The 144179-nt window shown below is 46.6% G+C and overlaps 1 protein-coding gene and 1 pseudogene across 2 annotated transcripts; one reads left to right on the top strand and one right to left on the bottom strand.

Moving 5' to 3' along the window:
* Positions 1-47681: 47681 nt before the first annotated feature.
* Positions 47682-88395, bottom strand: Wscd1 (WSC domain containing 1). Of its 2 annotated transcripts, none has more exons than XM_036195367.1 (9): positions 88058-88395; positions 78867-79549; positions 72275-72389; positions 70370-70554; positions 66781-66902; positions 55198-55357; positions 54004-54168; positions 51358-51558; positions 47682-48686 (listed from the first exon to the last, which is right to left on the bottom strand). In XM_036195367.1, the coding sequence occupies exons 2-9, from the start codon at positions 79282-79284 to the stop codon at positions 48334-48336; spliced, it is 1719 nt and encodes a 572-aa protein (XP_036051260.1). In that variant the 5' UTR covers positions 79285-79549; positions 88058-88395; the 3' UTR covers positions 47682-48333. The 2 variants fall into 2 exon arrangements, with proteins under 2 accessions (XP_036051260.1, XP_036051262.1); XM_036195369.1 differs by lacking the exon at positions 88058-88395 and adding an exon at positions 87576-88037.
* A 50368-nt stretch (positions 88396-138763) lies between these two features.
* Positions 138764-139450, top strand: LOC118588694 (annotated as a pseudogene).
* Positions 139451-144179: the final 4729 nt, after the last annotated feature.

The following is a 144179-nucleotide window of genomic DNA, read 5'->3' as shown; positions in this document are numbered from 1 at the left end:
AGCTCCTGGACCAGCTCTTGGATTCCTGCCGCTGCTATTTAGGTCTCCATCTGCAAGGCATCTTTGTGCCTCTCCAGTCAGCTCATCCCATTGGATAACAATTGTAGACATTCAAACTGAGTGCAGCTTGCCATGTTGCTGTCAGAGTGTCAAAACCTTGAACATACTCTGTGCTGGTGAGGTTTCAGGAAGACGAGTATCTTGGCTTCTTTCCCTGTCACTGTGTTAAAATACCTGGATAAGAGCAACGTGAAGGCTCACAGTGAAATGTTTTAGGCCTTCATGCTGGGGCAGTCAAAGCAGCAGAAGCTTGAAGCAGCTGATCACATTGTAGCCACAGTCAGGAAGCAGATAAAAGGATGAATGAATCCATGCCTGGGTGCAGCTGGCTTTCTCCATTGTATATAGTGGGGGATTCCCTGACCCAGGAATGGACCCAACCACTGTTAAGATGGGCCTCCTCACATCAATTAACGTAATCAAGGTAAATATTAATTCATTCTGAGAGGCTAATCTCAATGTAGATAATTCTTAACATGTATGCTTGGAAGCTTCCCTCAGGGTGGCTCTAGATTTCAATTGACAACATTAACCAATGCAACAGGCTTCTGATTTACTTGTTCGGGACATCAAGGGTCATGGACCTTTTTAAAACAAACAAACAGAAACCCCTTGTTTAGTGTGTGTGTGTGTGTGTGTATGTGTGCGCGCGCGCGCACGCGCGTGTGTGTGCACTATAGCATGTATGTGGAAGCATGGGGACAATTTGCAGGAGTCTGTTCTCTCATACCGTGTGGGTCCCTGGGATTGAGGTCAGGTCATCAGGCTTGGCAGCATGTACCTTAGGCCATTGAGCCCTCTCAAAGCCCTGTCAAACTTTCTTTGAGAACAACTAGGGAATCTGAGTCAGGAGCCTAAAAACATTCACTCTTTCTCAGTAATTTAACTTTAACATAAGGATATAAAAGCAATCTGAGCTGCAAAGGAATACCAATTCACAAGATGAGCCTAGCATTTTGTGAATAAGAACAAGTCTTGACGAGGTCACCTAGCTCTCCATCAAAAGGAGAAGGGAAAGATAAAATCAACCATTGCATACAGCCAGCTCACAAGATATTTCGTAGTCATTAGCCTTACTTTCATTGGGAATTAGAACATGTCAGAAATTAAGTGTGATATGATGCCAACTATGACACTTTGGGGGGAAGATGATGAGATGATTGCATAATGTGGTTATAGTTCCCTCCTCATTCCCACCCCATTTTCCAGTATAACATACCTACTCCTGTGGAGGGTCCCTGCAGGCTTTGTTTTTTGTTTTTGCTTTGTTTTTGTTTCTCAGTGTAGCTTTGTGCCTTTCCTGGAACTCATTCTGTAGACCAGGAGAACTCACAGAGATCCGCCTGGCTCTGCCTCCCGAGTGCTGGGATTAAAATCATGTGCCACCACCCCTGGCTCTCTGAAGGCTTTAAAACAGGCAGGAACAGGGTATGCAAGGAGACAAGAATGAAACTCGGTTCAACCTGATTTTAGGTATCAGTGCTGGGCCAAGATTTTGAGAGTCTGACACCAGATCATTTACTTTATTCATATTTAAGCACAATACAATTTTGGAAAAAGGCTTTCTGATAACAATTAACTCAGTAAGTACAGCAGAGCTCAAGATATGAATTTATTGGTTCTCTTTATAAAGTACATGTGACTTCTTCTATAAGATGGCCTCTGTTGACTTAGACATAATGCTCTAAATAAGAGTCTAGGGAGAATGACTGAGGTAACCATAATGCCTGTGGGTGTCAGGATTGGTCTGGCCATAGGATAACATAGAAGTCACTTAGGCTGTTGTAAAATACAAATGACATCACTCACAAGGATGGGTTTTATGGCCTAGAAGTAATGCTCAAGGTTTTAGGGGGAAAGTCTAGGAGAAGTAAAACAATATTCTGGGGGATATGGGCAGAGCCTGGTTCAACAGGTAGGAAAGGATTACCAGGTTGTAAATAGCATCCATTCTCAACATTCCAGGAGGAACAGCTAAGCACTCAATCCACTGGAGAGATAAACTGGGTGTTTAACTTTTCCTGGCTTCTCCAGTGCTGATCTGTGAGCACATAGACTGTTTTGCCCTCTGCACACTCCATCCACACACTTAGTTCTACAGGTAAGAAGAGATCTCTGTGCCATCCCCTTTCTGAAGCTCTTTGGAGTTACCAAGGAGTCTTTGACAGCTAGTGTGAGCAGGGAGCCATGGGCTGTGTCTTCTGCAAGAGTGTCAGGATGCTGGCTTGCTGGTGCTTGGCAGGTTATGTGGAAGGCACAACCGAGTGGGAGGAGGCTCTCTTGTGTCCTGTTTCCCTCACCTCTCACCCCATGGACTTTCCTAAGAGCTCTTGCCGTATCTTTCTGTAGCACATCTGTATGCTTCCAGACAGGATACATGAAAGACACTGTCACTTTGTACAGGTGTTACACTCCTGGCACCAGTGGAGGGCTTGACGTTGATGTGTCCCCACGGCAGACCATCTGGGAGGCTTATGCTGGGAATACCAGCTTTGCTCCTTGGGTGACACTGAATGGTGTCACTAACTTCTAGTCGTGGGTTCCATCCCTCAGGAGACGGTCCTGGATTTTTGCTCTAGAGGAGTGTTGCATAGCGGCTTCCCCATAAGATCAGAACCAGGAGTTTTTAGGCTCCTGACTCATCTTGGAGGAAAACTTACTAAGACAGAAGGTGTTAAAGGGTGAGGTGAACAGTAGGATATTTTAAGACAGGATGGTTACAGGGAAGTGAAACAAGAGGATGTTCTAAGGGAAGGTTTAACATTCCATACTGGAGGGAAGTGCTTTAAGCTCAGGAAGTAAAACAAAACAAAACAAAACAAAACAAAACAGAAAAAAACTGACCAGCTTCAGGAAACCGAAACTGAGCAGATTGACTTGGCCAAGCACATATAAGCAGGAAGGACTGTTGGGAGACACTCTCAGATAAGCCAAACAACCCAGAAAACTCTCAGACCAGCTGAGCTGCCAGGAAAAGGCTCAGAGCAGCTGAGCTGAGCACCTGGGAAGGGCACTCTCCAACCTGTTGAGCTGCCTGCAGGCTGTGCAGTGTGCTCCGTGTTCCCAGCTTTCATGAACTGTCACCCAGGCTGGGGTGGCTTTGGTGATGCAGTTGTTTGTATCCTCTGCAAGTAATCGCAGCAAAACTCACTGGTTCACCAAGTTCAGCTTTGGTGGCGTCTGTACTTGATCTGTTGTTAGTTCCCTATATGGGATGTGACTAGATGTCTGTTCATGTCTCCCCAGGAACAGTGTCACACAAGAAATAACAGGATGATATCTCAGCAGAGAAACATAGTTCACTATAAACAATACCATCTGGAATTGTGGAAACTGTAAGGCTGACAGACCCACAAGGAACTGAGTGGGTGGCCAGAAAGATGGGAAGGCTAAAACCTGGCCATTTGGTCAGGGACAACCAGAACCTGGGTCTTTCCTGCTTGCTAACTACCATGATCATGAGATCAGAGCAGCCACATGGAGAAGGAGAGTATCTGGGGAAGGTCCCAGGAAACTGTGATCAGAGCCAGGTCATAGCAAGGGTTCTGCGCCCTGAAGACTTAGAATTGCAACCTTGTGAAGGGAAGCAACATGCCACCTCCTGTCCAGATGGCAATTCTTATTTGCCACACATCCCTCAAACAGAATTGTTGACTTCAGTGGCCTGTGGGGTCGCAGAGTTTGGCAGACACCAGCTAGGCTCCTAATGTATTTGCAGTTGGGTAAAAAGGAGTAAGGGCTTGAGGATAGAGGCACAGCCTCACTGCTGCCTTGATAAGGGGCCAGGCTGTGCCAAGCTACCACACAGAACTGTGGCACAGTTCAGAGGCAGCAGCAGTGCACAGGCTGCAAGTAGGTTATGAGCTCAGTCTCAGACTGAGATCAGCTTTGGTCTTTGGCTATGGCCGACTGGGCCAGTGGATAGGGTGGAGACTCAATCCAAGAATATGTTCAGGGTCTTGTCTGGCCAGGATCAAGACTTGATTTGCAGCCTACACCAGGGTCTACTCCTGTCCAAGTCATGGTCCATGTGCCTTCTTTCCTTTAGGAAAGTTGACAGTGCTGTATGAGAGGCACAGATATTGGCTCTTGGATGGTAGCCTGCTCTGTGTGAGTGTCACTCCTGAGCATGTGACCAAGGAAAGTTACAAGAAGTCAAGAACTTGGAGGTCAAACCTTGTACAGCTCAGTACCCCAGTTTCCCAACCCCTCTAGTCTCCCTATCTTCCAGTCTATGTCCCCATGAATGGCCTTGTCTTCTGGCACACCTGGCCAGACAATAGACAGGCTCCTAATGTCCAAGAAGATGTGTCATGGTGGGATCCATCAGTCAGGTGTCTGGTTTCCATCCTGGATCAGTTCATAAGCTTGGAGAGAGGTTTGTGACCTGTAGGGAGGGCATTTCCATAGGCTGTGCCTCTGACTGGAGTCCCTATCTGCTCTGAGCTTGATAATGGGGTAGCATGGAGAAGCTTCCTGAAGGAAGTGGTGTTTATACCTCCTGATAAGACTGGAAGGCAATGAGGCTGGAACCTAGCCTCTTCAAAAGACACACAAAAACCTGGCAAAACTACCCAAAGCCTTTTCTAGATGTTACTCTACTTCAGACAAAATATTTTGATCGTTTCCACATAAGATGAATCAGAAGCATATGCATTAATTTCCCCTTAAAACACACACACTTGTTGTACTTGGCAAAATGCAGCCTGAGATTTGATGAATGTAAGGCAGCTGAAGGCTTGTATGGGATCCAAGACCAGGAGGTCCCAAAAGCTGGAGCAACTTGCAGCTTGTACCTGGAAGCCACTTCCCCAACTCACACATGGCAGCAAACTTGAGATAGAATCTCTTGTCCCAAATGACCTTGCTAAAGACATCCTAGCATCCTCAAACTCAGGTCTAAATTCAGGTCAGATGTCAACACATTCCTTCTATGCATATCTAGCATGAGCCCGGCCCATCTATGCTAAGCAGTTCATGGTTTAGAAAGACAGACACTTTACTCTCCTCAATTTGATGATATCTGTTCTCACCTTTCTCCCTCCCTCTTGTGTCTCTGATACAGGTGGTCCCCATACCCATTGCAGTTTGAGCTTTGGGGTGTATCAGTTTCCTCTGAAATCAAGAGTTGGACTATTCCATCCTGGAGGGAAGATCTTTTAAGACTCAGGAAGTAAACAACTCACAACTCTCAGAGAGTTCCTGAAACTTACCAGACTCACAAGGCCCCTCCCTCCCCAAGGTTATCTAAGCAGTAAGGGCTGGCTGCTTCAGAGAGGACACTGTGCCCTGTCCAGCTGTACAGAGCTCTAGGGTTCCAGCTTTTGTGAGTTGACATTATTTAGGTAATGTCTCTGCCTCTGAATAGTCCATACTTCTGTAATTAACCTCTCACCCATACTGCTGCTAAGTGACCCCAGTAAACCCAGTGGTTTATCAAATTGTGTTTGGTGATGTCGTTACTTTTGTCTGTCTTTGGTTCCTTATCTGGGGTGAGTGGAGGTTTATTCCTGTCTCCATAGGAACAGTGCTACTCAACTAGTGTGAAATGGCTTTCCTGGGCTCATGTGTCTGAGCACTTAGTCTGCAGCTGATGGTGTTGTGTTGGAAGGCTGTGAAACCTTTAGGAGGTAGAACCTTGCTAGAGTAAGTGAGTCCCTGGGGACAGGTCTTGAGGTTTGACAGCCTGCCTCTACTTCCTGCTCACTGTCTGTTTCTTTTCTTCCTCCTCCTCCTCCTTCTTGTTCCCCTCTTCTCTTCCTCCTCTTCTTCACTCCCTCTTCCTCCTCCTCCTCCTCCTCCTCCTCCTCCTCCTCCTCCTCTTCCTTCTCACCTCTTCCTTGTCCACCTCCTCTTCCTCTTTGTGTGTGTGGTTTTACTTGTGTTATGTATGGTGTATTTGTCCGTGCATCACTATGTGGGGGATATGCACAGTGTGTGTACATATGTAGGAGCCAGTTGAGGACACTGGGTGACTTTTCTTTCCTCCTGCCTTATTCCCTTCAGACAGAGTCTCTCACTGAACTTGGAGCCACCACTCAACCAGGAGGCTGTTCCACAGGAATAGCATGTCACCCAGGTGCCCTCTGTCGTTCCATTCAAAACACCAGCAGTAACTTCTCTGCATGAGGCACACCTCACCGGGACTGTCTCAACCCTGAGGTGAGCACCTTAGTCTCAAAAGTAACTCCCGAATGTACAGTGTGGAGTTAAGGGCACCTGGGAGGCTGTGGAGATGCTTTGGTAATACAGTGAACCCTGGAGTAGCAGGGCAAGAGGATGGGATGAAAATTGGGAAAGTCATAAGGTCCTGCCAAGGGCAGGGGACAGGGAACTCTCAGGTATCAAGGGCCAGAAGGATGGGTACGTGGTGGCTCTGGACCTAGAACTAGCTACTTACCACACTCTGAATTCTGCTCCTCAGATGTAAGGATCTTCTGGCTCTGTTTGAGTGGGTTCTGAGTACTGCCTACCTTACTGGAGTGACATTACATTAAGTCCCATCCCAGGTCAGCCATAGGCCATGTGTGTTTCAAACTTTACCTTGCTTCTGAACATTCCCTGGGCTGCACTTTCCATTCCTATCATAAGCTGTAGCTGTATGCCTAACTAACTCCCACCTTTCAGAGTGTAGGCCGTGACATAGGTGGGAGGTTTGGGGAGGTCTAGGGAGGGCTTCTTATACACACTCAGTGTGTTAGAAAACTGAGTCACAGCAAGAACACTTTGTACCAAGCCTGGGGTGGACACAGCAAGTGCTCAGCACATTATGATGTGAATGCTGCTATTATCACAGCAGATGACCTTCAACATCAACCACTAGGGGATCTTTTCCAAAGGGAGCAGCTAGAACACCAGTGCAGGGAGTCATAGACAATTTTTTTGGGGGGAAGGGAGAGCCCAATGCATAAATAAATGAAATAAAAAGCCAGGAACTAGAATCTATCTCAAGAGGAGTTGGATTCCAGTAATGGCCAGACACAAGCCAGGGTCTTCCACAGGGAGTGAGTCTCTCATCACTGAAGGTGTGCAAGGAGAGGATGAAGAGTCTTGGTCAAGATACATGCCTCGAGTGTGGTAGGTGGAGACTGCATGGGGGAAGGACAAAGAGAGAACCTTCCTTTCACTGCTGGGGGTAGGGTGGGAAGGGACTACCATTCTTGAGGGTTGAAAGTTGAAGTTCTAAGCTCTGGAGTCTATCACCAAAGGACTAAGTTAAGCTGGGCTCCCAGCAGCATCACTGCAGAGTGGGGGTAGTGGAGATGTCTGAGGGGACTGAACAGCTCTAGTGAACAGAGAGGCAGGCATTTATTAAAGCACAGATTGACTGTCGGTCATGGGGAACAGCATCAGGACTTAGAATTGCTTAATAAGAGGGTTTGTTACACTGGTTGGCCTTGAGAAGGCAATATTGATCAGGAATCCCTGGCCCGGAACTAATGGAATATTCACCCCCAAATTGCAGTAGCTGATTACTGCAAGGACATCCCTTCTATTGTTACTTGGGAAATCACTGGTTGTGTGTGTGAAAGAGAGTAAGCAGTGATTGTGGGAGGGGAGAGGGTGAAGGGAAAAAGGAGGAGAAGGAACCAAAGGACAGGTAATGAAGTGGAGCCTCCTCCACCCGACAAAACCGGACTGGAGGAGCTAGATAAGACCTTCATCTTGAAACAGCTTCTCATCTATAGAAAGTTCCTTGCTGTCCAGGTTGATCAGGAGGTGTATGCAGCATGTATTTTTAATGATGGAGCTTTCCTTATGTTAGTCTGGGGAATAAACAGTTATGAATTCATTCCTCTCCATGTGCCTCCCTTCCCACCGGCAGTATGATGATAGTGTGCCTGAAATGATGTTTATTTTAATAACCCAGAGTAATACCCTGGGTTCATACAATGTCTGTTAGGGTTCATACAAGAGGAAATGGGTCCAGGTATCCCAGGGCTCTGCAGGGCTCTGCTTTGTGATATGGGCATATGGCAAGATCTCTCAGTGTCCTCAAAGGCAGTGTTCGATTCCTGGTGCAGGTGCATCTTCTGATGGCTGCTTATCTTCACACCCCCAAGCACACAGCACAGCCGACCACAGACTGTGGATGCATATGAGCTCGAGCATGTAAGTCCCTGATGCCCAGGGTTCTGAGTGTGGTGAGAGCAATGGAGAACACACTAACCAGGGTATGCACACCACCAAAGAGTCACAGCAGGTTTTTGGGGTGAGCACTCCATCCTATTTGTGTTTGAGCTTTGAGGACAAGCACGAGGGATCCTGGCAGAGAATGGTGGTGCAAGGAACAGAGTGAAAGCAGAAGGAACAGTGTTACATCTTCCAGAGACACCAAGGGTCTAGTGCAGTGCAGGTGGATGTGGCTGGCCATGGGGCTGAGACTGGACCACCAAGATTCTCAAAGACAAGAGGACTGTTGTCAGAGGACTGAGCTATTGCAGCTAGGTTGGGGGAAAGGGAGGGAAAAGCCCAGAATGATGTACTGACTTGGGAAACTGAGCTGCTGGTGAGAACTTGGATCCACAGTATATCTTAGCAGAAATGGCACATTAAGTATTGGCTGTGCTATGTGAGGTCCAGGAGATGGCCAGGAAGCATGCACACGTGCGTGCGTGCGTGCGTGCGTGCGTGCGTGCGTGCGTGCGTGCGTGTGTGTGTGTGTGTGTGTGTGTGTGTGTGTGTTGGGTAATAGCAGAGGCCACATGTGAAAGCAGTAGATGACCCAGGTGAAACCCAGCAACAACACTGAGAGCAGAGAAGCAGCCCGAGGAGACGGAAGAGCTGCATATAGTTGTGTGTGGTAGAGGCTCTTCGTGAGAGACAACCCACTATTTTAACAAATTCTTGCTTCTGCAGACTTAACAGGAAGAGGGGTGGCCGGGTTCTTAATAGCAATTTATCTCAATGTGGGCTTTTACGCCTCAATTTATCATTGTCGCTGACAACACTTGGATTAATCTGTTGCTCTGTGTCTTTCTTGCTGCTGCGAATCCCAGAAGGATCAAAGGGAATTGATATACATAAAGAACTGAATTTCAATTAATGCAAGCCTGGGCTAATTTTCCAGCACGTAGCCCAGAAACATTCTCATTCATTCCAAATTTGTGGAGGCCATTCCTCCAGGGAAAACACACCCATAGATTTATTTATTTTTTACTGGCATCAAATTCATCACAGAGAACATTCTAGGGTGGATTGGGTGCACACTCTGGCCCTCCCTAGCTGTCTACTTGTAGCTGAGCTTTGAGGAGCAGCTTTAGTCTCAGTTTCTCCAGGACGACTGCCTTTCTCTGTCCTCTAGTGTTATGGCCGTGTGTGCACAGGTCTGAAAAGGGAGCCCAGGCCTTCAAGACAAGGGAGGTTCTTAGCTGTGATACCAGCCTAGCACCTGCCTTTCCCTCAACCTCAGCCATTTCTAGAAAATGGGGCCTTCAGTGGAGGGATAAAGACAATGGTTTCTTCTGGAAGCTGGGTCCTGATTCCCTCAGCTTTAGCTCTGGAGAGAAACACAGACAAAGTGGGAAAAGCAATTACCACAGCTCCTCAGTTGTGTGTGCCAGGCATGCCCTCACATTGGCATCCACCAGCTCAGTGGTCTTGCAATTGCCAAGGCCCACTCAGCCTCTTCAAGGAGTTGCTCCCAGGATCTCTCACCTCTGTGCCTGTAAGCAGCTCTTGGTTTACCAGGGTTGTCAGTTTCTCATAGGCAGAGACAAGGCTGCCAGGGTGCAATCATGTGGAGTCTCTACAAAGATGCCCAGAAGAGTGGAGGCAAGCTGTGTTCCAGCCCATGCTCCACTCGATGCACTCACTGAGCTGTGTATGCTCATGCACTAGCAAGTGTGTGGTGGAGGAGGCATCTTTATCCTAATGCACCTTGGCAAATACTGTCCCCAAGAGGCTGTGTCTTCTCAGAGGGTGGCTCTGCAAATGAGCCTGTCTTCCAGATAGTCTCTTTATGCCAGTTGGCACAAAGCCACTCTGCTCCTGCCTTCTCTGGGGTGCTGCAGCTGAACACACCTCTTCCCATATCCCAGGGGTGTGATGCTGAGTACCAGAGCAGGGCCTCCCTGCCAAGCCAGATGCTGAGCTTCCCAGACAGACTCATTAGCATCTCTGGATCCGGCCAGCTGCCCGACTCTCCTGGACTGGCAGGAGTGAAACTTTGTTTAAATTGCCTTGGTCCAACTTAAAGAAATATTCAACATCCTTAGTCATCAGGGAAATGCAAATCAAAATTACTTTGAGATTCCATCTTACACCCGTCAGAATGGTTCAGATCATAAAACAATGACAGCTCATGCTGTTGAGGAAGTGGAGCAAGGAGAACAGTTATCCCATTGCTGGTGGAACTGCAAACTCATATGGCCACTATGAAATCAGTGTGACAGTTCCTTAGGAAGATGGGAGTGGATCTATCTCAAGGTTCAGCTATACTACCCTTAGGTATAGTCCCAAGTGACTCTTTATACTACTGCAGAGACACGTACCCAACTTGTTCATTGCTTCTCTATTCACAGTATCCAGAAACTGGAAATGACCTAGATGTCTCTCAGCAAATGAATGGATAAAGAATATGTGGTACATTTACACAATGAAGTATTACTCAGTCATTTAAGAAAAATGAAACCTGTAGGTAAATGGATGAAACTAGAAAAAAAATCATACTGAGTGAGGTAATCCAGAGCCACAAAGATAAATATGTTCACTTATATGTGGATATTATCCATTAAATCAATGATAACCAAGCTGCAATCTATAGAAGTGGTTATAGAGTAAGCAACTGGGGTAACAGATCTCCCTGGAAAATGGAAATAGGATAGTTATAGATGGGTTGGGGACATCTAGAATGGGAGGACCAAGTGGGGAGGGAAAAAGAGGGGGAGGAAGAAGGAGGGAATACAGTGGGAGACAGCTAAAATTCAGGGCCATTCGAGGGGTAGTATGAAAACCTAATACAGTAGAAGCTTTATAAAATACATACATCTGCTAAGGGAATCTAAATGAAATTGCCAAATAATAATAGGGGAGACTCAGGCCCAACTGGGCACCTCTTGTTACCAAATGAAGTTTCCAGTACTGGGATTGAGTTACATCTACTTGAGTTGTGGACCAAAGAGGTCTCATAGGAACCCTCAAATAACCCAGGCTGTTGCCAAGACTACAGGTTGATCTCTACAAACTGACAGCAAGGCCCCATTGCTGAAGACAACACCCATACAACTCATTGAACATGGAGATGTTGAACTGGTGCCTACATAGAGCCTTCAACCATATGTGCTTGTGTCTTTGGAAGACTCTGCAGTCTGCCAAAGAAAAAACATAAACACCAATCCAGCCACAAACTATTTGATCTACAACAATGTCCTGCCTGCAAGATATGCTAGTGCAATAGTGGTACAAAGCTCACGGGAGCAACCAACCAACATCTGATATCTGATTTGACTTAAGGCCCACTGCACGAGATGGAACCCATGTACAACACTGCTTAAGTGACCAAAAACCCAAGACAAGATATCCCAGGGGACAAGGATAAAACCAAATACTACTATTATTTTTAAAAGGAATAAAATGACTCCTAATGACATTCTGCTATGCTCATAGATCAGTGTTTTGCTCAGCCATCAGTAGAGAAGCTTCCTCCTGCAGCAAATGGGTACAAATACAAAGACTCACAGCCAGACATTATACTGAGAATGAGAGACCCTGGAACCCTCTGCTCTAAATGGAGTGTCTCCATCAATCCCTCCCTTCAGAGCTCAGGGAACCCTGAAGAAGGGGAGGCAGAAAGAGTGTAAGAACCGGAAGGGATGGAGGACACCAAGAAAACAAGGCCCTCTGAATCACATATGATCAATGCACATATGAATGCAGAGACTGAAGGAGCATGCATAGGGCCTGCATGAGTTTGCATCAGATGAGGTCCTGGAGCTGAAAGGAGAAGTGAACACATGTCCCATCCCTAACCCAGAAGCTATTTCTAATTGGTGAGTACTTACAAATGAAAATTTAGTGTTCTTCAAGGGAGTCTAACTGGGGAAACAAACTATTCTTTTTTTTTATTAAGAAATGTTTTATTCATTTTACATACCAATCACAGATCCCCTCTTCCCTCCTCTAGTCCTTCCAGCCTTCCCTCCCCAACTCACCCTTCATTTCCTCCTACAAGAAAGTAAGGCCTCCCATGGGGAGTCAGCAGAGCCTGGTACATTCAGTTGAGGCGGGACCAAGCTCCTCCTTCTGCCTCAAGGCTGTTTGACGTGTCCCACCATAGGCAGTGGGCTCCAAACAGCCAGCTCCTGAACCAGGGATGGATCCTGATCCTACTGCCAGGGGGCCCCTTAAGCAGATCAAGCTAAACAACTGTCTCACTTATGCGGAGGGCCTAGTCCTAGGCTCTACAGGTGTTGGTCTAAATTTCATGTGTTCCCACTAGTTTGGTTTGGTTGTTTCTGTAGGTTTCCCCGTCATGATCTTGATACCCCTTGCTCGTAGAATCCCTCTACTATCTCTTTGACTGGACTCCTGGAGCTCGGTCTGGTGGCTGTGGATCTCTATCTGTTTCTGTCAGTTACCAGAGAAAGGCTCTATAATGACAGTTAGGGTATTCACCTATCTGATTACTGGGGTAAGCCAGTTCAGGCACTCTCTCCACTATTGCTAGTAGTGTAAGCTGGGGTCATCCTTGTGGATTCCTAGGAACTTCCCTACTACCAGGTTTCTTTCCCCATGATGTCTCCCTCTATCATGGTATCTCTTTCATTGTTCTCCTACTCCATCCCTGTTCCAGCTCGACCATCCCATTCCCTTATGTTCTCATCCCCCATCCCCTACCCTCCATTGCCCTCCCCCCAAATCCAGTTTGCTCATGGAGATCTCATCTATTTCCCCCTCCCAGGGTGATCCTTGTATCATAGTGTCCTGACAGGTTTTTTTTTTTTTTTTAAAGAAAACTTTATCTTTTAAAGATATCATATATATAAAACATACACACACACACACACACACACACACACACACACACACACACACACAAGGGTTGACTGCCCTATAGTCAATTATTCTCTCCATTTTAACTAGTAGTGGCTTTCTGTAATAGTCTCCATCTTCTGTAAAAAAGAAGTTTCTTTTGACGATGGGTGAGAGCTGTGTTTATCTATGGGTATCAAGACAAGTATTTAGAATATAGTTAGAAGTTATATTGATTTAGGGATGCAGCAGTGGTAGGTGCTCCTCAGGGTTCTATGACCTCTCCAGCCATGGATAGTTGGCTAAGTTTACAATACCAGGCATAAATTTTCTCCCATTGAGCAGGCTTCAAGTCCAGTTAGACAGCTGTTGGTTACCTGCAAGTGAATGTTCTGTTTGGTAGACATTCTTTCCCAAGGTCACCAGTGGTCTTGATAGCTGCTGAGGGCCTGATCAGTGGAGGCTTTCCCTGAGGCTCTAATGTATGGAGAAGGAACACAGCTCTTTCTCAAAACCAGGACCATGTTCAGCAGAGCCAGTAACAGCCTGGGCCCAGGGCCTTGGAGCTTTTCCCTGAGAACCCAATGTACAGAGAAGAAACACAGCACCAGTTATAAACTTATTAGATGAGGTAATGGCCTGGGGCCAGGGCCTTGGGGGAGATGTGGCTTCAGATCCTGATAACCCAACTCTTCCTGCTCCAAAGGGCTGCCATCAGTGGTCCCAAGGCTGCTGTGTGCTCCTCTGTGATGCTTTTGAGATACCCCACGTTCTCTTTGTGCAACACTGCTTGATTAACTCCCTGCCGACTTCTTCCCACCGTATGATAGTCTTTTGCTGACTTTATCCCATTTTTCATTTCAAGAAAGCTATATATAAAGTACTGTATTTCTTTTAAAAAAACTTGCTTGTTTTAAACACACACACACACACACACACACACACACACACACACACACGAGAGAGAGAGAGAGAGAGAGAGAGAGAGAGAGAGAGAGAGAGAGAGAGAGAGAGAGACAATTGCCTTGGTCTGAACATAGTGGAGATTCAGAAAGGAAGCTGATGGTCCTCTCCTTAGCCAGCCTCAGCTGAGTCCTGGCTTTGGATAGAACTTGGGGTGCCAGCCCAGGTATTCCTGGAGGCCTCTGTTCAGAGTCCCTACTGATGTCCTTTCTGCTTTTCCTCTGGGGTCTCCCCTCTTCCAGCCACTGTTTGCTGCCTTTCCTCTTGGGGTTACTAGGCTTTTTACAGAGGTCTTATCCCTGATGTTTCCCTTCTAGATAATTAAAGGGGCTGTTCTCGGTGCCTGGGTCTTAATTTGTAAATGTGGTTGATTAACAACTTAAGGAGGTCGAGTCATCAGCAGAACAGTTTGCTGTTGCCATGGTTCCCCTGGTGTCTTGGTTTCTTTTCCCGTTGTGGAAAATCTGAAGGGATAGGGGGTTTATTTCACTCACAGTTCAAGATCTAGTTTGTCAAAATGGGAAATTCAAGGCAGTGAGGGCTTGGGGCAGCTGGTTGCATTGCACCCACACCTAGGAAACAGAGAGGGATGAATGCAAGCTTGTTAGTTCTCAGCCCACTTTCTTCATTTAAACAGACTACAGGAAACGGCTCAGTTGTTAACCGTGAGTGCTGCTCTACAGAGGATTGAAGTTTGGGTCCCAGAATTCACTTCAGGAGGCTCACCATGCCTGTAACTCCAGCTCCAGTGGATCTGATATCCTCAGACACCTACACTCTCATGCACATCCACCTCTCACATAGACACATAATCCAAAATTTTAAAAACAAATTAACTGTCCAGGATCTCCCACCCAGGGAATGGTCCCACACACAATTTAGATGTTTCCTCCCATTAATATGATCATGATGATCTCCCACAGGCATGCAGTTAACATTAAGCATCACACCTAGAAATGAGAGCACGGGACACTTGAGCGTGACTCAGGACCAGCAGGGCAGACCAGGAGGCAAAGTATAAGGGCAAATGAATAGGGTGTGGTACTCATGAGCTTTTTGCAGGCAAAGCAATGGGGCTGGGGGAATAGTTCATGACTGACTGCTTCTACCAACTCCAGTAGGCTGGGGGAATAGTTCATGACTGACTGCTTCTACCAACTCCAGTGGGCTGGGGGCCATGGGAACATCTTAAGTTGCCTGATTCTTGGGCCTGGGATGACCTGCTCTGGGGGGATCTTTGGCTTCGATGATTTGATGGCTGAGGGCTAGCAGATCTAGCTTGGTAAGTTTACACACAGGAACTTTGGGTGTCTGCTAGAATCTGCTGACCTTAGGAGGGCAACCTCTTTCTTAATATCTCTAAATGTGAGAGCCTGGGGTATAAAGAGAAGAAAAAAATCATAGTAATAGAACCAGCTCTGGGATGAATGGACCCAGCAGGAAAGTAAAGAATCCAGGACAGCACCATGAAAGCATACATGTACTGAGAAGGTAAAATGGGATTGGCAGTTCCCTAAACTCCTGGTTGTGGGGAGGAATAGAAGAACAGCTAGGTATGAAAGTATCAAAGTGCAGCTTCTATCCACCCCTATGGGCCCTGGGAGCATGGCAGCCCTACACACATCCCCATCTGCTCTTCCCTAGAACCTAAGACTTAGCAGAGTGTGGCCCTGCTCTGAACGTGTACAGGCTGCTCAAGCTGAGCCACCCCCTCCACGATGACATTCAACAGGTGCTGTCTCTGTTTGCTTAAAACATTTCAGGGTGTAACAGCAACACATTGGCTCGGGAACACGCTGTCTGCCATTTGAAACTGAAAGGGAATGGGGCTTCCAAACACATCCTGATGCAGAGATCGTGGCATAATTAGTATAATTATTAGGGGGTTAATGAAGCTGGGAACAGCACATCAAGCACACATTTAAACAAAACCTTTTAAAAAGTAGGTGGAGAAATGTGCCTGCTCGACTTTCACTCTCACTTGCTCTTTTACAATTGGGATTTCAGAGGCGGTACTTGGGATGTGGGAGTGGGAACTCACTACTTGCCCAACCCTGGCTCTTTCCTCCCAAGGCCATCTGTGTCATCACTAAACAGGGCTGATACACCCAGTTCTTTCACTGTTCCTTATCTAGCTGATGGCCAATGCAGGTAACTCTACTCAGTATCTTTATGGACTTGGCCCCCAGTTTTCACTCCATTATCATTGTCCAAGGTAGAGGCAACACATTCTCCCATTAAAGAGAACATCACCTTATACTAGCCCAGCCTTCCTCTCCAGGCACCTTTTTCTTAGGCTTGGTATCCCCAAACAGTCACAGAGATAGAGATTCCTATGAGACATTCATTAGGAAGTATTACTAGAATAATCCAGAAATGGGTGAATAATGCAGATCAGGATGGGAGGAAAACCTATGGGAAGGTGGCTGGACAATAGCTCTATCTTAATCTGCCTACAACTGAGGCCCTGATGGCAGCCTCAAACATCTTAGATCTTGCTCAGAGGCATCCTAGTTTGAACTGGGTGCAGAAGCTGGAGCCTGAGACACAGGCAACATCAATTACAGGTTGGAACGTGCTTTCTGAGCCCTGTGCCAAATGACCCAAGCTGCTGTTGTATATTTGAATTTTTTTTAGAGGAAAACACAGCATCAGCTGCCAGACACCCACTCTCAAGACAGTTCCGCTTAAGCATCAGATTGTCCTACATTCCCTCGAATGACGTCAAATCTTTGTGAAGCTGGGTGTGAAGCAGCAGCTGGGATCAAAAACCCAGACCTAGTGGAAATCAGCTGGAGCAGGGAATGAGGGCAATGGTGCTCAGTCAGATTCTAAGTGTGGAAGAGTTTAGGTAGTGGCCAAAAGGTGCACGCATCCTGTCAATACACAAGTGTGGTCATTTATGGGTAAAATTGACATGTTATTTTCTGCCTTCACTTTTATGTACCATTACAAGTGGTGGCTACAGAGTTAGGATATAAATATTGTTAAAGCTATTTGACGCATGCTACCGAGTAGATGCTTTTTGTTTTTGTTTTGTTTGTTTATCTGTCCAACCTTTTGGCCTATGAATGAGTTCTATGAGAAATGACTAAGACAAGGGGACTTCTGTGAACTGTGAAAGTCTGGAAAGCCCCGAGTAAAGGGCTGCCCCTGAGTGGATGTAAGTTTCTAGCCCCTCAGGCTCTCTGTGCCACAGACAAAGGGGCCTCCAGCAGCCCTAGGGCAGCCTTCTGGCAAAGAGGCACTAGTGTGGGCTGCAGGGAATGAAGTCAGCTAGAAGTGTACAGAAAAAAAAATATACAGAGAAAAAGTCTCTAATAGGAAAGCATGGCCACAGTGCCTACAATATTAGTGCATCCCAAGCTGTAAGGTGTGCGTAAATGGCCTGGAGATCCTGCTCAATGCAATTCTTATTGAGGGCTCCAGGGGCTTGAGGACCTGTGTTCACAGTGTACTCCAGGCTGTTGCTGTGACTGTTGGTCTGTGGTTCCTGTTGGGAATGCAACGAGCCAAACCATTTCATCTCTTTTAGGCCTTCCATGCTCATGCACACACATTAGATCCATGGGAGACTTTCCAACCCAAGATTAACATAGGGATATTGGGAAAGCCCTGGAACCTGAGCTCTGGGCTAACTCGGCCCTCCGCCACACTCCTCCTAATTGCTCCACCTCCCCAACAGACAGGAGACTGAGTACTCTGGACAGTGAGTGTTTTGGATCAATGAACTTGGAGTATGATCATAGGCAGAAGAGAGTCTAGAACCATCAGTGGCAGGTCAGCATCCCGGGATTGGGAACTTTCTGGCTAGGAAGGCTCTTGGATGGATATGATGGCCAAGGCCCATTTTATAAACAGAGAAATAGAGGTCTGGGGAGGGGCAAAAGCATGAGATAGGAACTCAGAACCTTGAATCCCATACTCAGGCAATGGCCATTCCCTACAGCTGGTGTGTCAGTTCAGAGGCTTTGAATCCCAGATATGGAAAGTAGATAGATATTGGCAGTAATGTCCTTACTAAGGTACCAGGAGTTGGAGTTCACAGATGAGAACTTGGGGTACCCTGAAAGAAATACTGTGGGGAATATTACCACCATATTGTGAAAGCACCCTGTCCCAGATGTGGGGCATCGGGTTCTCCCAGAAGCTGGGCATAAGTGAACAGCCTCCTGTTTTTGGTGGGCAGGAAGCAGGCTTTGCTGAGGAATGGGTCTTGGTGACAAGCTGTGTTTTCCTCTCTGATTCTGCAAGTGAGCAGGTTTCTCCATCCACACCAAGATCATGAGCCTAGAGCTTGATCTGCACAGCTGTGGAGGGGACAACAGAACGGAAGCAAGGTGACAGTGCATTTTGGTGGCAGAGGACCAATTTATAGCCTGGTGTTTCTTCTCAGCTAGCTAGGTATGTACGGCATATCCCATTCATCTTATTTTCTTCCTAGTAGCCAAATGGAGCACCTGGTCCCTTTCCATGTGACCTTGTCAGACTTCCCAGTAGAAGAGGTTGGAGTTGTCTTCCTTCTCATTGATGTGGGTCCTGGCCAATGCTCTTGTGGAGTTGCCTGTCTTGGATGGAATCTTGCTGTCTCTCATCTGCTCTGAGGAATGAGTTCATGATCATTATCTCAGAGGAATGAAGAGATTCCAGAAATGGACCAACAACAGTGGCACCGAAACCACAGGGCCCATCTGCCAGTTATGGAAGGTTAGCTGCCATTTCCTGAACTCGTGGATCTTTGGCTATGTGACATTATGGCCACAATAACTGACAAATGGACTTTGGGGCCTCTAATTAGTTGCTTACGTGAATCTCAGTGGGATATGGTTTCCTCATCTGTATGATATGGACCACCCCACTTACTTTATAAGCCCTTGTGTTGTGGCTTGATGACCTAGAATGTAAAAAAGCACACAACATGGAACTCACTGTGCTGAGGGTTCCCCATAAATGAGATCTGAGAAAGAGCAAGAGTCATTCTGTGAGAGCTGGCTTTACGTGTTCACAATGGATGACTCAGTGCCAGACTCAGATGAGGGTCATAGCTAATATTCTATTTCTGTTAGATGACTTAATATGGGCCTCAGAAAGTCACTGGGTAGAAATCCATGCCAGGTGAGGGACAGAGCAGAGGAGAGTTGGAAACCCCCTCCCTTGAGTGCCAAGTCTCAGTGCTGATCATGGGGCTTGCACCTGCTCTTCTGGGCCATGGATTCATGTGTTCTTGTATAATTTTCTGGACAAGAAAAGCAACTCCCATTTCTTGTCATTTTAACAAAAGATCAGTGGTGACAAGTCAAGAAAGGATGCTGTGACAAGAGCACTACCATACATGTCTGTTGAGGCTACAATTTGGGGCTTGGAGTGTTCTGCAGGCCTCCAGTGCTCCTCTTTCCCTGCTGGGGTGGCATTCAGGTATTCACTCTGGGACCAAGGCTTCTTTCACCAGATATCAGAGCATGCTGAGCCCTGCCTCTGGCAATTCAACACATGGCTCAGCTAAACAGTTCCTATGAATGGAGGAAGGGTAGAGGTCACTGTAGACCTTGGACTCCCTGGCTCTCTGTGGGGGTGTCTCACTATAGCCACTCTTCACATGCCTGTGAGAAAAATGTCTGGGAAGGCCAGCCTGGCTAGAATGTTGGCTGCCTATCACTCTGTTACTGTTGCACCACAGGATAGGGCAGGAAGATGTGCTGAGATGGGTCAGCTCAGGAGCAGGGGTCTCAATGACAGCATGCAGTGAGGACTTTGTGGTAAGCACTTGACCTGGGTGTCTGCACCACAGAGGATATGGTCTTTTCTCTGCTCAGACCAGAAACCTAGCCTGTACTCATTTTAGAAAGTTCAAATAACACAAATAACACACACACACACACACACACACACACACACACACACACACACACAAGAAAATACAAATTAAAAAAACAAAAGCATTATTTCTGAGGAACAACCACTGTTACCATTTGGGTGACATTATTCTAGGCTGATGGTGTATGTGTGTAAGTGTTCATGTGTGCGTGTGTGTGTGTGTGTGTGTGTGTGTGTGTGTGTGTGTGCGTGTTCATGTGTGTATGTGTGTCTGTGGATAGCACTGTTACTTGTCAACCACTGTCTAAAGAGGTCAGATTCTGTGCAGGAAGCGGCTGTTGTTAGTTGACCTGGAGCTCCAGGTTGGATTTGGATACATGCAAGGGTGGCCTAGATGTGGAACTGGGATGAGAGAGGAGAAGGACTGCATTGCTCTGCTTCGTAAAGAGAGAAGAGCTTGGAGCTCCCAGGACCAATCAAGAGCAGGAAGGAGAGTAATAGAGCTAAAAATAGAAAGAAAACTAAAGCGAAGCCCCAGCCCAGCAGGAGGCTGTGCCTTGCTTGGGAGAGTGGCCAGGGTACTTCTACAGGGGCACCTAATGACTGGACTTCAAAGTACTTGCTTTGATGCTATGACAGACTGCAGCAGGCTTTCACAAGCCTTCCACAGCATTCTTGACACATACAGACTTAGAAGTGTGCAGGGAAACACTCAGGAAAGGGTTGACTTTGACACACACAGACTGAAGTGTGCAGGGAAACATTCAGGAAAGGATTGACCCTATACCTACTGGTATGTTGTGGCATGGGAACAACAGAGTTACAGAATACAGTACGATAGTTCTGACTTTTGGAACATTTGGGGAGCATGGGCTGTGGCAGGAGGGGACAGAGAAGAACCCAGTTGTGACCTTGTCAACAAGGATCCTACAGTGATCCATGGAGATTGGGGTTTCTCAATGTGTGGATGGGGATTTAGACAAGGCATTTTTAGATCTGCAGCTGTAGGCTGGCCCTCGTCACCAGGGATGTATGTGCACGTTTATGGGCTTTCTTTAAGTGGGATTTTATATCACTTGCTGTTTTACAGCTCTTTGTGCTCATCCCCTGTACTTATGCACCTCGGCCCATCACTAAGTTTATTTCTAGTTCAGTTTTCTTGCCATCTACATAGTGAGTTATTCGATAGGAACTACAGTATATATAGTCTGTTCCCTGCTAATGGGCTTCGAGGCAATGTCTGATACTTCTGGAATAACATCTTTCCATTTATATCTTTACACACTTGTTGAGGTGGCCACTTAAAAACTAGTTTCATGTCAGAATAGAAAAAGAAAAACACCCCTCTGATAAAACATAAATAGCATTGGTCATTTTTCCTTCATTCCACCACTGAGCATCCATATGAAGGCCGGGCCAGCATGCGTGGGTGGTGGTGGTGATTTGAGCGGAAAATGACCAGCCCTGTCAGGCTGTTAATGGTGCGGTATCAAAACTCCTAATTCCAGAAGAGCCAAAGGAACACAGTCTATCCTTCCTTTGAGACAGAACTGGGGCCTTTTGGGATTTTAATGCATACTCAGATTATAAGCATGAGATATGACTGCTATGGGGCAGCAGGCAACATGTGCTCAGGGAATGGATTTTTTGTGACTCTGAGAAACAACAGTTCATGAGAGAAGATGTCAATGTCAGGGGCTTTCTGACCTGAGTGTTTCACAATACAAACACCAGTCATTCCTGGCCTGCTTTCTGTGTTGAAGTCTGAGATGTAGGAACAGCCTGGATACGTGCTGTTCTCCTCCGGCTTTCCAGTGGAGAAAACAGAGGAAGAGGAGACGTGAACCCTGGCCTTCTGGAGCCAGTCTGCACATCCTCACCAAAGACCACTGGCCCTGGAGGTGGACAGAGCTCTGCATCTCTGCCCCTGTATAATGCATCTCTTAGGTAGAGCTGCAGATGCAAGGTCCATCCTCCCCAGGTCTCTTCACATGTCTGTCTGCCAACAGTGAGCCTGGGGGATATTATAGATGGGCTCCACAAATGAATAATTGAATGAAACGTGAATAATTTCCATGTCAGCCTTGCTAGCCCATGACCCACTCTCCCACCTCCAAGGGCCCGCTTCACCCTAATAAAGAAACACATTTGTCAGACAACACAGAGCGAACTGGGATAAGGCTATTTCAAGGGACTGAGAAGGAAACTAGGTCAGCTGAAGGCAGCAAAGCGGGGCTTGCAAGAGTCCTGTCAGTGGGCTGGTGCTGGTGGAAGGTCGTGCAGCATGCAGTGCTGGAAAGAGGCCTGCCCCTTCTCACGGGGGATGGGCATGGAGTTTGGCCCCAAGCTGTCTTGAATGCAAAACCCATATTATTCAACAGTATGCTCACATCCCTGGAACACTACATCATATTGTTTTCAGAGTAGGAAAAGGGAAAGTGAGGCCAGAAAAGTACCTCTTGGGACTTATTCTAGGTGATTCGGTCATTAAGTAGGGACTGGGGATGAGAATAAAGCCAGAGATCCAGGGTAACTATGGACGGAACCACAGAGGACACATATGGTCAGGACCTGGTGCCCCACACTTCTGTGTGCACAGAAGAGCAGTCATTCCTATGTTTCTACAGGAAACATGGCTATGGTCCAGGTGGGTTTCGGAAGGATTGGCTACTCTAAGAAAAGCCTAGGAGGTATGGAAACTCCATACCTGTCATATGCTGTCATTAGTATTTGTCTCCAATGCCTATACTGTTCACTCAGATGGGGCTTCCCCGTGCAATCGTGTGGAGCAGCTTTGATGACTTGGCTTTAGGTTGATTATCCTACCTCTCTTAGATGTTTCTTTTGTGAAATAGGAATAATAAATACCTCCCTCAGGTATTATCCTGAGACTACATAATTCATGCAGCCCTGAAATAAATACTTCAATGGCAGTAGTACCTGCATTTGCTGATACTGTTGTTTGTGTGAAGGTGTTACAGGCAACTTCCAGGACCCTGGCTCTGCAGCATTCTTGTCCAAGCACTTGATTCTTTGAGACATACTCCCTATGTATCAGCTGCTGGCCAAATAGAGGCTTACTATTACTTCCTCTTTTCAATAAGAGGCAAACCTAGAACCTGGGACCATGAGGCCAATTGAGAGGATAGAGACCCAGGCAGCCTTGGGGGAGTGTTTTAGTTGCTTTTCTATGGCTGTGATAAGACATCCTAACCAATGTGACTCACAGAAGAAAGCATTTATTGGGGTCTTATAGTTCCAGATTGTTAGAGACCATGGCTACTCCATGGTAGGGAGCTTGGTAGCAGGCAGGCAGGCAGGCAGGCAGGCAGGTGGGCATGGTGCTAGAGCCATAGCTGAGGATATACATCTTGATCCATCAGCATGAAGTAGAGAGAGCTAATTGGGAATGGTGTGGACTTTAGAAACCCCCAAAGGCCACCTCCGGGGACACACTTCCTCCCATAAGGCCACACCTCATAATGGCCACACCTTTTCAAACAGTTCCACCTACTGGGGACCATGCATTCAAATATATGAGCCTATAGGGGGCCATTTTCATTCAAACCAGCACCACCACCACCAGCACCAGCACCAGCACCACCACCACCACCAGCAGCACCACCACCACCACCAGCACCACCACCACCACCACCACCACCACCAGCACCACCACCACCACCACCAGCACCACCACCACCACCAGCACCAGCACCACCACCACCACCACCACCAGCACCACCAGCACCAGCATCAGCATCACCACCACCAGCACCAGCACCACCACCACCACCACCACCAGCACCACCACCACCACCACCATGAGTGAGGTTAAAGGAACCAAGCAAACAAAAAAGCAAGACTACTATCATCCCCAGGAGTAAGTAATACCCTCCTGCTAGAAAGAAAAGAACCTCACAGAGAGAGGCAGGTGGTGGCCCACCACCCCACAGACTGCACTGCTCAAAACTGGAACCTCACTCTAGACCTAGCCCTGCCATCGCTGCCTCCCTTAGGGCTCTGGTAGCTGGAAGAATCAAAGCAGAAAGGCAGGGTAGGGAGGAGCTGAATTGTCTTAAAGGTTGCCTCCTCAGAGGGTTTTCACTTCAGCACTTTGGACAGAAGCCACCAAGGACTAAATGAAGTGACAATCTGCAAGTGTGGTCTTTCTTTTTCCAACTCCTAGACGGTGGCTGCCAACAGCAAATGACATCATTTCAGGCTGTGGGAGAACCGCAGCTTTCGGGAACTTTTGTCCTGTCGATGTAAATCTCTCAGCACCCCCTTCTGCTTTGGCAAAAAGGTTCTTCTAAATTACATTACACACACTAGCGCCCACCCTCATTGACCGTACACTTCGTATTTTATCTGCGGACAGTCATCAAACATGCCCTGATTTCATTTGGAACCTTTGGAGTCATTAGGGATAGGTACTCTCTTTTTGTGGTTTGGCACACCAGACAAAGGATACTAGTAGTAAAAGTAATAATTATTAATAATGACACTGAGAAATCTGAAAATCAAGAAGGGCCCTCAGCTTGGGAACCCAGGGGAAATCTCTTCTTGGGTCAAGGTTAATTGTAGGAGGCCTTGGTGGGTAATACAAAACCTCCACTAAGAAGATATTGCAGACTCAATATGCTATGAATTTGATTTTGAGTAGTCTGGATGCACAATGATCCACTCCAAATACAATAATGGTCATATCCTGAATTTGATCACAGAGCAGAGGGCATGAATAGGGGATCCAAATAAAAGATTCACTTGTCATATTGTAACAGTATTAATGTCTCAATTCCCATAAATGTACCCAGACTGAGCAAGGTGTTATTAACAGTGGAGAGCCTGGACAAAGGGGATTCTCTCAGTTTTGCTATTCTGCGTCTGGCTTTCAAAGTGCAATCATCATGGGGGAAATGGAGGCAGCATAGCCCTTGGTCCTATAATCACAATTCAAACCTCAGCAGAAGATCAGTCTGTGCTTCTGGACACATGTGATGTGGTGTTCAGTCTGGCCATGCTAGCTCAATGGTCTCTCTCTCACTTGTCCATAGAAACTGTTGGCCCCCAGGAAGAGGAGGGTGAAGGCTGACTTGAAGGTGCATCAGCAGAGAGGAAGCCATCCCCTTCCAGGGGATGGTATTAAACAAAGAGAGCTTCATCTTCTAATCACATTAACTCACCCCAGGGGGTGTTTCCCGGCCCATTATCACATGGTGTGGTTGGCTGGATCTCCATTTGTCACAGCAAACATCAGGCATATGGTAATGGTCCCGTAAAACATGCCCTGTTGGGTCTTAATGTCTATTTAATGACACCTGCTATGAAGGCTCCCATAACTGAACTCATAATGGGAGATGAGGGGATATTAGATTTGGAAAAAGAGAGTTCTCTGAATGACAGGCTGCTTCTCTCCAGGAGGCCTGTGCTGGCTTGGGCAGGGTGGGGGCCACGCTGGGCTGGATAGGGTGGGGGTGCCTGGGTCTGAAGCCTCAGAATTTAACTGCAACAGGAATACTAAGAGATATAATGGCTCTAAATCCTCTGTCCTAATGCAGGCTGGGACACTGAGGCCCTGAGGGAAAGGGACCGAATGGGTCCAGTATGGAAACAGCTTTGCATCTCCCCTGCTTACCATTAATCTGTGATTATGAGTTCCAAGCATTCCACTGGGTGTGAAGGAAGATGGAAGTTTGGTGGCTGTAGAAAGCACCAAGGCTAGGGATTTAGTTCTGGGGAAGATGTTCAGGCTCCCTACACCCATTTTATTAGAATTTATTAATTGTACAAAATAATAGGTTTCATTATAAGATTCCATATGTGGAGTTAATATTCTTTAGTCATCTTCAATCATGTTATCATCTGTTGGTCTCCTTCCCACCATTCCAGCACAGAGAGGCCTAAGCCAGGACTATCCTGTGACCCTGGAGACCGTGGAAGTCAAATAGAGTTTGTGCAGGTGTCCGAGGATGCTGCTGGGAAGTCAAATTCCTTCCACCTACCTGTTTTGTCATCCAAGGCATATGGCTTTGTCCTCACCATCACACAGTGGCCAGCTCCTCCATACATGTATTTCTGGGTAAAAGACAGAAGTATCTCATGAAGCCTTGTCCTCCATTCAAAGGGTAATTCCCTCACTAAGAGTCCCATCTGCCTCTTATTGGACAGAACTGAGATAGAGACACATGGCTGCTCATTGCAGCAAAGGAGAATGGAAAGAACATTTTCCCAAGGTGTATTACCACCCCAGTGGAATCCATGGGTGTTGGGTAGCAACTGGCTATGTCTGCATAGCATCAATTAACTTCTTTGTTTCTTACACCAAGCCTATGCTATACTTTCAGCTATTGTACTTTTATGAACGAGGAACTAGTGGGACACATAGGTATAGGTTATTTTTTAAAAAAAGTTTATATAGCCATTAATTATAGTAGCTGGGGATAGAGTATGCTTATCTGTGAACCTCATGGGTCTATAAGAAGCCTGAGGGCAGGACTGTGTTTTTATCATTTTGTTCATCTTCCGGCATTTGCGTCACTGGATGTCTTGGTCAGCAGGATGATTGAATGCTTTCTTGACACTCTAATGAAAATCTATACCTGTCTGCCCCATCTCAATACAGAACAGAGGTCAGAAAGACCTCTGTCCTGGTATAATATCCCTCTTGGCCCAAGGCATCTGGGACTTGAGTGTCTTAGACTCATTTTTGTTGACTGCCAGACTGGCTATGCTGAGTTGAGCACAACCAGACTCCACAAGAACTGCACTGTTTCAACCAAACTCCACAAGGTCTGTACTGTTTCAGGGAGAGTCTTTGGCAAGTTGTAAATGTGTTTCACTGGGTTCCATCACTGGTATGATTGATGTAGATGATGAAAGGGTTGTTTGAATCTTAGATGGTCTTTTAATAAAAAACCCAGAGCCAGGTATCAGGGTGAAAGCTGAAAGATCAGAGAAGCACAACAGTCAGCCACTAGTTCTTACCTCTACGAAATCCTCAGCCTAAAGAGAGTGAGTTCATGTTTCCTCATGCCTTATATACCTTTCTATGCCCTGCTGTATGACTTCCTGGGATTAAAGTCATGGTGCTTTCCAAGTAAAGGCATGAGATCTCACATGCTGGGATTAAAGGTGTGTGCCACCACTGCCTGGCTCTGTTTCTCTCCTTGGCTGAATCAATCTCATGTAGCCCAGTGTGGCCTTGAACTCACAGAAATCCAGACATATCTCTGCCCCCTGAGTGATAGGATTAAAGGTGTGTGCCATCACTGCCTGACCTATATGTCTAATCTAGTGGCTGGTTCTGTCCTCTGATCCTTAGGCAAGTTTATTAGGGTATACAATATATCACCACATGAAAGGCTGAGTGATTCCTGAGTCAGTTCTACACAATTACAAGTGTGTTTCACTCACACCTTCCAGGATGGTGCCCAAAGCACACTTTTATTACAGGAAAATGTGTTTGATGTCAACATTTGGTAAAACTGTCTTTCAATTTACTTCTTTGCTGGCTCATATGATCTGCGAAAGAGAAAAAGGCAAGCTTGTAATTACTATAGATTTTTAAACATATATACCTATAATTGCTTTTGACTATAAACAAGGGCAGTTGCAAGAATGATTGTCTCATCTATACTTGGTTTGCTTTGGGAATAAGAACTATGGAAGGAGTCTTGGGATGTGATTACTTGTGTATACATCTTTTGCTCTCATTTAAAGGGAAAGAATATGCCTCATCCCAGCTTATAGCCATACCTAACGTGTCCTGGTGCCTTTGCTAAGTCTTTGGACAAGTGATCTTCACCAGATGTATGAATAAATGAAGGAAGGAAGACTGGAAGGTTTTCAGTAATAAATATTTTAAAACCCTGAAGGGAAAGTATTCCTTGTTTGTGGTTGCTGTCTATGGTTATCTATCAGTCTGAGTCGGCATTTGGATGGGAAAGATTGAGGGTTGAAGCACCTGGAGTAGACAAGTTGTATTGGTTAGAAGTGTTGGTAATGCTGCATAACAAACATCTCCCAAACTCCCCCCAAAATGTTATTGGTATAAATAAAACAAGTGTATTCTGTAAGAATAGTGGGTCTACAGGTTGACAGAAATGTTGCCTAGTATAGCTGGGCTTGATTAGGTGTATCTGCCTCATGTTTATTGCTTGGCTGCCTTGGTTCCAGGGTTCAAGGCAGGTTCATGCCTATTCTGTAAGTTTCTTCTGGGGTCAAGTATAAGTGGCAGCTCCTCACTGGCAGATGATTTCTAGTGGATCATTAGAGCATGGTACAAGAGAGCTCAGCTGCATCCAGGCAGTTCACACCTCTGATTGAATTGTAGTTGGCAGCTTCTTGTTAGTATAAACAGGCTGTGCAGACTGTGGGAAAGTCAAGTCAAAAAAGACTACTCTGAGATTTGCTAGGCTGTAGACCAAGGCTACGAGTAAAACCCCACAAGGCAGAGAAGAGGCTGGGGAGATGGCTCACTCACAGAGTTCTTGTCACCCAAACATGAAGCCCTGAATCTGATCTCCCTAGAGCCAGTGGGACACCATGTATTTGTAATCCTGGAAGGGGACTGGAGGATCTCTGAGACTTGCTGGTCTCAAGTCTAGCAAAAACTATGAACTTGATTCAGTGAGAGACCTTGTCTCAAACAATATAGTGGAGACTGATTAAGGAAGACACCAAACACTGGCTTACACACACACACACACACACACACACACACGAGTTGGAATCTACCACAAAGGAACCCCTACAGATAAAGAGTAGGATGTAGAAAAGTGAGATGGCAGAGAGAATAAAGAGGTGCTAAGGGTAAGGAGAGAGGGAAGTGAGGAAGCTCCATCTAGGTTACAGGTTACTGAGTTAGGGGGTCTTAATATCATGAAAGCGTAAGACTTCCCTCCAGTAGATCCAGCCTAAACCATCACAAAGATCCCTCAATGGAAAACTGCCACAGAAGCACAGGAGGTACTCATTCAGAAAATTCAGAGACACAGTTTCCTGAGTTACTAGATTTGTTGATGGGAGTGAGAGCAGAGGTATGAATTTTGGGCTCTGATGAGATACCCACTCCTGCTCTGAGACTCCATGGACCTGAGGCCAGCTCACTCCTCATGCTAATACTCCTGCCCCAGCCCCAGATCATGCCATCCAACCAAGATTTTCTTTGTGGACACTCACCACGCTTTGGTTCTAATTGTCTGTAATCTGTGACACTGTCAGCCAGTCTCTTTCTGAAATACCCCTGTGATCTTGGATCTTACCTCCCGGTCCGCACCTGTGTTTCCTTCCTATCTCCCTGCACATTTCTTTTCAGTGTGATTTCTAGGCTCATTCAAATTTTCATGAAGGAAAATGTTGGTGACTGAATGAAAGAAAAGATGCACTTGGCAGTCAGTGGTCCACACGGCTTTGCCTTGGAAACAACCAGGGCTCCATGCCAACATTGCCTGATATGGGATGGGATATAGTGGACCGACTGCCACATGGAAACAGTGACACCCCGCCCCCAACTTTAATTATACAGTACTGACACAAGTTCAAGTCAGCATTGGCTTCAGTGCCATCTCTGTTCCTTTGGACTGTCTGGGTGGCTTTGTGCCTGATTCATCTAGGCCTCTCACAAGGACCCAGCCAGGGGCTGGCAAGCTGGTGTACTGTACTAATGCTTCCACACCTCTTCATTCCCTGTGTCGAGAGGAAGGAAAGTATGACCTTGAGCTGCAAATTTCAGCTATGCTTTCTGCATCCTGCTCAGGACTTCAGACCTGTCCATCCTCTCGGTCTCTCACCACCCTTCGCCTGCCTGCCTCACACTGAAGTCACTCCCATCTTAGTCTGAATGAGCCTGTCTCTTAAAAAGGCCGCCTCCCTTCCTACTAGCCCATTGTTTTCATCATTCAAGCTTCAGCTCAACGCTACTTTGTATAAGAATTATCTTTGATTTCCCACCGGGAAGCAACTCCCTCCTCTGAGCTTGTCACTCATCTCTGCCTCTTCTGGAGCACCGGTTACTTCTGTCAGCCACAGTCACCTCTGCCTGATCCTTACCTGCTCTCTTGCTCAATGGATTTCCAGGTCATACAGTTGGGATTTGTTTCAAATTTTGATTTAACCCCAAAATTTAGCCAGTGATTCAAATTGAACAGGTTTTTAATGAACCAATAAATACTTGGCCAACAAAATGGGGTAGAGGGTCAGTGGGGGAAAAACCCTATTCCAAGCTTGTACTTTTGGAAAAGAGAAGGGAGAATCCATGTTCGTTGAATCCAACTCTTTGCAGAATTATTTTGTGGTCTCTTTCATTGGACCAATTACATTTATGAAGATAAATTATGACAGGCGAGAACCCACTTGCATGGATTACTGTGTGCTAACTACATAATTAGCGGCCTCGTCTAGGAAGGGAGTTTGTTAGATATTTCCATAAGAAAAAAAGACATTATGATCCATAAAAACAATGAGCAATGATAATTTCATTTTTATTGGTCATTTAAAAACATTCACTGATAATTCTCCCCATGCTTAATAGGCATATGTTTGCTTCCTTCAGAATATACCCATAAACGCATCGCAAGAAGCACACTTACATAATCATTCAGCCTCGCTTCCATCATCAAAGACTTTCAAAGACGGAAAGTCTGGGGTTCAGCAAGGGCATTTGAACAGGTGGTTCCCATTATCCTGAATCAGAGCCTGGTACCTGGGCCGGGCCCAGCACTCACCCACATTGTTCTCAAGCCAGAGGAGCTGCACACCTGACAGCTCTTATTCCCTGGCTGTCATTTGAATGAGCAAACAGCCAGAAGCCACAAACACTCCTCTTTCATGATAATCCCTAGGCCTCTGGAAGTCCTTTCAGAAGATCTGGAACCACAGGCCAAGCCAAAGGCAGGGATAATAAATGTTAACTGTCTGACTGAAGGACCGAAGGTGGCAAGTGAACGAATGAAGGAAGCATAAAGGCTACCTGCACCCCGCTGGACTGGCTGAGACTTCTCAAATCCTATCTCTTGGGATTCTGGCAGAGACTTCAGACCCAGTGCTACTGCCTCTTGGCTCCTCTGGAAGGAAAACCTGATTGTTGAGCACCCTGGGAGCTAGTTAGCAGCCTCTCATGTTCAGAAAAACAACAACAGCAAGAAGATGCTTTCATGTGTTTCCAAAAACACTTCAAGAAATGGTTTCTAAATTCCTAATGAAAATTAGATTCTCCATATGAAGTGTGTATGTGTGTGTGTGTGTGTGTGTGTGTGTGTGTGTGTGTGTGTGTGTGTGTGTGTATGTGACTGGATTCCAGATACACTTTCCTATCATTACAAGGCCAGAAAACTATGGGGGAAAGGGATGGAGTTGCTGATTGGCAGATCCTTAGAGGGGCTCATTGGCCTTGGGAACATGCTGATTTCATTCTAGAAATGGTATCTATTAATTATGCTTTAATGTGCTTAGATCCCCTCCTCTGTGTGTAAGGGTATGTGTGCAAGCACCCACAAATATGTGTGTGTGTGTGTGTGTGTGTGTGTGTGTGTGTGTGTGGAGGTATCTTATGTGTAAATGTATGTATGTAAGTACATGTCTGAGTGAGGCAGAAATTGTGTGTATGTATCTCTCTATATGTGTGCACATGTCCACACTCTAGTGTATATGAATATATCTGTATTTATATATGAACATGTATATGTGTGAACTTGTGAGTTTGTATGTGAGACTAAAGGTGTTTGTATGCCTATATGAGTGTGTATGTGGAGGAGTGTGTGTGTGTGTGTGTGTGTGTGTGTGTGTGTGTGTTTATGTTGTTTTTCAGTCTCAGGGTTTCTTTCTTACTATGTCACCAGAATTCTTTTGTGAAGAGCAAGTGGGGCAGAGGGCATATAGGGGACACTCCTGAGGCCTTCCTCTGAATATCAGATGCCTGGCTCTTGTGTTGCCTCTGGATGAGCCTCAGGTCCTGTGTCTGCTTCCTGATCTAAGTGTGTCTGCCATAGTTTTCTGTGGGACTTACAGTTTTACAGATTGTTGTTATGGTTTTCTCTCCCTGACTCTGGCATCAATGCCCTTGCTTCCACCAGTGCCCATGGTGCCTACTTCAGAGGGAGGCCTGCTCACCACCCTCCCTTTCTCTTGTTCTCTGCATCCTATTGGCTTCCTGACTGTACTATCCTATGACATCATGTAGCAGTCTTGGGCAAAGTTTGCCCTGGAGGATAGTGTAACATAACATGAAGGAGCCCAGGTAACCCACCTCTGCTGGAGCTGCCACAGCTCTATCGTCCATCCTCCCGAGGATAGTCAGAGTGTTTTCTAGGCCCCAAAGGGTGAAATACCCCTCTCCACATCCCTTGGGGTACTTTTAAAGTGACACTCACTGGTGTGGCTGTTATATCCGGTAACTCCACGGAACTGCTAATTACTATTAATCAAAGAGAAGGCTCACTACTAATCAAAGAGAAGGCTCACTACTAATCAAAGAGAAAGCTCACTACTAATCAAAGAGAAGGCTCACTACTAATCAAAGAGAAAGCTCACTACTAATCAAAGAGAAGGCTCACTACTAATCAAAGAGAAGGCTCACTACTAATCAAAGAGAAGGCTCACTTTCATGGCTTGGAATCTAGAAAATGTCTTATGATAGTGAGTAGGATAGACAGCTTCTCCAGCTGATGACTTCTGTCTTATTACTTTAGTGTTAACACGTGCCTTATTTATCAAACAGTTAATAGCACCAAATGAAGCCAGTGGTTACTATGAGAGCTGCCATTTGCAAAGGGACCATGGGGGACTCCATTCCTTGCCAGTTAAATCAAAGTCAATATGACATTTGCCTCAAGGGATTGTGCTGAGGACCATGGACAATCACATCCTAACTCTCCATAAATGCCATCTGTTATTGTTGCCGTTAATGTTGTCACTATTACTGAGTGACAATGGGGGTGAACGGCATGGGTCCTGCCCATGAGGAATTCACAGTCTAGTTGCCAAGGCAGATATGGAGCTAGAGGCAGAATGATGGAAATGAGATTGTGGGCATGCCACAGAGGACACCCTTCAATTCTGCCTGAGAGAGAAGAGGCTCCCAAGGGAGGCAGGTCCATTCAGTTCAGGCTGTGAACAATGCTTAAGACTTGAATGGTCCAAAAGGGGAAAAAAGACATTCTAAGCAGATGGGAGAGTTGGCATCTAAACTGACTAGTTTGACTGAAGCATACATGGGAAATTACAGTCATGAATAGGAGGCTTATGTGGGTATGTTACAGGTCTCCTGGGCCAAGCCAAGTGGGCATCTGTGTTTTATTCTACAGGCCATGGATGTGGTTCTAACATCTGAAGCAAGGGATTCTGGTCACTGCCAATGATGAAACCTGTCATTATAAAAAATAAATACATTTACTCAATACTGAGACATAGTTGCAGGATGAAGAGGCTAGCTTTTCAGTTCTTCAACTAGATAGGTTGCTGTCAGCCAAGGGTCAAGAAGGATAGCATGACAGGGGCTGTGGGACTCTCATGTCCAGAGCAGGTAGCCAACCTGAGCTTACCTATCTCTCCAACTCTGGTGGCAGGAGCTGGGAGAGGTGTGACTCTGAGTGGAAAATGACAGCTGGGAAACTGAGGCACATGCGGTGAATCATAGAGGAAGTGATAGCCACATAGGCCCAAGTTTCAGTCATTTTCCTGCTGTCTAACTCTTTGTGTAACACTGGGGACAAATTAGCTTCACCTTCTTGAAGCCTGATTTCCTCATCTGTCAAAAGAGAGAGTTCACAGAGCTACAGGAAGGACTCAGTGAAGGAAGACATAGGAAGTTTCCATCTGGATGCTGGGCAACTGCAAATCCTTGCTAAATGGCAGCTATTACCAAGACTTCTCACACATGCCTTCTAATCCCCTGCGTCCTCATTCTCCCTCAGCTATGCTCTGAGCAGGGCACGACAGGCTGCAGGATGTGCTACAAGAGAGTGGAACTGGAGAGCACAGCTGCCTGCCAGGAGCTTACAGCCAGAGGAGACCAAGGCACATCACCTGTCTTTTAGCACTTCTCCTAAGAGGCCAAGAAGTGTATCATGTGTCTTTTCCCTGCTCGGACCTTTGAAGTATGAGCTATAAATGGTAAAAACACATCAACCACTCTCTCCATGAATATTTATTAAGATAGCACTTTCAATACAGAACCATTTGAAAAGTGAATCTCTGAGGAAAACCACGTCTTTTGCAGCCATTGATCTTAAAATATTTCCTATGAATGCACTTGCACTAGAAATATGATGCCCTGCTTTTTATTATTTGTTCTGAGTGAAATCATGGATTTGGCCTTAGTGGTTTTTCCAAGCTGAATAATATTGGCCAAACCATCTTCTGGACCAGATTCCATTTTTATTCTAGTCTCTGGTTTGTTAGTTCCTGTCAATTTCCCCCAAGATGTCACTGGGACTCACAACAGCTGGTAGAAGGGAGAGTGAATACACACTGCTAACAAGTGACCCCGAGAGCAGGTGGTGAAATCATGTACAGGAGAGCTGGAAGGGTTTTGAAAGTCATCTTGTCCAGTACCCATCACATATGAGGATGCTTTTAAAAATTCTCTCAAATAGGATCCGCTTCATCACCCTCCCACCGGACAGGCCAAGGTTAAAAGAGTAAGAGCCGTGAGGTCTGTGTGGGGCTATGAATGCCAATGGAATCCATATCTCTACTGATAGCAGAAATATGAATTATTACAGACATTTCAGAGAACAGACCACATATTGATTAATTTGAAAATAGCACATGCCCTTTGAATCCACAGTTTACTTTGGGGACTCCAGCATTTAAACACCCCTGTGCAGTGAGGCTGGCTGTGCCCTCAGTTATAATGAACCTTGTTCCAACATGAAGAATCAGCCTAGATATGCACCCAGACAGAGGAGGCAGGTGATGAAAGTGTTCCCCAAATTCTGCAGATTAGTGGTCTCAAGCTAGCATTTTTGATTGTTATTTAGTAAGAGTGCACACCTCTAAAATACAGATATTTACTTGTATGTATTATCTTACGTGCATGATGAAAAAACACAAAATTGCAAAGAGTTGAGATAAGAATACATAGGAGTCAAAGTGTGAATGTGTTTCTCCTCGTGCCAGTGTGGTGGAGCCACCCAAATCGGGGATGTCATCTGCAGAAGGTCATATTGCATACTAAAGGAAGGAACAGAACACTTGATTCAGCAGAAAAGAAAAGAAATCTGTGTATTGTATGGTCATATGTCCCCCTAAGTTCTAGCAGTATTTGTAGACAGGTAGATGCAGACTTAAGGCCACTTGCCACCACACATGTGCTATGTGAATTTATGTGAGTGCAGAGAATGGGGTGAATGTTACAACTACTTATTCTCTTGTTGGGGCTGAATAGGAAAGTGGGAGAAAGGTTTGGGGAAAAGATTTTTGAAAGGTTAGTGAAAGTGAGAAATATTAATAAAAGGATGCTAAATGAAAAAAATTAGAAGCTATGAATAGACAGACACATGCCTATAATCCCAGCCCTTGGGAGGCTGAGGCAGGAAGATTGTTAAGTTCAAGACCAGCCTGGGCTATGTACACAGTGAATTCAAGACCAGTCTGATCTTCAGACTTTGACCCTGTTACAAAACTAAACTAAACTAAACTAAACTAAACTAAACTAAACTAAACTAAACTAAACTAAACATCTATGCATCTATGGGTGATTTTAGCATATCTTGGTAAAACTAAAGTAGGCATCAAATCAGTATGGATAAATAAGAGAACTGACTTGATGAGGTGACAGTGTTTGTCTTGTATTTGGATTATCATGTTGTGGTTATAGGCAATGTCTCCTTCTCCTGGCACAGTGACACCATTTATCCTGCAGAGACCTCAGAATGACCACGTGAGGGGCTCCATGAACCCCACATTCCCGTGTGTTCATTTCACACAGCCAGAAGACAGGCCAGGGTTTCTCAGGTCCAAGCTCAAGTCACCAAAACTAGAGTCCAGTTGCTTCAGCCTCAGCTATAGGGTTCCAATGGTCCCAAGAACTTTGTCCAGGGAGACAGGTCACGAGGTCAAATCCAGTGTCTGATCACAACCATGGTCTAGTGACAGTCCTAAGGGAAGGGGAGAGTGTCTTCCACAGGTGCACAGCCAGTTAGTAATAAAGTCAGTTCCAAAACCCAAGTCTCTGAGACCCCCACTGGGGAATTTTCTCATTCATTGGAGATGCTCTCTCCTAGGGCTGGTGACCCTTAGAAAAAATTTCTCATTGATTGATGAGTTCAGGACAAGCAAGAGACACTGCCATGAGGTATTTCTAGGAAACTGAGAGACTAACTCAATGGGCAAATGTACTTTTTTTTTTTTTTTTTTTTTTTAAAGAGTGAGAGCAGGTGATGGTGTCTGTACTGGTTAGTTTTTCTCAACTCCATACAAAAAAATCATCTGGGAAGAGGAAAACTCAGTTGAGGAACTGCCTCTATCATATCATCCTGTGGGCACCTCTGTGGGACATTTTCTTGATTGACAATTGATGTGGGAAGGCTCAGCCCGCTGTAGGTAGGGTCACCCCTGGGCAGGTGGTCTTGGGCTGTAAGAAGTAAGCTGAACAAGACATTGAAATCAGGTCACTCACCAGCATCCCTCTATAAACCCTGCTTCTGTTCATGCTCAAGTTCCAGCCCTGACTTTCCTCAATAATGGGCTGTGATTGGGGTGCATAAGTCAAATCAGCCCTTTTTTTCCCAAGTTGCTTTTGGTGGTGGTGTTTATCAGAGCAACAGAAGGCAAACTAGGGCAGAAATTGGTACCAGGAGCGGGACCTATTCTCATACTACTGAGCTATGCTGCCCTGACAGGACAGGGCTACCTGAGACAAGGACCTGCCACCAGGTGTACAGGAAACAACAGGAGCAAGTGTGGGTACAGATGCTGCCTCTGCCCGAGCTAGGAGTAGGACAAGTAACATAGCCATATGTAGTTCTAGCCACACCAACACAGCAGGATGGGCCAACACATGATGTCACTGGCTTATTCCATCTATTGTTTTTCTGCAATTGAAAATATTCATAAATTTGCATATGGCATCTCTGGGCCCAGATATTTCTCAAGCTAGAAGATGCTCCCTGGCATCCCAAGCACAAATTGTCCTTTTCCTGGTCCTATAGAACATCATATGGATCTTCATGTAGCTCATGACTTGGAACTGAATAGCCAAGTTCAGTCCACTGAGAAGGAGGGGGTGTCACGTGGAGGAGGCCCTGATGGTACCGATGTGGTTTCCTTACTCTGTGTACTCAGAAGGCAGTACCAGGCCCAGGATGCCACCCTTAACAGAACTCAGCTGTGCCAGAGATGGCCCCACTGCTCTTGGCTACTGGGCTGTTTGAAAGGAAAATTGAATTATAATCTTAACATCCTTTGTACATCTGAAAATTTGTCAGAGCAATTAAATGCTAATAAAGCAAGGGAGATTAAATGGATAGTTTTCCTTAAAGATTACCCTCCACCACCCAAGGTCAGGTAGAAATTGGAAGTAATGTCGTGGTGGAGTCCAATCATTCTGGCTGAATAAATGTCACATGAAAGCAAGGAGTCATTCAGTTTTCTATATTTGAATGTCTCATTAGAGTCTGTGTCATTTAAAGATGTATTGGGTGGCAGAAAGGTGACATTTGAGGTTTCTCATGGCAAGCCAAGCCCTTAATTATCTGATGGAGGTTAATGTGGCCATAGTATGGGGGAAACCTCAGCATAAAGGGAGGTAATGTATCCCATTAAGAATAGGTTTCATGGTGGGCCAGTAGTGTGAGCCGTCCACGAGGGTGTCTAGTCAGAGTGATTCTTGCTGGTTTCATGACAGGTGGAGGTGGATACCATGAAAGAAGTGATGGCAGGGCTAGAGTTAACGTGCCTGCTGTATGAGTATGAGGACCTGAGTTAGAGCCCCAGAACCTCTGAAAAGACAGGCCTACGGCAGCGTATTTGTTATCCTGGCATTCTTGATGGTGAGATGGGAGGCAGAGACAATGGAAACTGGCAGGGAGGCCTTCTGAGGCCTTCTGCAGCAGCAAACATGAAGAGGTTCTGTCTGAAACTAGGCAGTATCTGAAGCTATCCTCTGATCTGTACACACATGCTATGGCATGCAATGTCTATACATGTGTTCTCCCTTGCCCCCATTAAGATTAAAGAAGTGATAACCATAGTTGTAAGGGATGAGATGTTAGAAAACCACCTTTATCTTCAAAACAATGAAGGCAGGAGCTCAGCTGATTCTTCATCTGGAGAAACTCAGCTGAGGATGCTGAAGGATGTATAAGGATGAGGTGAAGTCCAGTGCAAGAAGCCCCAGGATGGGCTGTGACTTCAGGGTATGTGCTGATGTTTACTGTCTTTGGAGATCTGTGCTCCTCTGCACTCCTGGTCTAGGCTGGGTGACTTGCTTCTGATAAGGACAGTAATGATCAAAGTGTTGTGATCCCATTTCCAAGAACTAGTTATAGAAGATGGTGGCTTATGGCTCGTTCACTGCCTCTTTGATGTTTGGATTGAACCCAGGGATTTGTGCAAACTATTTTTTTAACCAACTGAACTACATCCCAAGCCCCCAAAGGGAGACTTCTATCAAAAGAAAGAAGTTCTTCTGTAAACTTAGTGGATGGCTTTAGGAACTATAGAGCCATGAGAGGCAGGGAAACTGCCATTCCCCATCTGTCCCAAGGCAAAGAAGACCAGCACAAGCTTGGTGTAGAACCAAGGTGTGGAACCAATCATCAGTCTGTCTTTCTGAACATCCATGGTCAGGGATTTTGCCAATTTGTATCCTGTTCTTCTCCAAGAGTGAGGAACAGATGGTTGGACACAGACTAATGTGTGGTGGTTCAAAACAGCGCTCCAACAGAATTTGGTGTGTGCCATGCTTCTCTCCTACTCACACCTGCTGCTCTGAGCAGTTACAACCCAGACCAGTCTCTGAACTATTTAACAGACTGCTGGTGGCAACACTCAGCCAACTGTCTTCCTCAGCATCTCCCAAATGGAGAAAGCACAGTTGTGTTTTCCAGGACAATATTATTTTCTTAGAAAACTCCTAAAACCCCGGTGATCTTAGATTTCCATTAGTTCCTCTTTTTATTCTATTTACAGTTCCTGGGCCTCCTGTGTAATCCAGGTCCTATGTTAGTGGCAGAGGTTACAAAGGTAAGTACAAAATACCACATGGTTCTTGGTTCCAGGCTTAAAATTCTAATCATGGAATTATATAAATACAGCTTTTCAAGTGAATGAGAAGTGTTGGAGAACATTTCCATTGAATTAAAATAAGCAGATAAAAAATAAAGAATGGGAGAGATAAAGAAAAATTATCATTAGTATTATCATTACCATAAAATGATTATTGGACACTGTCCATTTGAGGAGGACTGATAAAAATTGAGAAACCAAGCGAGTAAAAGTCCATCTGCTATGATGTCATTGGTGAAGTCCTGTGCTTTGAGTGGGATATAAGACTCACTCTTTTTCACATGATTATGTGGATGAGTTAAGCCAAATTTTAGAATCTATAAGCTAGATGAGGCTTTAGATAATTTTTAAGCTTTAAGCTTTACTTGTTTTTAAAGAAGACATTGAGATTCAGAGAGAGGAGATACTTGCCCAAGGCCATGTAACAAGTAAATTATCCTCCCGGATGGGATCCCAGGTCTTCTGGGTCTGAGTTAGCATCTGTATGAGGCTCGTAGGATGTCTTAGTGCTTCAAAGACCTGATATTTTAGGATTGGCAATGGATTAATCAGCAAGTATCTTTTTATCATATATATATATATATATATATATATATATATATATATATATATATTATATGATAAAGAGATGAGATATATGATAGTAAGCCAAAAAAGCATGTGCTTCATTCCAAGAGTCACTGGAGCTTTGGCATTAGCTCACTTGATCTTTCTTCCTCCAGCAGACAGAGCTGCCATCCCCTGATGATACAGTGGTTAACTCCCACTTTGGAAGGAAGGGCACACATCTAGCGTGTGTCTGGAGGTGGCCCAAAATACTTCCTCTGAGCAGCTTTCCAAGTACGAGGGATGCTTGATCAATGGCCTTAAGAAGGGAACTCAAGCACTCACTGTAAAGTATCTTGGCAAAGGATTAGAAAAGAAATAAACAGTGTTGCTTCCAAATGAGCTGATAAGCACATTTATTTAATTCCCATTGAGCTATTTAAATTTTTTTTAATATCTGTGTGTGTGTACCTGTGTGGCAGAGGATGACTCTCAGGGAGAGCTGGTTGTCTCCTTCTACCATGTATGTCCAGGGATTGAACTTAGGTTGCCAGGCTTGGGAGTGAGCACTTTACCCATGAAATCACCTCTCTAAGTGACAGGGATATAGTGTGACGACAGTGATGAGGTGGTCGAGGGGAGAGAGCTCCCTTTCAGTCCTCCCTGCAACTCCCACGCTCATAGTTTCACCTAATACAACACCCATCCTGAACCTCATTTTCCTATCTGTAAGATAAAAGGGCTAAACTTCGGTCAATCTTAAAAAGCAAGAGTTTCTCTTTTCCCATGTGGAAATAGTGTTTATTTCTCCCAGACATAGTGAGATGATGACCCTTGGAACTTGTTGACCCATAAGACCACTAGTCTCATTGATCATCAGTGACTCTACCTTCGAACTATGGATGTCATCATTGGTATCTGAACCTGAATAAGAGAGATCTCAGTTCCTGAGAGGCCCTTGGAGAGTTAATTCATTCAGCTCATGTTATGTTTTCAGCCCCAGTTGGAGTTCTTTTTGTTTGATACCAGAGTCCTCATTTTATAGAGGCCAACATATTTTTCAACTTAAGGTAGATTTGCTCATATTCCCACAGTAGGTGCTGGGGTGTCTATAATGTTTTTGCACATTAGTTTCAGAGGACCTGGGAAATCTAGCTTCAACCACAAAGGGTTAACTGTGAACAAGCATACTGACATTGACATCCTGAGAGCCTTGCCTTTCTCTACACATCAAAAAGGCCTCCACCCTGGCACACTCTAGGACATTCAGACCTTCCAAGAAGAGCTCAGAGGAATGGAAGAGATACCACTTCTTTTGTCCCTTCCATTTCCACTATGAGGTACAGGGGGCAGGGCAGAAGAAAAGACTCTACTGGCCTCACCCCACCACCCCTCCAATAACACCACTCCTGCTCTACACCAAACTTTCATATTCCTATTGGGAAAAAACAAAAAAAAAAAAACAAAGCTGGAGGATGGTTTACCACACCTGATGTATTGATATTTTTTGTTTACTGTGACAATATACCTGTCAAAAGTAATTTAAGGAAGGAAATGTATACTTTGGTTACAGTTTAGGGATACAGACCATCACTGAAAGCATAGCAGCTGGAGTATGAGACAGCTGGACACATGGCATCAGCAGCCAGGAAGCAAAGAAAGATGAGCGTTGGTGCTCAGCTTGCCTTTTCCTCTTCACTCAGTCTGAGATCCCAGCCCATGGAATGGTACTGCTCACAGTCAGTCTGGGTCTTCCCCACCCCAGTGAACCAATCTAGAAACTTCTTCCTTGGCATGCCCTAAAGTTTGTCTCCTAGGTGATTCTGGATCACGGCAATTTGACAATCAATATTAACCATCATACCTTGCCTTCCTTGGGAAGGCAGTTTATGGCGCATGCTGTTACTGTCATCTGTCATTTCTTGAAGTGGCCCTCACCTGAAATCTAAGTCAATTACCAAGAATGCCTTCTAACATCACAGATTTTTCTCCACAAAAGCATTATGGGAAACACAATAGGGACATGCTTTTACAGTCATTATAGTTGTTATCCTTGTCTTCTTTTCTGTCAAGCAGAGAGAATAATCAAGTAGTAACAACATCAAAGAATTGATGAGGACTGAGACAATGGACAGTTCAGTTCAAGTGTCCAGGAGGAATTCTTTCCTAAGGATATCCAGGTCCCCTTCATACATTGACTTAAACATGTCACTTGTTTCGGCTTCCCACAAAGTCTTTCACGTCCAGCCTCACGCCGAAGAAAATGGTCTTCCAATCCCCATAGTGTTCTTCCTTCCCTTAGGGAGAGTGGTTCCATCATGGTTTCAAGTTATCTGACTACTTTGGAAACTCAGTAGTTACCTGCTTCCTCTTACACATCTAGTCAGTGCTTATAAGTACTACTTAATGTTCCCAGAAAAGTGAGGCTCGCATGATTGCACAAGGACCAGTCACTGTAGCCAGAGAGGTGGCCATGTTGTTGACATAAGCCCAGGCCAAGTCTTTTATCTGATGATAATGAGACTCAGATTATACAACAGTCCAGAAAAAATGAGGGGCTGTGGGGACAGGAGTGGGGAAGAGACATTGGGAATGGAATCAACATCTACCACACTTTTCATTTTTTGGATGAGAGACTGAGACTAGAGATGGAAAAGTCTAGACTCCCCAGTACTCAAATATCCCTCTATTCATCCTTGTTCAGATCAACACACCCAACATCAGTGACAATCAGCACAAGGTCGGAGCAATCAGCTCCTCCCTAGCTCTCCATGAACTGCTTTGGATACACTGGATTTTAACATCCCTGGCTTTCTGAATCTGAGGGAAAGCTGGGCCCTAAGGATTTTTGTAGCCGTGAGAATAACCTTCAGTTCTTCCTCCCCTTGCTCTTGGGGCCTCCATGAGAACCAAAGAGCTCTTGCTACTTTTAAGAGGAAAAACTGCATTCTGATGTGCAAACACACTCGCATATTCATGCACTCAAAATCTAATTTTAGCTGCAAGAAGCTTCATTATAAGATGTTCACATAATTAAGCAGTTTTCTTCCCAGGGCCTGGGAGCCCGTCTATTCTTCTCTCTCATTTACACATCACTGAGATTATCAGAATGTGTTTTAGTTCTTTAAAATTATATATTTTGCTTTTTCCAAATTGATCCACAACAGGAGATAAAATCCATGAAAATTACATGTTTTAAACACAGGTTTGTGCCACTTCACAGCCTTGCTACTCGAGTTGGAATCTGTAGATGGTTACGGTTTTGCTGTTCTGTTCTAATTGGGTCCCAATGCAGTTGTCATATGCCTGCTTTCCAGACAGACTGGCTTTTATGATTTGGCTAGTGAGTACAACAGCATCCTCTCTAATGAGAAGCTGAGAGCTACAGATGAATCAAATGGACTTCTCCAAAAAGATGGACAGATCCCCCCTCCCAATGAAGCTGATTGGGCTGACTTATTGGAGGTCAGCCACCACCACAGGACCTTTACACTCCTTTATTCAGGCAATACAGTGAACATCGAGGCCATGTGAATTGGTAGCACTCCATCTGAAAGGAGGCTTTGGGTCCCTGGCATCTGTGACTATATCATCCAACTTCCCAGATAAACTCTCTAGAACTGCTACTCTCCCAGACACCTGGGATGGCAGGGAAAGACCAGAGTCTCCCTCCACACTTTGCCCTTCCAAGCCTTCTTTTGGGGATCTATTGGGTGATCAGCAGGAGGCCATGGATCATCTCCGGAGGACTCTAGCTCCCTGCTGGAGACATTATGTATGCTGCTTATTTGAGAGTCTGGGATGCAGGTGTTTCCCGGCTCTCTTTCAAGTCACCATGGACATTCCTAGGGCAGTGCCTCAACTGCTCCTTCGGAGTGGATAGTGGAGATATCCCAAGCCCGAACAGATTGAGACTCCAGCCTTCCTAGATTTATGTTGAACTGAGTGATCCTGAGAGAGGGCCAATAGGTTCCTTAGATTTGGTCTTTGCATGGTGCCTTAAACATCCTGCATGTTCCCTTTGTGTGATTTTAAAGTTATTTCCTTTGAGTAATTCATTCCTCTGCTCTGTCTTCAAACCCCCAAACTCTGTCTTCTTTCTGATCAATTTTGTTGGCAAGGCTTTCTACTGAGCTTCTTATTTGATTTATGATTTTTTTTTAAATTTCCAGTTTGATTTCAGTTTGGGTTTTCTTTAGAATTTCTACCTATTCATTGAATTCTACTTTCATATCCTAAATTGTCTTCCGTATTTCATTCAGTGGTTTGTTCTTTTTCCACACTTCAAAAGCTTTATTCCCATCCTCTTTGAGTTCTTTTGGATGTTTATTTGTGTCTTATTTGAATTTTTTGGAACACATTTGGAACAATAGTTCTTTTTGAACTCCTTGTTTTGCGTTTTTATTTTTTTCCTAAGTTGTTCTCATTAGGGACGGTTACCATGGGATTGGCAATTTTTGTTGGAGACAGATTGTCTTAGCTTCTTGTACTGCTTATGTTATTCCAGTGAGACCTAGGCATTTGAAGTTAGGCTGATCGGCTGCATGACTGAGTAATGCTGAGCCTAATATCCAGGGATTATTAAACAAAAATTCTGGTGCCAGGTATGGGATACCTCCTTATGAGTTGTTGGCCATTGTCTTCTTAGTTAGGGTTTCTATTGATGTAACAAAACACTATGACCAAAAGGGTTTATTTCACCTTATAGCTTATAAGTCCATCACTTAGGGAAGTGAGGACAGGAACCAAGAACAACAACCAGGAGGCAGGAACTGAAACAGAAGCCATGGAGGAGTTCTCCTTATTGTTTTGATCCTCATGGCTTTCCCAGCCTGCTCTACTATACTACCTAGGACCACATACCCAGAGATAGCACTGTCCCCAATGACCTGGGATCCACTAACAATAATCATTAATCAAGAAAATATACTACAGAGTTGCCTACAGGAAAATACGATAGGGGCATTTCTCAGTTGAGATCCCTTCTTCCAAAATGACTCTAGTTTGTGTCAAGCTGAAAAAAAATCCACTAACCAGGACAGCCATGGAGGCCCCAGAGTAATGGGAAACAAACAACATAAGCCATTCTTCTTGGGTAGCCTTCAGAACTAGTTGATTAGACACTATTGCTAAAGATATCACACATTCTGGGAGCAATATACAGAGAAATTAAATTGTACCTGAGCTGCCATCCCTTTTCTCAATGGCCAGCTTTCATAGTACTGCAAGGTATGAGGGAAAAAAGACTTTGTCATAATTAGCTTCAGTTGTCAACTTGAAATTTCTTCCATAAGATTAGCCTATGGCCACATTTATGGGGCATTTTCTTGATTGGTGATTGATATGGGGGTGCTCAGGCCATGGTGGATGGTACTATCCATAGGCATGTGGTCCTGGTCTATGTAAGAGAGGTAACTGAGCAAGTCCAGGAAAGCAAGCCAGTAGGCAGTGTTCCTCCATGGTTTCTACTTCAACACCTGCCTCCAGGTTCCTACCCTGATTTCCATTAATGATGGATTATAATCCATAAGGCAAAACAAACCCTTTCTAATCAAGTTGCTTTGGTCATGGTGTTTACCACAGTAACAGGAAAGCAGACTAGGACAGATACTGATGGCTTTACCTAACTGAGAACTCTACAGACCATGGTATCAACCTGCCAGAAGATATGTACCTACTGGCACAATAGTGGTATGGCTGTTATGGGGGCAAACAAACACTCTATAATTAATTTTGAGGATCACTCCACAAAAGGGAATCCATACCTGAGATGTTAAAAAGCCATGGCTAGGGTGGTCTTAGGCTGAAGGGAGAACTTACTAGTGTTGTTAACCTAAGTTGACACAGAACCATACTGCTTTCTAAATGTGTTTACACTCATAGACAAATGCTAATCTCAGTTTTGATTGGGGAACTTCTCTGAAAGGTGACGAATAAAGAGACTCATGGCTGCTCAAGATACTGAGAATATGTGATGGTTATGTGCTCAGCTCTCAGGAGGATGTCCAAACCACTATCTCTGAGGATTAGAGAACAATTCAGAAGAGGGGATGGTAGGAATATAAAAACAAGAGTTAGAACTATAGAGCTATGAAATGGTGTCTTCTGGCTATGACACACAATTGAATCATGACCTCACAGCAGCAGTGGCTGCTTATAATGAGCCTGTATAAGACTAGGCCTGTTAATAGTCATATATAGGGGCATTTATCCCAAAGGGCTCTACTCCCCACTGCTGAACAATGGGATACTGATAGATCTGGGGATAGGGAAGATCAGTTGTATACTCACTGATGAGCTCACCATGCCCCAACAAATAGTTTCAAACCCGTGGTTTCACAGACTGCCCTAATTAAACTTAGTGAGTTATAAAACAAAATAAAAGAGACATGGATGTGGGAAGAAGACTTGTAGGCAGGAGGCGGCGGGGTGTGATTAAAACAGACTCTATAGGAAAGACATGGAAGTTTAGGAGCAAATATGCAGCTGGGGGAGGCAGTTCTGGGGTACATTCTACCACCCTATAAACCCCAGATAGGGACTCTTATCTAGCCAGGGAGCAGGTTGGGGCCTCCCCATGACCATCCTTTAACTGTCCACACTGTTTCTCCTTCTATATAGCTTTGCTTGGGTTGAGGGATGTCTCCCTGAGGGCCTTCTAAGAACAAGACCCTGTGCCCTGCCTGTGTCACCTCGCGTGGAGAAGTCCTCTGGAGCTCAGACCCACCCTGGTCTTCACCAGTTCCCCACCCCTTACTCCCTCTCTTGTGCCTTGCTCCCAAACTACACCCAATTCTGAGCACAAGACATGCAGCAAAGGTGACCCAAGAAGGCTGTGAGCACAAGCAGTTCTTCTGGTCTCAGGTGGCAGGCTGGGTTGAACACTAAAAGGCTGTGAGAGCAAAGTCCATTTCTATGTCCCTCCTCTATCCTCACCTACCCGCTCCCTCCTCCCACTGCATCTGTAAAGGGACCTGCACTTAGGGCTATCCCATTGCTTTACAAGCATGCCTGGGTTTCTGGGCCCCCGAACCTCCACACATGTGCATGTGCTACTCTCCATCCGACTGTCCTTCCTTTCTTAGTGGGGGCCATTCTCATTAGAAGCTACCTCAAGACTGCCATGAAGCATTCCCTGAAGATCCCTGGGGAGGTAGCTTAGGCCTTTGGAGACCACACAACACATACATTCCTCTGTGACTGGTTTTCCGTGACCCCTGGGACAGTGCCACAGCTGGTGAGATGGGCAGGGAGGGGGCAGGAGGAGGGAGTTGTCACACCCATCCTCTCCCTGTGGGTCGCACACAGGGCAGAGTGGGGGTGACTGAGGAAGACTATATCAGTATCTCACTGCCCCTGGATGAAAACAATGGACCAAGGACGGGGAACAATGTTGGCTGCAGAAATAAAGGCAGAGGGTGTGGCAGAGCCAGTGACATGGCAGTGTCAGGGAGGACTCTGTCACCTGGGGAGAGGCAGAGGGTTTGCCGAGCCTCTTCAAGGAACACATAGCATGTACGTGTGTGTGTGTGTGTGTGTGTGTGTGTGTGTGTGTGTGTGTGTGTGTATGTCCCAGGCTAGCTTCAGATTCACTATATAGCTGAAGATGAGCCTGAGTGCTAGGTTCTACTGCTTCCATCTCTGAAGTGCTGAGAAGAAAGGTGGATGTCTCTCTACTTGGTTTGCATAGACCTTTCAGTGTGACCTCCCCAGAGCACGGACTTCCTACTGTCTGGGGCAACTGGTCCTAGTGGTCCCTGAGACATACCACCGAGGGCCTCATACCCACCACAGACCCCTCCTGTTGGCATGTGGTCTCCCTTGAGTCTGGAGATCCCCTAGAGGTCAAGCCATCCTCTGGCCCTCACTCCTTACAGGCAGGGTTTGATGGCCCAGCTTCCCAAGACAATTGGTTGGAGGAGCAAGCGGACCACTCTTGGTGAAAGCTGAAAGAGGGTAACAGGGCTGTGCTGAATAGTAGTGGCTAGTCTAAGGTAAGCACCCCTGTGTGCTTGCAGGGGTAGGGTGGGGGTGGGGGGCAGAAGTGGGCCACACAGTGTTGTCAATGTTCATCCATGGAAAAGAGAGAATCAGAGACATAGTGTTTGCAGTGCCAGGATGTCACAGCACACACATTTATGGGATGTCAGACACGCAGCCAGGGTCACACAGTACCCATCAGCAATAGTCTGTCTGTGCACCTCCATCCTCCCAGTCCCCACTGTACTGCTCAGAGCAATACTGCCAGTCCAGTCCAGTATTCCAGAGCCAAGGACCCCAAAAGGTCAGTTTATGCCCAGCTGGACCTTGGAATCCAAGGGCCTCCCAGAGCCTTAAGTGTGTGCACATGTGTATGTATGAGGCAGATACCAGTCTCTGTAAGCATACACCCTGGCCTCTGTGTGTATGTGTCCATATCTGGCTGTGTGTGCAAAGCTGGGAGTGTCTGGCCCACCCTACTCAAGTGGTTTAGGCACATAAAAATGGGCACTGTGAATGTTGAATGAAGTCTAGGTGTGTCTGAGGTTGTGTAAGTGTCTAGCAAGGGGTGTTCTGTGATGTGCATCTGTCTAGGCAGGCTTTGAGCTGCTCAAGATCCCCCGCACATGAAGCAGCATCCACAAGAACACCTTGCTGATGGTGTGCTGGCAGCCATGCATCACAGGGGTCCACAGATCAGTGCCCTAGAGCAGTGTTCAGCCTGTTGGTGTAACTGCATCTCAGCAGGAGCAGGTAGCCAGGGTGGACCTATCATCTGGGCACATACTCCCTGGGCAGCCCAGCCCAGTTGTGGTCGCGCAAGGCTTGGTCCACTGTCCGGATGTAGCCATTGATCAAGTCCTTCATCTCCGGGGTGAAGGGCTCTGGGTCATGAGGGCGCCGGCCACGCCGCCTGAAGCTACCCTCTTTGTTGTTCTCCACACAGAGAAGCCGCTCCTCGCTCACAGAGACGTTGAGGAAGGCCACCATCTCCCGCAGTGTGGGCACCAGGCTGTGCCGCAGCTCCTCGTAGTGCACAACCAGCAGCCGCTTCCCGTACTTGAGCCAATCTAGGACATGTGAGGACCACCAGGAGGCATAGCTGTTTACAAAGTCTGGCCATTCTGGAACAGAGAGAGAAGTACTGAAGTCAGAGCTGCTTCCGGGGGTTACTGCCTCTGGAGGGCCTGCTTAGGAGAGGGGTGGTGCCAGTTTTTGACCTCTCACTACCCTGGGATGACCCACTTGGGTGTCTAGTGCGAATAAAGGGTTCCTGTCAGGTGCAACTTGGGAGACTCCTAGGTCTGCCTGGAAGACAGTGATCTTGGGTACCAAGTTACAATGAATATAGCCCACCATCCAAGTGAAAACTGGCCCTCTGCTGTATGCTGTGAGTTCTTTAACCTTTGGGACCATCCTGGACAAGGAGGAGTGTGGGTGGGCCTGTGGGCCCTGGGGCATGATGACATAGCAAGATAAAAGGATCAAAATCAGGAGGAAACCCAAGCAATCCACCTCTGTGCAGATGACCCCATGAGCATCTCTACCTTGTCCCAGGCCCCTGGGCACATCAAATTTTAAGGAAAGGGTGACGTTCAGGGCTCTACTGCCTGCCATCTGGACCCACTTGCCTACATGCTCAAGGGCAGTGGTTCTCAACCTGTGGGTCACGACCCCTTTGGGGTTGCTGAATGACCCTTTCACAGGGGTTGCCTAAGACCATCAGAAAACACAGACGTTTACCTTATGATTCATATCAGTAACAAAATTATAGTTATAAAGTAGCAACAAAAATACTTTTATGGTCGGAGGTCACCACAACATGAGGAACTGTATTAAAGATCGCAGCTTTAGGAAGGTTGAGAACCACTGCTCTATGATGACTAATGGTTAATGTATGCCATCAGTTCCTGGGCCCTAGTGAGATGAGGGTGCTGAGCAGTTTGGTCTGTTGTGCTAACAGAATGTGGTGTGTGAAGTACACATGTGGAGGGCCTTGTCATCATGATGGCGGAATTGAACCCGTGACATTGCTGGGAGGCAGGATGCCGAATGAAGCCATAGACAAGAGGGTAGCCTCAAGCTTTTGCAGATCTACACCATAAGATGCCCCCTTTTTTTACACAACATAAAGAAATTGTTTTAAAGAGTGTAGAGTATGAAAACAAAAATGGTCTCAATTAAGAGTTTCCAATTAGGTGCAGCAGACCTATTACACATATATAATCCCAGCACTCCAGAGGATGAAATAGAGAATTGTGAGTTCAAAGTTAGCCTGGGCTATGTAGAAAGTTCCCAAACAGTCTAAGCTGAACAATATTTTGCCTAAAATATTTCTATATTGTCTAAGAGTTTCCATAGTTGAGCTATTGATATGCCTGGCATACTATGGTTTGCTTCCTGTCATCTTCAAAATAATCTTATGAGATCAGACAATCTGGGGCTTGAAGATGAAAATAACTGGGGAGAAAGCTGGAGGTTGCTCAGGGTTTTAAGGCTTGTAAGAGTCAATGGAGGGTCCGAGTTGTAGGCTGATGGGGGCTGATCTCTTACCACTGTCCCCGAATGCCTAAAAGCAGCTAAGGATGGCTGCTGGGGTCTGGTCTAGGCAGAAGGTAATAGGAAAGGGGATGACTGAAAACCAGTCAGCTCTGGAAAGCACAGGTTCATCTGGCGCTGGCCCTGTCACATCTCCACCCAGTGTTGTCCTGGGTAGAGTTTCATTCATGACTTGACTGACACTGTCACCTCCAGATGTGCCTTCTCTATCAAATATCATCATACTGAGGACCAGGGTTCAATATATGAATGGAGGGGGACAAGGACCAGATGGTAGTGCTTCAAGGGCAGGCTTTTCAGCTTGGGCCTGACAAACGGTAGCATTTTAGGAGCTGAGGTCAACAGGCTGACTCCACGAAGAGAGCTTCCATCCCAAGTCAGGAAACGAGGATGCTATGGCTGAATGCTTGCAACATGTATTGAAGTCCCTAGACCTGAATATGATGGTGCATATAGAAGAGGCTTTTGGAAGACAATCTAGGTTAGATGAGATTGTGAGGGTGTGGCTCTTGAGATGGGATTAGTGTCCCTACAAGAAGAAGGTCTCTGACATATGGCCATGGAGTGCTGTCTGGAAGCTGGGAGAAGGGCTTCACCAGACACTGAATCATTCAGCTTCTAGAACCATGGAGAATAACAAACTATTATTTAAGCCTTCCTCTCTGGTGCCTTGTTGCAGTAGTCTAAGATGACTGGGAAGCAAGATTAAGACCCAGCTCTGCCACCTACCACCCAAGTACCCTGGACAAATCAAATTATCCTCTGGGCTTATCTGGAAAGTTACATGGACAATTATTCCCCTTCAGAATACAGTAGAGTCAGTGGAGGCAGTTTATGAACGACTGTCATGCCGAACCCTAGACACAGACCAGGCATGCACACTATCTTCCCATTTCCAAATGGCATGTGAATATGGCCTCCTTTTCTAAAGGTAGACCTGTAGATTCAGGCAGAGAGGCAGACAGGGCAGACATGTGCATCTAGGGCTCTCTCAGGTCTAAGGCAAATCCTAGGTCTAGACAACCTCATCACCTGCCTGGGGATGGATGGAGAATTTTGGCTTGCCATCTGCATGGCAGTCATATAAAATGCCACACTGTGTGGACAGAGCAGTCTTGGAGAAGATGGGGAAGAAGTGAGTGTAACAAGGCCTTTCCACAGCCAGGAATGTGTATTCTGATCCTGCATCACTCAGCTAAACCTGTCAGTCCCCTGCTTCAGCCATCTGTCCCTCACCTTTGCTCTTCCAGTTGCGGTCAGGGGCATATCCCAGATGTCCAGCACATTTCCTATTGAATTCAGCAACGAGAGATCTGTAGGGGTTCCGGATCAGCAGGATGGCGGAGTCAAACATCTCAATCTCCCTCTGGCCGCTCTCATGTGTCTTCACACAGATGGTGCGTCGGCTCCGCCAATGGTCCTTCTCACCCTTAAACCCTGCTCAGGAGAAATGGGAGGGCCTCTGTGGAGAAAGGTACCCTCAATCCCACTTGTAGTGATCCCACGTCTACAATAACACTGAAGCAACTGAGGGGGTCCTGGGGGATCGATGGATGGGACAGAAGAGGTCTTCACAGGAGTGACTCTTGTCTCAGGGAAAGTGTGAACAGGAGGTGTCTATCAGTAGAGAAGATGATGTTCACATTGGCATGAGGCAGATTACCTCCTGCAGTCCCTGGGGGTCAAAAAGGCAGGGTCCTGACTATAAATACAGAAGTTGACACACATGTCGGACTTTCCAGGGAGATAATTTCAGAGAAGCATTGTAAAGAATTTTGGCCCAGATGAAGCTCAGAGTGGGTGTGTGACCTACACAATATCACACAGCAACCTGACAACTGTGCTAGAGCTCTGTCCATGTACCCTTGAGTGTTCCTGTGAAGCCCCTATCTTCTAGCCACCTCTCCAGTAGAGACAAGGCAGCCATCATTGTCAGTGGCTGTAAATAATGGTCGACTCTCTATGACTTCATACCATATCCTCTCTCAGGTCCCTGGACTACCATCTGAGTAGAGATTCTGTACTACGGGATCCAGGGCAGGTCTGGTGAAGGCCTCACTCACAACACTTCAGGATCCACTTCCATGAATGCAGAGTTGTCCCCCAAACCAATCTACTACCCACTCCCTCTCTTGGGTCTTTGGTAAAGCACTGAGCACTCAGAATCTAACTGATAACTGATTGAAAAGATCAGACTGGACTCATTGGTCCCCAGAGTCACAGGGTTCCGTAAGGTCCTCGTGGCTCCTGTATTGAACTTCGGATCAGTTGATGGCTGGTGCTGTCAACTTGGTAAGACTGGGCTCAGCTAGGAGACAAGTCTCTGGGTACACCTGTAAGGGATGTAGCACCGGCCATGTCCGTGGGGGACTATCTTGATTGGGTTAATTGAGTGAGGCAGATCCCTCCTAAAGGAAGGTGACACCATTCCCTGAACTGGGGTCCTGGATCACATAAGAGGAGGAAGCTGGCTGAGTGCCGATACTCATTGCTTTTCTTCTGGCTGACCACGGATGGATCTAGTGTGACCAGCCACCTCAGTCTCCTGCTCCCTTGACTCCATCTCAAACTGTGAGCCAAATAAACTCTTGATTCCTTGAGTTGCTTTTGCCCCCAGACTTTGTCACAGCAATAGGAAGAAGGAATACAATAGCAATGAAGGAACAAGTGCAGACCCCGACTTTAATGCTCTGGATTAGAAGGTGGTGTGGCCCAAGTACAGAGCACAGGGGCTTAAGGGAGCAGAGCAGAAGAGCCCATCAAGTGGGATCTTCTGGAGGCTTTCTGGAAAGATGTCTCCTGGGGTCCCTAGCCCATAGGTCAGCCAGAGAACAGGGTTTCTTAGATCTCTGCAAGCTTGTCTTGGGGTTTTGGAAACAGAGTCCCAATGCCTCCCTTCGGTAGAGGTTTCAAAGCATCCACATCTACAGTGGCATCGGTGCTTCCCTGGAGCCTAGAAAATGCAGCTCTCAAACCCGGAATTGGGGGTTACCCACCAAAGCTTCCTACTGCCGTGGGTCAGACACCAGAAGCTTTTTGCTTTGATTGATCTTACCAAACAGGCTAGGACGCCATAGGATGCTAGGAAGATTCAGACTATAGCGAAATGAATTGTCAGGCCATGTCTGAGAGCCCACAGCCCAGGTGCCTCTTGGCAGCCCTGAAATTGGCTGTTCCATTCTTTGGCCACTTATCTACATGTATATCCAGGCAGCTGGTACAGGCCTTCTAGGCAAACACTGTAGGTCACTGCAGCCTGGGTCCAGCCAGAGAAAGCAGGACCATGTGCTTGTCTAGCAACTGTCTCTTGCATCTGCAGGTGCCCCTAGCATCTCAAGGAAGAGGGGCTGGGCTACCCATGCACAGCCGGTTTAGGAACTTGCTGCCAAACACAGACACATCTATCTCTCCGGGTTGTTTTGTTTCTGACAGTGTCAGCTGTTTTTTCAAACCCAACCCTGGTTCAGAAACCCAGAGCAAATGCGGTGCCACTTGACACCTGAGGAATACATTTTGCCAGATCTAGATGCCACTTGACTGGTCTGAGGGTCTTCATTCTTGAGCAGCAGGCAAACTTGAGCCATTTAAGTTAATTTACTCAGCATAACGAGACCTCTTATTTCTACAAGGGAAACATTAAGGATTAGAAATCATAAAGTTCTTGAGCACTTCTGGATCAATTAAGGAAAACAAAAACAAAAACAAAAAAACAACTGTATTTTGATGAGCTACCCCCTTTGCCTGGAAAAAAAGAGGAAAGAACAGATGAACTTTCACCCTTAATGACTGAGGAGCTATGGGAAAATTCTAGTGCTCTGAGGAGAGCTGGTTTGTGAGGGGACCGTATGGGGTTGCCTCTTCTCCCCCAGCAACCTGGCTTACCCTTGTTGTATAGGGTTCCATCGAAGTAGTAGCTTCCTGTGTAGAAGCCAGTGGCGTGTTCGATCAGGTGCCTCGCCCACGTGTTTCCAGCTCCCGGGAAGCTCGACAGAGCCACAAACACCTTAGACTTGTTGGGTAGGAACCTCCTGTCTGTGCACCGGGTGTCTGAAAGTCCATAAGTCACCATGGAGTCACTCACCCACACTGTGATCTCAGATCTGTTGCTGGAGTCCTCTGGACAGGGACTGGTGACGAAGTGATTTGTCATCTACACCTTGCTATGCAGGTGAGTGGCTGGTGATGTGATAAAGGTGTGCTGGGGATGCTCACCCCACTCTGTCTCTATGGGACAGCCAAAGCCTCTTGGCATAACACAGAGAACTCTAGATTCTGCTAGGAGAGGTGGGCAGGGCTGTGTCTGGACCCGGCCATGTCACTGCAGTGTAATAAACTGAAGCTGGGCTGATTTCAGGCCAACAACTGTGCTTCTTATGTTCCCTCCCCAGGAATGCTCGAAGAAGTACAAGTCACTAGGGGACAATCCCTGGGGGCACTGGAAAACAGTGGGATGCCTCTCCCTATGAGCTAGTCTTCCCCATCAGTCCCTAGGCCCAGCAGAGGCCAATGTGATGCTGCTCACCCCAGGGGGATTACTAGCACATGGAGGCTTCTGAGAACCTTCCTGTGCCTCTGAGTCTTGAGTTATTATTCCTTGAGGCCCCCCACTCGGCTCTTCCTTTCTGTCTCTTACTCTACCATCCCCAATGGCTCATATTTTCAAAAGGAGCCTGGCCTCACCCTCCATTTCTTCTCCCTTTTCTACTGAGAAGAGACACAGCAAACTCAACATACCCTTTACCCTGTGGCTTCACAGTCAAGCATATTTAGTCTTTCTAGCCTTGGGAGAGCTCTTTGGGCCCGGACAAGCAATTCTCAAACAGTGGGTCATGACCTCTTTGGGGTTTGAATGACCCTTTCATAGATTTGATAGCCTAAGATGGCCAGAAATATCAGATATTTACACTGAAATCCATAACAGTAACAAAATTACAGCTATGAAGTAGCAATGAGAATAGATATACAGTTGGGGATCACCATGAGATGAAGAATTGTATTAAAGGGTCACAGCATTAAGAAGGTTGAGAGCCACTGCTCTAGACCAATGCCACAGTCCAGGAGGTATGCAGAGCTCACCTTGTACAGGTGTCTGGTAGACCTCACAGTAGCCAGGTAGCCCCTGAGCCTCAGGGGCCTGGCTGCACAATGCTCTATCCACAGCATCCCGCAGGCTGAACTCGGGGGTTGGGTAGGCACAGTAGCAGTCCCAGCCCCGGAGGATGGCCAGAGGAAACTCCTGTAGGGAAGGAGAGGAGGAGCGTGAGGTAATAGGAGTGAGTGGCTTGTACCTGCAGTCAAGGTGTGTGCTGCCACTCACACAGGGTTAGTAGGGATGACCACCGGGCTCTGTTCCCATACCTGAGCTAGTCACCGAAGTGAGAATGCAACATCTGCCCTGCAGGAGCTCAGAGTGGGCGGGAGACAGGCCAGCTGTCACCACACTGCCTGAGTGTCACCAGGGGAGAAGGTGAACGGCATGGAACGCTGGGCAGATCCTGGAATGGGACCCAGCATGTGGCTAGGCGTCTGGCAGGAGTGGCAGGGTGGGTGAGGACATCAGCAAAGGGACCCACATATGTGAACTTGTGAGGACAGAAAGACAGCTCTGCTGCCACAGGACAGCTCAGGGCACGGCGTGCCACACCATTAGACAACATACCTTGAGCCCCAAGAGGGGGCCCAATTCCTTTAACTCGCTATGCCCCCATGAAAAAGGACAAAAGCCAACCCTTGGCCTAGAGTCCCACAACAAAGTGGGGACAGATCCTAGGGTCTTTTTTTCTAAAGACTGAAGAGTAGAGAAACACAAATCTTGTTCCTTCCTGACATGCTCAAATGATGGATGGAGCCTTTCTAAAAATGGAAAGTCTCCACCAGACAGAGACTGGATACACTTCTTTTTGAGGGCCCAACCAGCTCTCGAGTGGGCTTTTGTTCCCCTTTGGAGTGTCTGCATCATACAGCAGGAAGAGAATCCTGAAGGCCTCGATGTGAATTCTGGCTCACTTGTGCAACAGTGGACAAGATGCTTAACCACTTAGAACCTCACACATTGATAAAAGGTAACAAAATGTAGGTTGATGGCTAGAAAAATCAAGTCCCAGTGGTTCAGCATGGTGCCTGGCACACAGTAGGCATTCTACATAGGAACGGGACATATTTGGCTTTCTTATCTTTTTGAGTGTTTACCACAGCTTGTTAAAAAATTCATCCATTCCCCTAACACATGTCTGTGAGCACCCACTATGTGCCAGGCAGTAGGCTGGACATTCAGCCCCATGACTCCCAAGGGGCACAGTAGGCCTCTTAGACACAGAGCCTGTGTGACAAAAGGAGGATGGTGTTTGCTACGAAGGGAGCCGCTGCACAAACCTTTTTATTTTTTGCCCACAGCAAGAAATCTCATAAATAAATAAGGAAAATCAATAGTGTTTTCTGTGCGTGGCTTGGTAAAGCTGAGGAGCTATGCACTCGTGTTAGACAAGAAATGGTGTCGCAGCCAGGGGAGGTGAAGCGGAGCCTGGGGGAATGCTCTCGGGAGGAAACGCTAATCGTTGACTCCCACGGCACAGCAGCCCCTCTCCTCTGAGCCCAGAAATACCTGTTCTCCATCTCCCTCATCCTTCTTCATACTAGGATGGCACTGTGCTCACTGACACAAGGGACTGACGGGCCCCACTGTGTCTTTAAGTCTATTCTACACATGGGCCCCACACTGCTTTGCAAATAAGCCCCTTCGGTGGCCTGACTAGCCAGCTTTTCTGGAAGTTCTGTGGATGTGAACTGGTGAAAAGTGGTATGGTCCCTGCAATTTCACCCCCTCTTTTCACCACACCAGTGTCCTGCCTTGTCCTTCAGTAGAACCTTCATCCTAGTGGAGGCTCCCAGGCCCCCATGTTGCCCTTTGGGAGCACATAGTGGCTTGGTGGTGCCTTGCTCATACCAGCCCTCATAGCCTATGATGGTAGAGTTTTAAAAAACCAGGTCTTTATAGAGTTAATTAAAATGAAGCCATTAGGTTGGGATGGCCCTTCATTGTGACTGCTGTCCTCACAGGAAGGGCAGGCCAATGCAAGCATCTAACAACACTGGGAGACACAGGTCAAGGAGAGAGGATTTAGGCGAAACCAAGGCTGCTGGTCCCTCCACGTTATGGTTCTAGCTTTACCCTCCAGAGCTATGTGAGGGTTAACACCTGTTGTTTGTTCTGTCCAGTCCGTGGTGCTCATGCAGCAGTCTGAGTCAGCTAAGACAAAGGCTCTCTCTGTTCCTGGGCTATTGAGTCAGGCTCCCATCCCAGGGCCTTTACACCTGCTACTCCAAGGGCCTGGGATGTTCCTCCCCACACACCCTCTCTCACTTTCTCCCAGCCGCCATTTCAGTGAGGCCTCCTCTGCCTACCTCTTTCCAAACTACAGTGTCCTCCCACCTCCCCCTTTGCTGTGTGTGAATACTGCTTATTAAGTTCCCAATGAAATGCTCTGATCCCAAATCCATAGCTTGGTCAGCTATGATGAACACACATTGAGGCAGGCAGCATTTCCACACACTTAGAGGCTCTACCGTTCTTTCTCCTACATCTCTCCCTCCCCCAGCCTAAACAACTGTTATCCTGCTTTCGATCACCGCAGATCAGCGGCATCCATTCTAGAGTGTCATATAAATAGAATCACAGGGTGTGTATTTTTGTAAGCCTGCTTCTTTCATTCAGAAAACCATTTGTTTAATCCATCCCCATCGCTTTACACATCGGTAGCTTCTTACTGTCACACAGAATTCCGTGTGTGGATGGACCACGTGTTGACCAGTTCACTTTCTGACGGCCATCTGAGCTGTTTCCAGTTTTTAGCCACTGTGAATAAAGCTGCCTTGAAACATCTAAGGATGCATGTCTCGTGTGTAAACGCCTACTACCTTTCCTGCCTTTTTCTGCACCGCTGTACTCACCACCACACACTGTACTGTATATTTTATTTCTTTTCCTGGTTTGTTGTCTGCTCTGTTCACGAGGATATAAACAGGGAAGGGATTTCTGTGTCCTGTGTGTTGCTGCATCCTCAGGGTCTAAAACAGTGTCTAGTGTGTGGCAGATTTTTAGTAAGTGTTTGATGGATGAACAAACACATGAATGAACGAATGAATGAATGAATGAATGAATGAATGAATAAATGAAAATGCATCCTTTCTAGATTCTACCACCATCAAAAGCTACTGCCAACAAACCATGCCATATTTCTGCTAAGGTCAAGAGCATCAAAGGCTATGAGGGTGGAAAAATTGGCTACCTCTGAGCCAGCCTCAACTCCCCCTGCTCACACTCCCTGTCCCACAAACCCAGAGCCCTGCTAGCTTGGGATCCCTGCCGAGGCCAACAGTCTCTGCAGCCTGAGGTCCGCGGGCTCCTTCTTGGCTCTCCCCAGTGGCACTGGTGCTGCTGAGGCTGAGCCTTCCAGTCTCATATCCTAGAGTTGCCCATCTCATATGCCTGTCACTGCCCCCACCAGTGACCCAAACCTTTTTGCTTTCCTGAGTGGATTAAACTGTCAAGTTTCTGGGTGTTTGCAGAGCAACGGGAGAGCTGCACACAGTAATGCAGTTTTATTTACAACATAACCGCCTAGGCGACATCAGTGGATCCTGAAAACACAGAACAATTTTCAGCCCTATGGGATTTCGAGGACACGATTTCCATAAAAATTAAATATTGATGAATCTTATCTCTCTTCCAGCTTTCAGCTCTCTCATGCCCCTGCCCCCACTCCAACCTTCAATGAGAGAAAAAGACAGAGGAAAAGGGCGTGGGGAACAAGTTGAAAAAGCCAGGCAGAAAAAGCAAGCAGAAAGCCTGAGAATGACGTGGGGTTGTTGGAATCAAGCAGAGAGTGAGGAGAGCCCATTAGGCCTGCATCCTGGGACAGGGATGGGACTGAGCCTGACCTAGGAGAGGGCATCAGGCAAGGACCAGGTCTTGAGACAGAGACTAGGGCTCTGTGGCTTTCAGGGTGCAATGAGCAAAGGCCTGGCCTGTGGCTGTGGATATCTCTATTCATGGGAGTGGGATCCAGGGGCTGAAATGAGCTCTGGGTGCCTTTCAGAGAGTACTCAACAGCTGTGATGTGGGAGTGTGGGTAAGGCTCAAAGAATTGGGCTAGATCTCTAGCATCCATTCAGTGTAAAGCTCTCACTTAACAGGCCCTTTCCACACATGCATCCTATGGGCACAAGAAAAGTCCAAACATGGTGGCTTAGGGGAAAAGTCTGAGTGTCACCAGGAGAATTAGGGGTATCAGTAGGGGTGTCATGGCTTTGGGAAGACCTGAGTCCACGGGCAATAGACGAACTAGACCAACTTCCCAGAGAATACCTTCCATGAAAACCAAACACCATCAAACAGAAGAACTGGAAAAGACCTACCCAACTACCAGGAGCCCAGAGGGCAAGAACCAGCTCCTCCTTAGTCAGCTCCTCAAACATGTCCCACCAACAAAGGAGCCAGAGGACTTGGAGAAATAATCATTGTCACAATCACCACGTGGATAATGGGCTACTCGGGAGGCACCACAAAACATTCATCATGACATCGCTGGATCTGTGCCACTTTCTCACAGGCTTTCTCACTCCATCCAGCACAAAAGGTGGAGGATGGGGGTGACGGGACTAGCCAGCATCACAAACAAATAGCAGGCAGGGACTGGGACTCAAATGATCACAAGTTCAAGTCCCTCTTTGGACCAACTTGAGAAGGGCAAGACACAGTTGGAGAACATATCAAAAGTTCGTTATGTACTTCCATGTGTACATACAAAACCACGAATCTTTAGCTTCCCTTGTTAACGTGGCTCAAGGAAACAACTATGAATGTGCTCACAGGTAAGAAAAGAAAACCCAGAGTACAAAAGAAGTAAGGAAGTGGGTCTGAGATGGCTCCATTGGTAAAGTGCTTGCCTTGAAAGCACGAGGACCTGCGTTCCAGAACCGACATTTAAAAAAGCAGATGTGGTGGTGCACACAGTGTGATTCCAGAACTGGGAAGTGGAGTCATGTTGATCCCTAGCCTACTTACTGAGTTCCAGGCTAGTGAGGGACCCTGTCTTAATAAAACCTAAGGTGAGGGACGATACCAAGGTTGTCCCTTGGTATATACATGCATATATACATACGAGCTCTTGCACATGTGTGTGTGCGTGCGCGCGTGTGTGTGTGCACATGCGTGCATGCACACACATACACACACAAGACAAAAGAAATAAGGAGAGAATGGAGGGAGAGATGAGGAAAAGAAAGAAGGGAGGCAGAGAGAGGGGAAGGAAAGTAAAGGGAGTGGAGGGGAGTGGAGTGGAGGGGAGGGCAGGGGAGAATGGAAAGCCATACAGGCACAAAAATCACAGCATGGCAACAGAAATGTACAGGTCATACTAAAGAAGAGGATGGATGTAAGATGCAATGGTCCAATGTTTATATTAGAAAACAAAGGCCTTGTACACATACTGAGAATAAGGTCAAAAGGCTGCTAAGTTTTTAGGTTTTTTTTTTTATGATGCAGTAAAGTTATAGGTAAGTTTTATTTCTATTTTGTACCATCAAATTTTCTGTAACAGACGCCTTTTTACCTTTGCAATCCTCTATCACAATGAGTGTTTTATAAGCACATGCACAGTTCAATATCGCAGGTTCTGTACGGGCTTTTAAATGACTCTGCTATGAGCCACACTAGGAATGGAACCAGAGTCTTACACATGCTAAGCCAAAGCTCTCTAAGTGAGCCACACCCACAGCCCTTGCTTTTTGAGATCTAAAATTATTGTGTAGTCTAGGCTAGCCCTAAACAATCATCTACTCCCCATGCCTCCTGAGTGCTAGGATTGCAGGTATGTGCCTCCATGTCTGGCCTAAAGCACCAGTCCTGAGCTGCTCCTGGAAAGCACATATACAGCCCAATCAAAGAAAAACCCTTCTATGTCAAGGATCCCAGATCCCAGACTCCCACTGACCCCACCATTGGCAGAGACGTGAGTGCTGCATGGTTGCTGGGGTCTCCCTGGGGTAGACCTCTGTCATCTATTGGGACTCAGGGGGATGTAGTCAGAGCAGGTAAACTGGGGAGAAACACAGGCTCAGGGTCATGCCTCCCTTTCCAGTTCCCCAGGCACGGCGACTGGGGGCAGCCACACCTTAGTAACCTGCCTGCAGACAGTGTCAGACTTCACTGTTTCCCATTTTAGAATTCTCACTCCCACCACAGTCTCTGCTCTTGCACACAAATATCAGTCTTCAAATTAATTACCCTAGATGGAACCAGCACGATGAAAGTCTCTACCTCCCACCCTGGCTGCTTCCTGAACCTTGCATGGAATGAAGGAGACATCAGGGTCTTGAAGGTGACTGAAAAGGAGCAAGCTTCCTTCTATCTACTTTCTGATATTCAATGTTGGAGATAAGACCATTTTACAGGGCTTTAAAAATACATTTTTTTTGGGTGGGAGGGGCAGCTGGAGAGATGGTTGAGTAGTTAAGAGCCCTTGCTGCTGTTCTAGAGGTCCCAAGTTCAGTTCCCAGCTTCCATGCTGGGTGCCTCACAACTGTCCAGCAGGGGAATCTGATGCCCTCTTCTGGCCTCTGCAGGCACTGCACTCACTGCACATACTTGACTCACATACACATCATTAAAAAAAAAAAAAAAACATTTTCTTTTTCTTCTGTGGTATAGCCACTGGTAAGGAGCCTATACTACTGTAAACAACCCTAATGAAATTCACATCAACATAAAAAAGATGTGAAAGTTGAAGAGCCACTAGGTGGGAAGAGCAAAGGGATCAAGAGAAAGAGGAGGAAAACAGGAGAAGGTGACTGGATAGCCGCCTACAGTAAAAATACACTCTGTGTTCTATGAAAATGCCCAGAATTAAATCCATTATTACATATAATTAACATATGCTAGTAAAAAACGGATCATTAGAGGCTGACTTTTTCTCCCAAATGTTCTTTATTGTTCAGTTACCTTCTTGGAGCTTCTTAAATCTGTGTTAGCTAACTATTGCTAAACTAGGGATCTTTATCTCTTTATCTTAAAGAAGCTTTAGCAGGTAGCTCAGAAGCAGGGTGGGGGGGTGCTGCAGGGAGGGTCTCTCTGTTCTGCTTCCAAGCACCACCTCTCACACCTGCTGCTATGGGTTCACACCCTCAGGCTTAGCTCTGCCCCACTGAACATCCTGCTGTGAGCATCACCACCTCCCAATGTCTGGACACATTTTCAATGTCTGTATTACACTGTACTGTTTGGTTCTGGCCAATCCCACTGCGTGCGGCATCTGAGTTTATTTTCTGGCCCAGTGAAGCTGTGATGAGGCTGGCACTGGTCAGTCCTGCCGTGACACTGCCACTGGCCTCTCTAGGGAGGAAGTACTTGGATTGGGGACAAGAAAGTACAGCCAAATGTTCCATCACTGTTGTCCCACCGCCCACTCACTTTGTACAGGAAGGAAGTCAGGAATCTACTCCCTGCAGAGGCCATGGTCAGGCCAACTTCCAGTGCCTTCTCCACCCTAGGCCTTCATGTGCAAAGTGGAAATCAGTACAATAGGGAAGGCATTTCAGGGCAGGGCTGTGCTGTGCAGAGCATTCAAGTCAGCTTGCCAGGGCTGTGGGTCTTACCCTCCACAAATCTTGGCCAATGTGTGAAGCTGAGTTGTGACCATGGAGGGGAGAGTTGCTGTTGGCATCTCATGGGTAGAAGCTGGGGTCCTTGCTAAATATCCTACAATGCAGGGTTCCTGAAACAATGAATTCTCCAATCCTCAAGATCTAAGGCTGAAACCTTGCTCTGGGGTGAAGCCAAACCCAGGAATCTTTAAGCTGAGGTCTTGAGTCCCATTATACCAATGTGTGCGGGGAAGACAAGGGAGACAGGCTGGCAGCCTGGGGACCAGAAGTGCACTCTGATGCACTTATGATACTTTACTGGCTCTGTTCTGGCCACAGCTGGAATCCCTTACTCCAGAGCCACATCATAGGTTGACTTCTGTGGCAGCTTTGCCAAGTGTCTCTAAGGCTGACTCTGAAGAATGCTACCTCCTAGGAGGATCTACGGAGAATTCTACCTACCAAAGCCACTCTCCACCCACACAGAATTTGTCACCTTCCTCCCAGATGCGTCCCCCATCCTCTCAGGAAGATCAGCTTGAACCCCTCTTTCATCATCAGCTCCACTCTTCTCTGTGGTCCAAAGCATCCTGCCTACAGATGGAAGGTGTCATGCTACTCATAGCACCTTCCCTACTGTACCACCAATAGCTTCCTGTTTCCTGTTGGGGAAAATTAAAACAAAACAAAAACCACAACCCACTCAATATTAAGGCAGACATCCAAGGTTCTTTGTAACCTTTCCCCACCCTACCTCCCCAGCTGCCTCCTCTTGCAATGGACTGTTGGGGTCCTCACATAGTGGTTATTACACAAGGACCATCAACGTCCATTTCCCTTATCCATCTGCTCCCACTGCCCTAGGTCCTCCAGCTCCTCCTCCCCTCTAAGTCACCTCCATTTCCTTCAGCCACTAGCCTCACTCAGCCATGCATCTTGGCTCCTCCCCAGCCATAAACCCTACCTTGCAGTGTGCTGAGCCTCACCTGCTGCTGGACTCTGCTGGCACCCAGCACATGATTTTACCACTGTAAACAGCAGCCTATGCAATTTGGCCAAATCCCGCTACATGGACTTTGCTAAAAGCCACTTTCAGCTTGAATACTGTAAAGGGCGATTCTTTCACAGCTGCACACCCCTGCAGCTCTCAACAATGGGCCTTAAGGAAACGTCCCCTCCTGCTCCATCCAGTGGGTGGAGGTGGGGAGGCTGTGGGCACAAGAGGTGAGTGAACTGATTCCCACGCTAGAGGCTCTGAGGACACGGGTCACATCTGAGAACCTTAGGCACCTTTCCCATGTGGCTCTGATAAGCGCACCCGCTGCAAATTCTAGAACTAAGTCAGTAACTCGCCCTTGAGATGCATCTGCAGGGGAGTCAGACAAGGTGCTAAGGTGCCAAACGGCTTATGATACCAAGAGCCTGCAGGGATCTTCTGGCACACTTCACTGTAAAACTGTGATGTGGATTTGTGCCAGTAAATATGAAGGAGAGCTGAAAATAGCAAGGAGTTTCTCATCTTTAAACTATTGTCTGCAAGCACCAGGCAGAGCTCTCTGGGTTCTAGAAGGCTGCCCAGGGGGAGACACATCCAGAATAATGGAACATTTTCCTAAGATGTTCCCTCTCCAAAGAGGGAGACCCCTCCAGGAGTGGCTATGTCCCCTCCCACCTTTGCCAAGGGCAACCTGGCCACAGAGACTGAACCACAAAGATACCTCCTGAACCCAGCATCGCCCAGGAAAGTGTATCTGTGTTTTGTTTTGTTTTTCCTTTTCCTTACAGAGTCATACAAAATGACCTAAACACAGTCATTGCAGCACTGTTTGTAAAAGCAAATGACTAGACACAATCTAAAAGCCGAACAGTAGGGGATCGGTTAAATAAATGATAGGACATCTGTGAGGCTGGGAAAGACTGGAGTTCACTTTCTAAACCCATATGGAGTGATCTCTACGGCGGATGGTCTGGCAAAACGGCCGGTTCAGCAGAGTGCGGGTCCTGTGCTAGTGGTAGCTGTGGGATTTGTTATGGACCAGTCTAGGATGCAAATGATTGAATATTCAGTTTCTGAAAGTGGCCATAGGAAGCCAGGGCAATGAGCTGCCTCCCAGGGAGGAGGCTGAGTCGGAGAGAGGCAGGAGCGAGCTGACTTGCCTTGGTATCTCTTTACCATTGTCTACACAGACATATTATTTACTCAAAGCTAACCCGAGGAGTCCAAGCGTGCAGTCAATGGAGACTGCACTTTCTCTTTTCCCCGTTCTTTTCCTCATCTCTTCCTCACCTTCTGTCACAAGGAGAGGTTGCAGTGTCTAAAAGCACAGATGGTGGAGTCAGGAGCCCTGGCTGTGCCTGTGTACAAGCTTATCCCTCTGCAAACCTGAGCTGAATCCTACAGCCACCCAGGGATATGAGGGGCTCCCCTGCTGAGAAGATTAAAGCAGTCTTTGGAAAGGCCTTGGCCCCACCAAAGCTGCTGGGAAGTCTGCCTTTATCCTGGTCTAGACCAGTGGCATCCTACATGCTGAAGGAAGTTGGGGTTGGGGGGCCATATGGGGAAATGGCTCAAGACTTCCAGTGCATGATTTCCCCAGCCCCAGGCAGGGCTGGCAGTTGTGTGGGTGTCCCCACTGAATCCTGTTCCTACCATGAGGATGAGAAGTTATTTCCCAGTCCAGATGCCTGCAAGCCAATAAACTGGGGTGACTGCTCTGTGACCTACGGGTCCTGATGGCAGTGCCTTTGAAAATGCTGGTGGCACAAAGCAGGGGAAGTGCGTCAACACTGTCCTCAGGCGAGAGGAAAGTGCCTATAAAAGCTTTGTTCTCCCTCCACCTTGCAAGAGGAGCCTTTCCAGAGAGCTGAGGAAGCAGGAAGAGGGCAGCACCCGGTGGGGTTGCAGGGGTGGGGGTGAGACAGAGGATGGATATCACAGCCACTTCATTGTGGCGGCTGCCCCTGCTCCATCCAACCCCTACAATGGGTCAGTCATGCAACTGTCCTGTCCCAGCTCCACCAGTGCCATGTGAGCACGGGCAGCCAGCCCGAGGGCTCTGCCCTTACACCTGCCAAATGCAGATCATCTCTACACCCATCCATAGGGCCTCAGGAAGGCTGAATGAGTTAACACAGGTAAAGTGCTTGAAATAGCTAGTACCTGGAATGGTATGTGTGGTCAGGGTCAGTTCCTGTTCATAGTCATGGTCACCATCAACATTGTCACCATCATCACAAGCAATGCCCTCTCCTCCCTTTAGCTCTGTTCTTCTATGCTGTCAAGTACCACAGAGCATCAAGGCTCCTGAGCCCCAACACAACGGCATCAGCCCCAGCCCCCAGCCCACTGTCACCTAGGATCACTTACAGAGATGCAGCATCCACCACAGTGTGAGATGGCTGAGTCCCAGCCCAATACCTCTGTGCTCTATGGACAACAGGGCTCCCGACCACACCTCCTGACTTTAAACTTGGCAATCCCCACGTGCCTTTGCCCACTCCTCATCCTGCCACACAGCAAGTACAGAGTGTGGGGATAGTGGCTTTGGTGTCTTGCCCAGATCAGCCTGAGCAGAGTTCCACTCCCCTCCAAAGCCTAGACTGAACCACAGGAGTGGTTGTGGCATGGCCCCTGCAGCCTGTCACAGCCCTCGGAACAGAAAATGGAAAATCCATCAGCTGTTCCTAAGGATTGAATGGGCATCTCTGAGTCCAAACAAGGTCAATTTAACATGTGGCAATTGTGCCAGAAGCTTCCATGCAGAAAGGCATGTAGGCACTTTCTTTTTAGCTATACAGCCTTCCCTATCCAGCCTCATATCACAGAGGGTGTTACTTGCGAATGATCCAACACTCCTTGTGTGACACCTGATATACAGCCTGGCCCTTCCCTCTACTCCTCGGCTCCCTCCTGGGCTGTCAGAGTGGATGTGTGTGGCCCAGCATGGGCCCTGCCCCTGCTCCGAAGACCACCGTGCACACTGTATGACCGAAGCATCACACAACGGTAAGAGTTCTTACTTTCTGGGAACAAAATTCAGAGCATGTCTCCACAGTCATGTTGGCCTGTGTCAGGGAGGAGGAGAAGGTGTGGGTGACGTTCTCTGGCAGTGGGAAGCACCCTCGGAAGGTGGCAGTCCGCCCTGCAGGGAAGGAAATGGGGATTGGATGAGAAGTGGTGTCTGTGGTTGGCTTTGGGTCCTGAGATCTACATGCATATACTCAGGAGGGGCAGATGTCACTAGAGAGAGAGAGTAAAGGGTCCAGATGGGTTGAGCCAAGCACCTGAGAAACATCCACTATGGGAACCATGGTCACTCAGGGTCTCGGACAAAGGTCACCTGGCTGTAATGCTGAGGTAAGGGGTTGCCTTTCCTGCCATATCACTGGGGGTGGGGGTAGAGATGAGGGGATTGGGTAGCTGCTTTTTCTTTCCTTCATTTTGCATTTTACTTCATGCTAGCTTCCACAGAGGTGATCTGGCAGGCTGATAGTCTGGAAAGTTCTATGACTCCCGAGAATTTGCATGAAAAAATAAGTGGACTTGGGCATTTGGACTGTGCATTACCTCTTCCTGTGCTGGGGCAGACAAGGCACGCCTGAGCCTCCTAGCAAAGCTGTCCTCACTCTGGTCTTGAACTGCCACCTGGGTTCTAGGAATATTCCTCAATTCTATGTCAAAAAGGAATTTTCTTGCCAAGTTGTGCTTCAACCTTCTGGTGGAAAAGCTCATCTCGCTTTCTGGTTCCCTTGGTACCGAGCAAACCTTCTGGAATGTTCCAGCACCAACTGCTTGGGGATAAGTTTCTTGAGTTGGCATCTGATTCCCATCCCACACTCCTCTTCATATAAGGTCTCCTGAGACTTGACATCTGTCCTTAAGCTTGCTCTACCTGCCACGTCTCCCGGCCAGCAGCACAAACTCTCACCAGCTTCAGGTGGGGCAACATTTTTTCCTTATAAACTGTTAAGTCATAACAAGTTCTGGACCTGGAAGCCCATCCTGATTAACCACAGAACCAAGGGTCTGGGAATCAGTGCACAGAGCTAGGAAGGCCACCTGTTGCAGAGAAAATGGCTGGCTTCCGATCCCCAGGACCTGGGCTGTCCGGCTATGACTAGCCCTGTGTCAGACTCAAGGGCTCTTCCTCACTGACATCCTCCAAGCTCTGAGGACTGTTATGGAGTCACTATGTGTCCCATTGCCAGCTCCTGACAGCTGCGTCCCCTCACACACACACCCCTGCTCAGGACTGTGGTTCAACGGCCAAGGCCAATGGCATGTACTGCCCACAAGACTCCGTGCCATCCTGTGGCAAGGCCAGGCCATAAAGAACAAAGACTTAGCTCAGACCACAGAGCTCATTCACTGGCATGGGACAGACACTGAGGATACAGGCTGAGGGGCATAAGGGAAAAGGGGGATCACTAAGGCAGGCAAAGCACAGGAAAAGGAGAGTAACCAGGATTCCAGGCCACGGCAGGATTGGGGAACAATGGAGGATCATGAGACTCTCAGATGGAGCTCCCACAAGAAGGCTGTGTGTGGTTCCCTTGGCACCCTGCAACCAGCTCAACCTGGAAACACAGGAGATGCCAAGGGCTGCTGTGCTGTGAGATGTCTTCCTGTATGCTGTGAATATGTGTTGCTCTGATTGGTTGACACATAAAGCTGTTTGGCCTGTAGCAAGACAGCTTAGAGGCAGGCAGGAAATCCAGGGGAGAGACAGGAAGAAGAAAGGAGAGGCAGAGGAGACAACATCCCGCCATCTAGGGAGCAGCATATAGTGGCACACAGATAAAGCCACGGAACACATGGCAACATACAGATTAATAGAAATGGGCTGAGTTTAGTTATAAGAGCTAGCTAGCAAGAAAATTGAGCCATAGGCATGACCATGCAATTTGCAATTGATATAAGCCTCTATATGTTTACTTGAGTCTCAGTGGCTGTGGGACTGGGCGGGACTGGAAAAACAAAAACAAAAACAACTACTTCCAACTACAGGGCTGGGTAAGTGAATGAATGGAATGAGGTACGGAATGGGGTGGGTGGCAAGGCTCAGCATGATCTACAACGGGGAAGCAACCCACATGGTCACAGAAACGGTCTGTGCATATCACTGATGTGGCTGTGGATAATGCCATGAAGTGCAGACTATTCTACAGTCCTCACTCTATATCCCCAGATGAGAGCCCTGGGACCATGCAGGACAGAAGAGCATTGTCAAGGGAAGACACTGATGAAGTGTCAGGACTGACCCTGATCCCATCCTGAAGGCAAGGGCATACTTGTGAGTATGTCCTAGCAGCCGCAAGCTGCAATTTACAAAGGGTGGTCACCTGATCACCACTGACAGCCTGTTAGCATAGCTCCGGGAGAGTGGAGCAGAATGCAAAGGTCAGCCACCCAGCTGGCTGCAGAAATGGCATTGACACCATTGCCAACATGAACCAGGACAGCATCTCTGGCCCACTCAAGATCAGAGGCCGGCCTCCAGAACATCTGTCCCTCAGCCAATCGGAAGCAGAAACAAAACAGCTGTCTCTAACTCAGTGATTGGGCTGGAAGCTGGTAGGGTGGGCCACAGTGCACCTCAGGCCTGATCCTGCTGGGGCTCAGGAGTAAGAGGTCAAGGATCAGGCTAATCATCTAAGGCCAAAGAAATAAAAGATCCAAGAAGCGAGCATGGGCCAGTCTCATCCTCAGAGAGCCTGGGCAGGAGTCCAAGAGACGGGGTAAACCTCACATCTGGCACACACTGGGCGTCAGTGGGCTTCTGTTGAGTTAATTGTCTCACTAGCAAATCCTTGAGCTCATATATATTGTCAGAGTCTTCATTCCAAGCCATCGCCCCATCTAGACCTCTTGGCTGCCAGGCACATCGGTCGGATGCAGGAAGCACCTGAACATCTTTAGCAGCCAGGAAGGAGTCACTCTTCCTGTACTTTGACTCTATGCACGGTGGCTGTGGCCCACCATGGTCCTCCGGGCTGGGCTATTTCTTCTCAAGCTGTGTAATTTGGAATTGTATGCTCATGTTTGCTACAGGAACCCTTGATGTCTAGGTTTGTTGGCATAGCTCTCCAGAGAGGGATTTTGTACTTGCTCCTCCAAGATCCTCCAAAAAAAAAAAAAAAAAAAAACCCTCCAGAACCAACTTTTATGTTAGAGTTTGCAGGGCCAGGTAGGTGGTATAAAGTTGACCTCCCAAATATACACAAATGTGAAGCTGTAGCTACACATTCTCAAGACTTATTTTATCTCCTCAAACTAGTTTCAGCCCCTCAAGTTCACCACCCTAGTGCTAGAGACCTAGCTCTATCCAGAGGGGTTAGAGAACAGACTTGAACCCAGTGAAGAGAAATGAGCCATTTGTGGCCACACAGCAAGCCCAGGCTTCCTAATCAGCAAAGGGACAAGGGAAAGCGGACCTAGTCATGAACCCAGGCCGTGACAGTTTTTGACAGCCCTTACTCTCTGTCTGCAGCATGCCAGGAACCAGTCTGGTGCAGGTGACAGGGAAGGGGGCTCAGATTCTGGCCGATGGGCTGTGGGTAGGGTAAGCAGGGTGCCATGTAAAGCTTTGGATGAGGCTGGCATACTCACGCTTCCTGGAGCCTGGCTGCTGCAGTCCCACGCTGTACACGGAGAGCCGACGAACAGCTCCGCAAACGGTCCCCTTCTCCCCCTTGCACTCCTGGTTACACTCCTTCAGGCTGACACGTGTGACTGGGAGCCGGTTCCCACAGTAGCACTCTGCACCAGCCTCCAAGCCGGCATAGACATAGGACCTGCAGGGATGCAGAGTGTGAGCAAATCCAAGCTGGGCCCAGAGCTAAGGCTGGAGTCCAAACTGTGCAAAGGACAGAGTCAGGGGATGGCAGCTGGGTCATAGGGATGGACTTGAAGCTGCAATGAAGTCTGGGTGAGTAAGCAGGGGCATGGCCATCAGCCTGGCTTAGGGCAGTGGTTCTCAACTTGTGGGTCTTTGAGGGTCAAATGACTCTTTCACAGGAGTTAAATATCATATATCCTGCATATCAGATATTTACATTATAATTCATAGCAGTAGCAAAATTACAGTTATGAATTAACAATGAAATAATTTTCTGGTTATGGGTTGCTACAACATGAGGAATTGTATTAAAGGGTTGCAGAATTATAAAGGTTGAGAACCATTAGCCTTTGGACGCAGGCTCCTTCCAGAATTAAATGTCATCTAAGTACAGGGAATAATGTTTTCTTTGGAATAAACTAGTAAGCCCCATTGATCTGTCTTGTCAGCTTTGAGACTGAACTTCAGTTTCATATATGGTCTCAAGTTACAAGGGATTACATCAGCGATGGGTAGGAATGTGCTTCTCAGTAAATATGCAGAGTCCTGGTGTCTAGTGTTTGCTAATTGCTGTGGTGTAAACAGTCAACAGATGCTCTTAAGCTCCCTAATCACAGGATCACAGGTGGAGATTAAGTGTGTTCAGCGCCAGCACAGCACTGCCCTGCAGCCTAAGCAACAGGGGATACTCCAGGGCCCTGCTGCCCAGTCCCCTCCTCCTTACATACAGGTCCCACTGCAGCAAGACAGAGAAAGAGAACCTGTAGAGTATCTCACAGGGTCACAGCTCTAGAGAGTGGACCATGTTCCACACTCCCTTCCTGGTATGAAAAGCCCAGAATGAAAACTCCAAAGTGATGCAGTCCCATTTGGCTGCTTATGAGATGGTAGATGCTGTCACTTGCTACCTGTGAGTCTCCGTTTCCTTGAATATATAGAGACTGAAATGAGACATTGGCACCCTCATGTTGAGCCTCACCTTTTTCTAAGCTATGAAGAGTGGGGGAAGGTGGGTTCTGTCTTTGCTTTCTCTTGGTATAAAATGGGGGATAATTCATGACTACCTAAAAGAATGGGGTGGGACGTAGAGAAAACAGTGTAAAAGAATCTAAGATGATAGAAATTGGTGGTGAGTGCTGCGTGTTCACGCCGCTCTGCCTGTCCTCTGACATGAACATGCACACACGGTGAGCTGTGACTGTCCTGATGGCAGGGGCCACTCCCTGGCACATGAAGAATGTCTGCTGGCTGCAAGGAAGGCTGGCAGTATCTGGAAAAGCAAATTTTGTTGTAAATACAAGTAGAAATGTTTTTCTCTTACTGCTGAACTGGTCCTCCACATCCCTGTATTCTGCTTTTTAAACAGGTGAATAAACTGAGGCCAGGGATTTGAGTAACCAAGTTTTTGATGGGTCCTCACCCTCTTCTATAGCCTGTTCAAAGAACTCCCATGGTTCACAGGGAGAGTCTCTGCATAGCCGGAATAGAAGCCAAGTCTCCAGATACTTCCCAGCACCTTGGTCACACACTGACAAACTTTCTTCTGGAGATTAGAGTCTGACGGATGGAGTTGTAATGACATCAGGACAGCTAACCAGCAACCATGATGTCCCTTGGTTCTGAGACTGTCTTCTAACCTTGATCCGGTGCAGTCAACAGCCCAGCTCAACACTCACCGCTCAGCACAGGCATCCTGGCAGTGGGACACGGTCATCTTTCTCAAGTCATAAAACACTGCCCCCTTCAGAGTTCTTTCCTGGCCCTCCTCACTGAAGCATCCCAGGTAAGTGCCTGTAAGGAGGGAGCACAACTGAGATCATAGGCCCAGGAGGCAGGGAGGGCCTCGGGCCCTCATCCCGGGAAAGTCTACCTGCCCACAACCAGTGAGGAAAAGGAGGGATCACCAGCCCTGCCTGGCCCATACGCTTCTCTAGAGAGCAGAGGTGATGAAAGCTGCTCTTCAACTTCCCCTCAGCACAAGAGCCAAATGAGGAGTTGGGCCGCTTTCTGTTCCTTCGCTCCATTAATGGCCTACTATGTACTCAGTTAATGGCCTACTGTGCACCGAAAGGCAGTGCCAGGAACCAGGAACAGCCTGACTGCAGCTTTTCTCCACCACTCCTCTTCCCTGAGCTTGGATCTGAGATATATGCAAATATTATTAATTGTATATATCAATGGGCTACAGTGTGATGACTCAATATATACATGCAACGATCAAATCAGGATAGTTGGCATTTTTATAGACTTGAGTCCTTATAAACATTGATGGTTTAATGGCCTTACCCTCTCTTCCCTTCCTAGGTTCAGAGAGGCCCTCTGTCTCTACTGTGGTCCCAAGAACTTCTACCACATTCACATGAACCAGAGGGAGGACAGGATCCAGGGGAAATCTGGAATTAGTTAACCTAAGACTTCTCATGAGCAGGGCCCTCTTTAAAACAACCAATCTGCAGTGTGGTGCTAGCATATGTAAACAGTCTGTCAGTTTTGAGACAGGAGTCCATGTAGGAACTGATGTAACCAAGTGACTGTGGAGCCCTCTGCCATACCCTCATGCACTTCCCCAGTCAGGGACACAAGGATGATTCCATAGGGTAGTGGCACTATAAACCCAAGCATTTACACACTGGTGGGAGTTGCTGATAGCCCTACCCTGTCACTAACAGGAAGGAGATGCTTCCCAGACTTGCAGAGAAATATGGAGAATGCAAGTGCAGCCCCAGACATGTAAATGTCACATGCATCACAGTGTTTTGAAGAAATGGCATTTGGGAATTTGCAAACACACTCTCACATGGTCCCCAAACTGGGAAGGCACATCCACAACTGCTGTGTTGGGAACTGGCTAGGACACCTGCACTGATACTGCACACTGCCTGAGAGTGTGTGTGCTCTGAAGCTCATGATCTCTGAAATGTCACCTGGAGTGTGCATCAGAAACACAGGTCAGGCTGCCTAGCAGCCTCATGGCTTCGCAGGGCTGGCCAGAGAAGAGGAAGGTCATGGTCCCTCACAAGGAATGGTGGCTTCTGCTGAGCAGTGTAGGGAAGGGCTCCATGTCCATTCATTCCTGAAGCAGGGAGGGGCTCTTCAGTCTTTGAGTGCTGCCACAGTGAAGGCTACTTTGGGCTCTGCTGAATCATCTCGATTGTCCACAGCTCAGTTTTTCCAACTGTCAGGTAGATTAATGCCCACCTTTGCTCTAGACCAGTTCCCCTCTCCCATCTAGCCAGAACTTCTCACCTATCCTAAGGCCAGGATCCTCCACCTGGAGCTGGATCACTCCAGCTCGCCATAGAATCTCAGGACTCAAAGATGTTGCTTTAAAAATACAGGCAAATTAATGACTGAGATTGTCAGCCAAGTCTTAGTCATTAACTTGACGTCAAAAAAACTAAACTTGAAGCTTCTCATAGGGTAGGGACAGCATCTTTACCCCAAGTGTCTCACCAGAGTTGGTACAATGCCAGTGCTATCATCTAACTGAAAACAGTGGGTCACAGCTCCAACAGACCATACTGGTAGTCCCAAGGCCTTAGGTATAAAGCAGAGGAGCCCTAGTACAAGAAGGATGGCCCAGCTGCCCACACCTGGCTCTACATGCCAGGGGCCTAAACTCCCAGAGCAGATGACAGCCACACCAGCAGGAGGTCACACTTTCACCATCCAGGGCTCCAGGGAATTTCAGGTCAGAAGATGCCAGGAAGGGGAAGCCAACAGCAACCTTCTTCAATATGGCCCCTTCTAAATTTCATGCCTCCTGAGGCCACCTCTATGGAGGGTTGGGCATCAACACATGCGGCCACACCCAGCATGCCAACCACAGGCACCTACTCCCTGGTGGGGGCTATTTCCCTGGTACGAATCCCGGTAAACTTCTCTCTCTCTCTCTCTCTCTCTCTCTCTCTCTCTCTCTCTCTCTCTCTCTCTCTCTCTCTCCCCCTTCCTCCCCCCCACAAGGATTCCCAAATCTATCGTATATGGCTGCAGAAAACACCTACCCCTACCCAGAGCAGCAGCAAGCATGAATTATTCTCTGCTTGCCTACTTAGCAGTGCCTGAGAAACTTCCAATGTGTTAGTTGGCACAGAAGAAAACGTCCATTGCAGCTTTCAATTAAACATTCCAAACACAAGTTCTGAACCTGAGGCACAAAAGCTCAAAAGGCACCCAGGCCAAGACTTACTGATGTTGAAATGGTGCATCCATGTTTCTGAGAATGGGATGGTGGAGGTTTGAATTTCTGCCCCACCAGGACAGGGCTGTGTGACCCGAAATGTGCAGTACCCCCTCTCTAAGATGTAGGTTCCCTATCTACAAAACTGGGACCTGGTACCAATTCCAGAAGCTGGTTGAGAGAACTCCACAAGATAACATAGGTCCAACATCTAACACAAGCGCTGGAGTGTCAGGTACCCAGGACTGACTATTTTATTTCTAATAGTTCATTTTGAATAATGAATAATTCTCAATGACTTCCCTGGAACTCACATTCTTTGTTGTTATAGTGGCGAGAACACTGCTTACATCAGTAGGCTCTTTGAAGATTAAATTAAACAAGATGACAGATGGACATCTACACAAAATGATGCTCCATACATAACAGATGTTCAAATAAATAACATCTATTATTATTCTGATCTTATACCCTAACCTGGGACCTAGTGGGACAATGGATCAGTAAATATTAGCTGAATAATTAGCACATTAGTAGAAGAGAGGAAAGCAATGGTTTTAACAGCCAGGCTGGCTTTCTGAAACTACATGTGGCTGAGTACTGAGCCTCTGGATTCTGTGTCTGACCAACACGTAGAGGAAGCCCCCACCCACCCACTGCCTCTTCGCCCAGCAGCCCAGTCTTGGGGTGAAGCCAGGGCCTGAGACACAGATGGCCCCTCTGGGTTGTGGGGGAGCAAAGGAGCCCTTTGTCACTTAACATAACAAACGGCTTTTCTAAATCCCTGACAGAGGCAAGAATGTGCAGAAAAGCAAGAACTTTCGAGGGATGCGCTGGGACGATCTGAGGCGGATTTATGGCTTTGGGCTGAAACGAAGGCGATGCATTACCGCCTGTGACTCTGCATCTGTTCATTTGCACATCGGAATGGACAAGTCGTGAGGCTATTAACGATGGCTTTGGAGATATTGGAATGTCTTTGGAAATTACTATCAATAAAAAACAAACTGGCTATGGAGAAGTTACTATTTTTCCCCTAGTAAACTTACTGACATTTTATTCCATTATGGATGTTGTCCAAGGTATAATGAAATGCTCAGTGATTGATGGAGACTCCTGCAGCTTCCGTGGCTTGCAGGATCCCTTTCAGAGGATGGCGGGATGCCCAGGCTGCAAAGAGATGCTTGCTTTGTCTGCAGCCCCAGCAGCTGGCCGAGGGCTACACTGTGGGCCACTCTTTAGACCAAGGAGACCTGCTTGGCCATGCAGGGCCAGAGAGTCCTATCAGAGGCAGAGGCAGGGGCAGGGGCTCCCAGGAGAGCATTCTGCCTCCCTCTGTGTTCTCTGAAGACTCCCATCATGTCACCACACCTCCCTCAGAAACTGTTATTTTGAGTCTGCAGGGAGACCAACTTTATCTTTAAAATCTTGCAGAAGATTCAGAATATTTAATCACCCATGGAGTGATGGTGTCTATTAAGCATTCTGGGTCCTCACTGTCAAGCCCTGGGACTGGACCTTGGATGCCACCCTTTCTCTGTTTGGAAACGGGGGCACTCCAGAGGTCAGGGACAGGGACTATCAACAGATAAGGAGGTATGCCATCTTTAGTCACACCCAAAACCATATTGTTGGACAGCAATTGACCACTGTCTTGCTTACATCTAACTGCGATCTCTCCTGCTTTTATGGGAGCCCTTCTGTCACTACTGTGTCTTTGGGGGTAACTAAGTGGTTCTCTTGGACATAACTATGGCCAGAACCCCTTAGTTACCCAGATTGTCAGGCCCCCTTTAGTTTCCTTCTCTGCAGGGTGGTTATAAAATGTCTGCTCTGCCTCAAGCCCCATGCCATGCCTTAATCATCTTTCAGTAAGTCTGTGTAGTGATTATTTGCATACATAGCTGACTCCACCCCAGACAGAGCACTCAAGAGCCCAATGCAAAACGCATGGGGACTAATATAGTAGGTCTTCAATAGATGAGGGTGGAAAGAAATGAAGAGAGGACTCCAGGTCAATTTGCTGAAGGTCATAGCACCATGAAGTGGCAAGAGCAAGAGAAGAACTGCTCTGTCTTCAGCAAGTATGCACTTCACAAAACTTCCTCTCAAGAAACCCATGGGGCCCTCTCCCAGTCATTTGCACTTTAGTCTAAATTAATTGCCCTGGTAATGCCTGCAGAGAGACCCAGTTTCTTGGTATATTGGAGAGATTAGAGAAGGCGCACATAAATAAAATGAGCTGGACCACCAGGCCCTCCGTCTCCTCTTATATGACGGCTATTCTAAAGAGCCCACTGTGATGAACACTGGCTGGATGATGTCTGAAAAACATCCTTCCCTGGAGACAAGAACCCACAGCCTTCAAGTCTTCACTTTGTTGGGCCCACTGAGCATCTCCCCAAACAAGAGAAGCTGGGGCTCCTTTCATATCTCTGGAACCTTATCATCCTCAGAATAAATCAAGGGCTGGGGTGTGATTCAACAGTGCACTGTGTGCCTAGTATCCTACAGCCTAGGATCTGAGTTTCAGCAACACAAAATAATAGATCCATCCATCCATCATCCATCCCACATGTTAGGCGTGCCCTCCCCTAGGCCTGATGCCCCACTTGCCTTATCTCCTCCTACAGTCTTCCACTTAGCCCTCTAGGCTAAGAACTGTGTATTCTATGCTTAATACTCTATGTGCTATGCTTAGTACTCTATGCTAAGTACTCTATGTACTATGCACTTATACTAGGTACTGTATAGACTATACTCAAAAATCTATATTTAGCAATCTATGAACTTTATTTTAGGGACAGGAATACCTGGTGACTTAGGGTACAGGACCAAATGAGGTGGTAACAGGATGATCAGAACTGACTGAGCTCAGTTTCGTCCAGGCACAATTTCAGCACTTACTATATGCTCCCCAGGCACCTAGCATGTTTCCTGGGCCCTGTACAGAGAATCCACAGAACTCAGTGTAAAGAACACCAGGTCAGAGCGGACTATCTTAACATGGATTGTATAGTGTGAAGGCCGATCCCATCACCGGCTACTTCCAGGCCTGCCACTCCAGGCTGCCCTGAGATGCGTGTCCTGCTTTGCCTCCAGTCCCCTCCCAGCTCAAGTAGGCTCGAGCAGCCTGCTCCTGCTCCATGGCGCAACTCTCCTGGCTGCCTTCCTTCCTGGTCTCCCTGCCACTCCCCAGCTGGGATTTCCTGAGGTCACTGCCCTGATCTACTCTACATTTGAGTTCTGGCTTTGGGGCTAGCTTCAAGAGACCTCAAACTATGAGAATGACCTTGGCCATTCACTCAGCTTTCCCATGACTCAGTGTCTTCACTGTGAATTGGGGAAATAATAGTGCCAGACACAGTGGCTTCACAGAAGAGTGGCACTGCAGATGAGGAGCTACTTTTCCTAAAGTAATAACAGCTTCCAGGTAGAAGGCCAAGCCACTCGTGAGGTGCCCTTGACAAGTGGCTCTTGGCTTAGGAGTGCACCAGGGTGACCTAGAACAGCAGTTCTCAACCTGTGGGTAGCAACCCCCTCCAAGGGGTCGAATATCAGATATCCTGCATATCAGATACTTACATCACGATTCATAGCAGTAGCAAAATTATAGGTACGAGGTAGCAACAAAAATAATTTTATGGTTGGAGGTGACCACAGCATGAGGAACTGTACTAAAGGGCTGCAGCATTAGGAAGGTTGAGAACCACTGGTCTGGAGTGTGGGTAAGGGGATTTCTGGTGGTAACCAAAGTAGGAGATTCTGCCTTGTTTGATGTTTGAGAACCTGAGACTGTGCTGGTCTCAGAGCAGATGCTCCTGCTCTGAGACCACCCTTGACACCTTGTGACACACTGCTCCAGGCCACCCCAATACATCTATAAAACAACTTTGGAGTCAATGTCTCCATCTGAGAGGACCCCGAAACAGATGACATAAACAAAGTCGCCCAGCAGGTGTGGCTGAATCAAGATCAAAGTCTGAGCTCTAGGTGACCCCATCACACCCTTCAGCTGCCACAGGGCCGAGCAAAAGGGCAGTACATGGAACCGTGAGCAGGGATCTTGGTAGCAGCAGAGCACCTACCTTGGTTGCGGCTTGCTGGTCCAGGGGCCTCAGGGCCCAGGGTGGGTGGCCCCTGGGGCTCACTGGTGAGATGGTGGAGCCAGCGTCGCCTCAGTGAGCTGCGGTTCCTCCGGGGCCAGCGGATTCCAGGTGGCAGTCGGGCCAGAGGACTCCTTAGTGTGTCCACATCAAGTATTAGGTCAGGGCTACTGTGGGGGTCATGAAGGCTTCTGCCATCCAGAAGGCCTACACCCAGTGCCACAGTGGCCACTGGCAAGGCCTGTAGGCTGCTAGGAGGCCGAAGGGCCTGTGGGAGGGCCACTCTGGCCCTTTGCAGGAGCAGCAGGCTGCCGGTCATCAGGTAGGCGGCTGTGAGGAAGAGCAGCAGGAACTGTGTTCTGCGGAGAAACTTCTGGAGTCTGAAGAAAGGTTTGGCCATGCCCCTGGGCAGCAGGGCTCCCGGCTGGAGCCTGGGGACGGCTCCTAGCACCTGGGCAGGAGGGACGCCAGGGCCTCCAGAGGTGTCATCCCAGCATCCTGGCTCTTGGACCTGTCAGCTCACTTTGGCGCTGCTGTCCCCGTGGGTTTCAAATGTCACCATCACTTTTCTCCAGCAGCCACAAGCCCCGCATTGGTAGCTTCTGCCCAAGGGTCACCATCTCCCCCATCCCTCAGCTCTGCTGGCCCTTGTCAGTCTCAGGAACCTAGGAAAGCGGAGAAATAACATTAAGATGCAATAGGATCCACCACCCCTTCCTGAGTCAGGGTAGTCCCCAGACCTATGACTGATTTAACAAAGGGGTGAGCCAGGTGTCAGGAACACTGGACAGAATGTTCAGATCCCAGCTCCTCTGCTGGCCAGCTGTGTGACACTGGGGAAGTTGCTGAACCTCTCTGGGCTTCAGTTTCCTCATTTGCAACCTGAGGGGGATACTGTTTTGGACAGTGGCAATAAAGGTCCAGTTATGACAATAGCACTAAGTAGGAGGAAGGCAACCAACCATGGCCTTCATTGAGTCTGCAGTAGTTCCAGGCATTCAGCTCAGTGAGTTACGCAGTATCTCATTTAACTCTCCCCAATCGAATGAGCTAGATGCTGGAATGTCCCCCATTACACAGATGAGAAAAACAAAGGAGAAGTCATTTCCTGAAGCCACACAGCTGTGTGGCTTCAGCACAAGAGACAACACCCCAAAGTCTTTCTCCAGATCTGTGTTCTCAACTGCTACACAGCCCAGCCTGAAACACAGCTTGACTGTAACATGAGTGTGCCCCACACAGGCAGGTGTATACTGAAGGGACTGAACAAATACACACAGTGACCTGCCTTCTGTGATGCAGTGATGCTGTGATCTGTATTCTGGGAGCAGCTTCTACAGAGGTTGGTCATTGACTCTAAGACAGAGGCCCAAGGGAGGGAGGGGATTTTGGTGGACTCTTTGCTAGGGTGCCAAAGGACAGGATAGCACCAAAAGGCTGGAGAAGCTGATGTGGAGGAGGGAAGGTCTGCCAGGCAAGCTCGCACGGTGCGCATCGCTGCCTGGGCCATAGTGTTCATGTTAAGCTGTGGTTCCCATTGGCGGTGTCTCTAAAGTGGCTATTAGGGTTGGTGGGGGGCTCTGCAGCTGCCACGAGTTGGGCTGCTGTGTGAGAAGGGCCCTGAGCACAAGGACAGGCTTGTCCCAGAAGAAAAGACCCTGGAAGCATGACTAAGCCACTGGCCGTAACTAACATGGTGAGGGCAGCGCTTCAATGGCTGTTCTGTGCACAGACACGGCCTGCTGGGTGTGAGAAGAAAGACAATGTTTTGGCTCTGGGGCCCAGCATTCCAGGCTGCAAGGAGGCTGGGAGCCCAGGAGAGCATCCAAAGGGGCCCGTACCAGCCTGCGCCTTCCGGATTAAGTTCTGAGAGCCTCCAGGATGACAGAGGTATGGGAACACAGGTCCTCATCAGCAAATGATGGTGGAATCCAGCTGAGGGGGGAAGCCTTTGCAGATGGTCTCCGAGCCTTTCCTTTCTAAGCTGGTGTGTCGTCAGACCCACCCCTGCCAGCCTCAGATTTGTAAAACCACAGAGAAAATCCCATGAAATCCGGACTGATCTGTCTGCCCCCAGCCTGGGCTCCTTCAATCCACAGTGCACAGGCTGCCTGGGTGAGCCTCCTTAACACAAGAATCTGATCATGGCTGGTGTTCCCCTGCTTAAAAACCTCTTTTCAATAGCTCCCCAGAGCTTGGGGATAAACTGCAAGCTCCTTAGCATGGCACACAAGGTCTCCTTGTGATCCAGCCCATCATGGCCCATTCTCTAGGCCTCAGCGTCTCCACCATGCAGGCACATACATACATAATGATTGCAGCAGAGCCTCCTACAATCATAGCATGTCAGCCCCTATTTCCTCCCTCTGCCTGGTGAAACTCTGTATGACCCCCAGGCTTAGCATAAAGGTTACTTCCAAGCGATCACATTCACCCACAGAGACAGATCGACTCCCTGGTCCCCGACAGCCTGTTTTGAGTCCATACCAGCATGCACCACTTTTGTCACTTCTTATGAATAAAAGGGTGGCTAAACGGACAGGAGAAGCCTGCTCCAGAGGGGTGTGATAGCAGCCAAACTTCAGACTCCATTCATCCGTAGCTGGGAGGAAGCCTGAACTGGAGAGATGCTGAGCAACATGTGGGCAACCAGAGGTCTCAGCACCACAGAGTTGAGGTGTAAGATGCAGAAGGATTATCAAGAACACCTAGATACCTCTATGTTGGATCTTTTGTGTGCTTTATGAAAGTTCCCAGGTATGTTTGCAGAAGAGTTCTGGATGCATAAAGTATAAAATCCTGAACACTAAAATAGCAGGCATAAGGTGGCATATCTGCCATGGAAAGGAAGTTTCTGGTGAGATGGAAAATACACGTGGGAGATGCCCCCACCCCTGCACCCAAGGTGCGCTGGGACTTCCATCTCATGTTACAGATAGGGTCTGCATATATGAGACAAGAAGAGTGGGGTGTAGGGGAGCGATTTCAGCATGAACCCACCAGGATTCAAACTCACTCTAGCTCTCCAAGACCTTGCAATTCCTCCTAGAGCCCCCTAGACCAGTTCCTGGAGTGGTCTCTCTAATGTAGGTGGTATCGATAGTCACATGTAGGTCAGAGTTCCATAGCCCAGGGCCCCAGAAACAGGCTTTCATTCTCAAGTCTTAAAATGGCAAAGCTGATTCCCAGGACAGAATCCTGAATGAGAGTGGGCAGGGGGTTCCATAATAAAAGCATTAGGAACTTGCCCTGTCCTGAGCTTCCACCATACTTTACCACCAAAACTGCATTTGCTAGTGCGCATCCCCACTTGTCTGTCAGGCTGATGAGGCTCCTCCAGGTCCTGGCCTATCTCCATATCCCCAGATATGAGTTGAGTAGTAACAGCAAGAACATGTTAACTTAAGAGTGGCCAAGCTGGGACTTGCAGCATGCATAGCGCTCACAGACAGACAAGCTTAGCAGTGTAGACAGCAGAGCCAGCTGAGACCTGGCAGGAATCTGGCCGTTTTTCATCTATACTGGACCTGAGAGGCCATTGGTTGACCTGCTGTCAACCAATGATCTACCAGCAGACCTTTATTATCGTAAATCCAATCCCAGGGCAGGACCTCAGGCTCTCTGTCTGTGAATGGGTGAGTGGGTATGGTTGTAGATCCATACTCCAGTTGCCTGGACTGTGGCACATGCTGGTTCTGAGTACCAAAGAGGTATGCAGGAGCTGATGGAGGAGCCCAGAGCAGGTGTTCCTGGGAAACTGTCTCCTTCCCTCCTGGCCTTCTACTTCCAGGACGGGTCCAACAACGTCCTCTTGCTTGAAGTTGACCTGACTGCTGTTGGCAACTGCTTAATTTTCACTGACACCAGTTATTAGGCTCCTGCAGCGTGAATAAACAGCTTAGAGGGCCTATGTACCTCAGGGGCCTCTAGAGCCTCATGGGAGGCAGAAGGCCTGCTTCCCATCAGTTGAGAACTGTCCCCATACCTGCCTAGACAATCTGAGTCGGTATTCATACCCAGCCCATCTGTTCCTGGAACATGTGGCCAATAAGCAATAAGCGCCCTGCCCCCTTAAGTTCCTCACTTGAGTTCTGGCTCTGCATGTGGCAAGATGTATTCTTTAAAATTTAGTGTGTCTCCGTCATAGGTTTGAAACTATGCCAGGGAGAAGCTCCTCCTGTCCTGGCCTTCCCAGAGCCAAACCTAAGAGGCACTGCCATGGGCAGGCTGGAAGGCTGCCTTTGAGCCCCCGCCCCCCCTTTTCTGGAAGTCTCCAACATCTCCCTGGAGGGAGGCTTGCTTCATTGATGCTTTTTCTTGTCTGGAACCCGCAGAGTACCTGGGGTGAGGGACTGTTGACAGCCCCCACTTGAGCCTCGTCCAGGTTGGACAAATGCCCATCTGCCACCTTGCTCAGTGCTCTATACATCCTTGGAGTTATTTTAGGGCTTTGGGAAGAGAAGGAGAGGAGACTATTGAACCAAGAGGCTTCAAGGAGTCTCAGGGAAGAAAATCTGACTCCTAGAGCAAGGGGAACTCAGGAAACTGGGGCTCTGGAAGGGGGCAGGTGGCATCTACCTGTGGGCCAGGTTGGGTTTGGAGCCCTAGAAGTGGCAGTGGAAAGAGCAAGGGAAAAGACAGGCGAGGAGAGCATCACCAAGGGTAGCCAGTGCCAGACTCTGGGGTTCAGTCATGTGACTCCTACTTTCTGGCTAGAGAGGAGTATGAGTGGGAGAACAAATGGCCAGTGTCCCCCACATGGATCTTAGTCACTGTGGCCACCAAGAAAGGGTGACTCAAAGCTGTGTGCACACAGGGCAGCATCTAAAGACAAAGCTGAGGGTCCAGCAAGCGGTCCTCCAGTCAAGATGAGGACCTATGCCCCAACTGCTCAGAGCCTCAGGTCACTGGCCAACCAGAAGCTAGTGGCTCTATGCTTTGGGACCTCAGTAAAACTGTAAATGAGGCTGGACTCCAGTGCTCTCCTACCTCTAATTTCTCCTTCTCCATCCTCTGCTGCCCAACTTAATGCCTGTCATCTGAACTCCATCTCTCTCCCAAAGGCTGCGTCCTCCCAGCATCCCAAGGAAGCAGTTATCCCAGTGCATAGCACTAGTGATGCTATGGCTTTCAGAAGCCCCAGGGCTTGGAGGAACTGGTCCAAACTCCTCCACAGCCACGCAGTGTCCTGTCTTGGTTTCACTCTCATCCTCCTCTCTCTGACTATTCCTTACAGAACTCTGTGTCCCAACCAGTGTTCCTGGCCAGCATGAGATGTTTCAAGCCTCCTTATGGTGCACATTCTTCAGACAGCCAGGGATGCTCTGCCCAACTCATAGGCCTGAAGTACTTTCTTGCCCTCAAGGCTCTGCCCAAGAACACTTTCTCCATAAAACCTCCTCACCCCCTGGAGCAGAGTGGCTCTGCCACATTGACAGAGATGCTGAATGCACGGTGAGCTGTGGCTGGGTTTGGGTTCTGCTTGGAGTGTGGCTGCCTCTCAATATCCCTACATCCCCTCCCAGCCTGCAAGCCCCTCCCACGTACAGTCAATATCTCTGCCCACTTAAGGGAATATTTCTCTCATTCCAGGGTCCTGAACTGGTCTGCGGCTGCAAAGGGGGGTAAGGTACCCACAAAACACAAACCTGTTGGGTTCTTGCAGGAATGGGGTAAAGACTCCATTTTTGTTTGTTTGTTTTTGTCTTTTTCAACAGGGTTTCTCTGTGTAACAGTTCTGGCTGTCCTGGAACTCGCTTTGTAGACCAGGTTGGCCTCAAACTCAGGGATCCACCTCCCTCTGCCTTCCAAGTGCTGGGATTAAAGGCATGCGCCTCCACCGCCAGGCAAGACTCCATCTTTGAAGGGGAAAAACTCTTTGAACTTCAGCATTCAAGAGAAATAATTCAAATACAAATGTTTCTAGGGGTCTGGGGAGATAGCTCAATGAGCAAAGTACTTGCTCTCTAAAAGCATGAGGTTCCGTTCAGATCCCCAGCATCCAGGCAGAAGCCAGGCATGGCTGTGCTTCTGTAACCTGTGTTCATGAGGTGGAGATAGGCAGGAGCTTGCTGACCACACAGAATAGCTGAAGCAGCAAGCTCTAGGCTCAGTGAGACACCCTGGCTTGTAAAATGATTGGAGGTCAGATATGGCAGTACCTGCCTTTAATCTCAGCATTTAAGAGGCAGAGGCTAGCTTGGTCTGCTAAAGGAGTTCCAGCTAGCCAGAGTTAGACAGCAAGACCCTGTCTCAAACAAAACCAAACAAACAAAACCCAAACAACAATAATAATGTGCAGAACAATAGAGAAAAACACTTGGCATCAACTTCTGGCCTCTGCTGGTGCTTTGCACACACAGATGTGCGCACACACACATACTCCACACCCACATGCAATGTTTCTTTAAATGTATAAAACATAATAGCTAATCAGCTTAATCAGTTCATATTATATACATAGGTCCAATGTCACATGGTAGCCCGTTAAAATATACAATTATGATTTGTCAATCATGAATAGTAAGAATTGTCTTCCTAAGGTCAAAACTCCACTCAATGCAAATGAAGTATCTAACCTTCAGTGAACTCATGGCGCAAGTTCATATGCACAGTAAAGTTTGGATTAGAGTTACAAGTACTTTCACATACTACCAAGTGTGTCACACAAATAAACAGATAAACAAATGAATGAGTGATCTTCCCACAGGCTCATGACATTATTTTATGAGTCCTTATCCCTGTTATATAGAGGCAGAATGTGAAACACTGGGAGCCAATTAACTCAAACAGAAACAAACAGCTAATGCTAGACAGAACTCTGGCTTTCTGATTCCAAGTGTGTGACATCACTTGCCCTGTCACATGTCCTTCATCCACCCAATATCAGATGGGACCCTTTTATGCACTGTGCTGGAGTGCCACATGCAGGTGGGGTTTTCCCTTTCTATTTGGTTGACCCAGGACCCAATCCCATATGGCACAGCCAATCACAACCTCTCCTGAGGTAGCACCCTCACCCCAATGTATTCACCCATTCCTGTGTTTCCTCCACTGGCGGTGAGTCCCTGAGTGTGGTCTTGGGCCTTGGGCAGAATAGGAAAGGTTAGATACGTGTTACAACACCTTTGAGAGACTTGGATAAATCTGGGCAGGTGAGTCAGTCAGCCCTGTCTTTCTCTGGCTCCATTTTTGCCAAAGGACAGGGACTCAAGCTATAGGAGATGGCCCAGGACACCTTGCACATCCCTGTCTTTATTCATGGTCCCTTCATACCAAGGTGATGACCTTTAGGGAGGGGACTCACATCCAAGCAGTGAGGAGGGTACTTAATGTCTGCAAAGAGGCACACAGACACAGCCCCTCAAAGCAGCACATGAATATACTGTTTTAGATACAGCTTAAAATGGTGGTTATTAAAGTCAAGACTCAGAGAAATTAGGGAAGAGAGGAAGAAAGCAAGATTAAGAGGCCCAGAGAAAAATTAGGCCATGCTCCCCAAATAAGCAGGGCTGACCTCCAGATCAGATATCAGGACCCCATCCTGTGAGTATGACTACCACTTGCCGTATAGATATAGAACCCAGAGGCTGTGGGTTCTGGGGGTCTATGCAGTGTCTCTACAAGAACTACCCATGAGACTCACTGACTTGTGCTGCAGTTTCCGGGTTGAACTGGCCAGGCTGAGACTCACATTTCGTAGCAGGCCAGAATGTGCCCTCTGCTGGGGGAGGCAGAAAGGGACAGGGGTCCTCTCTGTCTAAATCCACGTTGCTCTGCACTTTTGGTCAGGCCAGAGTGCAGTACTGTGTATGCCAGGACTTCAGTGCTCTGAAAGAGGGGTATCCTCACCCCAAGATAAGTTTCTTCCAAAACTCTATGGGAACGATTATGGGATGGGGGGACATGATGTCAGGGAGATAAGGAAATAAGGGGACAGTTGCCCCACTACCCTCAGTCCAGCAGCTGGCCAAGCTGTCTTCACCCACTGCCAGGGAGATGTCTTCACTGAATCTGTGGGCTTGGCAGTCTCTCCCCACAGACGTTTTATGGGATTTCAGCTAAGACTGTGTGTGTGGTGGGAGGTCACACTTGGGAAAAACGAAACCTGCTCCTACACCAAGGCAGCTCTCCCGAGCACTTGTAGCCAGTAAGTGGGGACACTGTAGACAGAACAGGGTCACCCAGCTTGAGGTTCCTCTAATTCTTTCACTTTCTACAGCCCTCACTTCCTGTGCCTGACGGGATCCTGATCCCGACTATGGGTTTCCCACACAGGCTGGCTGTGTGTCTCCCTAAAACAAAAGTACGCATGCAGTATCGGTAACAGGAGAGCTGAGGTGACTAAGTACAGTGGTGTCCCGAGTTTGTCCATTCTGTGTGGAAAGCACCCTGCGATGGAGAGTGAGGGCCGTGTCCCAGGGCTGGAACTGCCCATTTGCTAGTAAGGAGATGGGACATAGGTCCCCAGTCTGACCTCCCATCGATGAGCTGGCTCTAAGTCCCACCCGCAGAGCACAGACACCCAGGAAAGCAGTTAGACAGGCTACCCTGAAGCAGCTGGCCCAGCCGGGGACGCTTCTGACTAGCAAAGAAAAATGCCAAACACAGCATCCAGCCACGAGTCTCCATCCACACCTTAGAAAGATGCAAAAAGCCGACACCGGGTAATTTTCCCAACAAAATACATACGTTTTGGTTTTGTCTCTGCCGGTGTTCAAGTTCACCAAGAGACTGAAGAAAACCCTGCGCTGACCGGAAGCCTGGCTTGGGAACGGAACGAGAGAGGGGGAGCAGCTTCTGGTGAATATCTCCACCTAAGAGGGAGGCAGTGCGCACCTCAAATCCTGTTTTCAGCCCCGCCGGGGACTCTGGACCTGCTGTACCCGGGCTCCTGGCGGAGACGCGGCTGGTGCAACTGCCCGTGCACTCCCCCCCCCTCCAACAGTCAAGCCCAGTCGTGGCGAGGCTCTCCCCACGCATCCGCCACGGTCCTGGCGCGCCGAGTGCCGGCCCCGAGAAGGCGCCCCGCCAGCGCGCCCTGCGCCCCAGCAGGTGCAGCCCCGCGCGCTCCCAGTCCTGTCTACACAAACTTGTTTGCCCGCGACTGGGGTAGATCCAGCTCGCAGCCTGAGCCCGGGTCTTGGCTTGGGGATCCCGGAGACAGGACTCACCCCGCGATCGTGGCCGGCTGGGGCACCCGCCTTCCGGGGCGCCGAGCCCGCAAGCCCCGCAGTGCCCGGAGCCCAGACGCCCGCACGCCCCCGGCGCCCGTGGCGATCACACCAACGCGCCCAGGCCCACGCCGCACAGCTCCCCCCAGGCTGCGGACTTCCGCGCTGAGCAGTGGCGGAGACGGCGGGCGCCGACCTGAGCCGCGGGCGCGGAGTGGAGCGGGCGGCGGGCGCGGAGCGGGCGAACGGGCGCCTGGTCTGCACATGCTCACTCGCGCGGCCCGGGGACAGCGGCCGGCCTCCGCCGGGTCCTAGAGGCTCCGGAGTAAGCCCGCTCTTTGGCTCGGAGGAAGGGTCGGGGCTTCAGAGCCAGGAGAAAGGGGGCGGGGGCATGATCTGTCCTGGCCTGCGAGACTACGCACACACCACGGGTCACACGCGCTACTCGCCACTGCCAAGACAAGACATTGACACCAGTCTGATGTACCCGCCCAGCCTAGCACTGCAGCCTCGCTGGCTCTAGCACGCACCATGGTGCTCACACCAGACGCACAGCACACATGAACACACTGGGCATTGCCGCTCACAGCATTACGCCACCACACTTAGATGCAGACGTGGTGGCAGACGCACAGTGGCTGATACAAATACACACTGAATCACCAGACACCCACACTCACACACTTTGTGGGCTCTGCTCCACTCACTTAGAGACAGGTTAGAACACTGGCAGGTGCACACACACACACACACACACACACACACACACACAAACCATGCAGTTTGTACCACTCTAATACAAACACACAGACATACACTGGATCACTGTCCCATGCAGAGGTAGGTACATTCACCTCACCCACCATGTCACATATCCACTCAGAAACAAGCACCAATAAACAACTTGAGACACAATTTGAATCACATTCCCTATGATAAGAATTCTCACACTATCTCCATACACACCTGGGGGTTCTGCCAGCACTGCCTGCCCACACTGACACATGGTCACACACACACACACACACACACACACACACACACACACACACAGAGAGAGAGAGAGAGAGAGAGAGAGAGAGAGAGAGACAGAGACAGAGACAGAGACAGAGACACAGAGAGAGAACACACAGAGACACAGAGAGAGAACAGCCACACAGGTCTATACACACAGTCTCCTCCCAACCTCAGAGGCTTACCCCGCTGAGAAGCCCCACTCCCCCTCTCCAATCCCCCAAGTCACAGCATCTACCCGGCTTGACCAGGAACAGCCATGGGCCCAGTTCTCCAGGACTGACAGCTAAAATGCTGCTGGAGGCTGAGGACAGGATGAGAGGAGACAGCAGGAGCAGGTGGCAGGGGCTCTAACTGACTTCCTGAATGGAAGTTTCATGCTTCCAACTTCCTCTAGGGGCAGAGCTGCTCGGCCACGCAGAGAAGTGTGCTTTCAACAGGTGCTGGGCAGCAGTGGGGCTTAGAAGGGGACTGGGAGAAAGCTTCTGGGAGGTCAAGGCACCCGGATGAGGAAAGGACTCGCTGAGGTTTGCACAGAAGAACCTTGGGTCTGGGGATGACGGCAGAGCTCTTGGATGAGAGCTCAGGGAAGGAGGGATTCTGTGCTATCTCAGCATTCCAGGCCTGAAAAGAAAGTGCCCTCTCCACAGCCTTTAATAACCGTTATCAACAGTAACTCACTGTGCCCTTTTACAATGTTGTTTTGTGTTTAAACCCTCTCCAGGACTGGCTACATAATTTATAGAGTTGAGTGCAAGAGGAAAATGTGGGCTCTGTGCTCAGAAATTATTAGAATTTCAAGACATGAAGGTATGATTTTTAAACATAGTTCAGGGTCACTGGGAAGCACAGACTCTTGTGTCTTGCACAGGCCTTAGGCCACGACCCTCTTATATCCTTTGTCCCACTTAATACTTATGATAGACTCACTTCATATGCATCCACTTCAGAGATGATCTTGATGCACAAAGGGAGTTGACTACTCAAGGGTTGTAACACGACAGCCCTGGGGATGGCCAAACCAGCTCCTTGGGATTCCTGGCACTCCCTTGCAGCTGCTACTTGGGAGGAGATACCATCTCAAGCAGCAACAACCTGAAACAGCAGAGATGAGTTGTCTGTGTGAAGATTCTGAAGGATGGAGTGGATATTAAGAGGAGAGCTCCATGTTTGATGGTATCTGCCATGCACAACACTCTAGGAAGGGCCTCCTGGTATCTGTGTGTAGGAATGCCTGCTGAATCTGACAAGAGACACTGAGAAACGAGGAACCAACCCATCAAGTAGTTAGTTGAGAAAGGCTTGGGAAAGGCAGTTTTGGGGTTTCTGTGCCGGGATGAAGCCCTCCTCTTTAGCATTGGTTGCAGATAAGGGTTAGAGAAGCCACCTCGGATGGGCCTGATAGCAAAGTCCCCTTCACACCATGCCAACCCCCTCCTTGTGCCTAGATCTCCTTTCTACATAGCTAAGATCCACTGGTAGTCATCTCCATATCACCTGCTCGCATGTGGCAAAGACATCCTAATGTCTTCTACAGTGGCCCTTCCACAGTGTTGGCTCAGGTCTGGCTACTCCTGAGTACTCTGCTTCCCTTGCAAGTCTGAGATTAAGAATTAAAGTAGTCTCAGCTCACACCACCCCTGTCTCTCTGTTTGACTCTTTAATCTGCTCCTCTTTATGGACTTTAATCATTAAGTATGTGCATTGCCTCCTAACTTAATGCCCTCTCTCGAATTGTTGTCCTCCCTTCTCCCCTCCCCTCCCCTCTCCCCTCCCCTCCCATGTCCTCCTCTCCTCTCCCTTCTCCTTTCCTTCCTTTCCCCCCTTCCTTTCATGTTGTGCTTTCTTTTACTCACTGAGAAAGACGCCCATCCTGTGTTAGATTCCTGTTGATTTGTGGAGACTGATGAGCCAGCTCACTAAAGAGGCATCCGGCATGGACAGCTGGGCAAGAAAACAACCCCCAAATCTGGGCCAGTATGTGTGTGAATAAAACAGCACCGGACATAGCATGTAATCTATTTTTGTAAATATCCCATGCAGGGGTTTTTCCTGGTGACCAGAAATGCCACGCGCTGTTTTGTGTTCTCCAGGCCACCAGGTCTGTAGTGTTTCCTCCTTCTCCAAATGGCATGTTGCCCAGGAGGCCTGTCCTGCAGGGAAGTCCTGCTATCGCGCCTGCCCACTGTTCCCTTCCCAGTCCTCATAAGATTGATCACTACCTTCACTTTGTGTCTTTGCTGGTTCATCGTCCTTTTCTTAACCTTCACAGGCCACACAGCTAGAACTTGAGCCCCCAGATAGCTAAGGGGATTTTTCTCATAAAGAGTCATTCCACGCATAATCCTTGGTACATATGCATGGCCAGTCAATATTCATTAACTTTTATTTATTAATTCATTTGTCTTTTGAAACAGCTTTACTTCATATGCCAGACTAGCTGGGAACTCACTCTATAACCCAAGCTAGACTTGAACTCACTAGCAATCTTCTTGCCTTAGCCTCCCAAGTGCTGAGGTGGTGGTTCTCAACCTGTGGGGGTCAAACGACCCTTTCACAGGAGTTGCATATCAGTTATCCTGCATATCAGATATTTAAATTACAGTTCATAATAGTCATAACAGTAGCAAAATTACATTTATGAAATAGCAACAAAATAATTTTATGTTGGGGGGGGTCACCACAACATGAGGAACTGTATTAAAGGATTGCAGCATTAGAAAGGTTGTGAACCACTGTGCTAAGGTTACAGGTGTGAACCAGTTTGATGATTAACACTTAAATTTGGTAGGTTCCAGAATAACCTAGGAGACAAGTGGGCATACCTGTGAGGAATTACCTAGATTATGTTAGTCTCTGCATCTGGCTGTGAAGAATTATTAAGATTATGTTAATTAAGATGAGAAGACACATACTGAGTATGGTGATATCATTCTAACAGCTAGAATAGGTGTAAAGAAAGGAGAAAGCGATCTAAGCACTGTATTCAGTGCTGTAGGCTACCTAAAGTAGATACAATATATGCATCTGCCTCCGGTGGATTCCAGCTGTCAGGGCTTCTCCACAGTGAAGAACTGTGCCCTCACGATGAGCCAAAATAAACCCCTTCTGTGAGTTGTTTTAGTTGGATATTTTGTCTTGGCAACAAGATAAGCCACCATGCCTGGCTTAAGCATAATTGATTTCTAAGGTGTGATGTGTCTAACATGACATTCTCCATGAACCCAGGTAGGTCAGTGTCAGTCTCTAATGGATGCTGTGTTTCTTCTGAAGAACTCAAGACACTGCTTACTCTTGTTCTGGTTGCAAATATCTGTTAGTCCCCAACCATCTTATGATTGGCTATCAGAGTCAACCAGCCACTAGGGAGACCCTGGAGGGAAGGGGATGACTCAGTCTATGGTATCCACCTGTTGGGGAGGAGGCTGTGCCAAAAAAGAAAGCCAACAACATTTTGGCCAACTGTATCTGAGTGTTGCCCTCTTTACACATGCAACTGTTGCTCCACTGTCCTGGACTTCAGGGTCACAAGGACTTGACAGTCCCCAAGTAACCTGTGAAGGTTGTTTTTTCACTCCTGTACCTTTCCTGAGGATGTGACCTTGAAGGATAGGGAGAATCTTTGACAACATCTCCAAAGAGAATACACAGTTTCCTTTCTCCTTCTGAGTTTTTTGCATGATGCCATGAACACTTCATGTCTGTGTGCATAGTGATACTCGGAGCTGGGTATGGCACTTCGCTGGGCGGTATGTCTGTGTGCACAGTGAGACTGACGGTTGGGTTCGGCACTTTGCTGGGCTGTATGTGCTTATTTGCTTTCTCCTGTGAGTGCTGCAGTGACTTAAATGTGCGTCTGTGAAGATGCCAGCTACACAGATGGTGATTGCACCCCCTGCTGTGCTGGGCCTGCAGAACACAGGGCTGTGGGGGTGTGGAACAGGGCAGCAAGCCTGTGACTGCCTGGGACCAGGCAGCCTCCCTGGGTGCTGGTCTGGATGGGAGAAGCTGGACTCCCCAGGCATGGGCCACAAACACCCAGAAAGTTGCAGGAATCTAGAGATGGCAAAAGGACACAGTGAAAAAGACATGTTTCAGTGGCAAGACCTCTTGGCTGTGGCTGTGATGCCTGGTGCAAAGTTACGCATCTAGCCGAGGAAGGCACATCACTTCCCTCAGAGGTAATGTTTTAGCTTAGCGTAGTTTTAATTTCATACCCACTAATGCAATATCTGCAGCTCATAGATTTAGGAGCAATTTCAACTTTCTTACTATTTAAGAATATATTTTTTTTCTGAGGCTATGACTGCTCTAGCTAATCTTGCCTCTGATGGATCTGGGAATGTCAACTGGGAACCTTCTAGAAAGGATTAGCCATTCTAGATCCCACTGAGAATGTTAATGATTCACAGAGGATATCAGAATAGTAACATTAGCTGGAGTTTGGAAGAAGCTGATCTGAACCTCATGGAAGAGTTCAAGACATCAGGAGCTATGGCTGTGGTGGGAAAAGCCAGAGCCAGGCAACAAGAACTTGGCATGGAGCTGGAGGATGGAGCTGAATTGCTTCAGTCTCATGATGAACAAAGCAGTTTCTGGAGATGGAATCTGCTCTGATGAAGATGCTGTGAACATTGCTGAAATGACCACGGGTCTAGAATGTTACATCACCTTGGTTGACAAGCCGAGGTGGGGTTAGAGAGGAATCACTGATTTGGAAGGAAATTCTACCATGGTGGGAAACGCTACAGCCTCACAGTCCAGGCTGCAAAACGGGAGAATGTTTGATGTCCAGGTGGTGCTTCTAGAAGAACGCAGATGTAATAATATATCTGATGCTCCAACTCTGACACCCAGTCCTGGCATTGAGCCTAAGGAATGAGGGTCCTTGGATGGGGATTATAGCTGTCTGGTCCTACCTTCTATTGGTGCAAAGGCAGCAACTGAGTGATTCAGAGGAATAGAAAACCATGAAGAACCTCAACCTGCCTGTGTGGGCATGAAATCCATGGTGTCGGCTGTCAGCTAGAAGAGGTAAGGCTAGCAAGCAAGCCATGGTACGAGAGGATGTGGAAGCTCCTCCACTCTGCTTTACTCTCTCTCCCTCTCTGGTCCTCACCCACCAGACACTGACACCTAAAGAAGAAGCAGCTCAGCTTTGCCCCACTTTTATAAATTTTCCTGTAAGTCTGTCACCAAAGGTCATGAACTTGCAAATGATCTAAATCAAGCTACTGGCATACTTTATGCATATAGCACCAATATATATATAAAATCACTTTCATTTTAGAATAAGTTAATGCTTGCAGTCAAGTTTCAAAGAGAATGGGGTTCTTCCCTAACTGAATACATTTTCCCCCATGGCCAGCATCTTACATTTCTACAATACTTTTGTCAAAACTAAGACCTTGGCTGACATTGGCACATGGCTGGTAGCTAAACTCCAGACTTAATTTGGATCTCACCAGTTTCCCCATTAACATCCTTTCTCTGCCCCAGGGTGCCATGCAGGATTGCAGAGTCCATTGAGCTGTCTTGTCTGCCCAGTGTCCTCTGGGCTGTGATGGTTTCTCATGGTGCCTGGGCTTTAGATGACTTTGACAATCTCAAGATCACTGTCTGGGAAGAATATCCTTCCCTGGTCATCTCAAACTAGAGTGGCTGTTGAAACTCTTGGCATCATGTGTCTCTAGACACTGTCTCCCAGGACATAAGGCCCACTGCTCAGGAAGGGAGAGCTGGGCAGTGTCTTGAGGAAAGACAGGAAGGAGATGCTTCCACAGGAAGAGGTTCTAACAGATTTAGGGCTAGCAGATGGCTAGAGGATGAAGTAATGTTCTGGAGGTAAGTTCTGAGTGTGCCATTGGCAGATATCCAGAAACACACCCATGGTACAAGGGTCACTTCTTTATTCCCCATGCCTCCTGCATCCCCGACGTCTCTAGGGCACAGGTGGGGCTACTCATTCTTTCCCTGTGTGGTCTGTATCCTAGGTGACCCAAAGATGCTGGTGGGGCCTTTTGAGAAAAAGAGAATCTCTTCTCAGCTTCCTTGTCCAGCTCTGACCCTTCACTTCCCACGGACAGATCTACCCATTTCCTCAATGACTGTGGCTCTTCCTTCTCCTGTTCACCCACCTGTATCGCCAGCCTTCCCTCCTCACATACTCCTTCCTTGAGTCTCCTCCCTATGGAAGACTTCCCCCAGGGGACCAGTTAGGAGCTCTCCCCACTTCTCAAACATCGAATCAGCTATGGCGGAAATTACTCCTTCTTCTCCCAGAGGCTAGCCACTTCCTGATGCTGGTCTCGGGATGGCTTCCCCATCCCTCCCCATACTCAATAGTAGGTTCACTTCTCACTCTGCAGCCACATGAGGCTCCAGTGTCCTCCACTCCCAACATGTTCTCTGTCTTATCCATAGGTTTCTCTTCTCTTTCTCATCTGTAAGGACGATCCTGAAAGTTCTGTCCCCAGTCCTCTTCTTGGTTGGCTCCTCTCCACTAGACCTACCCTCTCCTCCACTTTGACCTCTACCTTCAGCCACAGCTGTCTACCCAGGGTCTCTTCTCGATGGCTGACTGGCTCCTAATACCCCTCATCCCTAATCTGGCAACAATCCTCTCTTTCCTGTCCCTGGGCCTTTTCTGTCCCATGAACACCTTCCTTCAACTCATGGCTCTAACATCCTCCGATGGCCTGACTTTTCACACTTCCTTCTCTTTTGCCCATCTCATTGAAAACTGTCGTCCATCCCACATACCTAAATCCTATTGGATACCTCTCAACTTCTCAGACCTTCTACACAGCGCTGCTTTGCAGCATGGGTAGAGATGTGACAACTCTCATGTCCCTTTGTTGTATTCTTGCTGTGTACTGAGGAAGCTCACTCTGGGGTTGGGCATCTGAGGCCTTTCAGTCCCTAGCCCATCTTTAGCCCTACACCACAGAGTCCTGTGTTCTTTTCCTTTTTAAAAAATCAGCTCATGATGCATGCTATCCATTTTTCACACTTTAACCCCCTATTCCTTCTGCCTGGAATCCCATTTCTGCACTGTCTTGATCTCTGAGCCTTTCATCTCTCAGGGTCCCAGGACAAATTTCTTCTTCTGTCCTATACATAATCCCTTTAAGACCCTACCCCTGCAATTAAATCTCTGCCTCTCTGTCAGGGTTTCCATAGTTTTATAAAGATCAAGCTAAAAACCAAGTTGGAGTCAAAGCCAGGGTGTATGTGTGCATCTGCACATTGTATGTATTCAGTGTGTGTGTGTGTGTGTGTGTGTGTGTGTGTGTGTGTGTGTAGTGTGCATGTGCATGTGTGTGTATGTACGTGCATATGTGTGCTTTCATGTGTATGTGGGTGTGGGCATATATGTGTATGAGCATGTGTGTGTGCTTTCATGTGCATGTGTGTGTGTGTTAGTGTGTGTGATGCGTGTGTGTATTTGTTTGGGTGTATGTGTTTGTGTGTGTGGTGTGTACATGTATGTGTATGTGCATATGTGTGCATATGTGCTTTCATGTGCATGTATGTGTGGGTGTATGTGTGTATGTGCATATGTGTGCATGTGCAAGCATTTGTGTACATGTGTATGTGAATGTATGTAAGTATGCATATGGCTGCACGTGTGTATGTGTGTGTGTGTGTGTGTGTGTGTGTGCATTGTAGCCGGTGCTGGTCTTTACTGTCCAGAAAATACTGATTTCTCCTCAGCCAAGAAGGCAGGAGGAGATGTGTTAGCACTTGGAAAGGCTCTGTGGGTTGATGGGTCCTATGAGAGGTGAGAGGTGTTTTCATGTCATTTTATTTCACCTTCCTCAAAGCTTTGTACAATACATACTGTTGAGCTCCCTTTATCAGGTGAGAAAATTGTGGCTTGGGGGGGTCGGGGACTAAGTGACTAAGCCAAGACCATACATCCAGAAAGCAGAAATTCTGGGACTAGAGCTTTGGTGTATTTGGATCCCTTCCCCATGTGCTCATCCTTAGTAGCCATGTTTGCCCGCTTGCTTACTCCTAGTCCCACCACCCCTGGGTCACAGGAACAGTAGTGACAACTCCAGAGAAACCTCAGGTGCATTCCCTGTGTAGTTATCTTGCAGGCAACACAAACACATTCCTTTCCATCCCTCAACCAATCTCTTAGATTGGAAAGAACTTCAAGGGAAAGGGACTGCTGAGTTGTTACTAACCAGGGGCATGGCAATGTCACTGTCAGAACATAGGGGACCTGAAACAAGGAGCTACTGGTCACTTAGAGGTCACCGAGCCAGGTCAAGATGCCCTCTGGGGAGAAGGAGAGAGGAGCACCCAGCAGGTGCCTGACTGCAGGCAAGCAGAAGCTACCCTACAGCTGGACATAAGGATGCTTGCCTAAGAGAAGAGCCTGGCCCTCCGTTTTCCCTCTGTCTCCTCTGCGTTATCCCTGCTTTTGCCAAGAACAAAGGGAATGGCACTAAGAATGAATGGAGAGGAGCCAGCTCAACAGCAGTCTTGGGGGTGCACTGGGCCGAGTGATCGCTACTCCAGGACCACACGACTGTGTATCCTCTGTGAGTCCCTTCTCCTGGAGCAGTGGCTCTCAACCTGTGGGTCACACCCCCTTGGGGTCCAACAACCCTTTCAACCCTTAGGGGTCACCTAAGACCATAAAAAAAACCACAGAATACATTCCGACTCATAACAATAGCAAAATTACAGTTATGAAGTAGCAACAAAAATAATTTTTATGGTTGGGGATCATCACAACCTGAGTACCTGAATTAAAGGGTCACAACTTTAGGAAAGCTGAGAACCACTGACCTAGAAGCTCTGTCTCCTCACCTGAATGATGAGGAGCATGATTACAGAGGAAGCTGGGTGGGTCCTTGGCACATGCTGTACCATCTGACTTTTTTTATTTTCGTTCTTGCGAACATCTTGTCATACGCCATGGCTCTATTTTCATTTGGAAATCTACTGGTCAACATCTAGTTCTGACTTTAGACATGCCTTCCCAGAGGCTGAGGTTCACTACACTGCTTCCTTGGAATCTAGGGCGCACCTGCATAGGCGGAGCATAGGGAAGGCATGTCTGCCCATGGCTGGTGCTGCATGGATAACCTTTCTCTCTATCCCTGTCCACACAGGATTATGTGTGAGGCAGAGATGAGTTCCCTGTGCTGCTGTGAGATTTGAGCACCTCCTGGGTACAGAACTGATGGGTAGTGGGCAAGAGCTGGCGGCAGGCAAGGGACTTGGGGACACAGAAGGTGTCTGTAATTCAAAAGAGCCTTCTGACCTTGCTTTCATTGGCCTGGGCAGCCCAGAAGAGAAAGAAATAGATTTTAAAGGAAAATCAGATTTTGAGAACATTCAAAATGAAAACTGTATGGAAAACAGTTATTTTTTTTTGCATTTGTATTGTGTATGTATATAGGCATGTATCTGTGTGTGTGTGCGCACACATATACGTGAAGTGTGTAAGTGTGTAAGTCAGAAGACAGTTTGTAGGAGTCAGTTCTCTTTCTACCACATGGGTCCTGGGGACTGAAGTCTAGTCGTCAAGCTTGGTGGCAAGAGGCCTTACTGCTGAGCCATCTCCCTGGTCCATGAACTGTACACTGATGAGAGGAGGGTGCGGTTCAGGTAAGTCTAAAGTGGGAAAAAAAGTCTTGTGTTCTCAGGGGAGAACAAGGGTAGTCTGGAGACAGATTAGAAAATGCTGGGGGATTAGCCTTTCCCCTGGAGTCCAGAGCCTCAGTGAGCCTTTTGCTAGTGGACAGGAGCCACCATCTGGAGAAAGGAAGGATGGTAGGTCCTGACCATCATTCCTGGGACCTGCCTGATTATTGCTATGACAACAATGGGGGAGACATGGAGAAATATCTTTGGTTCTTAGATGAGGGTGATATCTCAGGCTGAGTTTGGGACCACTATCTGAGGCAACTGCTTCTCCCTTGAGGGTCCCCTGGGTTAGAAGCAGTTTCAACACCCCAGTGACAAAGCACAGGGTTCTAAATGGTCCCTCATACCTGAGGAATGACAGGGCTCAGGTGTGGGTCAGGCTCTCTGGCCAGCCTCGCCCTCCACCCCAGTTCTGTCTGACCTACAAGGAACAAGGAAATGAGAAGTGACAGAAAGTGCCAGGAGTCACTAAGACTCTGTCACCCCGATTTGCAGGCAGATGGAACTGCTCCTAGTGAGTAGGGCACTTCAGAGACACTGTATCCCTGAAGGATCCTCCTAAGACAATCAAGATCCTGGTGCAAATCTCTGCTCTGTCCCATCCCATCACCTGTTCCTGCCACACTCTCCTCTACCAGGACCCCCACCCGCCATACAGGCACAGCCTCCTGTTTTCAGAACTTCTTTTTTTAAAAAAAGCCCCATCAGAACCATCTTTTATTGTCCATAAAGACATCTGGCTTCTCCGTAGCAAACCCCAAGTACCCTTTTACCCATCTTGAGGACCAGTCTCCTAGGAATAAATAACTCTTCATTTTTTTTTTAAAGATAACCTTTACAGAGCTTGCTTATAATAACATCCAACAATTACTGGGTCAGACTCCCAGGAATAATGAATTACTCCATCTGTGTTCGATGTCTTTGCTGCCTTTTATTTTCACCGACAGATTGAGGGTTTTTCGGGCTGCAGCATCTATCTCCAAACAGCACTGTGTCCCCTTCTGAAACCGTCTAGACAGAGCCTTGCTTGTTACATGACAGACCTGGGAAGGAAATGTTCCAGAGGGAGGTACTGGAGAAAAAAGAATTTCATCCCATACGCAGGCATTTACAACAGTCCTTTCCTGGTACAGGCCAACTCACCCCTAATGCTTTTTTCCACCTTTACCCAAGACATGACTCACACCCCTACATTAAATTTGTTGAAATCTTAGACTGGATTGCGATTCACAATCTGTCGTACATAGATCTGAGTGTATATAGACATGGGTACACACAAATGCCGTATCACACATACACATGCATGCACACAATTTATATGCATACAGGCCTGTGCACACATGCACATATAAACAATATGGATATGCATGCTGAAGTTGCTTTGGTGGTTGGATGGGCACACACAATCTCATGCACACACATACACACACATACATACATACATACATACACACATACAAGTGCATGGTATATAAAAGTACATGAGCACATGTACCCCACAGGCTTGCACACATGCATGTGCACATGCATGCATGCATGCATGTACATGCTCCTTTGCTTGGATGCTGATTTCAATAGTACATGACATTTTCTTGCTACAGTGTCTTGGTTGTCCCTCTGGTTCTAGTCTTTCCCTTCTCAGCTCAAGTCTTGGCCCTTGGGGTGGAGGCAGCCACAGCACCTAGTTGAGACACTAGTGGGCACTGTAGCCAGGGTGGAAGCAAAACCTAATGATGGCTCTGCCCCTGCCAAGGCAAAGGATGTGGCCAGGCTTCTGATCCTCCCCGAAGCTCACTCTCCCCCACCACACAGCAAGGACAGGTGCTGCCATTCCCCAGCCTTTAGGATCCCGGGGGGGAGTAGGCTCTGAGCCTCCCGTGGGGGCAGCCACAGACCACTCTAATTCCCTCCACAGCCAGCACATCTCTGACTCCCAACCCAGCTTATTTACGATGCTTTTAACTCCAAGCAGACCCACTTCCAGACTCCTGCCCCTGACATAAATTACCTGCGAGGCCCGATTTGTATCGCTGTGGTTGGATGGCGCCTAACCAGAAAGCACTCTGGCTTCTCTGCAGCTTCAATCCAGGCAGGCACTATGGATTATTTTTTCACCCTAATTGAGCACTTCAGAAGGGGGGGGGTTGAAAATCTTCAATAGGTTTCATTTTTAGGGAAGGCAATTTTGACTTATTAGGCACTGTTGGCTTCAAACATGTGCTCGCTAATGACTTCTATTTAAATATTTTCCTCCAGCTGAGACACTTAAAAAAAAAAAAAAACAACAGGGTGTTAATGGATTCAATATTCCCTAAATGAGGATTTTCCCCACTGTGGCCTCTGAACTTTCTTGGCCAGATATTCTCCAGGGGTAAGGAAGTGCCAAGCGGGCCATGTGAAGGCACTTCCTATTGGAATTCCCTGGAGGATGGGTCATGGCTGCTGTCCCCTCCTCCTAGCACTTACAAAAGTGATGATTTGCTACTTGGAAGTATAAGTCAAGACAGGATCCCCAGGCTTACCATCCCTAGGAGACTAAATCCAAGACAGTGAGCTCCGTGGCAGAAGTCCAGCCTCCCTTACCTTAGATTTCCCTCCTCACTATGGTCCCTCTGAGTCTCAGACAAGAAGAGGTGGTGTTTGTCTGCATGGGTGTGAGACCTGTGTGGATTCATGGGGCCTGGCACCATGAGGCCCACAACTAATTTTCTTGACTTGCTGTTTCCATCTTGAAATTTTCACTGGTTGGTGAATGAGGTCTTACATTCTCAATCTGCACTGGATTCTGCCTATTACATATCTGCTCATGGCTGGGTTCAGGGTTCTACACACACACACACACACACACACACACACACACACACACACACACACACCCTGCCCCCATCTTCCACTATTTGTATATGCAAAGCCCAGGCCTACTGTTCCTAGTTCACACAATAGACTTTGGGAAGGGTGGACAGGACAGAAGTGAACAGCCCAGGGCCTGAACGACATCAGAGGCCAGAACATTGACTTTAGCATGGATAATTAAAAAAAAATCATCTGAAAAATACTGACATCCTGTCCCTACTTCCTAAGTTGTTGCAAAGTCTGAGGGACAATGTGGGAGCACGTGGAAGTGTGTAGCACAGGAAGACTGGTTGACTTTGTCTGGCACTATTGCCATCCCTTCAGGACTGATTTCATACCCACCCTTTCTGAGGCCTTTCTTGGCTGTCTGGACTCCTTCCCTTCCAGGTAGCTGGCGCCTGCCTGTGCTCCCCAGCTTCCTTCCTGTCAGTTACACTGGTGTGTCACAACTGTCTGTCAGGAGAGCTTAAGATCACTTTCGTTTGCAAGTGCCAAGGGCCTGCTCAGGCTTGGACGAAGAGAGAGGCTGCTGCAAGAGGGGTGTCTCCTAGAACATGGGATGAGAACCTTGTCTGGCCCCAGCAAGCCCTGAAATGAAAAGCTGGAAGCCTCCAGAAGCTCAGGATGTCCCTCTTACTTCTAATCTTATTTGGGCATTGGTTCTTGCACCCAATCTTCTTCCTCTCTCCTTCCCCCCTCCTTTGCCTCCCTCTTCCTCTCTCCTATCCTTTGCTTCTCTGCCTCCTCCTCTTGTCCCTGTCCCTCTCACTAGTTTCTTCTTCATAGCCTTCTGATTTCTCCTTCTGATTCTCGGTGCTGCAAAGATGGATCATTCCTCATTCAGTCTCCTGCAGAGGTCTAAAGGGTCCCTCTGGCTTAGGTCTCATCAACAATAGGCAGGCGATTGCTGCACCCTGGCCTGCCAATTCCTCTACACCTGCTGCTCACCCCACCAGTCCACCTTTGCTTACAGGGCCTGGAGCCCTCATCTTTGCCTCTTACACTATCCAGTCCTTGCCTAGCCTATAAATTGTCCTTGAATGCGGGAAGGCATGAACTATGGAGGAGAGGGCTTACCTTCCAACCTGGAACATAATGTGAGCACCTAGCTATTGTGCTCCTCATGGAACCCAGTAAATGCCGCTGTGCTGGAATAAAAGCCTCTGAGGCAGCAGGTCACTGAAGGGACACTGGAGGACTTTGCCTGGGTCCTCAGCCCCTTGCGAAGAGACTCTTGCTGACCTTTACTGCCGATCCTAAAAGTCAAATCTGGGCCCAGTCTCCCTGAATATGCAGTGTGCTGCTTCAGAATTTAAGTTGATTTCCACAGGAGGGAACCTGCTCACTCAACAGAATCTATACTCTCAGAAATTATTAAAGGAGCAGAATTAAATTCACTGGGGTCAGAGGTCCAGGAATACTAGAAATGCAATCCCAGCAGAACTGCAGTTAATTGGCACTCTGGAACACATTGGGAGAGACCAGAAATGCAGCTGGACTGTGTACCCTGAGACCAAAGCCGATAGCAGAGACCCTGCTCCCCTGGTATGGTCTCTGAGCTCATGGCACTGATGCTCAAGGAGTCTCCAGGACAATCTGCTCTTTCCTGGCTTCCTCACAGAACAGGACAGGGGCAGGTGCAAAAAGGAGAGAATGGCATGCATGGATAGGATTCTTTGGATTAATCCATCCAGATGCGGAATTTGAAATGTAGGATCATCTCTGCTTCCAGAAGCAGCGTCATGACCCTCTCACCAAGTCCCACAGCATCAAGAATGGGCTAGAAGGAAATACTATCTCCCCTCTCCTGCTTTCCATGTGGAAGGCTCTCTCTGGTCCCTCTCTGTCTCTTCATCCTCTCAGGAGTGAGCTAGCAGAAGGCAGTGGGCACACCCAAGTGAGGTCCTACAGCCTGGCTCAGTGCAATAGTGCAAGATATATAGACCTCTGTCTTTGCTCTTCATTCAACTTGTTTGGACACAAGCTTGCACATAAGGATGTGATTGGTTGAGGTGGGCTGCTCAGAGTCCCCAGTTTTTGCAGCAAAGGTTAAAAGCTATAAATACCTTCTAAAGTCAACATATCATGTGGCCTAAGCCACAACCTTCTTGTCTTTGATGCAAGAACTATTAAAGAGTATTGCACGACTGCAAAGCACAACTGGTCTGATTCAAAAGTTTAGAAACCAAGGTCAACATGCTTTTCAGGTGCTGTAGTTGAATTCTGAATGGCCTCAAAGACCCACGTGCTCACTACAGGCTTCATCTTCAGCCTTTGCCACCACTGGGAGGTGACAAAGCCTTTAAGATGTGGGCCATGGCAGGAGGTCCTCTGGTCATGCTGGAGTGTGCCTTGAAGCAGAGGGGACACTCCATCCTCCTATTTCTGCTTCTTGACCACCGTTGCATGAGCAGCTTGTTCCACCATGTGTTCCCTCCATCCTGTACTGGCTTGCCAAGGCCAGAAAGCAGTAACACCTACGAAAGCTCAGAAACCATGAGCCAAGACAAACGTTTTCTTCTTTTTAAGCTGACCATTGCAGATATTTTGTTATAGCAATGGAGAGCTGACAAACATGTAGACATCACAGCCGCAGGCTCTTTTCACAGCTTTCCAGACTCAGACTTGGCTTCTTAAATTCCAGTTTTGGTGTATATCCCTTGGCTCACCAAAGCTTTGGAAACTGTGGGCAAATCCTTAGTCAATTGTACCAGAGCCCCTGTTTTGGGTTTTGAACAAACTGGGGAGTAAAATGGAAAAGTGAAAATAGAGGCCAAAATGTCAGGCTATGACTGCAAGAGACCAGGTGGGGAATGTGGCATCTTGCCTGTCAGACAACTGTGCTGCTAGCACTCAGCCCTGAACCTGGCAGACATCCCCACCATTGCAGGGATGTGCCAGATTGCAGCAAGCTTCCCACATGGAGGGGGGTCGTAGCTGAGTGAGACTGTAACTGGGAGAAGTTGAGAATAGCTATTGTACTTTTTGTCAGTGTGTGCATGTTCATGGGTGTGCACAAATGAGGGCATACATGCATGCATATGTGCAGAGACACAGAGGACAACAGCCAACATTAGATGTCGTTCTCCATTGCTTACCACCTTATTTTTTGAGCTGTGTTTCTCATGGAACCTAGGGCTCCCTGATAGGGCTATACTGGCTGCAATAAGCCCCAGGGATCCTCTTGTCTCCACCTCCCAACACTAAGATTGCAGGTGTACACTGCCACACCCAGCCTTCTCTGTAGGTGCTCGGGATCCAAACTCAGGTCCTAATGCCAGTGCAGCAGGCATCTTAATGCCTGAGCCATCATCCTAGACTCAGCTTTCGTCTTTTGTGGTTAGACTCGACCCCTGGTAGAGGGGCAGAGCTCAACCAGAGAACATGCTATCATTCTGAGAGAGGGGGGGAGGGGGTGGGGGAGGAGGGGAAGGGAGGAGGAGGGAGGGAGGGTTCCTGGGGGCCAGGAGTTTCCAACTATCACCCAATCACCCTAACCATGTGCTAGGGCATCATGCTTTCCTCCTTCTTACTCAGGTCACATATAGAAACAGTCACCGCTAAGTCCTGCTGACTTCAAATTTGCTTTCTAAACAAACTTCCAATATGATTCTTCTTCTCTGTAGCATACAGTTAACACTGGCCCATGCCATCTCTCTCTCTCCCAGGAAACAGCAAAAACAACCGCATTAGTTTCTGTTTTTGTTTTTTCCACTTCTGAGTCCAATCTTCATCTAGAACAATAATCCTTCTAGAATAAAATCTGGTTGCATCAATTCCCTTCTTGGGACCTTCTGCTCTTTCCAGCTCTACCTTCATTTCCAGGCTCCCCTCTCCCCTGTTCCTCACAATAAGTTCCCACTACGGTGACTGCCCCCTTTTCTGACTCTGGACTTCCAGTGTATCCTGTCTTCCATTCCCTAGGGACTTTAATATGCATAGTTTGTTCTGTTGGTTTATTTTCTTGGTTTTCTTTTACTTTTTTACCTGGAAAGTTTTAATAATTTTTCAAGATAAAACAAAACAACAAACAAACAAAAACCAAAAAGAACAACAACAAAATAAACAACAACACTGTAGGAAGTACTAATAGCATACAGTTTGAATAAGAAATGTCACCCTCAGGCTTCTGTTTGGGCCACTCAGTCCCCAGCTGGTGACACAATTTTGGGAGGTCATGGCCTCTTTAGGATTATGATCTGGATAGCAGAAATGGTAGCAAAATGCCCAAATACTGAGAATTATTTGTTAAGTGAATGAGACAAATATTCAGATGTACAGGTGAAAGAATGCAGGTGTCTGCAGTGAGAGATGAGGATGTCTGCAGTCCTGCCAGGCCAGGCGTGGTCACAGCTCCCCCAAGAACTGGATCCACAGCTTGAGAGCCAGTGCAGAGATGGCACTGTACAGATTTCTGGGAATGTTGGAGGAACTGGAAAAGATATGATGCTCTGTCTTCACGGATGTCTTAAATGTCTGCCAGACTGTCATGGGAAGGAGGAAAAAGACATATTTTGCAACCTCCAAGTAGCCTATGGAGCAGTATTCAGCAAGGCAAATTTTGTCACTAATTTAAAAATTAAAGCCTATATGCTCTTCACACAAGCCATATATGAGGCATTTGGTGAGTTCTTGATTATCCGTTCAGTTGTGTCTCATACCTGCCTGTGAGAGGCATGATTCCCAACCTCAACCTCCACCCAATTGATAGGGAAGAGCAGATGTGCTTTGCTCAGGGTCAGTAATGAGAGGATGAGCCAGGATGAACACTCAGGACCAGCTTATTCCAGAGCTTATACTGTTGGGAGCTGGCTCCAGAGGTACGGGCTACCTGCTAAGGTAGTGAGTTTCCATCCCTCTAGGTGTTCAGTGAAAGGCTTGATCCATCCTTAGCTGAGAATAGAGACTAGAAAGTGCACAGGAGGCAGCTGGAAGGATGCAGTGAACTGGAGGCCCTCTGATCCCTGGGCTGTGAGCTCACCTGCTCTTATCATCCCACTATCATAAAGGTTATGACAACAATGGCTTCGGCCTAATGAGCCTACTTTAAATAAGATCTTCCTGCCCTTGGGTGCTCAGTGATTAAAGCACTTGCCAAGGTTCAAATTCTCAGAACCCATGTAAATGCCTACAGGTCATGGTGGCTCACCTGTAATTCCAGCTTCAGAACGAGGGCCCAGAGCAGCCTAACTGTCCAGACTAACCACATTGGTGAGCTCTGGATTGATTGAGAGACCTTCCTCAAGGAATATGGAAGTGAGACTGAGGCTGATTCTTGGCATCAGTCTCAGTCCCCCACATGTATGTGCTTACACGTGTACATGTAACCCCATACACACATATGCCTACATGCAGGAAAATATGAATACATACACATAAGCAATGCACACACACACACACACACACACACACACACACACACACACACACACACATACACACACACATACTCAGAAAGAGGGTAGGGTTCTACCTGTCCTCTAGGCTGTTCCTTCAAAGCTCATAGACCACATCTGGAGTCCTACTCTGCACAACATTCCAAACCTTCTAGTAGCCTCTTTAGAAAACAGTGCTTTGATTGATTAGTGATGTCTGTCAAGGGCACAGAATAGTAGCTGGTAGATACTTGCCACCCATTTGTCACCCTTGTTTTCTTTAGAACATACATTTAAGCTCTAAAGAGGCATAATTGGATAATAGCTGTAAAGCCACATGCATAGAAGACGAGACCAGAGAACATCCTCTTAGAGCCAGAAAACGGATTAATTTCAACATGGAGATTCACAGCCATCCAGATTCCAATTCCCTACATTACTCAGCTTGCTTCCTTGTGGGCCTGTCCTTTAATTAGGAGGCTCTGCAAACACTTCAAAGCTGAGCAGCTCCCCAGCCCAGTGCCCGTCCCTGCCAGCTCCCAACCTCCCCCCAGCAGCACCCCAGAGTGTCAGACTAGATTTTGATCACGCAAATCAGGATGTATGTTTCCCACTGTGAAATAAATAGCCATCCCCCAACCACATCTTTATCCCTGAAGCCAATTAGAGGCACAGCTGGCTTCCCAAGCAGAACTGGGAGGGAGCCACTCTGTCTCATCTCCGCCTTGGTGCCAAAGGGATGCTATGGTTGTATATCTTAGTTGCCCTGGCCTCCAGAAAATCAGGGAGCTTTTCTTGAACAAATGACCTACCGAGAGCTCTGTGACACCCTTGCCAGTCCAGTGACACATATCCCCTTATTGATGCCTCAGATTTAAGATTGTAGGGCTTGGAGCCTGGTAGACTCAGTTTCAAATGCTAATTCTATCATGAACTTGCTGTGTTGCTTTGGGTAAGTGGCTTAACCCATCTGAGCTCACCGTATTCATTTCTGAAATAGGAACGGTATGATAAACTTCATGGTCCTTTCATCAAGATAGTTTCTTTTCCTTCACCCATCTCACCCTCCTGCACAAATCTCTGTTCTGTAATCCGCTTCCTTCTCCTGCTGTACTTTTCAAGCCTCATCAGCTTTCCTTCAGTCTAAGGGTGTCTGCCTGGCTCCATAGGACTCAGTTTTGGACTGGTTGTGTTTTAAGCCAGAGAGCCTGCTGTCTGGAGTTGTCACAACCTCTACCTATAGAGGGACATTAAGTTATCATTGGGGCGGATTTCCTCCTTCTGAGAAAAACTCCCCAAAGAGGGAGGGAGACAGAGTTTGCTATCCTGGAAGGAAGGACAAAAGCTTTTCCCAGCCATACCTCTCTGTAGAGTAGAGCTGGTTTCTGGGAGGAAAGGGGCAAGTTAGAGGCCTCTTAAGAGGAAGAAAATCATGAACTCGACTACTTCTTTATATCTGAAGTTGAGGAGTGCAGTCTGAAGGGTCAACTGGAAGCCAGGGAGGGCTCACTGGGAGGAAGGTGGGAGCTGAACTCCTGCCCTAGCATGGACTGTGGGCCTACCTGACCGGGGAGACTGTAGTAGGAAGCTTTTCCTTCAGGGAGATGGACCCTGGAGACTCCTGTAGTTGGAAGTGAGGTTTGTCCTCAGGAACCAAGGAAGACTCTCTGCAGCCTGCTGAGAACAGAACTGGTCCACACAGTTGCCATCAGCCAGCCACATGTGTCTCTTTAAGGTTAAAATCAAATTAATCACAATGAAATAAACTTGAAAATTTAGTTCTTCAGTCACAACTGGCCACCTTTCAGGGGCTCAATTGCCACATGTGGTTAGTGGCTAGAGGGGTGTGGAGTGACAGCATGCTCACTGCAGTGGGAGGTCCTACTGCTCACACAGGTCCAGGTGGCTCTGTGTACTGGGAGCTACCCCATGCCCTACATAGTGCTTAGCATCACCTCTGGGCTTCCTCCTAAAAGATACCACTGGTGAGTGGTGCTGGTGGCTGTATCCCATCCTCTAGATGAACAACCAAAACCCCTCAAGACAGAGTCATTTTAGTTAGTGCAAAATCATTCCAGATGAGAGCCCTGACATGTGGATAAATCCACAACTGAGCTGGATCAGTTTTCTTCAGGGTCCCAGGGCAGGAGCAGCTGAGCACACAGCTGCCCCATGCATGGGGACAGAAGCAAGGTCCAGGAAAGTTTCACAAGCAATGGGAATCAGTTCCTTAGTGATGAGGTTAGATCCCTTGCAATCTATTCATTTTCTCCTAACCCCCTCTCTGAACCCCATTACACTGGGATCTAAGCCTTCAACACACGAGCCATGGGGTTAGAACACCAACTCCACTATTCTCTGTGAGCTCTGCTGAAAATTTTAGGGTCTCAGTTGCATCATCTGCAACATAGACATATTGCCTCCCTCATGCGGCCATTGTTAAGGAAATGGACACAGAAAGCATCTACTTGGCAGTTGTCTGTCCAGAACCTCTCAAATGCAGCTGGCTGAGGTCCCTGAATGACTACCCCAGCATATGAGCTCTAGTCCTTCAACTTACAGGTAGAAAGTGCTCTCTGTGATCCATCAGACTTTACCTGGGGTGGCCTATCATTTGGGCAGTGACTCTGGCTGTCACAGGACCATATGACCCGAGCCCAGGACATACCATGCTCCTCAGGCCATCTTGGTCCATTCAGCTCACCTTGAAAAAATACCTAATGCCTCTTGCCAAATGAAAAACAGCCCTAGAGACTTGGGAGGTAACCATGGCAACTGTCTTCTAAACTGGATTATTGTTACTTTATCAGAAAGTTCTCTTTTCCTTCAGCTTTCTGATGCCCCGAAGTTGGATGAATTTTTAAATGTGGTTTTATTGTATCTTGGAGCTAAATCTTTTCTCTGTGCAGCAGAGACCTGTCCTCAAATCAGGATGAAAGCTGACGGGAGACTAGGATGCTTTTCAAAGCCAAGCTTTCTTCTCTGCTGCAACCCACAGCCACTGCTGCTATCTACTGGAGCACCACACCTTCTGTGCCAAAGGGGTAATGTCTGTCACACTTTCCACTGGCCACTCACAGATTGAGAAGAATAAATGTGGACCACCTACAGTTCTGGAATGAATCAAAGAGAAAGATGTAATAACAATAGCAAATATAAGCAGGGTCATCCCTCCCTCTTCCTGTGACTCACCTGGTACCACTTCTCAGACTCCTTTAGGTGCTGCACCCGATGGCCCGGCGGATCAGGAGACTGTGGGCTCCTGATACAGAGACCTGACACACTGGCTCTACAGCTGGTGTCTCAGAACACTGAACAAAGTTGAATGCGTGAGTGGTTGGAGCCATTCTGGGATGTTTTAGCAGTGGATGGTAGGTGAGTCCTCTTCCTCTTTAGTTCCAGGGTTCCCGAGTATGACTGGGCTAATGATACTAAGCTAAGAGCCCATGGACCAGCTTGTGCTTTACAAGTGCTCTGTGACTGAGCGAATGAATTGACTTTACTAATTAATTCCTTGCTGTGTCTCTTGCAAGTTTTAGATGACAGAATGATTATTGGAGTTCATTATAAGCTACAAAGTGCTCCTAAGTGCATGGGAGTGTTGTGAGGGTCGTGCTAGCTGATAATAAGAATGCCACTAGTAGCTTGCCTGGCCCACCAGCTAAATGGCCTGCAAGCCTGGCCTGGCCCAGGTCAGCTCCTTCAGGTTGGCCCTGCCACAAAAGTGAAATAAACTCTTCCACCTTCAAGCCGATTTTGCAGATTCTTTTGTACCAGCAATAAGCAAAGTAACACATACAGAAGTCCATTCATGAAATAACCTGTCCCAGGGAAAATGTCCAGGCTTGTGTTAACTCTAATCCACAACTCTAAGCTTAACCCTAACCCTAAACCCTAGCTCTATCCTGAAACCTAACCCTAAGCCTCCTTAATCCTAAACTGGACCCCATTCATACCTAATTTCAGAGCTTTTTACTGCTGGAAGATAAGTTCTTTGGACAGCTGAAGAGGATAAAGTGGATATCCCTACTAAGACAGGAGCTCTGGAAGGTCTTAGGACAGTAGCTACTTGGAGAGCAGTGTCACATGCTCCATAGGCTGCTCTAGCAACTATGCATATGGAGACACTCAGCCTAGACTCAGTCCTGAGGGAAGTGAGCTGGCTCATTAACTGCACCTCTATTTAGGGGTCTCTTCTCAGAAAGAGCTAGCTCCTGGTCTTCCTCTCTGAAGCTCTCATGGCCTCACTTGGTAACTCCTCAGAGTCCATTTGTAGGCACTGTTACCCCCACCTCTGTCTCTCGTTTTTCTCCAGAAAACCCTTCTCAGGCTTCAAGCCCAAGTTTATGAGACTTGGAGAAGGGATAGCTGAGAACAAAACTGTAACACCTGGGGGGCAGAAAGCTGTTAGAGGGGTCTGGAGAAGACAAAGGAGGCAATGACATCATTTAGAGGGTCAATGGCAAGCCAGAAGAAGGCCTGGGCTTGAAAACCCAAGGGCCACTCCTTTTTGAGGGGTATCTTGCTAGCATAACAAGGTCAGGCTACTGGTACATGCACTATCAGTGCCCACACTGGCCCCAAGCTGGCATCTAGTGAGCAGTTTCTTCATCCATGAATGACAGTATTTAAGGAAACAACTCACTGGATTAAAGGGGTAGCCTTTTCCCCTCCTATCCTGCTCTCTGAGGGCCTAGACTTAACTGGTCCATACTGTAAATACTGCAGAAAGGTCAGTCCTTCTGGAGCCCACAGCAGGGACATCTCAACACCAGCTTTGACCAAAGGAAGGAACAAGGCTGTTCAAAGGTTTCAGATTGCTAGATTGTTCAAGATTTCTGTTTTTTGCTGCCACTTACAACCAATGCTACCAATCCCGTTCTTCCACCCCAAGAACAGCCCCTTATGCCATCTGACTGCCTCCTGCCTTAGCTCTGACCACACATTTTCACTTGTATAGTTACTCAGCCTCTTACCTGGCTTCTAACCGTCCCCCACAACTGGACCCTCAAAAATCTGTCTAAAGAGCAGATTGAAGATGATTATGAATATGAGATGATGATAAGGATGATGATGAGGACAATGACAAGGATAATGATGACAAAAGCCACATTAGCATTAACTGAGATACTGATACATATCAATCTTATTCCAAACACTTCATGTGTATGATTCTCTTACTCCATAAGATAACCCTAGCGAAAAACTAGTGTTATAAGCCCTGTTGTAGTTTGAATTCACCCCTAAACTCACATATAGAAACTTAATTAGCAACACAACTGTGTAACAGTCAGTGTTCAATTGCTGTGACAAAATATGTATGGCGTCTAAACAAAAGAAAGATTTACTCGGTCTCATGGTGTCAAAAGTTTCAAGCTGTAGTTGTTGGTGCTGCTTTGGGGGACTGAAGGGAGACAGCTCATCATGGCAAGAAGCAACCTGGCATAAAGTCATCCATCTCATAGAGGCCAGTAAGTAGAAAGAGAGAGGAAGGGGCTGGGATCCCTGTAGCCCCACTGTAGGACGCCCACAGTGATGTGACTTCCTTCCACTAGTCCTGTCTTAGCTTCATTTCTGTTGCTGTGGTAAAATACCCCAATAGAAAGCAACTCAGAGGAGACAAGGTTTGTTTTAGATCTCAATTCCAGGTTATAATTGTTCATAGAAGGGAAGTCAACCTAGCAGGGAATTAAAGCAGTTGTTTCTCATCCAGAGTCAAGAGCAAGACAGAATGAATGCATGCATGCTTGCCACTGTTCAGTTCCCTCTCTCTATTTATTTGGCACAGGATCCCCTGCCTAGGGAATAGTGCCACCAACAGTGGACTAGGTCTTTCCACCCAAATTAACATAATCAAAACAGTCCCCAATAGACAGGATCTAGTTAATCTCCTAGGGCGACTTTCCCAAATGATTCTAGATTGTGTCAAGTTGACAACTAAAATTAATCACTACAACCTCCTAAAAATTCCACCACTTCTCAGGCTGACAACACAGAGGACTCTAGGGGACACTGAGGATCCAAACTATATCAGTGACAGTGTTGGGAGGTGGAACCTTCTGACCCTGTGAGTCTCTGGTTTCATGAATGGGTTAGCATTACTATAAAAAGGGCTTCACTCTCTTTTCTTCCTTCTGCCATGTAAGTGCATAAAAAGGCCATTACCAGACACCAGCATCTTGGTCTTGGCTTTTCCACCTTCAGAACATTGGGAGAATACATTTCTCTAAACAACGTTAACCAGCCTCTGATATTCTAGTACTGCAGAGCAAAATAAACAAAGACAATCCTTAGTTCACACATGGGGGAGTTGAGTCTCACTCAATAAATTTTAAAATAAAGTTTAATAAATTGACTAAGGGCCACAGCTACTAGGAAGCAAATCTGGGTTTCCAGCTGACGTCAGTATGACTTTGCAGTCCTTATTCTTAACCCCAACTTATGATCCAGTCCTCATGTCACTGTCAAATTAGGTTTGTTCTGAGAGACAAACAGATCTCAGAGAACTGAGACATTGGTTAGAGAGGACTGAACGAAAGTCTGTGGGTTCACTTGCCTGACTGTGGTAGCTGGAGAAGGAGTCACTGGGGGTGTGGCATGTGAGCAGGGGAGGCTGGGAGGGCAAGGGAACCTTATACAGGGGAGCATTATGTTGGGGATTCTGGTGGGCACATGAACTAATAGAGGTATAGTCAAACAAGATAACCACTATGGTCAGTCAGCATCCCAGTATGTGCCCAGTGTGATGTGCCTCAAGCCTGTGTGTCATTCTGAGCTCATTTAAAGTCAGCAGCATGCTCCAAATGCTCTGACAAAATTTTGTTGTCTTTCTTAACACTTCTTTCTCATATATCTTATACTCAGGCCATCAGCAAACCCACTCAAGTTTTAGTTCTAAACTATGGCTGGAAACTGGTCTTTCTCACCAGCCTTCTGCCCTGAGGCTTGCTTCAGCCATTTCTTTGTCCTTGGAAAGACACAAGAGATTCTAAATTTGTCCTTGCTCTGCAGGTTATTTCTCATAGCAAACAGAAGGTGACTTCTAAAAGTGAGAGGAGGGGAGGTGGTTCAGTGAGTAGAGGGGTTTGCTGCATAAGCATGGTGACCTGAGTTTGATCCCTGGATGGAACACATGTAAAGGTGAAAGGAGAGAAATGATCTTGAAAAATTATTCTTTGACTTCCATATGCATGCACGTGCACCTGCATACAAACACATGCACACATACATACATCATATACACACATAATAATAATAATGGTGATGATAATAATAAAGTGAGTCAGGCTGTGTCAATCCTATATCAAGCACTTCATGTGTATGAGTTTCTTATAAAAACTAAATGCAAAAATGAGGCTGGGGATGAACATTTTCACAAACAAATTTGTGCAACATGAAAGACACCCTGCACACCAACTACTTGCGTTTTCCTGAGCACACTTTTTTTTTTCTTTTTCTTTACACCTTCACACTCTTGGGTCTTTTGTTTTTTTGGATTTCTTTCTTTTTTTTTTTTTTTTTTTGAGGCAGGGTTTCATACTGTATCCCATGCTGCCCCAAACTCATGGCAGTCTCCTGCCTTAGCCCACCAAGTGCTGAGTCACATGTGAGGCACTATGCCTGGCTGCACCCCTGGGGTTTGGCTAAGCTCTTCTCTTTGACTGGAAGTCTACCTCCCTAGAACATGCTGCCCAGGTCTGGGCATCAATGGCCCAGCTCTTATTCTCTCTTCAATGCCAATTTCTCCCAGATCTCTTTCTCGGAGTCCCCATCCCTGAGCACCAGCTTCTTGACTCACTCCTGTCTCCCTGCTGGGTATGTGGCACAGAAGGGTTCCTCACACTCAGGGGGATCTGGAGCTCCCTGCCTCAACCATACTCATGTTGGGACCTTGATCGATGCTGGTTTAATTGGATTATAGTAGTAGAATTCAGGGAGCAGCCATCTCCTTCTCCACTGTTCTTCCAATCAGATGTCTAACTGCTCCCCCATGATAGAAATTAATTGACTCAAGGACCATTTTCCTAAAGAAAAGAAACCAATTTAGGATTTTAAAAATAATTGCAGCTCTGTTCAGTCCCATTTGGGAGAAACAGGGGACCAAACCAACAGACTTCTCAGCACGCAGGCAGAGGCGGCACCATTTCTTCTGATAAATGATGTACTTAATGTCTTACGATCACTTACAAAGTGCCCTCCCACCAGCTCAGGCTCTTTCAAATGCCTGAACACCCCACCCCACCACATTGGGGATTCAGAGAGGCGGGCCCTGAGCCTGCTAACTCTGCCCCAAGTTCCAGTAGCCTGTGCCACCTTCAGGTTGGCATTTGCCAGCCTCTGTTAAATTCTCACAACAGATTTCCAATGCCGTCTATCAAATTTCATGTATCTCCATCTTGGACCATCATGTGGGTCACTGTGCCATCAAGTAATTCCTCTAGACTTCCCTACCCTGTCATTCTTCATGGCAACTGCCATAGAATTTTCTGGAATACATGTTTGGACATCCTCTTTACATTTATTTTTCCAACTTGAATCCTCACTGTCACTTTACAATCCGTCTTAGTGTTCTGATGTGAGAACTCTTTCTACCTTCCTAGCTCCAGCCTGAAGTAGTGTGTCCTGCCCAGGGGTGGTTTTTTAGCATTTGTCTTTGAGAAGTAGCAACACTTACTCAGCAGGGATTATCTCTGGGGCAGGGGCTTTGGGGGGGGCTTTCCTTATTCTTTTCAGTGTCTTTTTAACTTTGGCCAATATATTAATTCAATAGCCAGACAACACTACAACAAATGCTGTCTTTTCTTGTGAAAAGAGATCCCCATGAAAGTACTACAGAGAAACCTGGAGGCTATGTGATTGGGGAACTGGTAAAGAGGAAGGAAGATGGCCACAATTCTGGAGGGCTGGTGTCAGAAAATTAGAGGGACCAGCTTGTATTCTCAGGAAGTTCTTCTGGGATGGAAGGCAGGATGGAGTCAGACACTGTGGGGCATGTGGCTGTCTGTAGCTGGAGTTTTCTTCAGTCTTGCTTGGGCCTGCAGCCACTCAGACCCAAGTAAACACACAGAGATGTATATTACTTATAAACTGTATGGCCATGGCAGGTTTCTTGCTATCTACTTCTTATATTTTAAATTAACCCATTTTTATTAATCTATAAGTTGCCATGTGGCTTGTGGCTTACTAGTACTTTACATCTTACTTCTCATGGCGGCTGGCAGAGTCTCCTGACTCAGCCTTCCACTTCCCAGAATTCTCCTCTCTGCTTGTCCTGGTTATACTATACTTCCTGCCTGGCTACTGGCCAATCAGGGTTTTATTTATCAATCAATCAGAGCAATACATTCACAGCATACAGAAAGACATCCCAGGAGCTGTCACAGAAGGATGGGCTGCAACTGTCAAGAGCTTCCAGTGCTAGGGGAGACATGTCGATGTAGCTTTGAAGGAGAGCTGGGAGCTAATGGGGATCAAAGCAATGGTGTTTGAGGATCGGGCTGTGATGGACTTATCTGGCTGTGGCAATCAATTGGAAGGTGGCTGTCACAGTCAGAAGGAGAAGGGGTGGGGGACTGAGCTCCAGTGGCAGGGCACTGGGGAGAAAGACAGCCATGAGAGGTAATGCCAGAGTCTGTTGGTACAATGCTCTGAACTTGGGAGAGACTGGACTCCCAGTTGAAGAGATGAAGTGTGGGAAAATCAGAGGTGGAGGGGGCTTGTGAGCAGAGTGGGGTATGGTCAGAGTCCTCTGAGTGTATCTATCTATTTCTGTCTTGTCTCAGGCATTATGTGTTCCCATTATTTCTCCCCAAACCCCAGAGCAGCTTTCTTGCTGCTCCTGCATGCTCACTTCTGGCTCTCTCCTAACCGATCACTGAGAGCAACCACAGAGAACTCAACAAAATAGGCCTGTTCACACAAGTCAGTGCACAAGATTCCTAGGATCATGTTAAAACACAGCCTCCAGGTGGGACCAGCCTACTAGACTTTGGACCAGACCTTGAATGGTCAGGAGCATGTCCTACACAATGGTTTAGCCGTGTCACTCTCTATCTACACATAGAACATCTTTTTTTTTTTCCATTTGTGAGTTGTTGCGAAATCTACATGGCCTCCTCTTGTTCTTGCTGTCTGTGATCCTAATTCTTTTCTATCCCATGGAAGTCTTCTCATCCCCATTTCCCAAGACATGCTTCACCCTTGTGACATATGGCCCTTCTGCCTTCACATACACTCTGTCCTTCCCCCATCAGATTCTTGTGGACACTCAGCACATTTTCCCTGAATAGATCTGCACTCAATAGTCAAACTGAGTCAGTACAGCTCTCAGGCCAACAATCAAAAAGTTCAGAGCCTCCCATAGAGCCACTTGCTCATCCATGATTATTGTTGTCCTATTCTTGATAACTGAAACCAGCCTAGATGTCCATCAACACATGACCAGAAAAAGAAAATGTGGCATATATGCACAGGGGGATTTTACTCATCCATAAATAAACATGAAGTCATAACATTAGCAGCAAAATTGATAGAAATGGAGACTATTACAAGTGAAGTAACCCAGGCTCAGAAATAAAAAATATCATATTTTCTTCTCATACATAGACTCAAATTTTATATGTATATACATGTGTGGTGGGTTGGGTATGGATCATGAAACTAGAAAGGGGACCTGAGAAGGGAGAAAAAGAGGTACTGACATGGTGGTCATGTTAGAGGAGCAGCAGATGGCAGTTGACTTCAGTTGCCAGGAGGTGAATCCTTGATGGGTAAATCTCAGATAGGAAAGCCTCTGAGACCACAGACTCCAGAATGTCTTTTGCTTCTGCTGTGCCTTCAGAATGTTTGCTGCTGCCATCTTTCTCTGGTATCTGGTATGGTGTGAATGGGTGTGGGGAGATCCCCACTGCCTATAATGTAGTGTGTTTATCTCATGGAAACATCTCATTCTACTGGACATTTTTACCTGTGGATCATTATGAGGATGATTCCTTCCTAAGCTGTACTGTCTAATTGATCATATTAATGTTAGTTTAAATAGAGTTTTGATGATAAAGAATAAAAGAAGGAAGTGTCACACAGCTAGAACCCATGAGTTTCTATTGAGGAGCCATATAGACAGTGGCTTAGGTTAATGATTAAGAAAAACAGTTGAGTAGCAGTAACCCAGCTAGTTTAAATTCTTTTAACCTTAGTGTTGGGAGATGTGACCACAGGTTTTGGAGTGCATCACAGCTGAAGCAAAGCTTTGAAAATAACTTAAAGTTAGACTAAGATGTTTTTGTTAAATAGCTTTGGGATGAAAAACCCAAGAAGACAATCTAAAGTTTTAGAAAGGCACATAGTTTAATGAGTTCCTCATTCAGGTCAAAGAACAAGAACAAAAGCATCACAATTATCATTAGCTGATGTGCTTTTTTTCATGAGGATTGGGTGATGACCAAAGGTGATGACTATTTCCTTGTACTCATCTCTGCCCTCAATCTCCTGGTATTAAAAAAACATCAGTGAGTGGGTATGTACTTTAAAGACTTAAAGTAGAGCTGACTGATTGTGATTCTTTAAGATTCCTTCTAAGATTACCTCTCAAGATAAGTAATAAAGTGATGGGTCCTTTCTTTGTAACTGCAAAACAGTAAAAGAATGTCTTGCTTGCTTATACTCTGTTAATTTATAACAAGTTGCTTGGGTATGAATGTATGTGGGTTCTTGGGATAATTTGTTTTTCATTGTAATATGTAAAATGTTTAATCATACAAGGGATATGAAAACCATGCTGTTTCTTACTTGTATTCAATGTAATCATTCACTTGAAAAACAGATTGTAACCACACTGTAATTTTTATATTGCCTGAAAGATTTTGTTGGGGTATATAAGCTGTAAGGGAAAGAATAAAGAGAGAGTTAAAATGAGTTAGAAGGAAAATATTAAGAATAAAGATAGAGGAGAAGGAAAACATCAAGAATGAGAGAATAAGGAAGAATAAAGATATTTAGAAGGAAAACATCAAGAATGAGAGAATAAAGGTAGAGTTAGAAGGAAAACATCAAGAATTAGAGAAGGAAGTCTCCAGGAAAATAAAGAATAGAGAATGCAAAGAAGAATAAGGATAAAGTCTGAAGGAAACCATCAAGACAGTGTGTGTCTTTTCCCTTAACCTCCTCAGATACCAAAGTCAGTATGCACAGACTCTGGATTCCCTGTGAGCCCTGAACTGCTGGAGGCTGGTCCTCCAGGCAGCAGTAAGGTAGTAAGGAAGGTGAACAGGGGAATAAAAGAGGGAGTAGAATTCATGTCACAGGAAGTGAAATGGGATGTGTACTAGTCAGCATTCTCTAGAGAAACAGACCTGGCAGAATGAATATATATTAAGCAATTTACTGAACTGGCTTACATGATATAGACTTGGCAGTCCAACAATGGCTGTCTTTATGCTACAGAAACTGAGAACTAGGTAGCTGTTCTGCCCCCAAGGCTGGATGCCTCAGCAGTCCCAGGGAGCCACTGGTCTTTAGTTCAAGTTGGAAGACCCAAGAAATTTGGTTTGACAGCAGCAATAGCAGCAGCAGCAATTGCAGCAGCAGCAGCAGCAGCAGCAGCAGCAGCAGCAGCAGCAGCAGCAGCAGCAGCAATAGAGTAGATGCACACTCTAACAAGAGGTAAGGCAAGCACGCAAAAAGCAATCTCTTTCCTTTAGGCCTCCTTCTGTCTGGGTCACTGTGCGAAGATGTCATCTGCTCTGGGGGAGGGTCTTTTCTACTCAGTTAATCCTTACCCTCCCAGACTCTTGCAGACCCATGTCTTTTAGCTGATTACAGATATAGTCAAGTTGACAGCCAAGATTAATCACCACAGGGGGCTACAGGGAAGACAAAGAGGGTCAGCAGGGGTGTGGTGGGAGGACAGGAGAAGGGAGTTGGAAAAAGCACAGCATTATTAAAAGCCATAACAAAATCCAACTTTGTATGCTAATTTTAAAAAGTCAACCTAAGCAGGTCCCTAGCCTGCTATGTGAACACCTGAACATCCAGATCTGAGTTCTAGGATCTGACTCTAGAGTCCCTAGTCAAGATTGGTAGCCTGTGTGAAGCCACCCACCTCTACCCACAGTTTTCACTCCTCCGGCCCTGGAACAGGTTCTGAGTCAGGACCTCAGGTGACTATGATCTTATCCTAACCCAGAAGTCTGAGTTAATATTGATGCATTGGCTCCCAAGGGCTTCTCACTCGGCACCTCTTTACCTTAGGCTCACTGACTATCTCGCTCATATTCTGCTTGCATCTACACAGGACTTCAGGCCTTGGTTCTGCTGTCTGCTCCCTCTGGAAACTGGAACTTATAGCTGAAACCGTGTTCTCACCATGCACAGAATCTCTTCCTACTAACTACCTGAGCTCTGTAAAAACTCCATTCCCTGGCTGGATTTCCCAACCTGGATGAGGACCATGTTGCTCTCAAACTGACCAGGCTTGAGATCTCCCTTGTCCTGGTTAGTTTTTATCTCAACTTGACATAAGGTAGAATCATTTGGGAAGAGATAATCTTTTTTAAAAACAATTTAATAATAATAATAATATTATAATATTTGTGTTTTAATTTTACACATCAGCCATGAGTTCCCCTGTCTTCCCCCCTCCCGCCCCTACCCCCACCTTCCCCCCATCCCCTCCCCTCCATTCCCATCTCCTCCAGGACCAAGACTCCCCTGGGGATTCATTTAAACCTGGTGGATTCAGTACAGGCAAGTCCAGTCCCCTCCTTCTAGGCTGAGCAAAGTGTTCCTGTGTAAGCCCAAGGTTCCAAACAGCCAGATCATGCACTAAGGACAGGTCCTGGTCCCACAGCCTGGATGCCTCCCAAACAGTTCAAGCTATTCAATTGTCTCACTTATCCAGATAGCCTGATCCAGCTGGGGGCTCCACAGCCTTTGGTTCATAATTCATGTGCTTCCATTCGTTTGGCTATCTGTCCCTGTGCTTTTTCCAGTCTTGGGCTCAACAATTCATGCTCTTACCCTAGGAAAGACACAGGGATCACTCAATGACAGAGACATGGATGAGATCAACATGAACAACCTGGACAACAGTGGGAGTAATGAAGGGCAAGGTTTGAGGGAAAGAAAGCTTAGGGGAGCAGGAGATCCCAGCTGGATCAAGAACAGAAAGGGAGAACAAGGAATAACAGACCATGATAAAAGACCACATGAGAACAGGAATAGGCAGAGTGCTGGAGAGGTCCCCCAAAATCCACAATGATACATCCTCTGTAGACTGCTGGCAAAGGTTGAGAGAAAGCCTGATCTGACCTAGTCTGGTGATCAGATGGCCAAACACCCTAACAGTCGTGCTGGAACTCTCATCCAATAACTGATGGAAGTGGATGCAGAGATCCTCAGCCAGGCCCCAGGTGGAGCTCCAGGTGTCCAATTGTCAAGAAAGAGGAGGGACTGTAAGAGATAATCTTAATTGAGAAAATGCCTCCATAAGATTGGCCTGTAGGCAAGTTTGTGAGAGTAATTTCCTGATTTATGATTAATGTAGGAGAGCCCAGCTCACTGTGGGTGATGCCACCCCTGGGCATGTAGTCCTAAGCACTATAAAGAAGGCAGGCTGAGCAAGTTATGAAGAGCAAGCCAGGAAGTAGTGCTCCTCCATGGCCTCTGCATCAGATCCTGCCTCCAGGTTCCTATGATGACCTCTCTCAATTATGGAATGTGATCTGTGAGTTTTAAGATGAAACAAACCCTGTTCTTCCCAAGTTACTTTTTCTAAAAAAAATCATGATGTTTTATCACAGCAATAGAATCCTTAACTACAACACCCCTCTTCATTGATAGCAGAAGACCCCCTAGTTCCCATCAGCCACTTTTGTGTTATCATCTCTGTTCCACTGAGGCAGTTAATACTTTCACGACAGCAGGTCATGAATCATTTCTACTGTGATGCCTGATTTTAAATGTCACCACGCCACAACTTAGTGTCACTGGAGCAGAGAGCCTCAATAGGGAAATTGTCTGAATAAGGTTGTCCTGTGGGAGCTTTGTCTTGACTTGCCTTAATTGATGTGAGAAGACCAACCCTAAATGTGGGCAGCATCTTCTAGTAGTGGCCCAGATCATAAAAAAAAGAGGACATGGAGAAAGGAGGACACTTTTGTTGTCTTGGCCTTCCTTCTCATCACTAAGTTCACTAGTGCTGCTATTGCTGCTGCTGATGAAAATGATGATGATGATGATGAAAATTTTATTGTTGATATAAGAAGTAGCAGTTTCAGTCTTCCAACATAGGCTGAGGACCAGCAGCTGTCCAGGAATACTCCAGGCCTCCAGAGACAGACTGAGATACCTAACCTTGTAGACTGAGCATCTACAGGGGTCTTGGCCTTGTTGGTGTGAGACGTCTGTTGTTTCACTATATCAACTATTTTTCATAAGCTGATTTGATACCCCCCATGTGTATGTGTGTGTGTGCGTGTGTGTGTGCGTGTGCGTGTGCGTGTGCGTGTGTGTGTGTGTGTGTGTGTGTGTGTGTGTGTTCATTCTACCAATTCTGTTTCTCTAGAACCTGACTAATACACCTACTTGCTTACTTGAGGACTCAGAGCCACATCTCTTGTATGAGGCAGCACAGACACGCACCCTCACCCCTTGCATGTGGACAATAGTCACAGGAATGGTGTACATGTTAGCCTGCATCTTAACCCTCCTGCTGGGAATTTTCCATTAACAAAGCCCAACCTAACATGAGGACAGGAGACTACACGTGACTCAGCATGATCACTGAGCCAATCTCATGCCCTCAAAGATCTCTTTTTCTTTTCCCTTTCCCTTTTTCTTTCCCCTCTCTATTTCTCTCTCTTTCCTTCCCTTTGTCTTTTTTCCTCTTCATTTGTGTGTGCATGTGTGTTTGTGTGTGCATATGCTTGTACCCACACATGTGCATGTTTGTACAGGTGCATGTGTGAGTCCATGCCTATAGAGACCAGAGGTTGCTGTTGAGTGCCTTCTTCTATTGAAGCACTCATGCTTTGAGATAGGCTCTCTTCCTGAACCTGAAGCTTGGATTTCATTTGTCTAGCTGGTTGGTAAGATGCAGGGATGTCCTTGTTTCTGTCTCCTTGGTGCGGAGATTACAGCTGTGTACCACAGCACCTGGCTTTTATTTGGGTGGTAGGGATCTGAACTCAGGTCCTCATGGTTGCTTACAGAGCGCTTATCTCTCTGAGTCATGCCCCCAGCCTACTCCCAATAATTCTAGTGAACGATGGTTGGGATAAAACACCAGCCAAATCATGGTATTTTTCTTTCACAAATTGCCTTCACTTGGAAACTGAAGTCTTATCATTTGCTAAGACTACATTCCAGACGCAGATGACCTCTCTCAGGTCTGGGAAGGGCATGAGAACAGAGGGACCATCATCAGGGAGGCTGATGAGGAGATAATTGCTGCTAACCACACTGGATTTGCCTTTTAAATTAGTCATAAACACAGACTTAAGTTGTTTATGTCCAGATAGTCATCTAAGAACTAGAACTGTGGCTGCAGTTGGGAAAATGGCCTTGTTAGAAACACCAAGACTAGATTTGACAATTGGATTAGCCAAAGGATGAATTTTCTGTGTTTGAGGGATTTCAATTAGATTTTTGTAATCTCATGGTGGGTGGATGGAAGGAAGAGTCAGCCTGCATTCCAGTGTATTTTAACTTCATGCGGTTGTTGGCTTATCCAAGTTGTTGGCTCATTTATCCCAATGGCTTCAACCTTCATCCTGATTCTGACCCTTTAGTCCTGGGCACAGGGTTCTCTGGAGTCCTCTTGGCACCATGTATAGGAATGCTGCATGTGTTCCTCAAAATGCCTTTGTGAACTATTGGTGGGAGAAAGTGAAGACTTCCCTGAGTCATACAAACCTCACATTTGGGAGTTTATAATAAGGAGATCAATGCCAAGAACATGCATGGCAAAGGGGGCAGATAAGTCACCGGAGCAGTGTCTGAAACAGACACTTGGTTCAGAATGTCATCCCGTTTGGAGAACAAAAACCAGAAATCTGTATATGCCAAACAGGTGAGGTGCTCACAGCGTCCCAGGAACTTATTGAGACCCCCTGGATAGCCACATTAAAGGAGTAACAAATAAGCTGAAAGAGATCAGATTTTAGGCAAATCTGGTTTCAAGTTATCACATTAATTGCCATAGTGAAGGGTTAACAAGTAACAGAAATAAAGCATATTTTAAACAGCTGAAGACCAGGTTCATGTTGCCATAATAATGAAACAGAGGGAAAAGTTACATATTTGTATCACCAAATGTGAAAGTGTATATAATCAAATTTAAAATCTATTTATGATTAAAGACAAATAGAAAACAAAGTGTTAAAAAGAACCTCCCTCCTTTACTCCAAAGGCATGGAGTAAGAATTATTCTTAGTGGAAGAATATTTGCCTTTCCTGCAGCTGTGAAGGATTTGCTGAGAGCAGTTTTGTTCCGCATTGTGTTTAAGGTCCTGGTCTACACAATAAGGCCATCTCAAAATGTTTAGAATCAGAGAGAAAACATTGAACTATCATTTTCACTAATAAAGTAAGTACACAAATATAAACTCAAGAAACTCTATAGGGAAATGACTAGAATAAATATTCAAACTTAGCCACGGAACACAAGACCAATAAAGTCAGTTATGTTTTACTCAGTAGCAACAAAAAAGAAAAAAGTTCACATGTACCTTTTACAGAATCATAAAAAAACTAAATACTTAGAAATAAATGTAACAGAAAGTTATTAGGAAAACCCTAAGACAGTGCAGAGGCAATTCAAAGAAGCCGTAAGCAAACACAGAGCTATACCATGTTTATGGACCAGATGATACAACTTATTAAGATGTCAGTTCTTCCAAAATTAATCTGTAAATTTAAAGTAACACTGACAGAAAATTTCAGAATGTAAAGATTCATCATTCTAAAATGTACACAAAGTGAAAAGGCTTAAGAACACCCACAATAGTCATTTTCAGATGTTGAGACTCTGTAAAGCTGTAGGGATTGACAGTACAGTATTAATACATGGTTGAGAAGCTAGACTTTGAAGGAACTACCTATAGGGTGTGTGTGTGTGTGTGTGTGTGTATTTGTGCATGTATGCATGTGTATGATTGTGCATGTGTGTGTGTACAAGTGCTTCATGACAAAATACTGCACAGTAGTGGAGAAGAGGTCTTCTCATTAACCAATGACAGTTCTTGTCAACTCTGGGAAAATGAATGTTGATCATTGCCCTATCCCACACCACATTAAAAAAAACCTGCCAGCTGAGTTTCATCGATAAATACAAAGGGTCCAATGATAAAGTCTCTAGGAGGCAATAAAGGGGACTGAAAGTAAACTAGAAAGAAATCAATGGGCTATCTGAACAATGCTAAGCTCAGAACTTTGCATATCAGATGATACAACTTAGAGAGTAAAAGACAATGAATGACAAGACAGTGTGGGGAAAGACTGCCAACATGTGCAGCTAATGAAAAACTAGTACAGAGTATGCTTAGGACAGCTAGAAATAAGCAAGAGAAAAACATCATACAAAATGAGGCAAAACCCTGGAACAGAATTTAAATGGCCAATATGCTACAGCAATTATGCTCAAAATCATTGGGAATAGGGGACACACGTAAAACCACAATGAGATCTGTGAGGCTGCCTAAAACGAAAACATTTTCAGTGCTGACAAAGAGGTGGAAACTGCCATCTTCTTGTTTCTTTGGGGATTACGTTTGATACATCCACTTTGGAAAATGACTTTAACCAACGTTAGAAAGATGCATGCCTTTCCCCAGGCATTCCATTCTACTCTATGATCAGCAGAAACACCCAGCTATAAAAGACACCCACGTGGCTGTCCATAGCATTGCTAAAGCTATAGACCAAGACAGGAAAGCCTCAAATGCCCTGCTGTCCACAGGAATAGAGTGGGTTAATGAGTGATGGTCTATTCATAGAGTGAAATGCTGAAGTGCAAATGGAAACCACCAAGCCAGACACAGGAAAGTACATACCCAGCCTGCCTATCTGTACTAACTTCAAGGTACACAAAGCTAATCTATGGTATGGTCAAGATAATGGTCACCACAGGGGAAGGCTGGCTGGTTGGGTTTTAGGGCCAACAATGTTATACTTGTTGATCTCAACAGAGCTTACATGGGATGTGTTGTTGTGAGAAATTATATTGAAGTGTCCATCTGAAATTTGAACATTTTTTGTAAACATATTTTGAATTTTAATAAAACAGTGGGTTTTTTTTTTTTGTTGTTGTTGTTTTTGAAACAGGGTCTTATATAGCCCGGAACTTTCAAAACTGGAACTCTCTATATAGCTGAGGCTGACCTTGAACTCCTGATTATCTTGCCTCTACCTCCTTTAAAAATAATAAGTAGTCAGGGGTGACAGTTCAGTGCATAAAGCATTTGCTGTGCAAACATGAAGACCCGAGCTTGGACCCTGCTCACATGAAAGCTGGACATGACGTGTGTATCTGTAACTCCATTGCTAGGGGAGGGGAGTGGGAACCGAGGATCGTGAAGGCTTCATAATCAGCTGGTCTAGCTGAAATTTCAAGTTCTAGGGTCAGTGAGAGATCTTGTCTCAAAAAAGAAGGGTGAGTGGATGAGTCCCTACCATTCTCTGAGGAACTATTGAGTACTGGTGGATGTTGGGAGTGGGAGTCATTGTCTTTGTCTGGTGAGTCCCTCATGCTTCGATGAATAGCTCCACACCCATGTAGATATCCCTGGTTAAACTCAGTGGACCACAAAAATAAAAAAATGTGGGAGGGAGGGAGACATGTAGAAAGGTAAGGGTGTTGATGGGGTCATGAGGAAAAGAAAAGAAGGTGTGGGGAGAGTAACCAGAATGCTTATATGCATGAATATAATGTATGAAATGGTTAAAGAATAAATTTAATTTAAAAACTCAAAAAACAAAATTAAGAGGAGAGTAGTAGAGAAAGAAAATTGAAGTTGAGCCCCACCGGTACATGCATAGAAGGGGCACACACATGTGCTCACACACGTGCACACAGACAAACAAATACACTTAATTTTGATCTGGGACCATATGAGGAGAAGGAGGAGAAGGCCTTGAATTGTTGGTGCATTGTGGGCACCGTGAAGCTCAACCATCCAGTGAGGGGACCCTTGCCTGGGAAGAGTAAAAAGAAAAAGACACAGGAGAGAACTTTTGTTTCTTTTCTTCTTTTCAAAATTCCAGTGAAAGACATCCTTAGCCAGGCTGACACCATGCCCTGGTGTGTCTTCCTCCTAACCTGCTCTTTGGTGAGTTGATGATGGCTGTATTGCCTTGGGAATTGGGCTTGCTTCCTGTTTTCTGCTTCCTTAGTGAGTGTTTCACTGCACTTAAGTCACAACACAGCAACTGCTGAAGAGCAGGAAATCAATAGAGGACTTGAGTTTATTGGGTTTGATCTTATGATTTTCTGTTGTGTAGTAATTTTTAGAATTGAAATCCAGAAAGTGAGGCAAACCCACAAGTACATACAGGATTTTTAAATAATTCTGCATCACTGTTTTCTACCTCTGATTCACCCTGCCTGTAATTCTAAACACTGCATCTTTCTGCACGCACTCACACACACACACACACACACACACACACACACATACACACACACACCATGAGAACATAAATTCCTGCCGTGTTCTTGGCCTCTGTTTCCCTTCTTGAGCAATGATGGGAGCCAGATAAAGCGATTTCTCTGACACTGCCTTTCTCAGCCCCTAGATCTTGGATCTTTGATTCATAAGGCCTCTTTGGAAAGCAAGCAAGCATGTAGGCTTGAGATAAACATGGGCAAAGTTAAGAGCCCTTGGAACTGTGGGTCTAGGAGAATCAGCTTGGTCCCCAGTATGGTCACATGGTTTCAGTTTCATTCTAAATGCAAAGTCAGAAATTTCTCTTATAGCAGGGTTGTGGGATGGGCTGGTTGGAGCTCAGAAACACCTGCTGTCTCATTTCCAGTGCAAATAGCCCTGGGACAGTAACCTTTCTGCTCATATAGTGCCAGCTTTATTCACTCATCTGCTCCTTCCTTCCTGTCTCTCTCCTTCCCTCCCTCCCTTCTTTCTTCCTTCCCTCCTTCCCTCCCTCCCTCCCTTCCACATTGTTTGTCTATGTACTTTAAGGTTACAGTGGAAGCCCAAAGGCTTGAGTAGAACCACCAACACTATCAGACACAGGTCCCCATTTAACATTGGTGTCTAAACACAGACCATCATCAGCAGTTGCAATGCCTTTGGCAGTGTGATTGGCCAGGGACTGCACAGCTCTCCTAAAGAGCAGTCCCAAATGGGACCATGATGTGGGTCATCAGGGGCTGCCCCTGAAGTGTCCATTGCTCATGGTTGTCTAACTCAAGCAGCCTCCTCTGCAGCTTTGAGGGTTCTTCACATCGGCCCCTCCCATGATGATAAGCCTGAGTGTAAAAAGCAAAGCTTTTTGCCTAGAGCTGATGGAGACCCCAGTGGGCAGGGACGGTCTGGGTAGCTGCAGTCAGCCTTCGTGTGGGTCTCATGAGTAGCTGCATTAATGCTGCTCTTGGCTCAGAGCATCACATTACCTGGCTTCCTTTCAGCACAGAGGCTGCTCAGTGAAGGGTATAATTTCCTGACTCTAATGCATGACAAGGTTCACTTAAAGGATAAAACAAAATTACCTTGGGAGGCAGACACCGGGAAGTCATAGATATGACTTGGCCCACAGGGATAGCCAGGGCTGGGCAGATTGGAGAGAGCACAAGTCCCCACTGCTAATGAGAACCAGTTTCCCTGTGACCTGCAGTGTCATGTCCAGTGCGGCAAGGCTCAGCCAGGCCCGAGTAAGGATTCTTGTTGAGGCCATGGGGGTGACTGTCAACTGAACTGGATCTTTCCTGTCTGGAATCTATTACTTTGAGTACACTCACCCCATGCTCTACCCACTGGCCTGTCAGTCCACCTTTTCCTTCCATGAAGGAAGGATCCTTTTCAATTTGGACACTCTACAGCCATGCATCCAGTCCCACTGAGTACTATCCAGTCTACTGCATTATGCAGAGCAACAGGGGGGCAGGGCAGAGAAGGACTGGAACATAGCCAGGTTGTCAGGCCATCGACTCTAGACAGAGTTTTTAACACTGGAGACAAGTTTATGGTACCAGTGATGAAGAAGCCACCCTTACCATCTCACATTGTCCCAGTGTGTAAATGAAAAGGGACAGAAGTGATGAGAGCAGTAGGGAGATGTAGAAGGAAAGCTGCTGCCTGGAGGTGGTGGCCTGTAGAATCCAGCTTCTCTTGGCCCTGGGCAGCTCATGCTCTATATACACCTGTGGAATAGTGGTAGATCCTCCAGGAAGTCCTGTGGGTTTCCTGGCCTCCTCTCTCTCTCAGTCTTTCTTTTGGAAAGGTAGTTAAGCAAGTAAAATGTTTGGGAAGATGTGGGTAGGGCCTAGATCTCCAGCTCGGGCCACAAGAGAGGCTCAGCAGACCCTGACTTAGTCATCTACACATGGCTGCGTTGCAGTTAGGGTTGGATGAGCCCAGCCTCCCCCACTCCCTCAGTCTTGGTCCAGGTTTGGAGTTAACTCTTCAAGCATCTGTCTGTCAGTGTTCTGGGTCAGAACCAGAGGCTTTCATGCTGCAAGAAGGACACAGAGCAGCTGGGCTCAAGGCTTAAGACCTTTTTCCATTTCTATTGGTGCTTAGGGAATATTGAATTCTAGAACATCTCTAGCCTGGGAGCAGGGTATTCTTGGTGACTTCTGAACTCACTCTGAAGATTGCAATGGAGAGAGCAAATGATTCTTAGAGCTGCATGGGGACCTCTCCTCATAGCTCCATGAAGAGTCCCCTTACCATGCCGCCATCTCATAGGACCTTGTTCCAATCACCTGACCTTGTTCTTCTGCAATAAATGAATTTTGGTTAGGGTCAAGGTCTGTGGTTAAATTTTAATAGTCACTGATAACTATTAACATGGGGGGGGGGAGACAGGATCTATATCAGAGATAGACTACTTGGATGAAGTGTGGACAAGGATCAGAAGATCCCAAGGTGGCCACAAGATTCTTGGACAAAATTGACAAAACTATGTCTCTCTCCAGATTTCTGCTTATGAGCCTCCATTTTTAAGACAGACAACCACTAAAGGCTTGGGTAAGAAACCAATGAACACATCCGTAGACTGGCCAAGGAGGCTTTCTCTCCCTCCTCTTGGCTCATTGACCAGAATTTAGAGTCCACCCGGCACCAATGAGATACGCTTGAGCTAGCCAGTCTTACTCACCCACAAGAGGGGAACTGAAGCTTGCACTGAGACAGGCTTCAAGGAGGAAATACCAATATTTGAATATTCATGGAGTGAGTTTCATGGTGGGGGGTTAGCACTGAGCATAACAGCTGGACGTGCAGGTTGCAAAGAGACCTAATTTTAGAGTTGTTTTGACATTTTTCCAAGGTTTAGTCACTGGTGCCTGGAATAAGAGGAATCCTTAAATAGTGAGTGCTGCTTTCTAAACTGTGTGTCTGTCTAGTTACTTCCAAGGCACAGAAAGTTCTAGCTAGAAAGAGGCAGGAGCTGCCATGGTTTTCCTACCATAGTCAAAACAAAGAACCCACCTAGAAGTCTGTAAAAATGGATAAATCCCAACAGAGTCAAGCACTGGGTCAGAAATCAGCAATAATGCAGAGAATTGAGGCCTGCTGGCACGTGCTGTAACACAGATGGGTCACTCAAAATCACATGCTGAAGAAAGGCAGCCAAAACAGAAGGAAGGGTGCATGCAAGGGGATCGTGTTTAGATGAAATTCCAGAACAGGTAGATTTGCCTGAGCTAGAAATTAGAACAGAGGTCGCTGTCAAGTAAGGAAAGCTGATGGGGAGCTGATGGGGAATGGGAACAAGGAAGCTTCTTCTAAAGTCTTGACATTATCTTGTTTTGGAAACACTGTATCTCTTCTCCTTGGTGTCTTTGGGTCAAGTAAAACAGAATGAGTTCTTGTCTCATATTTCCAGTCCTCTGTTTTGGCTCATGTCATTCATTCATCCTGGAACTTCCCTTCTCTGTAGGTCTAGAACCTTCCACCTTGTAGGCACACATGTAGCCTTCTCCAAGAGGTCTTCTGTGCTCTATTCCGATTTAGTAGTAATTGCCCTGCCCTCCTGGTGTGGCCCTATACCTCTCTCTTCCCACTCCTTTATTTCACTGGATCCTGGTTACTTTCTGTGTTTTGTGTTTAGAGTTGGTTATATCCATGAGTTAATTCCTTTGCTGTATTTTGGCCAGGCTGTACTGTATGGATTTTAGCTACCCATCCCTGGTAAGTACTCAATAAATATAGGGTACAATGATAAATCTTTGTCATCAACTTAACTGGATCTGGAATAAACTAAAACAAAAGATTCTGGGAATGTCCATGAGTGATTTTCTTGGTGATATTGTTTGAAGTAGGAAGACCCTAGCTAAACAGGAACAGCATCTTCTAGTGACAATCTAGACAAAAGGAAGAAGGAAGAAGAAAACTTTGTGTTTAGTCTGCTTCACTCCTGCTGGCAAGTTCATCTACTCTGTTGCTGCCTCTGTTACATTACTTTGTTGATACTAGAACCAGTATCTTTGGGCTCCTAACATGGACCAATGACCAGTAGTTCTCCAGGAATCCTGCAAGTCTTTAAGCTTCAGACTGGGACAGCTGAGACATCCAGCCTCTTGGACTGAGCAACTACAGGATTCTTGCATTGTGCAGTGTAAGATATCCATTGTTGGACCACCCAGATCCTCTTTTAATATATACTCTGTGTGTGTGTGTGTGTGTGTGTGTGTGTGTGTGTGTGTGTGTGTGTGGTGTGTTTAATTGTGGTTCTGGGTATCAAACCAGTACTTTGAGTACTCTAGGCCAGTACTCCACCACTGAGCAATATCCCCAACCGAAGTCTTCTCTTCTGTGTCTACTAGAACTGCACTCACAGTGCTCTGCTCCCTTCATTTTTCAACCGTGTAGGATGCAAGCCACACTGATCTTTGCATGAGCATCCTCTGGCCCTCCAGAGAAGGCTAAGCTGCCAACTTTTCATGAAGTAATTAAATGACAAATTACCTGCAGGCTCTCAACTGGAAAACCTGTAGCAGCACAGCTTTTCCATATTCATAGGACTTAATCAAATCTGAAAGCACAGAAGGCCCTTCTCAGCCTTTGTCCTAAGGGCTTTTCCTAATGGATGGGGAAACTGAGGCTCAAAGCGTCAGAACTGTGACTCATTCAAGGGCATACTGGTCTTATGCAGGTTAAAGTGCACATCAGCTTTTATTTTCTCCTATTTCTATGGACAAAGGATATGTCTGTGCCTCTCTCTGGTAGGACAGAATCAGAGGCATTTCCCATCTTCTCTCCATCCCCTTCCTGCCCCAAGAAGACAAAAAACATTGTCAGGTTGGGAGATAAGTGAAAAGCAGAACTGCTGGGCAGACACTGTCCAGCTTTCCAAAGAGATCAAAAGTCCCTCCACATGTAGTAGGCTCAGAGTTAGGATTTCTGGACCTATCTCATGCGTGCCATGGAGGTCCAGATCCCCTAGACTCTCCAGCTCTCACTGAGAGAGGAGATAAAGGAGGGAAGAGAAATTGGAAGCCATAGTTTGGGCTCAGCCCAAAGTGAGTTCATCGCGGTGATTCTATTGATGATGAAATTGCTAGTGTGTGTGAATCTTATGGGGCTTTCTGAATGTGTTCTCAGAGTTATGAGCAATGAACAATGAGGAACTGGGGAAGAGGGGCTGTCATGGGAGCTGTCTCAGTTTCTTGTTTGGAGAACCAAGAGGTTGCTTTAAACAAATTAAGGACAGTGAGACTTGGGGATAAGGAGGCTTAAAAATAGTGTGGTCTGAAGAGGCTGCAGAGCATCCTGGGAGGAGTTCAGGAGGCAAGTGGGGATACTACTTCATGGAGATCCTAAGAGAGGCCTGGGCTGATAGAAAGCACTTGAGCACATGGGTGTGGAAATACATAGGTAAGGAGGGTATGCAGAGAGATGGAGATACAGACAGACAGAAGGGCAGATGGAGAGATGGAAAGGCAGAGAGTTTGAAGACTGGAGTGAGAACTCAGGATGGGATACACAGGGTATCTAAATCTGAGTGATGCATGGAGGCTGAAGAGTGGGGAAGATGAAGGGTAAGGAGATGGGGACCAGCACAGTTGGAGCCAGGAGTGTGTAGTATCTGGAGAACTGAAGGTGGGGCCCACAGGCCAACTATCACTGTCACCTAGGAAATTGTTAGATTTTCAATTTCTTCAGCCCTGCTCCAGCCCACTGCTTCAGAGGTCTAGCTATCTCTATCTGAATCAACACCAAAGTTTAAGATTCCATGGTGTCAGAGTGAGCTTTCTCACACACTAGTTAGGTCTGTTCCTAGCTACATCTTAAATGAGTTTTAATGCTACAATAAACATCATTTTTAAACTGATATTTCTAGTTGCTTATTGCTAGTATATGATAATGAGCTGATTTAAACTGGTCTTGCAAAATTCCCTTGTGAATTCTAATACTTGAGTGATAGATTTGTTTCTTTAGGTTTCCTGTGTGACTCCAGGATCACATAGGAGGGTGACAGAGAAGAGGCCTTGGGTTTGGAAGTTTGTGTCTGTGGACTTAGTGAGAGCCAGGTCATTGGAAAACAGGAGCCCCACATTAGACTGCAAAGCATTTGCTGAAGGTTCTGTTTTCAAGTGAACATTCTACATTTCCTTTATAAGAAGTGTGGGCTGGATTACAGACAATCCGGATTCTCCTATTTGTCCTATTAGGACTGCCATACTTCCACAAGGAGTCAAAGCCAGAAGTTGGCTTTGTTGATTGACTAAGTGTAGCACATTTCCAAGTAAAGGGATGTAGCTTCTCTGATGTGGGCCAGACCCTATTTTAGTAATTGTGGCCAATGATCCTGAGCTCCAGAAACATGAAACCTTCAGTCCTCAAGTTCAGACAAACCAGGATGGTAGTCCTCCTTCCCTCTGACTTGGCTTCATGGAGCTGAGCAGATTGACCATCCCCCAAATCCAGAGACTATCACTGAGTACGGCCTGATGATGAGGCTGGTAAACACAGGTCTTAAGGACTGTGAAGGCACTTCACTGATTGGATCATGACCGTTCAGCTTTTCAGACCTGCAAGCCTGGAGCTCACACATCAAGGTATGTGCTGTTCTGAGCTGCACTCTCTACATGTTGGGCAGATAAGCAGCGGGGCTTTGGTGCCAGAGTTCTCTCAGAATTTTCAGCAGTTTGTACTTCAGAAGGTTTTGAGCATGTCTGGGTGGGGAATATATGACATGCCACAGAGATAGCAGTTCTTGGTGATGCTCCCTCTTGACATCCAAGGCAAATTCTTAGGTGTAGTTTCCATCCTTACATGCAATTACTTTCTATGCAAGAACACACGAGCAACAGAAGCTATTTTAGGGATAACATTAAAGTGTCTCTAATTTTCAGTTTAAAACATGAAATTATTTGAAAATGACCAAAATTTGTTACTAGTAAGTGACTATGGGCTATGTGGCACGTATGTATGCTCATGTGTCCATTACTTCTCAGATTTATAATCAGTTCCTTGGGGGAAAAGGACACCTGGGGGTGGAAAGATGATGGCTGAGATGTTAGAGGTGACCAAAGGTATCAGCTGTGACAGTAGATTCTTATCTGACAGCCCAGAGATTCCAAGGCCACAGTATCCAGACTCCTTGTATTGGTTATCACTAGCCCCCATCCTTCCTCCATTACATTCTCTTGGGAGGCTGAGCCCTCAAGGAGGCAATAGGCCTCAGGGTTCTCTCCCCATCAGGCTGGGTGCATGAGGATTTAGATGTCCTGCCATCTGGTCCAGTAGAGATCCTGCCATACACCACCATTCTAGGTGACTGGCTTCAGAGCAGTTTTATTTGCAGCAGGGAGAAATGGAACCAGTTAGGCACTGAGTCAGAAGATCTTGATTTAGGAGATTCCAAGCTGGTTGTGGTGACACATGCCTGTAAGCCCAGCACTCAGGAGGCAAAAAAAAAAAAATCTGTGAGTTCAAGGCTGACATGGTCCATACAACAAGTTCTAGGCCAGTTAGAATTTCATAGTGGGACTGTCTTAAAGAAGTCTTAAGCTTAGGTCTTAGCTTAACCTCTGTGAGTCTGAGCCTCTTCATCTTAAATCTCTTCTAATAAGCCTACAAAGCCCACTGGTTCACAGCCAATAGTGTCATAATAGATAGAAGCAAGGATTCTGAGTACCAAACCATGCAGTTAAAGGATGTTGGAGGATAGACTGTTCACACATCTCACTATCATCCAGCCAGTTGCAAAAGACTTGGTCCCAAAGTCTTGTCTACTTAAAATCTTGACAAGGACCCGGTTCTCTAATCCTGGGAAGGTAACAGCCTTCCCATTTTTTTTTTTTTTGCCATAGTTATGGGGTGAAGGCATCCAGTACTGAGCAAGGTCTGCATTGTGCACAAAAGCCATACACTCTGGAGACATCCTTGGAGCAGCTCTCTATGGTAACATAGACTTTGCAGGTTGTCAAGTGGCGCATTAAGGATGCTGCTGCTGCGGCAGGTAGAGCCTTGGTTTCTTGGGTTGTGGGGAGAATGAAATCCACTAGATTTTGTGAAATAGTGCCAGGACTCAGCTCCTTCTTCCTATTTCCCCTGACCCCTTGCCTTTGCTTTTTCTTCCTCTATCCTTTCAAACTCCCATACCTCAGGCCAAAGGTCAAATCATACCACACCAAGACAGGCAGAGATCCTACACACTGAGTCTATGGCTCAGAACACTGCCACATGGACACTGTTGAAGGGTGGTTGGTATATGAAGGATAGAGCGGAATTTTTAGGTTGTAGTTTGGGGCCAGAGTTTACACAGAGTTCAAAAGAAGCCACAGTTTCTGGGTTCCAGAGACCAGAGCTAACCGGACACAGGTTTCAGCTGCCCCCAGGGAAAATGGTTTTCTCCTTCCTGGCTTTTAATTTCTTACCTGACTGAATGGACAGTGGTACCTCCATCTTAGAAAGTTTCTCTAAATGTAGATGGTATGTTTCTGGCTCTGTAAGATGATGGGTGAGGTTAACACAGAATCCTCCATGATAAATACTCAGAAGAGCCACATTAATGGGAAAGAATTGGTTAAAACACAGAATTTAGCACTAAAGAGAAAATTGCCAGAAACAAAAGCATTGAGAGTGTGAGCTGAGAAACATGATGGCCATGATTACACCCATTGACCAAAACTATGCCATGGCAACGTTCTTGCTGTTCCTCAAATAAAGGTCTTGCCATTAGCCTAGAAGTCGACATGTAGGCCAGGCTGGCCTTAGACTCAGAGATTCACTTGTGTCTGTCCCTCAAGTGCTGACATTAATTAAAAATGTGTGCCACCATGCCAGGCTACAGCAGCATTTTTTTTTATTTAATTAAAATTTTTTCATTCATTTTCCATACAGGCCACATTTTCCTCTTCTTCCTCTCCTCACATTCCCTCCTCCTCATCTCCCATCTGCTTCTTCTCCATTCACTCCTTCTTTGCCTCTATTCAGAAAGGGGTAGGCCTCCCACAGGCTTAAACAAAGCATGGAACATCAAGTTGAGGCAAGACCGAGCCCCTCCCCTTGCATCAAGGCTGGGAGAGGTAATCCAGCATGGGGAACATGTTCCCAAAAGTCAGCTAAGCACTAGCAACAGGTCCTGATCTCACTGCTAGGAGCCTTACAAACAGACCAAGCTACGTAACTGTCACACACATGCAAAGGGCCTAGGTCGGTACCATGCAGGCTCCTTAACTGTTGGTCCAGGTCCATGAGCTCAGGTCAGTATGGCAGCATTTTAGAATAGTTCCAACTTGGATGCAGCCCAAATATCCACCTTATAACAAGTAGAAATAAATTTGAATGATAGACCATTGCAAACAACAAGAAATAAACTAGTTATGCCAATAAAATGGATGAAGTTTGCAAACTACGTTGAATAAAAAAGATACAGTGGAGCATTTGTGGGCTTTGCGTTTGTTCATAGATTCAAATAGAGATAAAGACAGCAGCTCTCTGAAATTGGACAGCCGATGTGGGATTCTATGCATTTGTCATAACCCATGGAAATTTATGTCATGAAGAGCAAACTTTAATATATACAAAACTTTTTTCTTTTTTTCCTTAAAAAAATAAACTAGGATGCTAGAACAGAATGTTATCTGTAACAAATGAGTATGTCAGAAATGTATTGCTTGACAAAATTGAAGGGCTGCGGGATGGTAGAGCTGACCTAAGAAATGCTGGAGAATGATGTAGCACTAAAGACAAAATGATCTGTACTCAAGGATTGGCCTATAACTGAGGGTTGACCTGTAGCCTAGGATGGACCTGTGCCAGAGGATTACCCAGTACCTGAAGACTGACCTAACCTGAGGACAGAACTGTAGGTGACAATTTTGTTTCCCATTGGGACATACAAGCATCCTAGGATTGAGCAAATATGTTAAAAAGTGAGGATACTGTGGAAGCCCGGTTCCTCCTCATCAGAGAGTTTACAAATGCACAGGGCAGCGAAGCTAGAATGAATGCACTGACATTGGGTTCAGGCCAGACAATATCACAGATACACAGATGGAGACAGAAATAATTGCAAGTATGCACAGGCTACATACAGTCACATTTCTTAGCTGTGTCCATTGACAGTTGGGTGATTTTGCCCAGCTGTGGGCTTATATAAGCTCTCTGAATACATTTGAGGCAGGCTGGGCATTCTAAGCTATTAGGATGAGGCATATCAAATGCATTTCAACTTTCAGTGTTTTCAGTGCATGCTGGGCTTATTGGGACCAGCCCTCTTATAAGTTGAGGAGCAGCTGTACATGGTTTTCTAGGACAAGTAAGTTGAGAGATACACAGTTGCCAGAGGGTGGCAATGTAGGGAGGTTTAATAGGTGTGACAGAAGGGAGACTTCCAGGGCAATAAACTGTTCCGAGTGATGAATATGTGACACTTTGTATTGATGGAAACTCTTGTAACTTCACAACACAGTGGGTCCTAATACAGTTTTTACAAGGCGGGTTTAGGAAGTTGCGCATCTCAGGATGGAATGCCAAAGGTTCCTACTGACTGAATCATAAATATGTGGAATAAATCCCTGAAAAAGATGAAGGGATGTCAGCCTAAAGAGCCTTAGAAATCTGTCTATGAGACCGAAGGCAAGTGCACACAAGCACTTTGTATTTGTCAGGTGTTTTCTACGGGGCCTGGGCTGTTAACTCTGGACGTCTTCTCTAAGTGCCCGGTGAAATCGTGTGCAGAGGGCAGATGGCAGGAGCCGCTCTCTCACTCTAAGAGTAGAGCCTACAGATGAACAGGAGGAAAAAGCGATGACCCACACTGTAACCAGTTGGTATTACAGGCACAGTGTGCATTTGTCTTTAGCTTGTTATAGACACAGAAACTTACAAAGGTCTCTTATTGTTCCCTAAGCTGCAAAGGTGAGAAACAGCTACATTTGTCTCCATTTACCCTGGGAAATATCTTCTGGAGACCCCCAAACTGTGGATTATCACCAAGCTCTGTGTATAGACTCGGGAGTCTTCATGAACAAACCTATCATGTGCTGCACTTTATAAGTTACACACTATATGCCCCCTACTTGTGGCTCAGGATGTAAACTCTCGGCTGTTCCTGCACCATGCCTTTGCTCCACTCTCATGAACTCTAATCCCCTGAAACCACATCAAAATTTACAACTTTTTCAGGTATTCCAGTCGGATTTATAAGAAAGTTAAACTACATGGGTGACTGCACCAGAAAAGTGAGAATGTTCTGGTAATAGAACACATTCCTATTACTGTGCCATCATATCTTGATGGGAAAAGGAGCAACATGTTTTTACGGGTAAACTGGGTGGAGTAGAACTCACTGAAGCCGGTATGGTCTGGACACAGGAAGAGCTGACGTTGTGGTTCTGGGAACCCTCTCTCTCACTATCTTCTAGGGAACAAGGGTGGGCATTTCCCTGTGAGTCTGAATGAGGCAAAACTATTTTTTGTTAAAGGGGCAAATTATGGCTCTAAAACCCGTTGGAAAACTCAGAGAAACTTACTTAGAGCTGGATTGACAGCCTTGAAGAAAGGAGAAGGAATATGGATGAAAGACTCTGAACTTAAAAAAAAAAAAGCTCAAAGATTCCAAGAGAAAGGAATGGCAGAAGGAAGAAGTAATTAAAAACAACTGGAACAGATCTCAACTACTGCCAAAAACAAAACAGACAAACCAAAAACAAGAACATTATTGGGGCAGGTTTTGGAGGGCTTACGGAAGCTGGAAGGATGACACAGGCAGCTACTCTTTAGTTCTGACACTCGGGGAATGTGTGAGCTGCTTTTGCTTGTGGAGAAAAGGAGGAAGCATCCATGAGGTCTAGAGGTGACATCTAAAGAGGGAAGTTAGTAACTGTGTGAACATTTTTCACTTAGTCAAAAATGGAAATTTCTTAGGGTAATCAAACTACTAGTCTAGTGGTGCTTAGACACTCAAACATTGTCATGCCAGGTTTAATTTAAATAAACTATGCTTAATGTAATATGCCTTTAGACAAAATGACACACTATAAAATGTTACCAAGTAGAAGGATGTACATATATAGAACTAATGTTTTTTGCTCCCTGCCTCCCCCAGTGCTAGGGATTGAACTCAGGACCTCATGTGCTCTAGACTAGTTCCACCATTGAGCTGCCTTCCCAGCCCTATAGTGCTGATGTCTGAGGAGAGAGTTTGAGTTTTGACTGTTGAGTTAGTTATTTGGAGCAGCCATATTTTAATGGTTGTTTACTTTTTCAGCATTATCACCTTATTTATAATAAAGGACTTAAAAAGAATAGTTAATAGAATAGTGTAATGAAAAGTGAACTTGTTCTTTCTCTTATAGACACATACTATCAGCAGAAGGGCTGGTTTATACCCAGGTGGAATGACATGTGATGGAACATGTTTTCACCACACTGTTCAGAACATCACACAACTTAAAACTTATGAATTATTTACTTCTGGACTTTCTATGTGATATTTTCAGACTGGGCACCTGAAATCATGGAAAACAAAACCTTGGATTGAGGGAACTATTGCACATCCCCACAGATATCATTCACCTATTGGCTTGTACTATCCTAAAAATAACAGAAGTGGAACATCTTGGAGAAATGATTGATTCTAATATTAAAGCAGGAGCTGTACATGGTGAGTGTGGAGTGTATAGTGTCAGAAGGTAAAGAGATATTTGAAACACACCATACAAACCTGGAGAGATATCTTGGTGGTTAAGAGCACTTTCTGTTCTTTGAGAGGACCCGACTTTGGTTCCCAGCATACATGTTGGGCAGCTCACAACTACTTGTAACTACAACTCCACTGCAACACATTCCTCTGCTCATAAAACACCGTATACATCCACATATGCACATATATGATTATATTAACACTTTAAAAATCTTTAACAAAACACACTTCATGTACACACACAAACACACAGACACACAGACACACACACACACACACACACACTGAAAAGACAAAGGAGCTGCCTAAGAAGACTCACAATGGCTGTGGCTGAAACAGTTGTAGTCACAAAACAAAGTCATACTGGGTTGCAACTCACAAATAAACACCCATGAGTCTACACAGGCATAAATAAATGGTTGAATAAATAAGTGGCAGCGAAGAGGCAACTCTCTCACGCAGAGTAATTCCAAGTGATGTATGTATGCGCTTTGCTCTCAAGGACGTGAGCACTGTCTCTCATCTCCCTAGACTGCAATCCTGAGGCTTCGTGCCAATTAGTACAATTTTGAATGTGAGGGGTTAAAATAAAGTATCTTTACAGCAGAGGAACCTGACAAATGTCACCCAGCATCAGGACAGCAAAGCTGATATTAACAGCCATGTGTCGTGCTGATCTCAGGGGGCCTTGCTCTACTGTCAGGGTAATGGCTCTCTCTTTTTGCAATTTTCCTTCCCCCAGTGAGCATCTTTAGTCAAATGACGAGACAAATGTTAGATAAATCCAAATTGAAGGATATCCTGCACAGTACTTGACTCTTCCAGAGAGTTGTGCTCCAAAACAGAGACTGCCTAAGAAGCTGCCATAGCCTCAGAAGAGCTCAAAGAGACACGGTGACAAAATGTAAGGTGACATTTAGGTGGGATCCCACCACGGAAGAATATTTGGTACAGACTAATAAGATGCAAATGAGGCAGGGCTGGAGAGATAACTCGGCAGTTAAGAGCACTTGTTGCTCCCTCAGAAAATCCAGTTTCACTCTTAGCACTGACATTATGACTTACAAAACCATCTATAACTCTAGTTCTGGGGATCCAGTACCCTCTTCTGATCTCCACAGGCATCAGACAGGCACATGGTGCACATACATATATACATACATACATACATACATACATACATACATACACACATACATACAGGTAAATTGCTCATAGACATAAAAATAAAATAAGTAAGTCTGAAATAATTAAAGAATGAATAAAGTGCCAGTATTGATCTGTGCATTGAAACAATAAGGGCAATACTGATGCCAGAAATTGGAGGGGTAGGGGCAGCTAGAGACTCAGTACTATTTTTATAAGCATTCTATAAATACAAAATCTATGCCCCAACAAAGACCTTACTTTAACATATACTGAAAGGCTGCTTCTGTGTGAGCCAGAGCAGGAGAGAATCATAATGAGACAAATATATAGAATCCTGAAGAAAGACCTAGAGGAAAAACTGAGGAAGTCTGAAGGGTGAGAGGGGTTTCTGGAAATGAGCAGAAGCAAAGATGGGCAAGTTGAACACAGCCTCAGCCACATACTTCCCTAGTGGGACTCAGGATCCACTTCCCAAAGGTAAGCCACATGAAGACCAGGCAGTCCTACCCTCAAGCCAAGCCCACACCTCCTACAAAGATCAAACCCAGTTACAGATTTTGGTGATCCGTGCTTCTTCTAGCAGTCGGGGAGGAATCTATTTCATAATGCTATGCGACCTGGTGGCAAATGCCAGGTCCCATTTTCAGAGAATCTTTTGTTAAACACTGAGTTGTCCCAGCGACTTGATATCAGGGAACACCCTCAAGTCAGGAGCTTTAGTTTGTCTTGCTAAGGCCTTTGGGTGAAGGAAGGCTGAAATGTAGGAGTGGAGAGCAGGAGAGCTGGAAAGTGATAGGCATAAAAGTACAGAGAGCAAGAGGTTGGCTCAGGCAGACAAGGTCGTAAGGGTGGATGACCCTGCCCTTGGTTTTGGGAAATAGTCACCATTAACCAGGAATCACAGTGGAATCTGATTGCTCTCAGCTGGGATAGCAGAGGGTAGACTGCTGGAGCCACTTTATCTGTAATTCATTGCTAGAGATTCTAAGAATTCTGAGGTCCCAGGGCTATCCATGATATCTAGAGTAGCACACCTCCAGTAGGATGCCTAAAATTCAGGAGGATTTGGGAACGCTTTTTTAAAATTTCTTTACTAACTACACATCATACAGGATTAATATCCAAACTATACAAAGAACTACAAAAATTAAACACTAAACAACCAAATCACTCAGTGAGTGAATGGGCTAACTGACTGAATAGATGGTTCTTAAAAGAGAGATACAAAAAATGGTCAATAAACACTTGACATGGTATTCAATATTCTCAGCCATCAAGGAAATGCAAAATCGCTTGAGATCTCACCTCATCCCAGACAGAAAGACCATCATTTAGAAAGTAAATGGCAGGAACTGTTGCCAGCAAGGTAGAGAACCTTTATACACTGATGGCAGACTTGTGTAGCCATTATGGAAATCAGTAGGAGATTCTACAAAAGCAAAGCAAAGCAAAAAACAAAACAAAGCAGAATATAGAACTACCTATCAGCCAGCTATACCACTCTTGGGTATATATCCAAAGGATTCTAAGTCAATATACCACAGAGATGCTTGCACATCGGTGCTTTTAGTTACACCATTCATAATAGTTAGCAAATGGAACCAGCCTTAATGTCTATCAACAGACAAATGGGCCAAGTATAATGACGCATACATGTGAAGGTGCCATGACGAAACCCAGCACAGTGTGCACTAACCTAAAAAGCTAAGTTAGAACAAAAACAAAAACCTGACTGTACCTTAAAAAAGGAATCATCCCACGAACAGCGGGGGATAGCAATTTACAAAGAAAATAAGTCTGTTTCTGAGTGTGATCTTACAGAACTGCAGGCTAGTAAACAAAAAGTGTTAGAAAAACACAAAGACACAGGTGCAAAACAAAACCTTGGCAGTTGGTGATGTATCCTGTCATGTTAAAATTCTGAGGAAAATCCAGCAAGTCACTATCATAAAATACAACACAGTAGTTAATTCTGGTGGGGAAGGGCTGGAGGACAGCTCCTGGAGAGCTGGCCATGATATGTCTCTTGGGTTCTGGTTACATGGGTCATATATTTCCACTAATTAGAAACTGTATTTCAGTGCTTTGAAAACTTTTTTATATGTGTGTTATAGCTCACATGTGGTTGAGGAAGAACTCAACACAAAATAATGTGTAGAGATGTTCTCTAATTGATGGAAGTCATGAATACTCAGATTGAAGAATCCTGGAACTGCTAAGGATTCCTTAAATAAAGTAAATTCGTCTATCATCTGTCTGTCTGTCTGTCTTTGTTTGTTTATTCTTTTCTCATACATTACATCCTGACTGCAACCTCCCCTCTCTCCACTCCTCTCAGTCTTTCCCGACCTTCCCTCTCCACAAGATCATCTGCTTCTCTGTTTCCTTTCAGAAAAGAGCAGTCATCCTAGGACTATCAACTAAACATGGCATAAAAAGATGCAGTAAGACTATGCACAAACCCTCATATCAACACTAGATGAGGCAACCCAGTAGGGGAAAAGGGTCCCAAGATCAGGCGAAAGAGTCACCACCACTCCCAATGTTAGGAGTCCCACAAAATCCCCAAGCCAACCAATGTACAATATGGTACATATATTCAGAGAACCTAACAGGTGTATGCAGACCCATCCAGGTGGCTGAATTGTCACTTCAGTCTCTGTGGGCACCTATGAGCCCTGCTTAGTTGATTCTGTAGGCCACATTCTCCTGGTAAGTTTCCAAGGCCA

Source organism: Onychomys torridus, chromosome 8, assembly GCF_903995425.1.
Source record: "Onychomys torridus chromosome 8, mOncTor1.1, whole genome shotgun sequence".
Lineage (NCBI taxonomy): Eukaryota > Metazoa > Chordata > Mammalia > Rodentia > Cricetidae > Onychomys > Onychomys torridus.
This window is presented reverse-complemented; position numbering and strand designations above follow the sequence as displayed.

Bases quoted from the DNA above. Each gene is read 5' to 3' on its own strand.
- Wscd1 (XM_036195367.1), bottom strand. From the start codon at position 79,284: ATGGCCAAACCTTTCTTCAGACTCCAGAAGTTTCTCCGCAGAACACAG. The intron at 72,390-78,866 runs GTAGGTGCTCTG...CCCTCCTTACAG, and splicing joins ACCAGCAAGCCGCAACCAAG to GCACTTACCTGGGATGCTTC. The intron at 48,687-51,357 runs GTGAGGGACAGA...TCTCTGTTCCAG, and splicing joins CCGCAACTGGAAGAGCAAAG to AATGGCCAGACTTTGTAAAC.